We start from the raw sequence: 110,840 nt of genomic DNA on the forward strand, positions 1-110,840 counted from the left end.
CCCATTGTAGCATGGAAGTATTTAGTCTTTCACTCATCCATAGCTTTTATTCCTTCTGATAAATTAAAGGGGTGACCATGCTTAAAGGGGTGACACACTTAAAGGGGTGACCTGTTTGGAATGATTGGAATTTGACCCTAAGTTGTTGTCTGAATTGGATGGTTTGCTTTTTTTCCCCTCAATTTTAAAAATTGAGATATAGTTCACATGTAAGAAAAATAGAAAACCAATTCTGGTTTGTAAGTATCCTGACTGGTTTCTGACCGCGACGCAGTGAAGCATGCCGACAGTGGCAGAGTTTCAAACTAAGTTTCCAGTGCACTGTGACACTGGAAATTCTACAGTAAAGTAATTCAATCAGACCGAACGAGCTCTTTCTTCTCATCAACCCAAGTCAATTTAAAAACATGGCTTAGATTTTACCTCTTCCTGAAAATGTTCTTGATTAACTTTGGCCCTTTTAATAACTTTGACACTTGAATGTTATATTGATGCTTATTTTTTCCTACTAGAGTCTCTTGAACTTGGTTTTATTTTCCGTTTCTTCCAAATTAGTCATAAGCTCATTAAAAGCAGGAGCTACCTTTTTATTTATCCCCTACAATATTTTATTCAGAGGGTCATAAATAGTTTAGTTCACTTAGATGCTTATGCAACTCAGATATTAGTTATTACACACTCAACTTCTAGGACAGTGGGTGTATATTCCAACTTGCCTAAGAATCACAAGAAATATTTTAAAATTTAGATTCCCAACCCCTGGACTCTAAGATTTCCAAGTGATTCTGATGCAAATATTCCAAGAACTACTGTTTGAGAAATATTTAGAGTGTCATTGTAAAGTTCTCAGTAACAGGAACTTCTCTAATCTGAATTTTGGAAACCAGGGCATCTTTTAGGGCAGTGTTCTTTAGATTCATTCATTCAACATTTGCTAAGCACCTACCAACCTATGCCAGACTCTGAATATACGTCTATGTTGGCTCACTCTCAAAACAGTGACAGGTTGGAAAAGACACATGCTATTACAAATAGGTTGTTCAACTCAACATGTGGAGTAACCTCTTGGCTGTTGTGACATGACTGATTTCCAGGAGATGGCACCAGACCACTTCTCTGGCTATCCCATTTCTATTGGCGTGGTCTTAATGTGTGTGACTTACCCAGTAAGTAAATATAAAGGTGTCCCTAATATTTGAAAATAGCTTTATTATCCTTTTCTAACAATACAGATGAGATCATTATACTTATGGGAAGAAAGGAGTTCTATACATAGAAGGTAAGATAAGGAACTTATGAAGTAACACCAGGCATTTTACAAGAACGACATAATCCTACAACCCTGAGTGGTAGGAAGGTATCCCTCCTCATTTTGCAGATGAGGAATCTAAAGTCTTCAAGGTTATACAGCTCCTGAGTATCAATTAAATCCTGAGTTGGGATTTAATTCCAGGTTTATCTAATGCCAAAGTCTATGCTCTAAAGCAGTTTCCCAGAAAAAAAAGAAGGGGCAGCTCTGTCTCCTGCTGCTTTTTCACTGATCTTTATTATTAATTAACCTTCAACCATCTCTTTTATTTGATTTTTGGCAAAAGGTATCAAAACCGATAAACTTGACGAAATGCATTGTATTCTGGAGACAGAGTTCGCGCTAACAGACGTCTCTTGTGTGGGGAATTGAGAAAGGCAGCAGCCCATGACTTCCACATCAGTCCTTAGGGGTCCTTTTGGTCTGGGTGGTGCCAACTGGCTAATAGGAGAGTAAAACAAATTCCTAATGAACCCGCTTTGCTTCACCCTGTTTCTAGATAGCAAACCCATGAAATAATAGAAAAGCAAGTATAATAAACTATCTTTGAACTCACTCTAATGTAAGTTTTGCTATAACTCATGATTAATCTCTTTGCACACAACATAGCATCAAACCTTTTACTTCCTTCTGAGAAGGTCTTTAGTGAAGAGTCCACCATCCCTAACAGCGAGGCACCACAAATTGGTCACATGAAGGGAATTTTCACCAAGATGCATAAGAAGTAGAAATGAACAGGCTAAACTTAAAGCTCCATGTTTTTGAAGCTTTCCTGACAAACATCAGATTCTCAAAATATTCACCACTTTGCAGTGTCAGTGTGTACAGCCCTTTGCATTTTGAGATCTTGCTCATGAAGGAGGTACTCTCTGAATATGCCTAAATAGATTAGCGCTCATTCTGAGCAATTCAGAAGTATAATAGCCAGTTTATTTATTTATTTTTTACTGACCAAAGTCTACCTATTTATATTAGGATGCACTCTTTATTTGTTTATTTATTTATTATTTATGGCTGTGTTGGGTCTCTGTCTCTGTGCGAGGGCTTTCCCCAGTTGCGGCAAGTGGGGGCCACTCTTCATCGCAGCGCGCGGGCCTCTCACTATCGCGGCCTCTCCTGCTGCGGAGCACAGGCTCCAGACGCGCAGGCTCAGTAGTTGGGGCCCACGGGCCCAGCCGCTCCGCGGCACGTGGGATCCTCCCAGACCAGGGCTCGAACCCGTGTCCCCTGCATTAGCAGGCAGACTCTCAACCACTGCGCCACCAGGGAAGCCCCTAATAGCCAGTTTAGATTCGGTATTATAGCTGCCCTTAAAGCTTTGCTTCTTCACCTTCCAGTTTCACCTCCTTTGCCCACAAATCTCAGCAAAAGGGCAAAACCAACCCAGTCAGCACTTCTCAGCATTTCATACTATACAATATTCTGTTGTGTTCTTATTTTGGCTTCAGTATAAATAAAGGGATTAGCTTTAGGTGAGACTATCTCTAAAAAATTTCTTTAGACTACAAGAGTATAACACAATTCTATGACTAAGAAAAGGCTTCTGGATTTGATCCAGGTTGTTGAGAGCAGTTTCAGTAGTGATGGGAGGTAGAAGCCAAATTTCTTTCAAAAAAGGAAATTTGGGAGGTGGGGAAAATGGAGAAAATTATCTATTTTTGAAAACATGATGGTGTAGAAAAGGATGGAAGCTTGGATTTTGAAAGAGGGACTCTTTAGGTGGGAAGAGTTGAGTAAGTTTGTAGGCTGGGGGGGCAGTAATAGAAAGGGACATATTGCAGATGCAAAAGAGATGTTATTCTTGGAGGTGGGATCAAGGATCAGCATTAGAAAGGAGAGGAGTACTGCTTTCTGGGAGAGAGAGGGAGCAGGGAAAATTTGGTCATAAGCCAAGAGGAAGGGAAGCTGATTGGAGCAGTCATATGGGATGGCCTCAGTTATTTCTGCTAAGGTCAGGAGGCTGAGGGTAGCCAGGGCAGTGGACCATGGGATCATGTGGTAATAACTGCAGAGGCTGGACATTAACTGATGGGCCATGGTTAGGAGACGTAGAATCCTAGACTCAGGTTCTATACAGAGGGAGCTTTCATATAGTCCATGAACCAGAAATAATGATAGTCTCTTGTGTTGTGTATAGCTTAAAAGGTATTTTCGCAGGTTATTCCACAACAAACGTGATTGTCAGTGAAACGGTATCTACTAATCATTTAAAAATATGCAAACTTAATGATTATGATTTGCTCAGGTATATTGTCATGTATAGTTTTCAGAGCCTGTGTTTTTTTTTTCTCTCCTTTTCTGTTTTACTATTTTGTCCTTCACTCCTAGTCTAGAAACTGCTTTAAAAGTCCCTAAGGCATGAGTTTAAACTTTGATGATAAATCACCCTCACTCTAATAGAGAATTACTTTGAGACTTTTCTACTTCTGGATGCATGATTTACAGCAACCCATCAGATATAACAAGTGCAAACATTCTGCTGAAATACTTTAATATATGTACCCTAACATATAATGATAAAGTTAGCAATGCTTCTCATTCATTCAATGAAGATTTATTGAGTCTCTACTGTGTCAGGCATTTTGCTCATCAGGATAGGGAACAGAACTAAACCAGACATTTTCTGTCATAGACAAGTCAACTCAGAACACCGCAGCAGTGCTTAGAGCTATGATTGATAGAGCTGTGCACATGGCACCATGAGGAAACAAAGACAGATCATCTAACTCAGCCAAGGGAGGTGAGGAAAAGCCTCTGGATTTTAAAATCCATTTGAACTGGATTTTAAAAGATGACTAAGAATTCACTCTTGTGGGTTTTTTTGGAGGGAAGAGGGAAGAGAGAAGAGCATTGGGAGCAGGGAAACATTCCGTGCAAAAGCAGTCAATGTTTTTTTGTTTTGTTTTTTTAAGTTATTTATTTTATTTATGGCTGTGTTGGGTCTTTGTTGCTGTGCACGGGCTTTCTCTGGTTGTGGCGAGCGGGGGCTACTCTTCGTTGTGGTGCCGGCTTCTCATTGTGGTGGCTTCTCTTGTTGTGGAGCACGGGCTCTAGGCTCATGGGCTTCAGTAGTTGTGGCACGCGGGTTCAATAGTTGCGGTGCACGGGCTTAGTTGCTCCACGGCATGTGGGATCTTCCCGGACCAGGGCTCGAACCAGTGTCCCCTGCATTGGCGGGCGGATTCTTAACCACTGTGCCACCAGGGAAGCCCTGAAAGCAGTCAGTGTTGAGTGAGTGCGCCATACTGGGTAATGAAACAAGTTGCCTGGATGAAGTATTTGGATGTGGAGTTTGAGAGAGCAAGGAAAGTCTAGGATGAAGCCAAAGTTCCTGGCGGAGGCCAGTGTATGAATGCTGGTAACTTTCACCAAACAAGTGAAGCCTAAGTTTGAGGGAACAGAGTTTAGTTTGGGGGATATTACATTTGTAGTAATGAGACATCCAGGTGGAGATGAACCATTTGAAGTTGGCTTTACAGGCCAGGAACTCATGAAAGATTTAAGGACTTAAGGGAGAAGAGATACAGAAACAGACTGTGAGAGGTTAAGTCTTTGGATATAATTACAAACAATCCAAAATCTCAGTGGCTCAACACAAAAAAGCTTCTTTCTTGTTTATGCTCGCCGTCCAGGGCAGATTAGCAGGCCTCTGCTTCAGACCCACACTCAAAGCACCAGGCTGCTGGAGGGGTCATCATCTTGTGACCCACTAACTGGAACATGAGGCCTTCTCAGTCACTGCAGCGAGGGAAAAGGCTGAGCGTGAGGGCTCTGTGCCAGCTCGTGCATACTCTGGCCCAGAAGTGACGGACAGCTTTTACCTCTACCCCAGCGGTCCCCAACCTTTTTGGCACCAGGGACCCGTTTCGTGGAAGACAGTTTTTCCACCGACGGGGGTGGGGCGGGGGTGGGGGGGGGATTCGGCGGTATCGTGAGCGAACGGAGAGGATGGTCCAGGCGTGCTGAGCGTGAGTGACCCGGATCGATGGGGAGCGGCAGTGAAGCCTCACTCGCTCGCCCGCCGCTCACCTCCTGCTGTGCAACCTGGTTCCTACCAGGCACGGACCACCACGGGTCTGCGGCGTGGGGGTTGGGGACCCCTGCTCTACCCTATTGGCAGAAGAGGTCACCTGGCTCCAACCAATCACAAAGAGGCTGAAAAGTACCGTTTTGGGTATGCCCAGAAGGAGAAGAAAACCAGGTACTGGTTAAGAGTGGTAATGCCTGACTAGGAAAAGAACTATTTGTATAATTAAAACTCTGATATCGCTACCATTTCATGTGCAGCATGCAGCTATCTGCTTTATCCAATTATAATTCCTTAAGGCTTTATCACACAAAGCTTATGCTCCACTAGTACTAAGATGAAATGCAGTTCCCCAAACAGGTCCAGTTATTTCACCCTTTCATTCAACACACACCATCACTATGCATCTTGATGCCTTTGCGTCTCCTATCTCCTCTGCCTGGCACATCCTTTTCTCGCATCCAAATGGCAAACTCAAGCTGCAACATTAACCCCTTGAAACCTTTCCTAACCTTCTCACGGCAGGGCTGGGCACTCCTCTTGCTCTGCGTAATCACTCTAAATACCTCTATTGGGGTACCAAAGTTGGTAATTTACATATCCATTGCCTCTACTAAGCTGTAACTCTTAAAGGCCAGGCACCTTACTCATTATTCCATTCATATATTTAAAATTTTCCATTACACAGCACAGTACATATGAGTTCAAAAGAAAGACTGCCCAGGTTTGAATCTTGGACTGACCATTTGCTGCATTTGTAATCCTTGTTAATTCATAAGGATTTAATTTAACTTAAATTTTCTCTGTGCCATGGTTTCCTCATCTGTAACAGAGTTGTTATTAGGATTAAACTAGACAATGTATGATAAACTAGGCGCAGTGCCTGGCACAAAGTGAAGCTAAAAGAAAATATCACCTGCAATTTTTTTTACATTGAAATATATTTGACATATAACATTGTATAAGTTTAAGGTGTACTACATGTTACGTGATACATTTATATACTACAATATGATTGCTGTTGTACTCCTAGCTAGCACCTTTATCACATCACATAATTATCATTTCTTCTTTGTGGTGGGACTAATTAAGGTCTAGTCTCTTAGCAAGTTTGATGTTTATAATACAGTATTATTATCTATAATCACTATGCTGTTAGATCTCCAGGACTTATTTATCTACTAGTTGTTAGTTTGGACCCTTAAACATCTCTTCTATTCCCCCACCCCTAACCCCCTGATATGCACCATTTTACACTGTTTTTATGAATTCAGCTTTAAGATTCCACATATAGGTGGTATAACAGTATTTGTCTCTGACTTATGTCACTTAGTATAATACCCTGAAGATCCATCCATGTTGTCACAAATGACAGGATTTCCTTCATTCTCATAGCTGAATAATATTCCTTTGAGTATATATATTCCATATCTTCTTTATCCATTCATCAGTTGATGGGAACTTTAAAGTATCAGGTCTTATAAGTGCTTGATCTATTTTTAGTTAATTTTTCTGAGGGGTATAAGAGGAGTCTAATTTCTTTTTTCTGCATTTGTTTACCCAGTTTTCCCAATACCATTTGTTGAAGAGACTACCCTTTCCCCATTGGGTGTTTATGGTTCCCTTGTCTAATATTAGTTGGCATATATGTGGAGGTTTAACTCTGGGGTCTCTATTCTGTTCCATTGGTCTATGTGTCTATTTTTATGCCAGTACCATACTGTTTTAATTACTGTGGTTTATTTTATAGTTTGAAGTCAGAAAGTGTGATGCCTCCAGCTTTGCTCTTCTCTCTCATAATTGCTTTGGTTATAGGGGGTCTTTTGTGGCTCCATACAAATTTTTAGGATTTCTTTTTCTATTTCTGTGAAAAATGCCATTTGAATTTTGATAGGGATTGCACTGAATCTACAGATGGCTTTGGGTAATATGGACATTTTAACAATATTAATTCTTCCAATTCATGAGTGTGGGGTATCTTTCCATTTGTTTGAGTCATCTTTGATTTCCTTTTTTTAAAAAAATTAATTAATTAATTAATTATTGGCTCTGTTGGGTCTTTGTTGCTGTGCGCAGGTTTTCTTTAGTTGCGGCGAGCAGGGGCTACTCTTCGTTGCGGTGCGCGGGCTTCTTATTGCGGTGGCCTCTCGTTGCGGAACATGGGCTCTAGGCTCAGTAGTTGTGGCTCGCGGGCTCTAGAGTGCAGGCTCAGTAGTTGTGGCACATGGGCTTAGTTGCTCCATGGCATGTGGGATCTTCCCGGACCAGGGCTTGAACCCGTGTCCCCTGCAGGTGGGTTCTCAACCACTGCACCACCAGGGAAGCCCATCATCTTTGATTTCTTTAAACAAAGTCTTGTAGTTTTCGTTGTACAGATCCTTCACTTCCTTGATTAAATTTATTCCTGGTATTTTGCTTTTGATGCTATTTTGAGTGGGATAGTTTTATTTTTCAGGTGTTTCATTGTTAGTGTACAGAAATGCAACTGATCTCTGTATGATGATTTTGTATCCTGCAAATTTACTAAATTTGTTGATTAGTTCTAACAGTTTTTTTGGTTGAAACTTTGGGATTTTCTATATGGTCGTCCCTTGGTATCTGTGGGGGACTGGTTTCTGGAATCTCCACCAATACCAAAATTCACAGATGCACAAGTCCCTTATATCAACCTCTCATGGATTCTAAATCTGTAGATTCAATCAACGCCACAATTCAAGCCATGGATACAGAGGGCTGACTGTATATAAAATCATATCATCTATCTGCAAATAATGAAAATTTTACTTCTTCCTTTCCTATTTGGATGCCTTTTCTTTCATTGTCTTGCCTAATTGTTCTAGTGAGAACTTCTGATACTAGTATTGAATAAGAATGGTGAGAGTGTGCATCCTTGTCTTGTTCCTTAGAGGAAAAGCTTTCAATTTTTCACTCTTGAGTATGTTTGCTGTGTGCTTGTCATGTATGGCCTATATTATGTTGAGGTATGTTTCTTCCATATCTAGTCTGTTGCAGGTTTTTATCATGAAAGGATGTTGCATTTTGCTATATGCTTTTTTCTGCATCTATTGAGATGATCATGTCATTTCTTTCATTCTATAAATATGGTATATAAGATTTATTAACTCACATGTGTTGAACCATTCTTGTATCCCAAGGATAAATCCCACTTAGTCATATATCTAGGTGTTCCTACGTTAAGCCCATACATCTTTATGATTGTTATAAATTCTTGCTTACTGACCCCCTTTATCATTACATAATGACTTTCTTTGCTTCTTGTTATTGTTTTTGGCTTAAGGTCTATTTTGTCTGATATTAGTGTGGTTATCCCCACTTTTTGTGGTTTCCACTTGCATGGAATATCTTCTTCCATCCCTTCATTTTGAGCCTGTGTGTCTTTAAAGCTGAAGTGACTCTCTTGAAGGAAACATGTAGTTGGGTCTCGTTTTTTAATCAATCCAGCCACTCTGTGCCTTTTAACTGTTGAATTCAATCCATACATTCAGAGTAATTATTGATATGTAAGGACTTACTATTGCCATCTTATTGATTGCTTTCTGGTTTCTATTTCCATTGTTTCTTTCCCCTCTGTTTCTGTTTTTTCCTGATGTTTCTTTTTCCTTTTGTTTCATCTTGGTAAACTGGTGATTTTCCATGGTGATATGCTGTTTTCCCTTTTTGAAATCTTTCATGAATCTGCTCTAGACTTTTGCTTCGTGGTTACCATGAAGCTTAGCTAAAACAGCTCATAGATGAAACAGTCCATTTTACACTGACAGCATCTTCATTCACCAATGAAGACTCCTCCCTTCACTACCCAACCCTTTACATTTTTGATGTCACAATCTATCTTTTTATGTTGTGTATTTAACAAATTATAGTAGCTATAGTTACTTTTAATACTCTTTTCTTTAACCTTTATCTATAATTGAGTGGGTAATACACCATCTTATTATAGAATTAGAATTTTCTAAATTTGAGCACGTATTTTTCACCTTTACAGGTATAAAGGTGTTTTCATGTCACTGATGAGCCTCTCTTCATGTCAGCTTGAAGAACTCCTTTCAACATTTCTTGTAAGGCAGGTCTAATGGTGATAAACTCCCTCAGCTTTTGTTTGTCTTGAGAAAGTATTTTTCCTTCATATCTGAAGAATAACTTTGCTAGATAGAATATTCTTGGCTGGGAGTTTTTAATCTTTCAATGCTCTGAATATGTAATCCCACTCTCTCCTAGCCTGCAGGGGTTTTGATGAGAAACCTGATGATAGCCCAATGGATGTAGCTTTGTAGGTTACACTTTTTTTCCCCCCTGGCTGCCTTTAGAATTCTTTATCTTTGATTTTTGGTAGTTTCATTACAATGTGTCTTGGAGAAGGTATTTTCACAGTTAGATAATAGGGTGATCTATTAGCTTTGTGAATTTGGATGTCCAAGTCTCCCCAGATTTGGGAAGTTTTCAGCTAATATTTCTTTAAGTAAACTTTCTGTCCCCTTCTCCCTCTGGATCCCCAATTCTTCTAGTATTGATATTTGCTCTCTGTCTCAAGTCCCATAGAGCATGCATGCTTTCTTTGCTCTTTTTTATTTTGATTTATTTCAGAATTCTCATCCCCTAAGTCATTTATTCTGTCTTCCATCTGCTCTGTGCTACTGCAGAGGCTCTCCAGTGCACATTCTTCATCTCATTCATTGACTTCTTCAGCTCCAGAATTCCTGTTTAGTTCTTTTTTGTGATTTTTTGGTAAAGAGTTAATTTTGTTCACGTATTTTCCTTCCTATTGTCATTAAGCTGTCTTTCTGAGTTTTCTTGTAGCTCACTGAGTTTCTTCAGAACAGCTATTATGAACTCTTTATCAGCTACATCAGAGTATTCTGTGGCTTTGAGCTTGATTGTTGGAGAATTATTGGTATCTTTTGGAGGTGACATATTTTCTTGATTTTTCACGTTCCTTGTATTTTTGTGTTGCTGTTTTTGCATTTGAAGTAGCAGACACCTCCTTAAATCTTTACTGGTTGCCTTCAGTTGGGATACTAATCATTGGTGTTGCTATATGAGGGGTTTCCTTGGTTTCTGAATGGATAGACCTGCTCCACTCTTCTTGTTCTGCCTTGTGGCAGAATTCTTAACCTTTTATGTTTCTCCTTATTCTTAGAACTCACCAGACTGGCTGCTGGAAACCTCTCTTTTGTCTTCCAGAAGGTAGTGTTATAGCTTCAGTTGCAATTTCTCCCTTACCCACAGACTCTGGTCCATCCTTCTGAGAATACTCCAACTACTGCGCCTGCTCTCACTGCTGCAGCACTCAGGAGCATGCAGAAGGATCTGGCCACAGAATGGCAGGAGGTGTGGGTTTAGCACTTGGGGTGTTGGGGATGCCCACGGACCCAGTGGGGAGATCCCTAAGTAGGGTACTCCCAGAGGCTTGTGGGCAGACTTCCTGCTGAAGTCCTGAAGCTATCTGCAGGAACTGTGTGCTCCTTTAATGCCCTTGATATTCTTATCTGCTTCCTTCACTTTCTCTTCCCTTCCTTCAGTCATGGAGGTCCCCCCTCAGGACTCCGGCTGGGGAGAAACAAGTTTCTCCAGGTGTGACCCAACAGTTGGGACAGCCCGGCACTTGCTCACTGCTTCCCATCTCCTCCACGGGAGAGGCTGCTCCGTGCAGCTAGTACTGGGTATGTAACTGTCAACAAAAGAGAACGTTTCCTTTTCATGTTGTTTCTACTGTAAAGTTACTAACACACTCCCTCATGTACTTGCACAAAAACTTAGTATCATTCAAAAGGAGAAAACTGTTTTGTTCGTTTGCTTGAAGACTAGAGTTAAATACCCATCACAGCAGATTTTCATTTATGAGCCTAGGAAAGAATAGTTTTTTTAAAAAATGGCACAGTTTGAAACCATTTACCCACAATACTTCTTTAAATATTCTTTAATTATCAAATATTAGATAATAATGGATATGGAAATAACTAATGTGATAGTCATCTTTCCTCTGCTCTTCTAAAGAACAAGAAAATGCTTCAGAAAAAGAAACCTGACCAAAGACTACAGGAATAAATGACAGCACACTGATTGATAGAGACCTGAAGGTTTTATCGTAAGAAACACCTTTACTCTGACCCAGTTAACAAGGGAGCTCTCAATATAAAGAGTTCTTCATTTTCCCTTTTGCACTAAGGGAATAAATATGATCATGCTTAAAGGAGGGGGGAAACAAAGAGGGAGAAGTCACTCAAAATGTTTGGGGGAAATGTGGGAGTGACAATTCAAATAGAAATGCAGGCTTAGTTGCTTTTATATAGTGGTTGTTTCGTTATTGCTTATATAAGCAACACATAAGGGAAACTTGCCTTTAAAAATCTAGTAAAAAGGAGCAGAATTTCAGGCAATTTTTGTTCTTAATTATTAGGCAATGCTTCCATATTAGAAAAAAATAAGTTCCTCTTATAGCTCTAAATTAATAATCACAATTTATTTAATAATCATTTCATATTATAGACTTAAGTGTTACATTTCATCTTAGAGGCCTGTAATCCACAAGTAGTATAAAATGGGATTTATATATATCTTAGCAGGAAATAAAAGTGATGTACTAATCACTGTTAATGATTTCCACTTTTAAAAATGAACTGTAAAGAAATACATTTCTATCAAACTTAACAGGACTCCTTCATAGCCCAAAGAAGTGTAATTTAACTCAAAATTTTAACAAGTAAGTTATTAAAAGAAAATGTATAATATAAATTAAAATGCATCTTAACAAGTTCCAGATATACTTATTATTAAATATAAAGATGTTAGCTCTGGTACATAAGAAAATATTTACAACTAATAAAAAGCAGATTGTAGAATATATGTGTTCTATGTATAAAAATAAGTAAAATATTTTATAGTCCAGACCAAGGGATCTTTTCTAAGCCAGGTTTTTATCCATGCAACTCTATTACAATACCATCTCATTAGCATTACTGGAACACATACATGCATGGAAGAAATCTAACAATAATCTTTATTTAAAGCTCATACTGCCTTTTGAGGGCCTGCACATCTTCTAAAGTAAAATGTTTGTTTGGTCTGTCTGAGAGGTCATCAAAGAGCTGTTTAATCTGCTCCTTTTGGCCCTTGCTAATCAGTGTCAACATCATCTGAAAGAAGGAGAAAAATTATATTAGCATACAAACTGACATTTTAAAGTTGTTATAAAAACCCTAAAAAAAAATCTATCTCCATGAACATAGTTTGCCACTTACCTTAAACCTTTCTGCTTTACTCAGATATAAAAGATGCTGATATACCAAAGAAGGATCTTTATCAATAAGATTATTTTTCAGAGACTGGATGAGGAGCAGGAATGTATCTCCTTCAAGTTTGTTGCTCAACAACACTGGCAAGTCTTTCGGTTCAGTGATGGCTAACAGGTGTGCACAGGCTTCTTTATCTTTCCTAGTACTGACGGCGTTTATAACCTGGCCAAATTCGTAGGCATTGTTAGGCTTGGGGATTGGTAGTTTCTCATAGAATTCTCGTGGCCCATTGCTTGTGTCCCCCTTCTCAGAAGCACGGGAGTCAGTGGAGACGTCCTCCGAGGTCCTTTCAGGCTCCTCTTTATGGCCCTCATTCACCTTCAGGGGGAGACAAATTACACTGTGACACAACGGCCACTGCACACACCCCATAAAGGTAAGTTACCTTTATTAAAACGGGAAGGAACTGAAAAACACAGGTGGACTGTGGTTTAGTCAAGTTCTAAGTGAAAAATATATAACTTGTAATAATCATAAAATCTACTTTTTTTTAGGAAGAGAAGTTTTAAAGTATAAGTATCCATTCATAAAAGCATTCTTTTTTAAAGTTTAAAAAAAATTTTTGACATTGAGAATGTGACAGTGAAATTTTATAATTTTCCACAAGTAAAAGCTGCTGTATAAAAGAAGACCTGTAACAACCTTATACCTCTTCTTCATGATAAATTTTACATTTACTTGTTTCGTTACATTTGATAGAGAAGTCAACTTACATTTTTCAATTCTCTTAAAACAGCTTTTTCCTTCCCTCCTTAGAGGGAAAAAACTCCCTAGCTTCTTTCACATATTAGCCTTTAACTCTTAGTAGAAATGTAAGATGATAGGTAGCTGACACAGTAATCCAAGAGCTGACATTCCTCACTAAAGGCAAAACAAAAGGCTACAGCACAAGGCATCCAGTTGTCTGAAATCACAAAGGTAGGTTTGATTCTAGGGTAGTCCAGGACCCCTGATGAGGCCGGTCTTGTTTACAAGTTTACTAAAAAAAGTCTAAATCAATCAGGAACCCTCTACGGGGTGTGGCGTGCAGGACCGCTGAAACTGAATCAGTCCTGTAGGGTTCTCTGGGTCGACCAGGAAGCAAAGTTCAGTGGCCACAGGCTCGCAGGGCAACCTGGAGTGGAAGCAATAAAACCACAGGCCAGGTGGTACAGGGGGAGGGGAGCACAGAAAGGAAGAATGCAGACACCCAAGGGTCCTTGGACCCAAGTTGGGAAATGCAATGGCTAATTATCACAACAAAAGAAAAATCTTGTCATTATAATTTGTTAAAATGTCTTCATTGATCATCAGAATAAAAACACGAAATTTTTAAAAGTCTTAGGAATATGACCTCAGAATCCCATATGAGTATAGGATCTCCAAAAGAGTACTTTCAGAGATAATCAAATATACATACCTCTTGAATCTCAATTTTCCTTCTCTCCTTTTCTTTGTTGAATGATGCTGCATTATCCTGAACATTCAGGATTCTGGTGACCTCTTCCAGTTCCATTTTTGCCTCAATAATATTTGGGTCTAGTAGGAGAACTTTATGGAGATCGTTTAAACTTTTCTGATAATTCTGAAAGCAGGAAGGCAGAGAAAATAATTTTCATACATAAAAGGAGAAGGGGCACAGATGAGCCCGGGTGGGAGTGAAATTGGTGAGACGAGTACACAGAGCATGTGCGGTGGGTTCCATTAGTACCGCAGTAGTAAAGTTAGGCCTATGAGGTAAGTCTTGAGCTAAAATATTGTAGCCCACAACACAGTGGCCATCCTCTACAGAAGAGTGAGCACAGAATCTGGGGTTAGAAGGCAAGTTAAGTTCTGTATCACCACAGCTTTCATAGTCCCTGGCACACACAGGCATTTGTGGTCTGCTGAATGAATAGATGAAAGAGCGAACGGCCTCACATCAGCACCTACTAGCAATGAAAGCTTGAGCGAGATCCCACTTAACCTTTCTGAGCTTCAGTTCTCTCATCTTTAGAGTAAGGATGAGAAGAGATTCTCTACTCTAGTTTTCACGAGGTTGTGCCGAGTAATCAACGCATTAATAAAATAACATGGGAGTGGCTTAGCCTTAGAAAGAGCTGGGCCAGTGTTAGCTGTTATCATGATGCCCTGTTCTGTAACACCCTTCGAGTTGTCTACTGCTCAAACAGCCTGGAGTCAACCTTTATTCCTCCATAAACAGTCAGGCAATACACTGGAGAGGTTGAGGGGAAGGAGAAGGGATCTACGCTTAACCAGACACTGCACAGAATCTGCTGGCAGAGACGGACACCACAGAATCACAGTGTGCTGTGACAAGCCACGTTCTAGAACTACAGACTAGACTCGTGTTTTGATTAAGCCAAAATTAATTCTGTGAGGAGGCCAGGAATTCCAATGACGTGTAACCTCTCAAGGATTCATGACATATAATAACAGCATGCACCGGACACTGAAGCACAGGTAAAATAAGCTGGGGCTTATGTGACACTCCCGGGGGACGAGCTGTAATGCCGCGGCCCTTCCCACTCCAGCCAGCAACATACTAGAGCAAGAGTGATGTGTTTAAAAGGGATAACCTTAAACCTGCTCTAACTTATTTTTTAAAAAGGTAAATTACTTACAAAATGTAGTACATCAGCGCTATTAACAACAATCTCCACACAGCACTGTGTCACAACAGCGCAGTTGGAAAACCTGCTACGAAAAACAAATGACACTGTGTTTCCATCCTAGGTGTTCCAGGCATGGAATCATACCGAAAGGCAAGAAGAGGGGGCAGCGGGGCAAGTTGAGGAAGTAATAATAGCTAACTCTTACCCGTCTCAGCATTTTGCAAGTATTCTTATTTTAGTCCCACAATAGCCCTATAAATACTAACTGTTACTGTCCCCATTTAAAGATGAGGAAACTGAGGCATAGAAAGATAATCTTTGAGACGATGAAGGCAGCCATGAGCAGAAGGTGAATGATAAGACAGTGCTGGAGCTCAAGTGAGAGGCCTGAAAATGGCGATTTGTGAGCTGCAGCCTTGGAAATAGAAGGCCACCAGCAAGGAGTTGACATGACTACTTTTTCATCCATTCAAGGAAAGTCTGTGCCTAAAGACCAATCTGTCTGGTTGGAAGAAACCTAAGAAAGCAAGAAATACACTTTGATAAATGTTAAACAGAGGCAGGCAAGTGTGAAGAGAGGGCCCGACAGCAGGAGGAGCGGGGACGGCCATGGAGCAGGGAGGCGGTGGCAGAGGAGGGGCCAGGCTGATGGGTAACCACAGCGTGAGACCAGATCCGGCCCCTCCATGGGCCAGCGGCTAGGACACCGCAGGGGAAAGGACAGCCGGGGCCCCGGCCCTCGTGGAAGCTTACGTCTTATGAGGGGAAACAATAAGAAAACAAGTGAACAAATGAATAAATAAAGTAAGCGTGCACTGTCATTTATGCAATTAAGAGAAGCAAGGATGGAGACGGACGCAAACGAGGGGAAGGAGTCTCCTTTGACACGCGTGTCAGAGAACACAAGACCTGAAGGGAAGCCAGCCACACAGAGTGAGGGGCAGAACAGAGCTCACACAGAGAGAAAAGTGCGGCTCCAGCAAAAAGGAGGACGTTAAAGGTTGCTAATGACCTTATTAGGCCTCAACAAAAAAAAAAAAGGTAAAGTATAATCACATGTGTTTATGATAACATTTACTATTAATAAATGTGCTTAAACTCCAATAACAGCATTTATTTTAGACGATATTACTCTTTTTGATACTTTTGGCCTGATATTATCCCCGGTTGGCTGTGAATTCCCTAAGGCAGGCACTATGTCTTACCATGTCTATGCTCCCAAAGCCTAGCACGTGAGTGGCACTCGATAGAAGATATAAATTGTAAGTAAAAGTAAAATGTTCAATTATCTTTTCTTATGAAGAACAGCTGAACATTAAGGAAAGCCCTATATTTTTCAAACCTGGCACACAGAAAAAATAAAAATAAAATAAAGCAAGCTAGAAAACAAACAAAATATCTGAGAAATCACAGGCAGGGCCCCAGCTCCCTGTGAGCCCCTGTGCCACTTCCTCACCAGTCACACAGAGGAAGCCGATCCAGGTGTGAGTTCTGATGCGTTTTATAAGCAGTGGTAGCCTTTGAAGATCCTGCAAGTAAATTCACTTGGCACATAACTCAAACTACAGGGTATACAGATCAAGTTATAAAAAATCAAACCAGGAAAACAAGCTGCCAGCCTCATACTCTAGTGGGATAGCATTACTAAAAATTGGGATTATCAGGCTTCCCTGGTGGCACAGTGGTTGAGAATCGGCCTGCTAATGCAGGGGACACGGGTTTGAGCCCTGGTCTGGGAAGATCCCACATGCCGCAGAGCAACTAGGCCCACGAGCCACAACTACTGAGCCTGTGCGTCTGGAGCCTGTGCTCAGCAACAAGAGAGGCCGCGATAGTGAGAGGACCGTGCACCGCGATGAAGAGTGGCCCCCGCTTGCCACAACTAGAGAAAGCCCTCGCACAGAAATGAAGCCCCAACACAGCCAAAAATAAATAAATAAATAAATAAAGCCAGAAAACATCTTTTAAAAAAAAAAAAATTGGGATTATCTTTCTGCATCATAATACAATTTCTAGAATTCATTCCAAGGAAGTATAAAATTCTGGTCTTTCATTAGGTACAACTTCTGACTTTGAATAAAGTAAACAAGTTCAAAGAGTCAGGCAGCCAGTATGGGATAAACCTGTTCTAAGGGTCTGGATATATATAAACTCATGAGTCATGCAGATCATGAGTACCTCACGGACCCAAATCCATTAAGTTCAAAAACAGTTGAATAAATTTTCAAGAAGCCTCTTTTAATTCATGGTGCCACACACCACCTAGGAAATCTTTACGTGAGGTTTACAAATGAGTATGTTGCTAACAAAAAAAAAGGGGAGGGGAGTGGTCAGGTCGCCTGGGCCCTGGGAATACAGTGAACACACTGTGAATACTGGATACAGTGGAGCTGCTGGGCTGGTGAGTGGGGCATCCACATGCTGGGAGGGTGACGCACCCCAGTTCCACGGGGACAGAAGCTCCTGCGCGCGGGACATTTCTGGACCTCGCCCTACGCACCTCTTCACTTGCCTGTTCACTTGCCTGTTCATCTGTGTGCTATACACCAAACTCAATAAGGTCAACACTCCTCCCTCAAATCTCTCCCTCCTGCTGTACACCCTCCTTTATCACACTGTACTGCTCAGCCACCTGAGACAGGAACCTGTATTTATCCAAAGAAAACGAGAACACTAACTTGAAAAGATACTCCCATGCTCACTGCAGCATTATTTACAGTAGCAACCTAAGTGTCCATCAGTGAATGAACAGATAAAGAAAATGTGGTATATCTACACAATGGAATATTATTCAGCCATAAAAAAGAAGGAAGTTCTGCCATTTGTGACAACATGATGGACTTTGAAGGCGTCATGCTAAGTAAAATTAGTCATACAGAGAAAGACAATTACCTTATGATCTCACTTACATGTGGAATCCAAGAAAACAAAAAAAAACCACCACCAAGAAAAAAAACAACCACCTGAACTCACAGAAACAGAGAACAGATTGGTGGTTGCCAGAGGCAAGGTGGGAGCTGGGGTGTGGAGGATGGGTGGGAATGGTTGAAGACCCTTAAAAGGTACAAAATTCCAGTTATAAAATAAGTAAGTCATGGAGATGTGAACAGCATGGTGATTCGAGATAGTAATCGTGTATTGTATATTGGAGAGTCTCTAAGACAATAAATCTTAAAAGTTCTCATCACAAAAAAAAATTTGTAACTATGTGTGGTGAACTAGACATACTATGGTCATTTCACAGTATATACAAATACCAAATCACTATGTTGTACACCTGATACTGATATAAAATGTCAATTATATCTCAATTAAAAAAAACTTTAAAGAGGAAAAAAAAAAGTCAATGACCTGTACACTGACAATGTGTGAATTTCATTGTATTAAACCTTAATCAACTTGATTCTTTAAAAATACCATTTCAGGAAATGCCATTTCCCAGTATGTTCTGATTTTTCCTTGTCATGTTATTTTCTACAAATGTGAACATTCACTCAAGTTTTCCACGTAGAAGAATCATCATAAAGAAAAATGTAATTATACAATACTTTCCTTGAAAATAATGGTGTGGTTTTCTTAGAGAAGAATGCCATCCTATAGCCTCACTCTGACCACCGGCCAGTTTAAGGCCCAAATCACAACGAACTTCCCAGACTCTGCCATGTCTCTACCAACGTCCGTGGCGTGAACACACCTTCAGTTCTGATACCTCCCTTCCACCGTACAGACAACCCCAGTCCCCTGCTAGAGGAATTCAGTGGCGTTGCTGGTGGCCTTCAGTAATTCAGTTACAAACCTTCCTGTCCTTTAAAGTGGACCTATTATAACTAACAACACTCCTTAGAAAATCAGGAAATAAATCATCATTTTTGAGCTGGAAGGAATCTTAGAAATTATCTAGCTCCACATTATAGTTCAGGGAAATCTGAGGCATCTTCCAAGGTTTTGGGACTGCTGAGTACAGAACTGGGATTAAATCCCAGGATAATGTCACTGCCATTCCTTGAGCCCACAGTTCATGTTCATGAAAACCACATGATCTGTTCAGAGCTGACATTTATATATTAAAACGAAGATTTCCTCACCTTGAGTCCTTTGTGAGCAAGAGCTCGTCTGTAGCACGCTTTCACATTGCCGAGGTCCATCTGAAGCGCCCGGTCACAGTCCTGCTTTGCCTCTTCAAACTGGCCCAGCTTCAGGTAACAGAGGGCTCTGGTATGTAATGGAACTCAGCATTATGAAAGTCAAAACAACATATCTATAAACTTGGACAACTAACAGAAATCAGAAAATAGCTAAATAAGTCCGTTTCTATACCACAGCTGCTGCAATTGAAACCTAACATTTTCCTCCAATTATGGCATTTTCTTGCAATACTTGCAATTAGGACCCTGGGGATACAACTGCAATCAAAACAGTCCCGGCCCTCAAGGAGGCTGCAGTCTAGGGGAAGAGACAGTCAAAAGAAGCAAACACAATAAAATCTGTAGAGGATGCTCTGGTAGCACAGAGCTGAGACTCTCATCACATTTGGTGGAGCTGAAGCAAGGGGAGGAGTAGTCAGGGAAGACTTCCCAGAAGAAGTGACGTTTAAGTTGAAGCCCAGAGTACACAGTGATAATTATCCAATGCGAAGGCACTGGGCTGAGATTTAATATGCAGGGAGGGCACAGCACGTGCAAAGTCCTACAGTGACAGAGAACACGGTGTCTTGATGGACTAAGAAAAGAGCGCTATGGTGGTGATGAGGCTGGGAGAGTGGGAGGCCAGATCAGAAAGGTCCCGGCAGGAGGCTGAGCTTTATCCCAAGGTTAATGGTAGTCCAGTGTTGGGTTTTTAAGCAGAGGCTGATCCGTTCACCATGTTTTAGGATGATCGCTCCAGCTGCAGCATGGAGAATCAGAGGGAACAAGACTGTGCAGGGACACCTGGGAGGGCACTGCAGATGTCTAGGGAGAGCCGGCGTCAGCCGGAGCAGGGGCTGACGGTGAGGGTGGACAGAAAGGCTCACGCCCAAGAGGAATTTAGAAGGTAGGACATCTGAGCTGCTGACAGCCTGGAGAGGGAGGCGTGGGTCAGGGATGATAACCCACCATGAGCGCAGGAGGGAGGGAGGCGCTCAGGTCCGGGGCTCAGACACAGAGATTTGGGGGACATAATTGGAAGGTGGTAAATGGAGCTGGGGAGAGGATTAAATGGCCCAGAGAACATTCGAGCAGACAAGGGATCTATGCCTTTAGAAGCCCGAGAACAGCAGGGAAAGAAAAAAGAGAAGTGAGAAGGGGAGAGCCAGGCAAGTGAGCTGTCTGCACCGCAGCCGAGCGGGGAGGTGGTCTCCAGGAAAAACTGAGTGGCCACTGATGCCCAAGACCACTGAGGCCGAACAGGAGAAAGGTAGAAAAATACCTGTTGGGTTCAGTGACGGAATTTTTCACAAAAAAGGTTGCCAAAAGAGGAAAACATGTACAAAAACAAAGCAGTGAGAGATTAAGCTTAAAAATTTTTTCTGAAATGGCTAGGAGAACCCATGCTGAGCCCCTATTTAGGAACCATACCTTATTCTTCCTTGTCACCGCAGACTCTATCTACTCCCTAAAAATCCCCAAATCACCATATTCTAGGTAACTATCTTTTTTACCATAATGTGTTAAACATGGCACCTGAGCAGCATTCTGGAAAAATCTGCCCATTCCTACTACACATTAGAAGATGCCGGGCCCTTCCCTTAGCACTTCAAGAGAAAAGGGGCACCTAAGACGCTAGTTTGAAAGGTAACTGATTCCTGCTCCCACTCTGGAGGACCGCACTGAGGCCTCCTCACGAGCCGCGGCGAGGCCACACGCCAGGGAGAGTCAAAGCAGCACCAGCCAAGGCAGCGATGGCCAAGCGGGAACCTAACGCAGCCCACGTCAGACCTCCCAGCTCCAAGACACAGCATGTTTTCAATCTCTCCGATAGCCCCACCTCTTTAAAAAACACTCACTTAAAACAATTTGCTATATAGAGTCTCAGAATCATGGGAATAAACTTTGGCAATTATCTATAATTTTTCCATCAAAAATATTCACATAAGAAATATAGAAAGTTACAAAGAACTTGCCTGTTTGTATAAATGGCACATTCCTTGTTGTTAATCTTTAAGCATTCACTGTATTTACTAAGGGCATCTTTATAGTTTTTGTCCTTTACACATTGATTTCCTTCTTCTTTAAGGGTTTTAAACATTTTTTCATCTATGGGACACACACAAAAAAGAGCAAGTACTCATACAAGCACCTTTACAAAACTTTAAGTATACTGTAAATTAAGTGACCACAAACCATACAGAGCTAAAGTCTAAATGGAACAAAACATTGTATACAAATTAAAAAGATAAATTGGCTATAAGTAAAAATGATTATACAATTATGACACTATTTTTTCAAATTAGAAAATAAAATACAAGTGATTCTATCCTTTTATCCATATTAGCACGCCTTCTTTTCTCTGCTGGAGATAGAAATATCTAGTGTTTGGTGTAGTAAGTATTTCATGAAAAGTGAACAAACACATTAAAGCCTGAATTAAGACATCTTCCAACAGTCCAAGTTTCCTTGGAATCACACCTCCTCCACTCTCTGCTCTTAAGGTTTAAGTAAAGCAAATCCCACCCTAGCCCTACCTTTTGGAGTAATCTTTGTTTTACTAACCAGCACACTATGTTCCCTTGGCCACAATAATCTAATTGGTCAGATTAGGTCTAATTGGACCTATGAGAGCCAAAGAGCTACAGTAAGATTTTAGTGGCAGCTTCTGGTAAGGTAATTCTTGCTCTTTCCCGTGGAACATGAGGATAAAAGGAGGAGCTATTTTGCCATCGTGCGATGCAAGGGGAGAATCTGTCTGAGAATGGGGCCAACAGAGCAAGAGAGAGGCCAAGACAGACAGCTAAAGAATAACCTCTGAGTGCCGAATCCAGCCATCCCTGCAGCTATCCTACCTGTGGACTTTTCCACAAGGGGTGCCGATAAACAACCTCTTTTGCTTAAGACATTAATGGTTGGGTTTTCTGTTATCTGCGATCAGAGTCCCAACTATTACTATTGCCTATTATCTTGCAGTGAGCATGGCTGACTCCTCACTCAGGATCCATTTCCTTCTTCCTAAGGGTACCTCAGCATTCATTCAGCTATCACTCCTCTCCTACTCAGCCCATGTGTCCAGGGGAAGCCCCACTGATCAGGAACTCATGGCATGGCATTTCTTCATTACAGGGAGTGGTTCAGCAATGGGCACATAACCCATTAGAATAAATACCAACAGAGCTCAGCCAACAGAGTAACAGGCTAAAAAAGCTGGGTCTTTGGGGCAACATATCTCCTCATTCTTAAATTAATGCCACCAAAAGCAATGGTGTCTCTCCCCCTTTGGACATTGATATGTGCAGACATGAAGTCTAAAACTGCTAGAGTTCTATTATTTCTGGCCAGAGCCTGAGCCCTGACAAGTTGTGCCTGATTTTAGAGCCTGTCTGGGCCCTTTCAGTTACTTGAGCCAAAACTATTCCTTACAGTTATAAGTCAACAGATTTTCTGTTACTTGCAACCAAAGTTTTCTAACATACCTAAAATGTTAAAATTTAAAGTTTTAAATCTATGTAATAACTTTACTCTATGGAGTATCTTGATATAAAATAAAATTGCATAACAAATTTTAAAATATGACTTTAAATTCTGTGATCTAAAAATCTTGATAGATGTACTGAATTTATAGTATAAACTTGGAATGTAAAAAATAATCTTATTTGTGCCTCTGCACAAATGGCATGACATATTAACTTTTCATCCTTTATTTCAAATTACAGAATATTTCTGCCTAATGTTTCATGTTTCAAAAGAACTCACACTATGTGGCCAAATGACAGTCCCCATAAATCTTGGTGTATCTAAGCTCTAAAACAGAATATTACAGAGGATTTTTTTTCTTCCAATTTGCTGAAAAACTTTCCTCAAGCTCTTCTTCCTACATTGTTTTTAAGCCTTTGGTATCCAGTCTCACTAATAATTAGTACACAAATATGAACAGAAAGAGCTGATTATTCTTGTGCTTATGGTTCACTATCACATATCTATAGTATGGTTAGTATATGCACATTATTAGTAATGAATAGCTACCCTTTATTGAGCAAATGCTTTGTGCCAGGCCCCATTAATAATGGATTCTAGAAGCTAGAGATCTCCATGTTTTTCCCAGGACTGCTGAACCATCTAAAAGCCTTGGCAGAAGTTCCCTGCATCTTCTTTCTAGGCAATGAAAAGGGTGAGCCATTGGGACATCACGGCTCAGTGTGTCTGCAAGATGAAGCTCGACACAGGCACACATGGGGTTCCTAAGCAGGCAGGAGAAATAGAGCCTCAGCCAGCTTTCAAGCAGAAGGCAAGCGCGAAGCCACGTTTATTAAACACTCTGCACAAAGTTCTGAGGAAAGCACTGTGGGGATGTAGGTATGGATGTGAACAACTACGATACAAGGCAGAAGGAGGTACTGCTGCTAGATATATGCTGTAGGGCTTTTTTGTTGTTGTTGTTGTTGAAAACCTATAGTTTATTTTATAAGAAAATTGGGATTAAATTACAAGGATCCATGTGACCCCAACTTTTGTCAGTCATTTCATGATTTGTGAGGCTCTGGCCCCTTCCCTTGGCATGGCGGCACAGCCTGAAAAAAATGTATACTTTCTTGTTGTTACTTAATAGAGATCTTCCTGGGCATGTTCCCCAAAACAAACTCCACAGGATGGGAGAAAGGTGCTACTACAGAGTAACAATTTTTGTTCCTACTCCCTCTGGGCTTTGTAAAACCAAAGTCAGATGTTATATAGCCCCATCCCCAACCTTAAATGTAAACAACCAAACGATGTTTTAAATTAAAGCCTTGCATCTTTGACATTCTAGAATTTCTGTATGGTGAGATTTATAAAATTCATATGGAAGTACATAGAAGTTCTTATAATAAATGATGGCATTCCCTAAGACTTGATCTTTAGATCTCTCAATTATACTTTGTAAAACTTTGGTGATCTCATCTAACCTCATAACTTGAAATATCATTTATAACCTGCCTGCTTCCAAGTTTATATGTCAATACAACCTCCCTCCCCTCTCAAACTCTAAGTTCTTTTGAATGTCTAGTAGGTTTTCTGAACTTGATGTGTCCAAAACTGAGTTCTTGATTGTTCCAAATCTAATTTTTCTGCGGTTTTCCCATCTAATAAATGGCACTTCCATCCTTCTACTTTCTCAAGACAAAAACCCTGAAATTATCTGTAGCGCTTCTCCCACATCCAACTAGTCAGCTCTACCTTTAAATTGTAACTAGAATCTAATAATTCTCACTACCTCTTCTACTACCCTCTTTATTCAAGCCACCCTTATCTTTTGACTGGATTATTATGGTAGTTTTTTAATGCCCCTATCTCTTCCTTCCTTGGCTTTCTATAACTGAATCTCATCACAGTAGCCAGGGTGATTCTGCTCAGCTGTCAGTAGCTTTCTAATTGTTGTAGGGCTTTATTTTGCTTTATTATTTCCAAAACATCAATCTCATTAAACTAGCCTTGCCACATACAAGGTGTATAGAGAACTATATGCTACTCAATTCTTTTTTCTTATTTTTAATAATAATGCTGACTTAACATTTATTAAGAGGCTACTATAAGCTTACACAGTCAGCACATGTGTTAAGTATTTCATATGCATCTCTCCATTTATTCCTGAGAATAACTCCATGAGACAGTTACTCATATTTCCCCCTTTCATATACACTCAAACACTGGAGGTGTGCAGCAACTTCTTAAGACTCTGCAGTTAGAAAGAGGGAGAACAGGGTCTTAACTTAAACCCATAGCAGACGCCTGATTTCATGCACTTACCTTCTGCTTTACTGTGAAAATATATGCACAGCTCACGATAACCCTCAGAAGAAATAAGTGTAGGTTTCCCCTACCTGTGATGCCCGGTTGGTGATGGCTGCAGGAATCTCCCACTTGGTCTGGGGGCGTCTCTGCCACAGGCCGCCAAGCTCGCAATTGTGCAGAAGTGGGCACAGCAGGAATGGGTGACAGCTTCTCCCGCCAGCTTGGTCCATCCAGGGCCATTAAAATTTTTGTTATCCTAAAAAGAAAATCAGTTTTCTCTGTTGAGCATGCAATTTGCTTTCTATATTACTGGAGGTCATATCAAGAGTAAAATTTACAAATGCTATGCATTTCTGTACTTCCCTGTAGAAAGCACACATTCAAGCTATTTGCTGTCCACATAAACAGTCTTAAAAAGGACTCTTAAAAATTGCCCCAAACTATGTAACGTTAGATCCTTTTCGCATCACAAGAAAAAATTAAGACATTTCTAATTAGTTTAAAAAATTTTTTAACATATATGCAATAAAATTTTAATTTTTAAAAAAGTGAAGTATAAAATTTAGGAGGCCTAGAAGAAATATCCCCTACATAACATTTCATATAATTACTAAATTGATAATGTATTACTCTTGAGAATAATCAGCAGTACTTTGGAATTTCTATGCCCAAAGTGTATACGAAAGACAGGTTTATAACACTGGCTGCTAAAACTGATGAGGAGTAGCAGTTACATGGAATAGTGCTTCTTCCTGAAACCTGTGGTTAAGATACTCTTTACCTTGTGTTTTTTTCCATCTCTAAAATTATCTACTCTTTTTGTTTTCATATGCATAAAGATGAAAGAATAGGATATTGGAGTCTACTACGAGGGCCCTTGTATTAATGACATTTGCTAATGGCTACCATAATATTGAGATAACATCCCTGATTATCACTTTCTCATCACTTTAAAGTTACAAAATATCATACTTAGATTTTAAAACAAAACTGAATTACGTCTTTGGGAAAAATCTGGTTTAAAAAAAAGGTGGTTCCTACCCACCAGAAAGACAAGATCCAGCCTCATCCACCAGAACACAGGCACTAGTCCCCTCCACAGGGAAGCCTACACAACCCACTGAGCCAACCATAGCCACTGGGGGCAGACACCAAAAACAACAGGAACTACGAACCTACAGCCCGCAAAAAGGAGACCCCAAACACAATAAGTTAAGCAAAATGAGAAGACAGAGAAACACACAGCAGATGAAGGAGCAAGGTAAAAACCCACCAGACCAAACAAATGAAGAGGAAATAGGCAGTCTATCTGAAAAAGAATTCAGAGTAATGATAGTAAAGATGATCCAAAATCTTGGAAATAGAATGGAGAAAATACAAGAAACGTTTAACAAGGACTTAGAAGAACTAAAGAGCAAACAAACAATGATGAACAACACAATAAATGAAATTAAAAATTCTCTAGAAGGAATCAATAGCAGAATAACTGAGGCAGAAGAACGGATAAGTGACCTGGAAGATAAAATGGTGGAAATAACTACCGCAGAGCAGAATAAAGGAAAAATAATGAAAAGAATTGAGGACAGTCTCAGAGACCTCTGGGACAACATTAAATGCACCAACATTCGAATTATAGGGGTCCCAGAAGAGGAAGAGAAAAAGAAAGGGACTGGGAAAATATTTGAAGAGATTATAGTTGAAAACTTCCCTAATATGGGAAAGGAAATAGTCAAGTCCAGGAAGTGCAGAGAGTCCCATACAGTATAAATCCAAGGAGAAACACGCCAAGACACACATTAATCAAACTATCAAAAATTAAATACAAAGAAAAAAATATTAAAAGCAACAAGGGAAAAACAACAAATAACATACAAGGGACTCCCCATAAGGTTAACAGCTGATCTTTCAGCAGAAACTCTGCAAGCCAGAAGAGAGTGGCAGGACATATCTAAAGTGATGAAAGGGAAAAACCTACAACCAAGATTACTCTACCCAGCAAGGATCTCATTCAGATTCGACGGAGAAATTAAAACCTTTACAGACAAGCAAAACCTAAGAGAATTCAGCACCACCAAACCAGCTTTACAGAAAATGCTCAAGGAACTTCTCTAGGCAGGCAACACAAGAGAAGGAAAAGACCTACAATAACAAACCCCAAACAATTAAGAAAATGGTAATAGGAACATACATATCGATAACTACCTTAAATGTAAGTGGATTAAATGCTCCAACCAAAAGACATAGACTGGCTGAATGGATACCGAAACAGATCCACATATATGCTGTCTACAGGAGACCCACTTCAGACCTAGGGACACATACAGACTGAAAGGGGATGGAAAAAGATATTCCATGCAAATGGAAATCCAAAGAAAACTGGAGTAGCAATTCTCATATCAGACAAAATAGACTTTAAAATAAAGACTATTACCAGAGACAAAGAAGGACACTACATAATGATCAAGGGCTCAATCCAAGAAGAAGATATAACAATTGTAAATATTTATGCACCCAACATAGGAGCACCTCAATACATAAGGCAAATGCTAACAGCCATAAAAGGGGAAACCAACAGTAACACAATCATAGTAGGGGACTTTAACACCCCACTTTCACCAATGCACAGATCATCCAAAATGAAACTAAATAAGGAAACACAAGCTTTAAATGATACATTAAACAAGATGGACTTAATTGATATTTATAGGACATTCCATCCAAAAACAACAGAATACACTTTCTTCTCAAGTGCTCATGGAACATTCTCCAGGATAGATCATATCTTGGGTCACAAATCAAACCTTGGAAAATTTAAGAAAATTAAAATCGTATCAAGTATCTTTTCCGACCACAATGCTATGAGACTAGATATCGATTACAGGAAAAAATCTGTAAAAAATACAAACACATGGAGGCTAAACAATACACTACTTAACAACCAAGAGATCACAGAAGAAATCAAAAAGGAAACCAACAAGTACCTAGAAACAAATGACAATGAAAACACGATGCCCCAAAACCTATGGGACACAGCAAAAGCAGTTCTTAGAGGGAAGTTTATAGCAATACAATCCTACTTCAAGAAACAAGAAACATCTCCAACAACCTAACCTTACACCTAAAGCAATTAGAGAAAGAAGAACAAAAACCCCCACAAAGTTAGCAGAAGGAAAGAAATCATAAAGATCAGATCAAAAATAAATGAAAAAGAAATGAAGGAAACAATAGCAAAGATCAATAAAACAAAAAGCTGGTTCTTTGAGAAGATAAGCAAAATTGTTAAACCATTAGCCAGACTCATCAAGAGAAAAAGGGAGAAGACTCAAATCAATAGAATTAGAAGTGAAAAAGGAGAAGTAACAACTGACACTGCAGAAATACAAAGGATCATGAGAGATTACTACAAGCAGCTCTATGCCAATAAAATGGACAAACTGGAAGAAATGGACAATTTCTTAGAAAAGCACAACCCTCTGAGACTGAACCAGGAAGAAACAGAAGATATAAACAGACCAATCACAAGCACTGAAATTGAGACTGAGATTAAAAATCTTCCAACAAACAAAAGCCCAGGATCAGATGGCTTCACAGGCGAATTCTATCAAACATTTAGAGTAGAGCTAACACCTATCCTCAAACTCTGCCAAAATATAGCAGAGGGAGGTTCACTCCCAAACTCATTCTACGAGGCCACCATCACCCTGATACCAAAACCAAACAAAGATGTCACAAAGAAAGAAAACTACAGGCCAATATCACTGATGAACATAGATGCAAAAATCCTCAACAAAATACTAGCAAACAGAATCCAACAGCACATTAAAAGGATCATACACCATGATCAAGTGGGGTTTATCCCAGGAATGCAAGGATTCTTCAATATACACAAATCAAACAATGTGATAAACCATATTAACAAATTGAAGAATAAAAACCATATGATCATCTCAATAGATGCAGAAAAAGCTTTCAACAAAATTCAACACCCATTTATGGTAAAAACCCTCCAGAAAGTAGGCATAGACGGAACTTACCTCAACATAATAAAGGCCATATATGACAAACCCACAGCCAACATCGTCCTCAATGGTGAAAAATGGAAACCATTTCCACTAAGATCAGGAACAAGACAAGGTTGCCCACTCTTACCACTGTTATTCAACATAGTTTTGGAAGTTTTAGCCACAGCAATCAGAGAAGAAAAAGAAATAAAAGGAATCCAAATCAGAAAAGAAGAAGTAAAGCTGTCACTGTTTGCAGATGCCATGATACTATACATAGAGAATCCTAAAGATGCTACCAGAAAACTACTAGAGCTAATCAATGAATTTGGTAAAGTAGCAGAATACAAAATTAATGCACAGAAATCTCTTGCATTGCTATACACTAATGATGAAAAATCTGAAAGAGAAATTAAGGAAACACTCGCATTTACCACTGCAACAAAAAGAATAAAATACCTAGGAATAAACCTACCTAAGGAGACAAAAGACTTGTATGCAGACGACTATAAGACACTGATGAAAGAAATTAATGATACAAACAGATGGAGAGATATACCGTGTTCTTGGATTGGAAGAATCAACATTGTGAAAATGACTATACTACCCAAAGCAATCTACAGATTCAATGCAATCCCTATCAAACTACCAATGTGATTTTTCACAGCACTAGGACAAAAAATTGCACAATTTGTATGGAAACACAAAAGACCCCGAATAGCCAAAGCAATCTTGAGAAAGAAAAACAGAGCTGGAGGAATCAGGCTCCTGGACTTCAGACTATACCACAAAGCTACAGTAATCAAAGACAGCATGGTACTGTCACAAAAACAGAAATACAGATCAATGGAACAGAATAGAAAACCCAGAGATAAACCCACACACCTATGTCACCTTATTTTTGATAAAGGAGGCAAGAATATACAATGGAGAAAAGACAGCCTCTTTAATAAGTGGTTCTGGGAAAACTGGACAGCTACATGTAAAAGAATGAAATTAGAACACTCCCTAACACCATATACAAAAATAAACTCAAAATGGATTAAAGACCTAAATGTAAGACCAGGCACTATAAAACTCTTAGAGGAAAACATAGGCAGAACACTCTATGACATAAATCACAGCAAGATCCTTTCTGACCCACCTCCTAGAGAATTGGAAATAAAAACAAAAATAAAAAAAATAAATAAACAGACATTTCTCCAAAGAAGATATACAGAATGTCAACAAACACATGAAAGGATGCTCAACATCACTAATCATTAGAGAAATGCAAATCAAAACTACAATGAGGTATCATCTCACACCAGTCGGAATGGCCATCATCAAAAAATCTACAAACAATAAATGCTGGAGAGGGTTTGGAGAAAAGGGAACTCTCTTGCACTGTTGGTGGGAATGTACACTGATACAGCCACTATGGAGAACAGTATGGAGGGTCCTTAAAAAACTAAAATTAGAACTACCATATGACCCAGCAATCCCACTACTGGGCATATACCCAGAGAAAACCGTAATTCAAAAAGAGTCATGTACCACAATGTTCACTGCAGCTCTATTTACAATAGCCAGGACATGGAAGCAACCTAAATGTCCATCGACAGATGAATGGATAAAGAAGATGTGGCACATATATACAATGGAATATTACTCAGCCATAAAAAGAAACGAAATGGAGTTATTTGTAGTGAGGTGGATGGACATAGAGTCTGTCATACAGAGTGAAGTAAGTCAGAAAGAGGAAAACAAATACTGTATGCTAACACATATATATGGAATCTAAATTTAAAAAAAAAAAAAGAAAAGGTTCTGAAGAACCTGGGGGCAGGACAGGAATAAAGATGCAGACGCAGAGAATGGACTTGAGGACACGAGGAAAGAGAAGGGTAAGCTGGGACGAAGTGAGAGAGTGGCATGGACATATATACACTACCAAATGTAAAATAGATAGCTAGTGGGAAGCAGCCGTATAGCACAGGGAGATCAGCTCGGTGCTTTGTGACCACCCAGGGGGTGGGATAGGGAGGGTGGGAGGGAGGGAGACTCAAGAGGGAGGAGATACGGGGATATATGTATATGTATAGCTGATTCACTTTGTTATAAAGCAGAAACTAACACACCGTTGTAAAGCAATTATACTCCAATAAAGATGTTAAAAATAAATAAATAATTTTAAAAAGGTGGTCCCCAAGACTGAGAAAGTTACTGGTAATTAGTAGAATGCATTCATATTAGTTAGCTCAGTAGTACTTTTTGTGTGAAAAAAATTTTATATTTATATAGAGGCAAACGTAATACATACACTTTCCCTACAATTTCATAAACCGAAATTTCAATAGTGATCTTTGGTTATGATAACCACATCTCATATATTTTAGTGTAAAAAATAAATTTGAAAAAATAAATGTATAACCACCCACAATAGCAGAAGAAAAAGAAAGAAAATTTTAGAAAAAAAGAATTTTCAAGCAAAACTTGTATTACGAGCAGAGAGGTAAGGAAGAAGCAGCTGAAAAGAGATGATGTGTTGCCTGGGAATAAATAAGTATATGCAGGGAAATGTAACACATAAGATTCCTGGAGAGGGATATGGTTAATGGAAGACACAGACAAAATAAGCACAGATGTTTAAATTTAAAAAAAAAAAAGCTTCTGTGGCTTAGGTGGCAAAGCAAGCATAAATATGGGATTCATGAAAAGGAATAGTGAAATTTTCTAAGTGGATATTTTATAGGAGATATATATGGCAAAACCAGACAAAGCCTCCTCATCTTCTTATCAAATGATGTATCAGCAAGAGCCATTCGATTTAAAAAAATGAATGAGTCTTAAAAGTCAACTTGTGTAAAAGAACCTTCTTGAGTACATATAAAAATTACAATACAATCCTCAAAAAGCTAAACAGAATTACCATATGACTCAGCAATTCCATGCCTAGGTGTACGCCAAAAGGAACTGAAAACAGGTATGCAAACAAAACCTTGCACGTGAATGTTCATAGCAGCACTATTCACAACAGCCAAATGGTGGAAACAGCTGAAAGGTCCATCAACGGATGAATGGATAAACACAATGTGATACATCCATACGACAGAATATTATTCAGTCATAAAAAGAAATGACATCAACATACATGCCACACCGTGGACCAACCTTGAAAACATTATGCTAAGTGAAATAAGCCAGACACCAAAGGTACATATCGTATGATTCTATTTATATGAACTATCCAGAAAGGGTAAATCCACAGAGACAGCAGACCAGGTGCTTGGAAAGGGAGAATGAGGAGTGACTGCTTAATGGGGACAGAGTTTCCCTTTGGGGATGGAATATTTTGGAACTAGTTAAAGGTGATGGCTGCACAACACTGTGAGTGTACTAAAGGCCACTAAATTGTACACCTTAAAATAGTTAATTTACTTGTTATGTGAATTTTACTTCAATTTTTTAACAAAGCATAATGCAGAAGGTTCAGAAATGTGAATGACCACAGTCTCTCAGACATAAATTCCTCCCTTCAGACCATTCAGCCTATCATTATGAACCAGATTTCCTAAAACACCTCCTCAACAGGCCCCTTGTCTCTCTGTCAGATACTTCTTTGTTTCACAAGAACCCCTAACCCTAGGAGAAGATCCTACTTTCCCCAACCATCTCGGAGACTCCCAGACAGAGGATGGGCAAATTAAGAGCAGAATTCCACAGCATGGGGTGAGCCACGCTCTGTCTGTTGGAGAATGCATTCATTCCACACAATTTTACTGAGGATGCCTACTGTACAAAGTACCGCAACTCCAGAGACGGGTAAAACACAACCCCGACCTCCAGGAACTCCTAGAAGAATAAGAGAAAAAGAACTTTACAAAAAGAGAAGGCAGAGAATTTACAAACAATATGGAAAGAAGGCACAGGTGGTAGGAGAGGAGCCTGAAGGGCACGTGTGCTGGGGAGATGGTGGATCAGGGAAAGTCCTCTTCTTCAGGACAAGAAGGAATTAACCAGACAAAAAGGGGGAAGGAGAGCCTTCAGACACATATGAGGAGGCAGCCCATGACGTGCAGCAAGGCAGCTGTGCGGCGGGAGAAAAGGCTTGGAGAGCTCTCAGTGACATGCCTGATTCTACAGGATGGAGACCAAGCTGTGAATGCCCACAGTTCCATCTGGTCCCACTCAGATCCAATAACCAATATCTACCCTTTACTTCCAGACAGGCTGGGACCAGACAGGTCCTGAGCGACCACATGGTAGAAGCACCAAGGAACGGCTGCCCACTCTCCACACAGATCTTTCCAAGAGTTTTTCTCCAAAGTGCAGTGGGACCAGGTGGGGAGGTAAGGCAGGATCTTAAAAAAAGAATTAATCCAAAACCTGCCATTCTCATTTTCCATAGCTTTGTTCAAGGTCCCCTCGTGGTCTCTCAACGCCCTTCACCTCTCCAACAACTGCGGCCCACAAAGACAAAGGCAGCCTGACCTCTCTGTGATCCCCACCTCACTAATGTTCACACTTGGGGAGAATCTGTCTTATGTTAAGTTGTTCCCCCTAGCTATGTTCTAGTTTGCTTAAAGACAGAGACTATGTCATTTTTTTTTCCCCCTTTCTGTCTTTTTGTGGGGAGTGGGGCATGGTACACTAGACCAACACGAGGCTCAGTGTAATGTACACATACTTGGAAGAAATTATACTTTGGACAAATGGGGTCAGAAAATATTATACATAACTAGAAACGTTATCCAAGTAGTAATTTTCAAAGTTCACCTGAAAGCAATTTATGAAGTCTGGAAATTCTTACCTTCTCATTCTCACCCAGGGGGTAAATAGGTCATAATATAAATTAGAACCAAATTCTTTGCTATTTTACCAGTTTAAGTTAATACTCATCCTAGATGAGTGTCTATTTAAAGGGTATATAACACAAATATCTAGCAGGCTCATGAAGACATCCATCAAAACCATTTGGTTTTGAAGGAATGAAAGAAGGCAATCATTCATGTAATGCCAGTAACAAAGAACACGTCTACACTTTGATATCGTTCTTGAAGGAGGGGAGGAAAATAAAATCTCATTCCATTAGAAAACAACTAGACCTCAGGCGGCTGCCTCTGATTAGGTTACCTGTTAACACTGTCATTTGCTATCTGGATTCCGCAGTCTATTTGCAACACTGTTTTATAATCCACATAAGCTTTCTGATACTGCTCTAAAGTTTCATAGGCCATTGCTCGTCGAAGAAGAGGCTTGACTGAGAATGGATGAAGTTCCAGAGCCCTAAAGGAGACAGAAATATTACACTGTCATTTGTTTTGAAAATTACTCCCTAACTTACACTAACTGAATGTATCCGATAGGACTGGACTCTCACATACATATCTGATATTTTACCTTGGGGATCTGGCAACATACCAGAAAGGCAAACCCAGAGTAGCAGAGCAATCAAATCTGTGGTTACTTCCTTTCTTTTAAACCAGTATTGAAGCCCTTTGGCATTTACTCTTTCCCCCAGTGAGACTGAACTCCCTGACAGCAGGTGGTGCCCTCCCTCCCACTCCCCTGTGTACTAGCAGAGCCCATCATGGCACCAGGCACAGAGTAGGCTTTCAACAGGTTCTTGTTATTGACAGATTAAAAGGAAAATTTTTATTTGCACCTATGTATTTAATAAGGCACTTAGCACAGAACCACAAAACCTACACTGCATTTTGAAAATCAGCTCTCCAAAACTTAATACAGTTGACTATGATTTACTTGCTGCCAAAGGGCTTCAAACATAGACCCGAGGAAATCAAGGGAGTAAGTATCCAATGATTTCTTGTAAGTCATGAATTTTCACCTTGCACTTTTTAGTCTATGAAGCATTTCCAATATCACTAGAGATGTATTTCAAGGTTATGTTCCTTGGTTTTGTCTGAAGTAACTGCTTAAAGCTACCTCACTATTTAAGGCACTTCATTATACTCTGAAATAAAGCATACAATCAAAGGATTGTATTTATGAATGAAAACTATTGTACTCTTAGTTTTAACAAAATCAACTGAAACTGTAAAGAAGTACTCCGTGCAGAGATCCTATGAAGAGCTAATAATCCACTAACAAATCTCTGTGCCAGACTGTCCACAGTGGGGATAAAGGTTTGCTCTTTTGGTAATTCTTATGCATGAGCAGTTTATATATCAGACATTTAACTTGCTTCAGGAAAAGCACGAGTGAGGGCTTCTTGACTTTCTCCCCAACAGTCCTAGAGATCTGCTGTCTATTCCTGTCTACAGTGATCTGGAAGGAGGAAGCTCCGACAACATCTGCCGGTGCTAGTCTCTGCAGACATTCTCACCTAATGTCACAGCAAGCCTGCAAGGTAAATAGTAATATGTTCATGTTGCAGGTGAGGAAACGGAGAGACACAGGGAGCCGTCTGCCCACATGCCCGTTCTTCTGAATTTAAGCTACAGGAAAGCAAGGGCGTTGCGGGAGCTGATCACCACTGTATCCCAGTGCCTAGATCACTGCCAGGCCACTGGAGGGACTCGGCAAACCCCTCCCAAATGAACCTGCAGGGCCTACACTCTTTCTACCACGAACGGAAACAAGAGCACCACAGATAAAGGAACTTGGAGTCACCTGCCATTCAGGGGTCCCCAACCCCTGGGCCACGGACCGGTACCGGTCCACGGCCTGTTAGGAACCAGGCTGCACAGCAGGAGGTGAGCGGCGGGTGAGCGAGCGAAGCTTCACCTGCCGCTCCCCACCTCCCAGTCCCTCGCGTGACTTCCTGAACCATCCCCCCCAATCCAAGGAAAACTGTCTTCCGCGAAACTGGTCCCTGGTGCCCAAGAGGTTGGGGACCACTGCTCTACATTGTACAGATACTCAACTGCACGTGTGGGTGTGTTCCTCAGCTGCGTACCATAGAATTTGTTCAAGAAATGTCATTAAACCTAATTAGCTTCATTTCTTGGAAAAATAACCAATTTTGCTCTGCCTAGGTGTTAGGATTGGGGATGATTTTAATGATCTCCTTTGCGTTGTACTGGGTTTTAAGATTTTTTTCTATAATAGGTATGTGTTACTCTTGTAACCAGTAAAAATTATTTTAAAAATAAAATTAAAGTCTATTAAAAACACTCAAACACTAGAAAACAGGTTTCTGGGCATCTGTACCACTGCCTTAAATCTACCTTAGTTAAATGCTTAGGGGATATTAACTACACAAACAGTGATTATAAATATAGGTCACAAACACAAGACTACCCCCATTTTACCAAAGACTTCCAACACCCAAGGTGCTATTTATCCACAAGATTGACCTGAGGTAGGCGTGGAATCTAAAACTGAATGAGATGATGCGTTTAATTTTTAGCATTGCCCAGCCAAGTAAATGCAAGGTGTTTTCTCTTTAACCACAATCCTGAAAATGAATGTGAGCTTTTAAGTGGGAATTCCACTAGAAGAAAAAAAGAAAAAAAAAAAAAGCACATCCATTCATAAAAGCAAACACACACAGAGAACTTTTAAACCAGGGTTTACAAAAGTTTAACTATTCAAGTTAACACAGTTAAGACTCTTAAATCGTCTTCTAATTTCAAGTCCGTCTGCGAGGAGCAAAGATGAGAAAAAGCAGAGGATTACTAGGCAACATTCATTCGTCTTGATTCTGTCAGAATATCCTCAATGGAAAGTCAGTGAAAGATTTTTGATGTGGTTTAGATAACCCAAAAAGATTCTCTGACAGATGGGAACAGTGAAGATTTTTCTTTTAGCTGATAAGCAATTATAAGAATGATAAGTAATTTCTAGAAATAATTCTAGAATTTCTAGAAATTTCTAGAAATAATTCTAGAAATTCTAGAATTATTTCTAGAAATTGTTTTATTGTTTAAAATCATTTGGTTTTAAACTTTTCTTAGGTGTCATAACACTGTTTCATGCTTCACCTGGAAGCCTAACCTAGAAACCTGGAGATGCTGAGGCGAGGAGAGGGCAGGGCCTGCAGCCACTGAGCTCCTCAAACACGCCTCAGGCTCCCAACAGCTGCTCTCCATAAGCCCCTGGGAAAGAGCTCAAGGGAAGTGCTTCGGAGTAGGCCCCAGGAGTGTAGACACTTAAAATCAAAGACTTTTCCCCAAAAATGCATACAAAGTTATTTCATAGGTTCCCCCTCTCCCTTATTTTAAACTTTGCCCCGGGGAGTTTTTCTTTTTCGCTGTTTGAATCCTGCTACCACTTGTTTTGTAATAAGCGCTCCTGCAACAGGAAACAACTCTCCAACAGGAGCAAAGATAATTAACTGAAAAACTAAAAAATAGGCTCCCTTTAAAATGTATGTAATCTTTTTGAGGTGAAGAGAAAACAGTCATCCTTCTGCTAATAATTGGTTCCTAGTTTATACAGATTTAAATACAGCCATATTTCAGCATGTTCGCATAAGTAAATCATGGTTTCCCCGGCACTGAAATGAGTTTGAGAATCGCTGCTTTGGAGTAAAATCACCCCATGCCCTTATGCTAAGACTCATACACCAGGTATCAAAGAAAACATCTAAGTAAGTCGGTTTCTAGAAAGGTCAGTACTGACCAGCAGAGCCAGATTCCTCGGCCTAGAACACAGCTCTTAACTAAGGACACCTTACCTAAACCACCACCCACCTCCCTCCCTCCCCTGCAGGCAATCTCCCGCTCTCCTCCAGGGCAAACCTCCATTCTAGCGCCCGCCCCCACTCCTGACCCCAGAGTCTCCTCTGTGACTTCCTCCTGGGTCTACACTGAATCACATTTTAGCAAGAAAATGTCTGCCACCTTACTCTCTCTCTCTCACTTAAGGATAAAGTGAGTCCGCTGTTTTTAACTAGAGTCCTGAACTCACTCACTGAAGGAAGACCTAAGACAAGTTTGAAGGGTAATGTATTACCATCACACACTTGAACTGAAAGGTTCTTAGCTGCAAGTCACAACGTGCCTGATAATCTGCAAATACACGTGGTCTGTCGTTAGTTATGGGCAGCAGTAAATGTTTAACAACTGGCTCTCCTGAGAAAAAGGTCCAGATTTGGGGCATTTGCCAATTTTCATGGTATTAGTAGTACTCCAACCATGGCAGATTTCAACTACCAACTTGACTTCAACCAACTCACAAGATCCTGAAAACGTAACAATTAGCTAGTGTGAGCAAGCACAGCAGTAGGTGGGGTCTAGAGTCAGACCAAAGTGAATATAAATATTACTGATTTTAAATCTTAATATGTAAAATAGGCAAAAAATCCAAGCAGCTCACGGCCTTCTTTTTAAACTGCAGGCACAGATACCAGCAAGATTTTATCCATATCAATAAACTGATACTATCAATGGAAAAAAAAATTGTTTACCTTATAATCAAGGTGTCCACATATGCTATTGTCCAAACTAGGGCTTCTGAGAGTGAAAGGGGGTGATATTAACAATTATACCAGACTACCGGAGTAAACCAAAACTGTGAAGGTTAAACCAGTACATATGGCTTCTTATGTTTTAGATGCACTAATAGTAGCTTCTTTCCAAAGGGCTCCTGAAGCAGGCTTATTATTTAATGGTAAAACGATACTTTTTATTCATGTAAATATATTCATCCATCTCAGCAAGTAACTTGTTGAGTACCATGGGTGACTAATGTGCTTGAGGGATGCAACCCTATAATACATGCTTCTTGACCTCAGGGAGCTTAAAATCCAATGCAGTGGATGACATAAGTACCTACAGGTGTGAGAGTGACAGTGCAAGCATTACAGCCATGAAGATGACCAGGGAGCCTGAGGTGACGAGGAAAGCAGAGAGGATGGGGAAGCTGAAGAGGAAGGATTTCTGAAAAGCAAAGATGTGCAGAGGGCATTATAGATATGGACCAAATGGGAGCAGAAAGCTTTTTTGGGGGGCAGTGTGGTGACAGAGGAGGTTATAATTATCTAGAAGACCATACTGAGCCACTGAACACCCGCTGAAACAGTCTGCACAAAATAATGCTTCCGGAAAAGCTATTCTGATGCCACAGTGGATTAGAGGAAGCAGAGAGACTAGTTAGAAGGCTTCTCCAGTACTCTGGGATTGATGTGAAAAAGAGTATGAATTAAGGTGATAGCAGTGGAAGTGAAAAAAGTTTGCACAATCTTCTATAATTGTCTTCATATATGTGAAAGGATTTACGAGTTCTATGTATTAACCAATTAACACATCTTAAATGTCTTAAGAAATTAGACTCTTATGCAGAAAATTTACTATATTCATCACAGTGAAATGATAATCTCCTGACAAAGCTGAAAACGGGCAGTTTACCTGTTACAGTCTTGAATGCAGCCACTGCAGTTTCCGTCTTTTAGGTAACATGCTGCTCTATTTGAATATAAGATACTTAGATCATCTGCACTTCCACTTCCTAAAATCACAGTTAATTAAATACAGTTAAAATCCATTAGCGAAATCACAGTTCACCAGACGACTGAGGTCTCCCGCGGCACTGCAGTCCTACACCCCGCTGCTAATGCAGCTCCGAGGACCTCCCTGTGCCCGCAGTGGCCACAGAGGCCAAGCCCGTAAGGGACCGCTGCAACCGTGCCCGGCGCGGGCACACGCTACGCGTTCCAAGGTACAGCTCCCGGAGGTGGAGTCGCTCCCGCCCTGCCCTCGGTTACTGGGAAGGAACCTACAGGGCGAGCGCCTGTCATTCGGGAGGTGGCCCGCGCCTCTCCCGCGGTGGCCCCTTCAGGTCTCGCGAGCCGCAGCCCGAGGGGCCAGGGACCCCGCGGGCGCAGCTCACTCACCTGCAGGCTCCAGCTGCGCGATCGCCGCCGAGTACCTGAGAGCCGCCTCGGCGAACTGCCCGTTTTTAAAGAGCTCGTTGCCCTGGCTCTTCAGGCCGGCGGGGCCGACCTGGACGGCGGGCGCCGTCGGCGGCGGCGAGCCAGGTCCGGGGGACGCGCCGGGCCCAGGGGGCGCGCTGGCCGCGGGGTCCCCGGCGCCCCGCCCGCCGCCCGGGTGCCCACTGGCACCGCCCGCCGTCGCCGGGGTCCGCGGCCGGTCCCACTTGTCCGCGCCGGCCTCCAGCGCCCGGCCCCGCCGCGGCGCGCCCCTCTCCGGCCGCCGGCCGCCCTCGCTCTTGCCCGTCAGCTTCTTCTGGATGTTGCCCATGCCGCGCGGCTCGGCGGCGCGCCCGGCTGGCGCCGGCTCCGCGGCCTCTGTGGGGAGTGGATGCGGGAAGTGAGTGTTTGCATCATCGCGAGCAACTACCAGGGAGGCCGCGGCGGTGCCGGCGCAGGGGCGGGGTCGCGGGAGAAGCCGGGCAGAGTGGGCCCGCCCCTCGGGCGGAATCCGGCGGTTCCGGCGCCTTTGGGGGGCCGGTCGGCCCAGAGAGTTAACAGCGGAGGCCGCGCTCCGAGCCCTAGTGGCTTCCCGGGCTAGGGACGGAAGCCAACCCCGGATTTAACTCTTCAAACGCTGAAGAGCTTGGGACGTGAAAACCGGCATTTCAAAATCATTCCATTCATCAAAGCATACGTGTCGAGGTAGGTCTTACAAAAATATGTACTTTTCTTCCATTTACAGTTTAGAAGTGAATGAATGAAGTTACTAAAACTTGAATATAATAATTGCACCCAAAGTTAGGGCACCCTTTCCTTATGTTAAGGCACTGGGAGAAGATAATTTGAAAAAAAAAAAAGTCCAAGTGATTTTTAAGCCATTTAAAAATTATTTTAGCAAAGAACTCACATAAAACAGGCACCTAGTTTTTAAAGTGAACCTTAAAAAGACAGTAAAATTTCCAGTACAATACCTTATTCAAATTTAAAAAGTCCTTTGATCTTGATTGAAAGATTTTAGGTACTTATCAGAGCTTTAATAATTGATTATTGAATTGATATTTAAATAGGCAAATGATGCATAAATATTTCATTGATGGGTGTCTTAATATTTAAAACAAAGCAATTCATCATTTCAAAGCACTAAATGCAGAGACTTCCCAGCTTTCTCTTGTAACAAATTCTAATCTGATTTTTAATGAATCTATTTCCCATTCTGTTTCATGAATGGTAAAGCCAGAATTTGAAGCACAAAAACAGAGGAAGTAGAAAACCACTAGTACTTAAATAAAAATCAGTGGATGGATGATCACCTTAAGGCAAGCAATGAGTATAAAAACACACTAATTAATAAATACAGTTTTCTATACAGCAGAATAACATCCAATTTTGGATCACTAACCAAAAGGGGCTTAACAATAAAAAGATGATCTTATTATAGTGATAAATCCCCAGACTGGACCCAGAGGAAGGCTCCAGTACTCTTCATCTGGTATCTGCTGCTCAAGTCCCACCCAGCATAAAAATGGATGGAAGCTTAAGTCAGTGTCAGTAGAAACGATGGACAGCTAGTGTTATTTTCTATTCCCTTTTATGTCTGACCAATACTATTACTAAATAGCTGCCATTTATTTAGAACTTAATATGGGTCAAGACCTTTACATACATTATCATTTTTCATTATCATTAATCTTCATACCAAGTATTGTCCCCACATTACAAATGAAGCAAGAGAAACACAAGGAAGAAGCTAAGGAATTCTCTCAAGCATGAAGAGCTAGAAACCAACATAACTGAGATTCAAATGAAATGAATGCTGTACCTCTTTCCTTAAGACTGAAATGCCCCTTAACATTTCCCTGCAAAGGTAAGCAGAGGCCTGAACATGAAAGACCTGTGAGTCCTGTTGGGTATTTAACTACCTGTGGGACATTCCAGAGGAGTTGTTCAGGAGGTGGCTCCAAATGTAGATCAGAGGAAGCCTTATCCAGAGACACTGACTTGGGGTTGCTGGCATAAAAAGGATCACTGAAGTTTGAGTGTGAATGGAGTCACCAAGATCTTCCAAAGGATCCCTAAGAAATAAAACACTTAAAGGATGATGAGAATCTCCAGTGGAGATGGAGGAGTACCTAGAAATGAGAGAGAAAACAGGAAGGTGTACTGCCTCAGAAACCAAGAAGAAAGAGTATTTCAGGGAGAAAGGAGTCAACAGTAACTAATATCAAAGGAAGGAATGGGCAAGAGTTTTGACTGCATAAGGACTAAAGAAAATCATTAGATCTAAAGACCACAAAGACTTCAGTACCCTGGGGTGGGGTGGTTTGGGTAGCTGGTAGATACAAAAATCCTCAATGAAATACTAGCAAACTGTTAAAAGGATTATACATCATGACCAAGTGGGATTTATATCAGGAATGGAAGAGTAGTTCAACAGTAGAAAATCAATCTATGCAACACATGACATTAAAGGACAAGGGGAAAAACTGACACCGTCATAACTGACACTGAAAAGGAACTTGACAAAATCCAACACCCTTTCATGATAAAAACACTCAGAAAACTAAGAAGAGAAGTAAAATTTCTCAACATGATGAAGTACTTTTATGAAAAACAGCTAACATCATACTCAATAGTGAAATCCTGAAAGCTTTCCCCTGAAGCTCAGGAACAAGACAAAGATTCTGTTTTCACTGCAGCTACTCAACATTGTACTGGAAGTTGTAGCCTGATCAATTAGACAAGAAAAAGAAATAAAAGACATATATATTGGAAAGGAAAAAGTAAAACTATCTCTATTCATAGATGACATGATTATCTACAGAGATGACATGATTATGTCATAGATGACATGATTATATACAGATTATCTATCTATATATACCTATATATATATAAATGTACATATATTCCCAAAGAATACACACACACACAAACAACTACTAGAGCTAATAAGCAAATTCAGTGATTTCAGGGTACAAGATCAACATGAAAAATCAGTTGTTTCTATAAATTAGCAATGAAAAATCCTGAAAGGAAATTACAAAAATAATTCCATTTACAATAGCATCCAAAGGAATAAAATATTTAGGAATAAATTTAACCAAGGCAGCAAAAGACTTGTATAATAAATATTGCTGAAAGAAATTAAATAAATGGAAAAACATCTCTTGATCATGGATAGGAAGACTTAATGTTGTTAAAATATTAATACTATACAAAGCAGTCTACAGATTCAACATAATCCCTATCAAAACTCCACAGCTTTTTGGGAAGAAATGGAAAAGCTGATCCTCAAATTCATGTGGACTTTCAAGGGGCCTAGAATAGCCAAAACAATCTTGAAAAAGAGAACAAAATCAAAGGACTTACACTTCAGATTTCAAAACTTATGGAAAGCTACAGTAATCAAAACAGTGTGGTACAACATAAGGATAGACATATAAACCAATGAAATAGAGAGTCCAGAAATAAACCCATACATCTATGGCCACGTGATTTTTTTTTTTAGGGTAAAATATGTTTGAATTTTTATCAAATGCACATCAATGAAACCTCTAAAAACCACAGCTTTGGACCATGTCAGTCAGTTAGGTGGTTTTTTTGTTTGTTTGTTTTAATACATCTTTATTATTTTTTTTTTGAGGTATAGTTGATTTACAATATTATATAAGTTTTAGGTGTACAAAATAGTGATTCACAATTTTTAAAGGTTATATTCCATTGATAGTTACTATAAAATATTGGCTATATTCCCTGTGCTGTATAACATACCCTTGTAGCTTATTTATTTTATACATAGTAGTTTGTACCACTTAATCCAATACTCCTACCTTGTCCCTCCCTGCTTTCCTCTCCCCTCTGGTTTGTTCTCTATGTCTGTAAGTCTGTTTCTTTTTTGTTATATCCACTATTTTATTTTATTTTTTAAATTCCACATATAAGTTTTATCATATAGTATTTCTCTTTCTCTGACTTATTTCACTAGGCATAATACCCTCCAACTCCATCCATGTTGCTGCAAATGGCAAAATTTCACTCTTTTTTTAAGACTGAGTAGTAGTCCAGTGTGTGTGTGTGTGTGTGTGTGTGTGTGTGTGTGACATTTTCTTTATCCATTCATCTGTTGATGGACACCAGTTGTTTCCATATCCTAGCTATTGTAAATAATGCTGCTATGAACACTGGGGTGCATATATCTTTTTGAATTAGTGTTTTCTTTTTTTTTTTTTTTAACATCTTTATTGGAGTATAATTGCTTTACAATAGTGTGTTAGTTTCTGCTGTATAACAAAGTGAATCAGCTATACATATACATATATCGCCATATCTCCTCCCTCTTGTGTCTCTCTCCCACCCTCCCTATCCCACCCCTCTAGGTGGTCACAAAGCACCGAGCTGATCTCCCTGTGCTATGCAGCTGCTTCCCACTAGCTATCTATTTTACATTTGGTAGTGTATATATGTCCATGCCACTCTCTCACTTCATTCCAGCTTACCCTTCCCCCTCCCCATGTCCTCAAGTCCATTCTCTACGTCTGCATCTTTATTCCTGTCCTGCCCCTAGGTTCTTCAGAACCATTTTTTTTTAGGTTCCATATATATGTGTTAGCATACGGTATTTGTTTTCATTTTATTTGAATATATACCCTGGAATGGAATTGCTGGATCATACGGTAGCTCTATTTTTAGTTTTTTGAGAAACCCCCATACCATTTTCCACAGTGGCTATACCAATTTACAGTCCCACCAACAGTGCACAAGGGTTACATTTTCTCCACATCCTTGCCAACATTTGCTCTTTGTGGTCTTTTTGGTGATAGCCATTCTGAAAGATGTGAGGTGATATCTCATTGTGGTTTTGATTTGCATTTCTCTGATGATTAATGAAGTTGGTCATCTTTTCATGTGCCTGTTGGCCATTTGTATATCTCCTTTGGAAAAATGTCTATTCAGATCTTCTGCCCAGTTTTTAATCAAGTTGTTTGTTTTGACATGGGTTGTTGGAGCTGTTTGTATATGTTGGATATTAACCCCTTATCGATCTTATCATTTGCAAATATCTTCTGCCATTCAGTAGGTTGTCTTTTTGTTTTGTTGGTGGTTTCCTTTGCTGTGCAAAAGCTTTTTAGTTTAATTAGGTCCCATTTGTTTATTTTCGCTTTTGTTTCCTTTGCCTTAGGAGACAGATCCAAAAAAATATTGCTACAACTTATGTGAAAGGATGTTTTGCCTATATTTTCTTCAGGAGTTTTATGGTTCCTGGTCTTACATTTAGGTCTTTAATCCATTCTGAGTTTATTTTTGTATATGGTGTTAGAAAATATTCTAATTTCATTCTTTTACATGGAGCTGTCTAGTTTTCCCAGTACCGCTTATTGAAGAGACTGTCTTTTCTCCATTATATATTCTTGCCTCCTTTGTTGTAGATTAATTGACCATAAGTGTGTGGATATGGCCAACTGATTTTTGACAAAGGTGCCAAGTCCATTCAATGAGGAAAGAATAATTTCTTTAATAAATGGTGTTAGGACAACTAGATTTCTACATGTCAAAAAACAACAACAAAAACAAAAACAAAAAAATCAAAGCTAAGTTGGACTCCTTCCTACCTCAACTAATCAAAATAAATCAATGACATAAATATAAGAGCTAAAACCCAACACTCTTAGAAGAAAACATAGGAGTAAATCTACATGACCTTGGATTTAAAAGTGGATTTTTTTTTTTTTTTTTTTTGGCCACACCACGTGGCATGCGAGATCTTAGTTCCCTGACCAGGAATCGAACCCATGCCCCCTGCATTGGGAGCACGGAGTCTTAACCACTGAACCACCAGGGAAGTCCTAACAGTGGATTTTTATATATGACACCAAAGGTATAAGTAACAAAAGTAGATAAATTGGACTTCATCAAAATTAAAAACTTTTGTGCATCAGAGGATATTATCAAGAAAGTTAAAAACCCCACAGAATGGGAGAAATTATGTGCAAATCAAGTATCTGATAAGGGTCTAATGTCCAGAATACATAAATAACAGTTACAATGCAACAATAAAAAGACAGCCTAATTTTAAAATGGGCAAAGGACTTGAATAAACATTTCTCCAAAGAAGATATACAAACGGCTAATAAGCACATGGAAAACGGTCAACATAATAAGTCATTAGGGAAATCCAAATCAAAACCATAAGGAGTTACCACTTTACACCCATTAGGATGGTTATACTCAAAGAGGCAAAACATAAGTGTTTGCAAGAATGTGGAGGAATTGGAATCCTTATATATTGCTGGTAAGAATATAAAATGGTGTAAACACTTTGGAAAACAGTCTTGCAGTTCCTCTAGAAGTTAAACATAGAGTTACCATATAACCCAGTATTCCACTCTTAAGTATATACCCCCCAAAGTTAAAAACATATGTACATACATAGACACAAACAAAAATACTTGTACATGAATGTTCACAAAAGCATTATTCATAATAGCCAAAAAGTGGAAACAACCCAAATGTCCATCAACTGATTAATGAAAAAAGAAAATGTGATATTATCAATGCAAGAATATTGTTTTTCCATAAAAAGGAGTGAGGTACTAAGACATTGGTCTTAGTAATATTTTTTTTGGATATGTCTCCTCAGACAAGGGAAACAAAAGTAAAAACAAACAAATGGGACTACATCAAACTAAAAAGCTTTTGCACAGCAAAGGAAACTATGAAAAAATGAAAAGGCCACCTACTGAATGGGAGAAGATATTTGTAAACAATATATCCGATGAGTTAGTATTCAAAATATCCAAACAACTCATATAACTCATAGCAAAAAAACCCAAACAACCCAGTTAAAAAATGGGCATAGGATCTGAATAAACATTTTTCCGAAAAAGACACACAGATGGCCAACAGGCACATGAAAAGATGCTCAAAATCGTTAATCATCAGAGATTAAAAAGACAATGAGCTATCACCTCACACCTTGCAGAATGGCTGTTATCAAAAAGACAACAAATAATAAGTGTTAGTGAGGACGTAGAGAAAGTGTAACCCTTGTACACTCTTGGTGGGAATGTGAATTGGTACAGCCAGTATGGAAAACAGTATGGAGATTCCTCAAAAAATTAAAAACAGAACTACCATAAAATCCAACAATTCCACTCCTGGGTATTTATCTGAAGAAAACAAAAACACTAATTAGAAAAGATATACAGACCTCTATGTTCATTGCAGCATTATTTACAATAGCCAAAATACGGAAGCAACCTAAGTGCCCACTAATAGATGAATGGATAAAGAAGATGTAGCATACATATATAAATAAATATACATAAAATATATAATAGAATATTACTCAGCCATAAAAAAGAATGAAATCTTGCCATTTGTGACAACAGGATAGATGTAGAGGGTATTATGCTTAGGGAAATAAGTCAGACAGAGAAAAACAAATACTGTATGATTTCACTTATATGTGGAATGTAAAAACGAAACAAATGAACAAACATAAAACAGAAACAGAGTCATAGATACAGAGAACAAACAGATGGTTGCTGGAGGGGAAGGGGCTGAGGGGAAGGGGCTGAGGGAAAGAGAGAAAAAGCTGAGGGAGATTAAGAAGTAAAAACTTGCACCTGCAAAAATAAATGAGTCACAGGTATGAAATGTACAGTATGGAGAATATAGTCAATAATTACGTAATATCTTCATATGGTGACAGATCATAGCTAGACTTACTGTGGTGATCATTTTGAAATGTATAGAAATACAAAATCACTAAGTTGTTTAGCAGGAACTAACATGTTGTCAGTCAATTATACTTCGAAACCAAATAAGCAAGCTCATAGAAAAAAAGATCAGATTTGTGGTTACCAGAGGTGGGGAATGAGGGGAGGGGGAAATGGATGAAGGCAGTCAAAAGGTACAAATTTCCAGTTATAAGATAAATAAGTACTAGGGATGTAATGTACAACATGATAAACATAATTAACACTTTTATGTATGAAAGTTGTTGAGAGAATAAATCCTAAGAGTTCTCATCATAAGGAAAAAAATTTTTTTTCTATTTTAAAAATGTTGCATCTATATGAGATGATGGATGCTTTCTAAACTTATTGTGATAATCATTTCATGATGTATGTGAGGAAAATCATGCTGTACGCCTTAAACTTTATACAGTGCTAATGTTAGTTATATATTAATAAAACTGGAAGAAAAAAAAAAGGGAACGAAGTACTGATACATACTTCAACACTTCAACATGGATAAACCTTGAAAACATTATGCTGAGTGAGAGAAGCCAGACACAAAAGGCCACATCTTGTATGATTCCATTTACATGAGATATTCAGAATAAGCAGAATAATCCGTAGAGACAGAAAGTGGATTAGTAGTTGACAGGGGAAAGGGAGATGGGAGTGACTGCTAATGGGAATGGGATTTCTTTTTGTGATGATAAAAATGTTCTGGAATTAGACAGTCGTGATGATTGTACAACCTTGTAAGTATACTAAAATCTACTGAATTTGTAAAGGATGAATTTTATGATATATGAATTATATCTCAAGTTTTTAAAAAGAATGCTTATTTTACCTTACCCTTGACAACAAAGAATACTTTTTTTTTTCCATCTTGGTCAATTTGATGGGAGAAAAAAAAAATCTATATTTAACTTTCATCTTTTTATTAGCAATACAAAAATGTATTGATCATTTAATTTCTTCATTAGTGATTTCTCTGTTCCTATGCTTTGTTCATTTTGGTACTAGGCTCTTTAACTTGGTCTTGTGGTTTTGTAAAAGCTCTTCATATCTAAGGTCATTAACCCTTTGCCATTTTACTAATTTGTCCTTTGCCTTTTATTTTTTTTATGGCATCTGTCTTATACAAGTTTTTAATTTTTACATAATCAAAATAATTCATCTTTCTCCTTATGATTTTGTCTGTTGTTTTAACTCTTTGAAATCCCCACCCTTCCACCCTCCTGATCCCACCAATTCTAGGACAAGAGAAATATTTACATTTTATTCTTCTGTTTGTCAATGACTGTTTAATTTTCTTATATTTCATTTTTAAGTGGAGAATAAGCAACAACACTACAAGGGAGTCTAGAGCCTTACTTTCCTCTGACGGCCACTTCTAAATATTCTCTACTAGGGAAGGAAACCACAAATAGGGAAGTTTCCGAGAAAGCCCATGAACTCAAATCCCAGATCCAATCAGCCTGGTGAGGACAGGTATTTCTTCATAGCAGTCCTCAAAAGGACAGGTGAAGAAAGCCTATCAATTGTCTTATCTCAATACTTGACACAGAGTAGGTGCTCAGTAACTGTCAGCTGTTAAATTAAACCCATTGGTGGGCTTCCCTGGTGGCGCAGTGATTGGGAGTCTGCCTGCTGATGCGGGGGACGCGTGTTCGAGCCCTGGTCTGGGAGGATCCCATGTGCCGCGGAGCGGCTGGGCCCGTGGGCCACAGCTACTGAGCCTGCGCGTCTGGAGCCTGCGCTCCGCAACAAGAGAGGCCGCGATAGTGAGAGGCCCGCGCACCGCGATGAGGAGTGGCCCCCGCTTGCCGCAACTAGCGAAAGCCCTCGCGCAGAAACGAAGACCCAACATAGCAATCAATCAATCAATCAATCTTTAAAAACAAAAAAAAACCAATTGGTTATGTTGTACCTTAGTCTGGATGAACTGGGCCTGGCCAACCCACGTGGAGCCCGCGGGGGAGCAGCATTATCAGCCGAGGATAGAACACACTAATTGCTGCAGTTTCCCATGGTCTTCAGGGCTCCCTGCATCATACCCCATAATGACTAAGAATTCTTTCTTGGAACGTGGTGGGAGGGGAACCACAGGCAAAGATTCCAGTTTGATAACCTCCCTCTGGGCTTTCACATTATTTTCCTAAAAGTGACTTGGATTTCTCCTGTCTTGTCCAAGGCTCCAGGACCTCTTTTTACATGTTATCTAACAATGGAACTTGTTAAAAATGAACATAATATAGTCCCATTGTTCTTACTTCATCTTAAAAGCACTACTTCTGGGCTTCCAGCCATTTAACCTACCTAATCTTGATTTGCTTCTGATAAAAGGGAACTAACTGGTCTTAAAATTTATATCCTTCTTAATCAAGACATTTTTGTTTTCTGAATCTTGTATACTTTTATATATTCCCTAATCTACAAAATAATTATGGGGGGGCGGGCATGAATGACAGGATCAGAAATGGTTCTCTTAAAGCTCTGCCTGCTTGGAAATCTGAATGGGAATATTGCTTCCCTATGAGACTTACCTTAGGGATAACCACCTAATTCAGAGAGAAACATATCAATCTGTTAAGTGATATTACACTACAGTAATCCTAACTCAGATTTTTAATCATGGAACCATATGTATTACTAATTTTTGATTAGCCCTTTGCTGTTTATCTCTATTTGTGAAGAGGGCATTTTAGTATGTTTATTGAGATGCAGTTGACACATAACATTGTTTAAGTTGTACAACATGGTGATTTGATACACATATATACTGCAGAATGATTACCACAATAAGGTTACTTAATACATCCGTCACAGAACTACTATTATTTTTGTATTAAAAATATTTAAGATCTACTCTCTTAGCACCTTTCAAGTATATAATACAGTATTGTTAACTATAGTCATCATGCTATACTGAATCCCCAGAACTTATTCATCTTATAACTGGAAGTTTATACCCTTTGACCAACTTCTCCCCAATACCTCCAACCCCTCAGCCCCTGGAAACCACCATTCTACACTCTATTATTATGAATTTGGCTTTTTTAATATTCCACACCGTAAGTGGGATCATACAGTATTTGTCTTTCTCTGTCTGACTTATTTCACTTAGTACAATACCCTCAAGTTCCCTCCATGTTGTCACAAATGGCAGGATTTTGTTCTTTATTATGGCTGAATAATATTCGTGTATGTGTGTGTGTGTTGTGTGTGTGTTTGTATCACACTTTCTTTACTTATTCATCCTTTGATGGACACTTAGATTGTTTCCATATCTTGGTTATTGGGAATAATGCTGCAATGAACAATGGATATCTCTTCAAGATAGTGATTTCATTTCTTTTGGACATATACCCAGAAGTGGGATGGCTGGATCATATGGTAGTTCTATTTTTTAAATTTTTGAGGAAACTCCATACTGTTTTCCATAGTGGTTATATTCCCACCAGTAGTGTACAAGAGTTCCCTTTTCTCCATATCCTTGCTGACACTTGTGATCTCTTGTCTTCTTGTTGATGGCCATTCAAATAGGTGTGAGGTGATATCTCATTGTGGTTTTGCTTTGCATTTCCCTGATGATTAGTGATGTTGAGCACCTTTTCATGTACCTGTTGGCCATATAAATGTCTTCTCTGGAAAAATGTCTATTGAGTTCCTCTGCCCATTCTTTAATCAAAAATGATCATATTAGTCATTAACCCACTTGTTTCTCAACATACGTTCAACCTCTGATAAGAGTTCTTAGTACAGCGTCAGCACAAGAGTGGATAAACACCAAATTATATCTGTTTCTTTGACAGTGTAGTCCGGTGATATTCAGCCTGGGTTTTATAGAACCTGTACTTCCTTAGTTGGTATCTAATAACCATGTTTAAGAGATAGACTTTGGAATCTCACAGATTTGGGGCCATATCCTAACCATATGACTTATAACCTGTGCAAATGTGGCAAATAACCTTTCTAAGCTTCTGTTTCCTAATCTATAAAAGTATGGATAATTATAGCTTCCTTAAGTATTAAGTGAAATAATTAAGTAAAGCACTTTCACAGTTCTTCAAGTGTGCTAATTGTTCAAAAAAAAAAAAAGTAATGAGAAGAGCAATTACTGTCAAGATGGAGTAAACATAATCCACCCTGTCTCTCACACTGAATACAACTAAAAACCTGGGACAGAATTCATGGAGCAGTTATATGAGGACACTGAAAAGTAAATGGTTAACAGGCTGATTGCGGAAAGGAACTAGAATTGGAAATACCCCCCAAACAGCGGTGAGTTTCTCATTTTTCTTTCCTCTGATATCTCCTAGCGTGGGTCAAAGTCAGTTTAAAACCCAAAACTGTGCACTGGGTCTGGAGAAAAAGAGCTTTAGGAGATCCCCTTTATTATTTACCTTAAGGAAAAAAAAAAAGATAGTTGGCCCCTATGGGGAAATTCCCTATTTCTGTTTGTTTGTTTGTTTGTCTTGTTTTTCCTTTCTCTCCAATCCCAGCTCCCAGGCAATCCTTCAGCAGCTGCAGTGGCAGTAGCAGCCAAGTAGACAGCTAAAACTTTGAGGGAGAGGAACTCTTATCTCTGGTCAGAGAAACTGTGGTTCCAAGGATATCCCCATTGCTTTTTTTTTCTCTTTCTGTCCTCTTGCTGCTCAGTACTGGAGGCACATAGTCATGGGAAGTGTACAGTAGAATTAAAGTGTGGCTTTCTAGCCACAGGAAGAGGAAGGAAAACCTCTGGGATCCAGAAAGAGTAGGGAAGAACCACAGAGAGGAAAGTGGAAAATTAAGAAAACAATTGCATAAAATTGTAACTGAAATGAGCTTACCCACCAGGTGATCCATATGCATAAATTTGACCTGAAACATCCTACCAAAAATTTTGAGAAGTGAATTCCGGGGGAAACCATTACCCAGGCCCCAGTTGGTCATGGGGTGGTGCACAAGTGGGACAGATCCAAATAGTGCTGCAAAGGTTTTGAAACTAAACTGACATTAGAACCATAGTCCAAGGAAGTCTGGTAGGAGAACTGTTACCCAAAACTAACCAGATTGATTAACTGCTTTAAAATAAAAGTTCCCCATCAGATTTAAACAAAACTGAAAATCACATATAATAATATTAAAAATTGCTAATATACAGTACAAAATTCCTTACAAGTGAAGAAGAAAGAAAATCTCAACATGTGGCAAAGAAAAAGGCAATTAAGTAATACTAAACCCTGGATAACCAGATGTTATGAATTCTCAAACGAAGACTTTAAAGTGGCAATACTAACCATGCTCCAAGAAATAAAGGCAAATACTCTTAAAATGAATAGAAAGATTAAAAAGTTTTGCTGAAAAATAGAAGATTTCAAAAAAACAAAGAACCAAATGGAAACATTACAATGGAAAAATACAATAACCAAGATAAAAAAATTCACCAAATGGCTGCAATAATACAATTGAGATGAGAGGAAAAGGTCAGTGAACTTGAATATATAGATCAAGAGAAATTTTTCAATCTTAACAAGAGAGGGGAAAAATAACTGGGGGGCGAAAAGAACAGAGGCTCAAAGTCTTGTAGGACAATACCAAATGGTCTAACAATTGTGTCATAATAGTCCCAGTAGGAAAGGAAAAATAGTGTTGTCCAGAAAAAAATTTGAAGAAATCAGGGCTGACAACTTCACGAATGTGGCAATGACATGAACTTATAGAGTCAAGAATCTCAGCATACCAGTACCAAAAGGATAAATTCAAAGAAATGCACATCAAGACATATCATAATCAAACTGCTAAAAAATAAAAACAAAGGAAAAAGTCTTGAAAGCATCCAGAGAAAAACAATGCATCAAATATAGGGGAACAACAATTTGAATAACAATGGATTTCTCATCAGAATCATGAAGGACAGAAGGCAGCAGGGCAAAATGTTTAAAACGCTGAAAGAAAGAACTGTCAAACCATAATTCTATATCTCACAAAAATATCCTTCAGAAATGAAGGTGAAATAAAGACATCCTCAGTGAAGGAAAACTAAGAGAATTCATCTCTAGCAGACATTCTTTAAAAGAAATGCTAAAGGAAATACTTCATATGTAAAGGAAATGATAGCAGGAAGAAACTTGTACCATTAGGAATGAAGGAAGAACAATAGAAATGATAAATGAGTAAATAAAATACTGTTTTATTCTCCTCTTAAATTCTTTAAAAAATGTAGAGAGGTTGAAAGCAGAAAGTATAACATTGTCTAATGGGATTTCCAATGAACGTAGATATAACACATATGATTACAACATAAAGACAGTGGATAAAGGGACTGATTTGGTGGTAAGATTTTTTTTTTTTTTTACATTCCACTGGAAGTGGTAAAATATTAATTCTAAGTAAAATGTGGAAAGTTAAGTATGTATATATAAATTCCTAGTGGGACCACTAAAAGAATGTACAAAGAAACACAGTAAAAAAACACAATCAATATATTAAAATGTAAAACTAAACAATATTTAAATAACCCAAAAGAAGGTATAAAAGAAAAAAAGTTGAACAAAAAACAGAGGGAAGAAACAGAAAAACAAATAATACAATGTTAGACCTACTACAAACATCAATACTTAATTAATTGTAACTGGTGTACATATACCAGTTATAAGACAAGAGTTAGTAAGATTAAAAACAAGACCCAACTATTTACTGTCTAATAGAAAACCACCTTAATTATATAGGTAGGTTAAAGTAAAAGCCTAGGAAAATATATACTGTAAAAATATTAATCCAAAGAGAGCTGAAATAGCTATATTACTGTCAGACAAAGCAGACTTAAAAGCAAGTAAAATTACCAAAGATAGAGAAACATTATGTAATGATAAAAGGATCAACTGACCAACAAGTCACAGAAATCCTAAACGTGAATATTTCTAACAACAGAGCCTCAAGACACATGAAGCAAAAACTGGTAGAACTAAAAAGAGAAATGGACAAATCCACAACTGTAGACAACAATACTCCTCAATAAGGAATATAAAAGTAAGGAATATAACAAGCAAACAAAATCAGCAAGGATAAAGAACTAAGCAGCACCATCAACCAACTTAATTGACATTTATAAAACACTCCACCAAAAAATAGCAGAATAACATTCTTTTCAAGTGCACATGGAATATTCATCAAGAAATAATATATCCTATGTCATAAAAAAAAGCCTCAACAAATTTGAAAGTAATAATGTAACACAAAGTGTATTCTCTGACCTTAACGGAGGTAAATTTTATGTTTTTTTATTTTTATTTTTTTTATTTCCATTCTTTTAAAAATTTTTTTATTAAAAAAAAAATTTTAACATCTTTATTGGAGTATAACTGCTTTACAATGGTGTGTTAGTTTCTACTGTATAACACGGAGGTAAACTTTAAATCAATAACAGAAAGATTACTGATGTCTCAAAAATTTGGAAACTAAATATGCCATATGGGTCAAAGAGGGAGCCTTGAAGGAAATTAGAAAATATTTCCAATTGAATGACAATGAGAATACAACATATCAAAATGTATGGGATGCAGCTAATGCCACACTTAGAAGAAAGCATAGCGTCAAATGCTTATGTTAGGGAAAAAAGTTTCAAATCAACATTCTAAGCTTCAATTTGAGAAACTATCTTAGAGAAAGAGGAGAAAATAAACCCATAACAAACAAAAAGAAGGAAATGATAAAGAGCAGAAATCAATGAAACTGAAAAAGATAAAAAAGCAGAGAAGGGAGGAGACCTTCAAGATGGCAAAAGAGTAAGACGTAGAGATCACCTTCCTCCCCACAAATACATCAGAAATACATCTACATGTGGAACAACTCCTACAGAACAACTACTGAACACTGGCAGAAGACCTCAGACCTCCCAAAAGGCAAGGGACTCCCCCACGTACCTGGGTAGGGCAAAAGAAAAAAGAAAAAACAGAGACAAAAAATAGGGATGCGACCGGCACCAGTGGGAGGGAGCTGTGAAGGAAGAAAAGTTCCACACACTAGGAAGCCCCTTTGTTGGCAGAGACTGCGGGTGGTGGAGAGGGGGAGCTTCGGAGCCACGGAGGAGAGTGCAGCAACGGGTGCGGAGGGCAAAGGGGAGAGATTCCCGCACATAGGATCAGTGCCGACCAGCATTCACCAGCCTGACAGGCTTGTCTGCTCACCCACCGGGACAGGTGGGGGCTGGGAGCTGAGGCTCGGGCTTTGGAGGTCGGATCCCAGGGAGGGGACTGGGGTTGGCTGCGTGAACACAGCCTGAAGGGGGCTAGTGCCCCACAACTAGCCGGGAGGGAGTCTGGGGGGAAAAGTCTGGAGCTGCCGAAGAGGCAAGAGACTTTTTCTTGCCTTGTTGTTTCACGATGCACAAGGAGAGGTGATTCAGAGTACCGCCAAAACAAGCTCCAGAGATGGGCATGAGCTGCGGCTATCAGCGCGGACCCCAGAGACAGGCATGAGACGCTAAGGCTGCTGCTGCAGCCACCAAGAAGCCTGTGTGCAAACACAGGTCACTATCCACACCTCCCCTCCCAGGAGCCTGTGCAGTCCACCACTGCCAGGGTCCCGTGATCCAGGGACAACTTCCCCAGGGGAACACACAGCATGACTCAGGCTGTTGCAACGTCATGCCGGCCTCTGCCGCTGCAGGCTCGCCCCGCATTCCGTACCCCTCCATTCCCCTGGCCTGAGTGAGCCAGAGCCCCCTAATCAGCTGCTCCTTTAACCCCATCCTGTCTGAGCGAAGAACAGGTGCCCTCAGGCGACCTACATGGAGAGGCAGAGCCAAATCCAAAGCTGAACCCTTGGAGCTGTGCGAACAAAGAAGAGAAAGGGAAATCTCTCCCAGCAGCCTCAGGAGCAGCGGATTAAATCTGCACAATCAACTTGATGTACCCTGCATCTGTGGAATACCTGAATAGACAACAAATCATCCCAAACTGAGGCAGTGGACTTTGGGAGCAACAATATATATATACTTTTCGTTTTTCTCTTTTTGTGAGTTTGTATGTGTATGCTTCTGTGTGTAATTTTGTCTGTACAGCTTTGCTTTTACCATTTGTCCTAGGGTTCTGACTGCCCTTTTTTTTTTTTTTTTTTAACTATGGGTTTTAGCGCTTCTTATCATTCGTGGATTTGTTTTCTGGTTTGGTTGCTCTCTTCTTTCTTTCTTTGCCTCTTTTTTTTCTTTTTTTACTTTTTAATTGTTTTTTATTTTTAATAATTATTTTTTATTTTAACAACTTTATTTTATTTTACTTTATTTTATTTTATTTTTTTCTTTCCTTTATTCTCCCTTTTATCCTGAGCCGTGTGGATGACAAGATCTTGGTGCTCTGGCCGTGTGTCAGGCCTGTGCCTCTGAGGTGGGAGAGCTGAGTTCAGGACATTGGTCCACCAGAGACCTCCCAGCTCCATGTAATATCAAACAGCAAAAATCACCCAGAGATCTCCATCTCAGCGCCAAGACCCAGCTCCACTCAACGACCAGCAAACTCCAGTGCTGTACACCCTATGCCAAGATGGAACACAACCGCACCCACTAGCAGAAAGGCTGCCTAAAATCATAATGTCACAGACACCCTAAAACACACCACCAGATGTGGAGCTGCCCACTAGAAAGACAAGATCCAGCCTCATCCACCAGAACACAGGCACCAGTCCCCTCCACCAGGAAGCCTACAGAACCCACTGAACCAACCTTAGCCACTGAGGGCAGACACCAAAAACAACGGGAATTACGAACCGGCAGCCTGTGAAAAGGAGACCTCAAACACAGTAAGTTAAGCAAAATGAGAAGACAGAGAAACACACAGCAGATGAAGGAGCGAGGTAAAAACCCACCAGACCAAACAAAAGAAGAAGAAATAGGCAGTCTACCTGAAAAAGAATTCAGAGTATTGATACTAAAGATGATCCAAAATATTGGAAATAGAATGGAGAAAATACAAGAAACGTTTAACAAGGACCCAGAAGAACTAAAGAGCAAACAAACAATGATGAACAACACAATAAATGAAATTAAAAATTCTCTAGAAGGAATCAATAGCAGAACAACGGAGGCAGAAGAATGGATAAGTTACATGGAAGATAAAAGAGTGGAAATAACTACTTCAGAGCAGAATAAAGAAAAAAGAATGAAAAGAATTAAGGACAGTCTCAGAGACCTCTGGGACAACATTAAACACACCAACAATCGAATTATAGGGGTCCCAGAAGAACAAGAGAAAAAGAAAACGACTGAGAAAATCTTTGAAGAGATTATAGTTGAAAACTTCCCTAACATGGGAAAGGAAAAGTTAATCAAGTCCAGGGAGTGCAGAGAATCCCATACAGACTAAATCCAAGGAGAAACACGCCAGGACACATATTAATCAAACTATCAAAAATTAAATACAAAGGAAAAATATTAAAAGCAAAAAATAACATACAAGGAAATCCCCATAAGGTTAACCGCTGATCTTTCAGCAGAAACTCTGCAAGCCAGAAGGGAGTGGCAGGACATATTTAAAGTGATGAAAGGGAAAAACCTACAGTCAAGATTACTCTACCCAGCAAGGATCTCATTCAGATTTAATGGAGAAATTAAAATCTTTGCAGACAAACAAAAGCTAAGAGAATTCAGCACCACCAAACCAGCTTTACAACAAATGCTCAAGGAACTTCTCTAGGCAGGAAACACAGGAGAAAGGAAAGACCTACAATAACAAACACACAAATTCAGAAAATGGTAATAGGAACATACATATCGATAATTACCTTAAATGTAAATGGATTAAGTGCTCCAACCAAAAGACATAGACTGGCTGAATGCATACAAAAACAAGACCTGTACATATGTTGTCTACAAGAGACCCACTTCAGACCTAGGGACACATACAGACTGAAAGGGGATGGAAAAAGATATTCCATGCAAATGGAAATCAAAAGTAAGCTGGAGTAGCAATTCTCATATCAGACAAAATAGACTTTAAAATAAAGACTATTACCAGAGACAAAGAAGGACACTACATAATGATCAAGGGCTCAAGCCAAGAAGAAGATATAACAATTATAAATATTTATGCACCCAACATAGGAGCACCTCAATACATAAGGCAAATGCTAACAGCCATAAAAGGGGAAACTGACAGTAAGACAATCATAGTAGGGGACTTTATCACCCCTCTTTCACCAATGGACAGATCATCCAAAATGAAACTAAATAAAGAAACACTAGCTTTAAATGATACATTAAACAAGGTGGACTTAATTGATATTATAGGACATTCCATCCAAAAACAACAGAATACGCTTTCTTCTCAAGTGCTCATGGAACATTCTCCAGGATAGATCATATCTTGGGTCACAAATCAAGCCTTGGTAAATTTAAGAAAATTGAAATCGTATCAAATATCTTTTCTGACCACAACGCTATGAGACTAGATATCAATTACAGGAAAAAATCTGTAACAAATACAAACACATGGGGGCTAAACAATACACTACTTAATACCCAAGAGATCACTGAAGAAATCAAAGAGGAAATCAAAAAATACCTAGACACAAATGACAATGAAAACACGACAAAACTAAACCTATGGGATGCAGCAAAATCAGTACTAAGAGGGAAGTTTATAGCAATACAATACTACCTTAAGAAACAAGGAACATCTCAAATGAACCTAACTTTACAACTAAAGCGATTAGAGGAAGAACATAAAAACCCCAAAGTTAGCAGAAAGAAAGAAATCATAAAGATCAGATCAGAAATAAATGAAAAAGAAATGAAGGAAACTATAGCAAAGATCAATAAAACCAGAAGCTGGTTCTTTGAGAAGATAAACAAAATTGATAAACCATTAGCCAGACTCATCTAGAAAAAAAGGTAGAAGACTCAAATCAATAGAATTAGAAATGAAAAAGGAGAAGTAACCACTGACACTGCAGAAATACAAAGGATCATGAGAGATTATTACAGCAACTATATGCCAATAAAATGGACAACCTGGAAAAACTGGACAAATTCTTACAAAAGCACAACCTTCTGAGACTGAACCAGGAAGAGATAGAAAATAAAAACAGACCAATCACAAGCACTGAAATTGAAACTGTGATTAAAAATCTTCCAACAAACAAAAGCCCAGGACCACATGGCTTCACAGGAAAATTCTACAAAACATTTAGAGAAGAGCTAACACCTATCCTTCTCAAACTCTTCCAAAATATAGCAGAGGGAGGAACACTCCCCAACTCATTCTATGAAGCCACCATCACCCAGATACCAAAACCAGACAAAGATGTCACAAAGAAAGAAAACTACAGGCCAATATCACTGATGAACATAGATGCAAAAATCCTCAACAAAATACTAGCAAACAGAATCCAACAGCACATTAAAAGGATTGTACACCACGATCAAGTGGGGTTATCCCAGGAATGCAAGGATTCTTCTATATACGCAAATCAATCAATGTGATACACCATATTAACAAATTGAAGGAGAAAAACCATGTGATCATCTCAATAGATGCAGAAAAAGCTTTCGACAAAATTCAACACGCATTTATGATAAAAATCCTCCAGAAAGTAGGCATAGAGGGAACTTATCTCAACATAATAAAGGCCATACATGACAAACCCAGAGCCAACGTCGTCCTCGATAGTGAAAAACTGAAACCGTTTCCACTAAGATCAGGAACAAGACAAGGTTGCCCACTCTCACCACTATTATTCAACATAGTTTTGGAAGTTTTAACCACGGCAATCAGAGAAGAAAAAGAAATTAAAGGAATACAAATTGGAAAAGAAGAAGTAAAGCTGTCACTGTTTGCAGATGACATGATACTATCCATAGAGAATCCTAAAGATGCTACCAGAAAACTGCTAGAGCTAATCGATGAATTTGGTAAAGTAGCAGGATACAAAATTAATGCACAGAAATCTCTTGCATTCCTATACACTAATGATGAAAAATCTGAAAGAGAAATTAAGGAAACACTCCCATTTGCCATGGAAACAAGAGAATAAAATACCTAGGAATAAACCTACTTAAGGAGACAAAAGACCTGTATGCAGAAAACTATAAGACACTGATGAAAGAGATTAAAGATGATACAAATATATGGAGAGATATACCATGTTCTTGGATTGGAAGAATCAACATTGTGAAAATGACTATACTACCAAAGCAATCTACAGATTCAATGCAATCCCTATCAAACTACCACTGGCATTTTTCAGAGAAACAGAACAAAAAATTGCACAATTTGTATGGAAACACAAAAGACCCCAAATAGCCAAAGCAATTTTGAGAAAGAAAAACGGAGCTGGAGGAATCAGGCTCCTGGACTTCAGACTATACTACAAAGCTACAGTAATCAAGACAGTATGGTACTGACACAAAAACAGAAATATAGATCAATGGAACAGGATAGAAAGCCCAGAGATAAACCCACGCACATATGGTCACCTTATCTTTCATAACGGAGGAAGAATATACAAAGGAGAAAAGATAGCCTCTTCAATAAGTGGTGCTGGGAAACTGGACAGCTACATGTAAAAAAAAAAATGAAATTAGAACACTCCCTAACACCATACACAAAAATAAACTCAAAATGGATTAAAGACCTAAATGTAAGGCCAGACACTATAAAACTCTTAGAGGAAAACACAGGCAGAACACTCTATGACATAAATCACAGCAAGATCCTTTTTGACCCACCTCCTAGAGAAATGGAAATAAAAACAAAAATAAACAGATGGGGCCTAATGAAAATTAAAAGCTTTTGCACAGCAAAGGAAAACATAAACAAGAGGAAAAGACAACCCTCAGAATGGGAGAAAATATTTGCAAATGAAGCAACTGACAAAGGATTAATCTCCAAAATTTACAAGCAGCTCATGCAGCTCAATATCAAAAAAACAAACAACCCAATCCAAAAATGGGCAGAAGACCTAGATAGACATTTCTCCAAAGAAGATATACAGATTTCCAACAAACACATGAAAGAATGCTCAATATTACTAATCATTAGAGAAATGCAAATCAAAACTACAATGAGGTATTGTATCACCTCACACCGGTCAGAATAGCCATCATTGAAAAATCTACAAACAATAAATGCTGGAGAGGGTGTGGAGAAAAGGGAACCCTCTTGCACTGTTGGTGGGAATGTAAATTGATACAGCCACTATGGAGAACAGTATGGAGGTTCCTTAAAAAACTAAAAATAGAACTACCATACGACCCAGCAATCCCACTACCGGGCATATACCCTAAGAAAACCGTAATTCAAAAAGAGTCATGTATGACAATGTTCATTGCAGCTCTATTTACAATAGCCAGGACATGGAAGCAACCTAAGTGTCCATCGACAGATGAATGGATAAAGAAGATGTGGCACATATATACAATGGAATATTACTCAGTCATAAAAAGAAACAAAATTGAGTTATTTGTAGTGAGGTGGATGGACCTAGAGTCTGTCATATAGAGTGAAGTAAGTCAGAAAGAGAAAAACAAATACCGTATGCTAACACAAATATATGGAATCTAAAAAAAAAAAATGGTTATTAAGAACCTAGTGGCAGGACAGGAATAAAGACGCAGCCCTACTAGAGAATGGATTTGAAGACATGGGGGTGGGGGAAGGGTAAGCTGGGACAAAGTGAGAGAGTGGCATGGACATATATATACACTACCAAATATAAAATCGATAACTAGTGGGAAGCAGCTGCATAGCACAGGGAGATCAACTTGGTGCTTTGTGACCACCTAGAGGGGTGGGCTAGGGAGGGTGGGAGGGAGACGTAAGAGGGAAGAGATATGCAGATATATGTATATGTATAGCTGATTCACTGTGTTATAAAGCAGAAACTAACACACCATTGTAAAGCAATTATACTCCATAAAGATGTTAAAAAAAAAAAAAGCAGAGAAAATTCAATGAAACATTTGAAAAAATCAATAACATTGATAAACCTCAAACCAGAATGACAAACAAAAAAGAGAGAAAACACAAATCGCCACTATCAGGAAGAGAGGATATCACTACAGATCAATCAGACATTAAAGCTATAATAAGGGAGTACTATGAACTGTGCTTATAAATTCAACAATCTGGATGAAATGGACCAATTTCTTAAAACTACTAAACTCAGGATTCACCCAAGAAAAAAACAGATAACCTAAACCGTTGTATGTCTATTAAAGAAATTAAATTTGTAATTTTAAATCTTTCACAAAAGAACCTCCAGGCCCAGATGATTTCACTGGCAAATTCTACCAAATTTTTAAAGAAGTAATATCAATTCCACACAATCTCTTCCAGAAAATAGAAGTGGTGGAAGCACATCCCAGCTCCCAACTTTTCTGACGTTGCCATTACCCTGATACCAAAACCAGACATGTACAGTACAAAAAAAAAAGAAAAATTATAGTCCAATTTCTCTCATGAATATAGACGCAAAAATCCTCAACAAGATAATAACAGACAAAATCCAGTAATATATGAAAAGAATAATACATGATGATCGATGGGGTTTATCCCAAGAATTCAAGGCTAGCTCAACTTTTGAAAATCAATCAACATAATCCAATATACTAACAGATTACAGAAGAAAAACCACATGATCAAATCAATTGCTGCAGAAAAAGTATTTGAAAAGTTCACATCAATTTGAGATAAAAAGTCGCAGTCATGTAGAAATAGAAAGTTACTTCCTTAATTTGATGAAGCCCATCTCTCAAAAACCCACAGTTAACAGAAAACTTAATGATGGAAGATTGAATGCTTGCCCTCTAAGATTAAGAACAAAGCTCATGGATGTTCACTCTCACCATTTTTATTCAACACCGTAGCCCTTAGCCAGTGCAATAAAGTAAGAAAGAGAAAGAAAAGAGGTATAGATTGGAAATTAAAGAAATAAAACTGTTCTTATCTGCAGACCATGTAATTGTCTATGAAAAAAATTCCAAGGAGTCTACAAAAAGCATCCTGGAACTTATCAGTGAGTTAGCAAGACTGCAAGATACAAGGTCAACATATTTTTTTAAAATAAATGATATTTTTATATTCTAGCAATGAACAATTCAATTTTCAATTTTCTGAAATTAAAAAAACATTCTTTACAATAGCTCCAAAAAATTTAAATACTTAAGTATAAATTTGTCAAAGTATGTGCAGTATCTGTGTGCTGAAAACTTAAAAAACACTAATGAAATAAATCAAAGAAGACCTAAATAAGTGGAGAGATATACCATGTTCATGGACTGGAAAAATCCATATAGTTACAATGTCATTTCTTCCCTAAATTGATCTATAAATTCAATGCAGTTCCAATCAAAAAGAACTGATTTAACTACCTCATATTTGCTGTCCAATTATACTCTACTATATACTATAGTGATATACAGTGGGAAATTCCTTGTGTTTTGCAGGGAGTAGAAATATAGATTTTAGTAATATAACAAACAGGCTTGTGGTAAAATAGTCATCAAATGTATGTGACTGTTAAGTGATTTTATGTAATAAAGGAATATACCTGAATATTAAGAGAAATAGGAGAAATGCAGCCTGTGAAAAATAAAATATAATTGAAAAAACCCTGATTTTAAAACTATGTGAAAGGCAAAGGAACTAGAATAGCCAAACTATTTTGAAAAAGAAAAATTAAGCTTTAGGAATCACACTACCTGATTTTAAGACTTACTGTAAAACTACAGCACTCAAGACAGTGTGGTATTGACAAAGGGACAGACACATAGATCAGTGGAAAAGAACTGAACCCAGAGTTAGATTCTATTGGCTACACAAATATGGCCAATTGATTTTTTCTTACAAAGGTGCAAAGGCAGTTCAAAGGAATAAGGATAGTTTTCATCAAATGGTTTTGGAACAATTGGACATCCATATGCAAAAAAGTGAAACTCAATCTAATCCTCACACTTCATAGAAAAATTAACTCAGTATGGCTAAGTGAAATAAGTCAGACAGAGAAAGATAAACACCATATGATCTCATTTATATGTGGAATCTAAAAAGAAAAACCAAACTGAGCTCATAGAGAACAGATTGATAGTTGCCAGAGGTGTATCTGTGTGTGTGTGTTTCTGTGTGTGTGTGTGTACATGTGCACACGTGTGCAATGGGTGAAGGGAGTCAAAAGGCACAAACTTCCAGTTATAAAATAAGTAAGTCATGGGGATGTAATGTACAGCATAGTGACTAGAGTTAATAATACTCTATTATATATTTGAAAGTTTCTAAAAGAGATCCTAAAGGTTCTCATCACAAGAAAAAAATTTTTGTAACTGTGTATGGTGATGGTTGTTAACTAGACTTATTGTGGCGATTACTTCACAATATATACGACTATTGAATCATGTTGTACCCATGAAACTAATAGAATGTTATATGTCAATTATATCTCAATAAAAAAATTAACTCAGAATGGTATATAAGTGTAAAACATAAAACTATGGAACTTTTAAAGGAAAACATAGGAGAAAATCCTCATGATTTTAGCTTAGTCAAAGCATTAAGATATGACACCAAATCACCAGTCCATTAAAAAATTTTGATAAACTGGACTCTAACCAAACTAACACCCTTTTTTTTCTGTGAAAGACACTGATAAAAGAATGAGAAAAAAAAAGCTACAAATAGGGAAAAAATATTTGCAGATCTCATATCTAACAAAGGACTTGTATCAAAAATATAAAAAGAACTCTCAAAATTCAACAGTAAGAAAGCAACAACCCAACTTTAAAAACTGGTGGAATAATTTCAACAGATACTTTACCAGAAGTGATATAGACATGGCAAATAAGCACATGAAAAAATGTTCAACATCACTAGCCATTAGTAAAATGCAAATTAAAACCACAGTGAGAAACCACTATACACCTAATAAAATGGCTAAAAAAATATTTTAAATAAAATACCAAATGCTGGCAAGAATGTGAAGCAGCTAGAACTCTCACGTGTTGCTAATGGGAATGAAAAATGGTACCGCCATTCTGGAAAAACAGTCTGGAGATTTTTTATAAAGTTAAACATACACTTGCCATATGACCCAGCAGTCCCACTCTTGGTATTTACCCCAGAGAAATGAAAACGTATGTTCACCCAAAAACCTGTGCATGAATATTAATAGCAGCTCTATTCATAAATACCAAATACTGGAAAAAACCCAAATGTCCTTGAACAAATGAAAGGATAAACAAGCTGCAGTATATCCATATAATGGTGTATTACTCAGTAATAAAAAAGAATAAATCAAAGATACATGCAACTACATGAATGAATCTCAGTGACATTATGCTAAGTGAAGGAAGCTAGTCTCAAAAGGTTATATACTCTCTGATTCCATTTATATGACATTCTGGAAAAGGTGAAACTACAGGAACAGAGAATAGATCAATGGCTACCAAGGCTTGGGGTGAGGGAAGGGTTTGGCTAAAAGGAGGTGTTCTTTTTTGCTTTCCTTTTAGCCAACAATTTGTGATAAAATTGTTCTGGATCCTGACGGTGGTGGTTGTTACATGAAATTATACACGTGTTAGAACTGTATACCAAAAAGTCCATTTTTACTATATGTAAATTTTAAAAAATAATTTAAAAATAGTAGCAATTGATACAGTTTATATTATATCTTGTTCCAGATAAGATTTTAAATGATTTCCTTTAATTGTAAGATGCTTGGCTAATTATCTGAAGCTAAATATAAACATAAGAAAAACATTTGCTCCCAGAACTTGCTTAAAGGTGAGCCTCAATCGGGACTTCCCTAGGTGGCGCAGTGGTTAAGAATCCGCCTGCCAATGCAGGGGACCCGGGTTCAATCCCTGGTCCGGGAAGATCCCATATGCCGTGGAGCAGCTAAGCCCGTGCACTGCAACTACTGAGCCTGCACTCTGGAGCCCACGAGCCACAATTACTGAGCCCACGTGCCACAGCTACTGAAGCCCACGTGCCTAGAGCCCATGCCTGGCAACAAGAGAAGCCGACGCAATGAGAAGCCCACGCACCGCAACAAAGAGGAGCCCCCGCTTGCCGCAACTAAAGAAAGCCCGTTGCCGCAGCAACGAAGACCCAACACAGCCAAAAATAAATAAATAAATAAATAAATTGAAGATAAAAAAGGTGAGCCTCAATCCTTGAAAAGCTGCTTACCTTAAATTCTCCTTTTTATCCCTTTGATGCTCTCACTTTCTTTTCCATCTTTCTTGGGTGCTCTACTCTGCCTCCTCATCTCTCTCCCCCTTCCTTTCTGTGCTTTTGTCTTTATCCTAGCTTAACTGATCATATTTTAAGCTGATGTATATATTTTACACTATGTATTTTGCCACGAAAAAATAAAAACTTATACTCCTTGTTCTTTCTTTAAAGTTGAATGACTTGAACATTTTATATTTCTCTAAATTAAAATATTCTGTCAAATTACTTAAAGTTGATTTTTACCAGTGAATGATTTTCAAAGCTGACATTTCCCCCTCAGCTGCTCAGGGGCTCTCAACAAAAAAGAAAAACTTTTCCCCCCTGGTCAAATGAAAAGGCAGATTTTTTTCCCCTTAAAGTTGATGTAATTTTCATTGTCTTATATTATGAAGATTAAACTTTATATAGTCTAGATTCTTTTTTTTTAAATTACATCAAAAGTGAAATTGCATATTTTTTAAAAATTTATTTGAGAGGCACGCATAGCTACAGGGCATTCCAACAGTGCATTAATGTTTAGGCAAACAACCCCTTTGAAGCCAACATATTTGTTTGACCAAGTAGCTATATATAAAACAATCATCTAAGAGATGGACATAAGGTTAACTTGCAAATGGTTGGTGTCACAAAGGCAGCCATTTGTGTTTAAAGGTGATAATCAGGAATTAAATTGAGCACTAGAAAAGATGTCAGATTATGAAGAAAAATGGGTTTGGGAGATTGTATTAAGAAAAAGATTTTAACCAGACTTATCGTGGTGATAATTTCACAATATATACAAATACTGAATCATTATGTTGTACACCTGAAACTAACATAATGTTATAAGTCAATTATACCGCAATAAGAAAAGAAAAGAAAAAGAAATGAGCTGTATTAAGAAAAAGATGAAGGAAAAACCTGCTTGTGGACTTACAAGGTAAAGGCTAGAAAAATTTGGTAGACTAAGAATTTCTGTACAAATAGAAAATTTGAGCCAGCTCATCATATAAGAAGATAGGGGTTTTTTTTTGCATAAACCAAAGAGAAAAGATGTCTTACTCTTATCTCCAATGCCATCTTCATGTTTTCTTCCACTGTCCTTTTCATTTTCATCTTCTGAGTTTTCTACTTCCTGAATAACCATCCTTTTCCCTTTGGTTTGAGTCTCAGATGCAGGTTCAGAATTTTTCAGATCTCTTTCAACCTCTAACAAGGTTTTCTGAAACATAATCGCCACATTAAAGAAAAATTTTTCCTTTAGTTAAAAAAAATAACCATTCTTGCAGGTAAGAATATGAAGATATTAAAAAGTGAATAAAGATAACTAAGATAAAGCTTCTTATGGTGGTCTTTATTTTTCTTTTCAAACAACTTCACTGCTTTTTCTGATTAGAACTATACATGTCCACTGTAAAAAACTTAAAGCATAACAAGTATAAAAGAAGGATGAAGAAAATCATCTGAAATCCTGCCACTCAGATAAACTATTGACATTCTGATGATCATCTTCCTAGATGTATTTGTATGCATATACACACACAGAGATGTCTAGTTTTATACAAATTAAACCATACTATACATGTTTTTTAAGAGTCATGTTGAAAGTTCTTTAATATTTTATGCCAACTAGAAATTTTAAAAAATATATCAAACCATTTTGCTTCCTTCCTCATGTTTAACACCTTACTGAGGTATAATTGACATAAACTGCACATACTTAAAGAGCACAAGTTTTAATAGATTTTGACGTAATAATAAACATATCCATCATTCACAAAACGTTTCTTCCTTTTTGTTATGCTTCTCTTTTGCTCATCCCTGCAACCACTGTTCTTTCTGTTACGATAGATTAGTTTGCATTTTCTAGTTTTTTATATAAGTAGAATCATACTACATGTACTCTTTTTGTCTGGCTTCTTTCACTTAGCATAATTATTTTGAAATTTATCCATGTCGTCTTATGAACCTATTAGTTCATTCCCTTTTATCATTCAGTAGTATTCTATTATATGCTTATAAAACGATTTGTTTATCCATTCACCTATTGATGGACATTTTAGGCTGTTTTCAGTTTTTGGCAATTACAAATGAAGCCATTATAAACATTCGTGCTTAAATCTTTGTATAGACCTATGCTTGTATTTTTCTTGGTGAATACTCGGAGTGGAATGACTGGGTTATGCGGTAGGCGTATGATTATTTTGTTTAACTTTTTACCTGTATTCCAAAGCAGTGGGATCATTTTATATTCCCAAAAGTTTCAGTTCTCCCACATGCCCACCAACACTTGGTATGGTCAATCATTTTCATTTTAGCTGTCTAACAGGTTTGTAGTGTTATCTCTTGTGGTTTTAATTTATGTTTCTCTAGTGACTAATGACATTGAGCATCTTTTCATGTGCTTATTTTCCATTCACATAACTCTTTTGGTGATGTGTCTGATCAAATATCTTGCTTATTTTTCATCAACCTGTTTGTTTTCTTATTATTGAGTTTTTAGAGTTCTGTATATATTCAGGATACAGCCCTTTGTTGGATACATGATTTGCAAATATTTTTCCCCAGTCTATGGCTTGTCTTTTTATTCTTCTGATAGAATAAATAAAAACTTTTTAATTTTGATGAAGCCCAATTATCAACTTTTTATGGATTATGCCTCTGTGTCATACCTAAGGAATATTTGTCTCATCCAAGGTCATAAAGATTTTCTCTTATGTTTTCTTCTAGAACTTTCATACTTCAAGTTTTATATTAAGGTATATGATCCACTTTGAGTTAATCTTTACATATGGTTAAGGTAAAAATGCATTTGGTTAAGGTCTGAAGTTAGTATGTAAACATGAACTTATGTTGGATAGTAAAATTAAAGGTGGTTTTCCTTGTTTCAATTTTTTTCTTTTAGAATATTATAATGCTAACTTTTTAATGAACATAGCATTATAAAAAGGAAATACTATGGTGTCAAGATGTGTTCCTAAGCTGCACCCTAAACCTAATCCACTGAAATGCTGACTTGATAAATGCAGCTGATACAGTAGGGACATCAGCTGCCTCTCAGAGAGAGTTAGATAACCTGAAAGGTATGTGGAAACAGTGACAACTTATTGGTGGAAGACAGTTCTCCATGGGTTTCCCATATTTCTGAATATATTGTAAGCAGAGGAACTAAACCACCCTTGTTCTAGACTTTTTTCTTTTCTTTTTTTTTTTTGATTTATAACAACAGGAATTTATTTCTCAGTTCTGAAGGCTAGGAAGTCCAAGTTTAAGGTGCTAGCAGATTTGGTTTCTGGTGAGGGCCTGCTTTCTGGTTCACAGACAGCTGTCTTCCTGCTGTGTCTGCACTTGGAGAAAGGGACCTAGATTATCGTTTTAAGGATGTCTGTACTGAGAACAGCCCTGGGAAATAGAGAATATTTCCCTTCAGAGGAGAGAAGGTTCGTTTGTTTTCCAGCAAAATAATGTTTCCCTCTGCCACAGAGGTTTGGCAGATTTGCTTGTATCCCATTATAAAATATGGGTGTTGGATTTTCTGAATTTGGGACTCCTCAGCCGTGACACAAACCCACCAAGTGTGAAGCACCTATCTGGGCCTTCTGCTGCCCCCACGGAACTTGGGGGCCAGGGTAACGGACATGAGCTTGAGGCTCATCGGCTTGCCATGCCATGAGTAGCAAAGTCTTTTGTGCCTGACCCAGGAGTCTTGTATATTCTTCTAGGCAACCTTGCTAATTTTCATGTACGGTAAACCCTCAGGCCCTTCACAGCTCTTGACACTTACCTCTACTCTTTAGGCTTGAACACAGATCCCCTAAGTGTACATCTGAGTCAGTTTACTGTCAGGGATGCTATACTTACCATGCAAATTGAGAAATGAACACTCTTTTATAGCCATCAAGCTCATGCTTAATCCTACCTAGGAAAGTTCTACACCATTTGCATAATAAATTGAACTTGGCTCAAAGAAAAGAATTGCCTACAAAGCTTCAGGAAAGAGAAAATTATTTGCCCTTCAGGAGTAGGTTTACGATTTTGGACAATTTAAGAGCCTGCTTTCTTCCACTTCAAACAGATGTTAACACTGGGAGTGTCTGAGATGTACCTCTTTTTTTTTTTTAACATCTTTATTGGAGTATAATTGCTTTACAATGGTGTGTTAGTTTCTGCTTTATAACACAGTGAATCAGCTATACATATAAATATATCCCCATATCTCTTCCCTCTTGCATCTCCCTCCCACCCTCCCTATCCCACCCCTCTAGGTGGTCACAAAGCACCGAGCTGATCTCCCTGCGCTATGCAGCTGCTTCCCACTAGCTATCGGTTTTACATTTGGTAGGGTATATATGTCCATGCCACTCTCTCACTTTGTCCCAGCTTCCCCTTCCCCCTCCCCGTATCCTCAAGTCCATTTTCTAGAAGGTCTACGTCTTTATTCCCGTCCTGCCCCAAGGTTCTTCATGACCTTTTTTTTTTTTTTAGATTCCATATATGTCTGTTAGCATACTGTATTTGTTTTTCTCTTTCTGACTTACTTCACTCTGTATGACAGACTCTAGGTCCATCCACCTCACTACAAATAACTCCATTTCGTTTCTTTTTATGGCTGAGTAATATTCCATTGTATATATGTGCCACATATTCTTTATCCATTCATCTGTCGCTGGACACTTAGGTTGCTTCCATGTCCTAGCTATTGTAAATGGAGCTGCAATGAATATTGTCATACATGACTCTTTTTGAATTATGGTTTTCTCAGGGTATATGCCCAGTAGTGGGATTGCTGTGTCATATGATAGTTCTATTTTTAGTTTTTTAAGGAACCTCCATACTGTTCTCCATAGTGGCTGTATCAATTTACATTCCCACCAACAGTGCAAGAGGGTTCCCTTTTCTCCACACCCTCTCCAGCATTTATTGTTTGTAGATTTTTTGATGATGGACATTCTGACTGATGTGAGATGATATCTCATTGTAGTTTTGATTCGCATTTCTCTAATGATTAATAATATTGAGCATTCTTTCATGTGTTTGTTGGCAACCTGTATATCTTCTTTGGAGAAATGTCTATTTAGGTCTTCTGCCCATTTTTGGATTGGGTTGTTTGTTTTTTTGATATTGAGCTGCATGAGCTGCTTGTAAATTTTGGAGATTAATCTTTGTCAGTTGCTTCATTTGCAAATATTTTCTCCCATTCTGAGGGTTGTCTTTTCGTCCTGTTTATGTTTTCCTTTGCTGTGCAAAAGCTTTTAATTTTCATTAGGCCCCATTTGTTAATTTTTGTTTTTATTTCCATTTCTCTAGGAGGTGGGTCAAAAAGGATCTTGCTGTGATTTATGTCATAGAGTGTTCTGCCTATGTTTTCCTCTAGGAGTTTTATAGTGTCTAGCCTTACATTTAGGTCCTTAATCCATTTTAGGTTTATTTTTGTGTATGGTGTTAGGGAGTGTTCTAATTTCATTCTTTTACATGTAGCTGTACAGTTTTCCCAGCACCACTTATTGAAGAGGCTGTCTTTTCTCCATAGTATATTCTTGCCTCCTTTAACAAAAATAAGGTGACCATATGTGCGTGGGTTTATCTCTGGGCTTTCTATCCTGTTCCATGGATCTATATTTCTGTTTTTGTGCCAGTACCATACTGTCTTGATTACTGTAGCGTTGTAGTACAGTCTGAAGTCAGGGAGCCTGATTCCTCCAGCTCCATTTTTCTTTCTCAAGATTGCTTTGGCTATATGGGGTCTTTTGTGTTTTCATACAAATTCTGCAATTTTTAGTTCTAGTTCTGTGAAAAATGCCAGTGGTAGTTTGATAGGGATTGCATTGAATCTGTAGATTGCTTGGGGTAGTAGAGTCATTTTCACAATGTTCATTCTTACAATCCAAGAACATGGTATATCTCTCCATCTGTTTGTATCATCTTTAATTTCTTTCATCAGTGTCTTATAGTCTTCTGCATACAAGTCTTTTGCCTCCTTAGGTAGGTTTATTTCTACGTATTTTATTCTTTTTGTTGCAATGGTAAATGGGAGTGTTTCTTTAATTTCTCTTTCAGATTTTTCATCATTAGTGTATAGCAATGTAAGAGATTTCTGTGCATTAATTTTGTATCCTGCTACTTTACCAAATTCATTGATTAGCTCTAGTAGTTTTCTGCTAGCATCTTTAGGATTCTCTATGGATAGTATCATGTCATCTGCAAACAGTGACAGCTTTACTTCTTCTTTTCTGATTTGGATTCCTTTTATTTCTTTTTCTTCTCTGATTGCTGTGGCTAAAACTTCCAAAACTATGTTGAGTAATAGTGGTGAGAGTAGGGAACCTTGTCTTGTTCCTGATCTTAGTGGAAATGGTTTCCATTTTTCACTATTGAGGACAATGTTGGCTGTGGGTTTGTCATATATGGCCTTTATTATGTTGACGTAAGTTCCCTCTATGCCTACTTTCTGGAGGGTTTTTATCATAAATGAGTGTTGAATTTTGTCTAAAGCTTTTTCTGCATCTATTGAGATGATCATATGGTTTTTATTCTTCAATTTGTTAATATGGTGTATCACATTGATTAATTTGCGTATATTGAAGGATCCTTGCATTCCTGGGATAAACCCCACTTGATCATGGTGTATGATCCTTTTAATGTGCTATTGGTTTCTGTTTGCTAGTATTTTGTTGAGGATTTTTGCATCTATGTTCATCAGTGATATTGGCCTGTAGTTTTCTTTCTTTGTGACATCTTTGTCTGGTTTTGGTATCTGGGTGATGGTGGCCTCATAGAATGAGTTTGGGAGTGTTCCTCCCTCTGCTATATTTTGGAAGAGTTTGAGAAGGAGAGGTGTTAGCTCTTCTCTAAATGTGTGATAGAATTTTCCTGTGAAGCCATGTGGTCCTGGGCTTTTCTTTGTTGGAAGATTTTTAATCACAGTTTCAATTTCAGTACTTGTGATTGGTCTGTTTATATTTTCTATTTCTTCCTGGTTCAGTCTCAGAAGGTTGTGCTTTTCTAAGAATTTGTCCATTTCTTCCAGGTTGTCCATTTTATTGGCATAGAGTTGCTTGTAGTAATCTCTCATGATCCTTTGTATTTCTGCAGTGTCAGTTGTTACTTCTCCTTTTTCATTTCTAATTCTATTGATTTGAGTCTTCTCCCTTTTTTTCTTGATGAGTCTGGCTAATGGTTTATCAATTTTGTCTATCTTCTCAAAGAACCAGCTTTTAGTTTTATTGATTTTTGCTATTGTTTCCTTCATTTGTTTTTCATTTATTTCTTATCTGATCTTTATGATTTCTTTCCTTCTGCTAACTTTGGGGTTTTTTTGTTCTTCTTTGTCTAATCACTTTAGGTGTAAGGTTAGATTTTTTATTCGAGATGTTTCTTGTTTCTTAAGGTAGGACTGTATTGCTATAAACTTCCCTCTAAGAACTGCTCTTGCTGCGTCCCATAGGTTTTGGGGCGTTGTGTTTTCCTTGTCATTTGTTTCTAGGTACTTTTTGATTTCCTCTTTGATTTCTTCTGTGATCTCTTGGCTGTTAAGTAGTGTATTGTTTAGCCTCCATGTGTTTGTATTTTTTACAAATTTTTTCCTGTAATTAACATCTAGTCTCATAGCATTGTGGTCGGAAAAGATACTTGATATGATTTCAATTTTCTTAAATTTACCAAGGCTTGATTTGTGACCCAAGATATGATCTATCCTGGGGAATGTTCCATGAGCACTTGAGAAGAAAGTTTATTCTCTTGTTTTTGGATGGAATGTCTTATAAATATCAATTAAGTCCATCTTGTTTAATGTATCATTTAAAGCTTGTGTTTCCTTATTTAGTTTCATTTTGGATGATCTGTCCATTGGTGAAAGTGGGGTGTTAAAGTCCCCTACTATGATTGTGTTACTGTTGATTTCCCCTTTTATGGCTGTTAGCATTTGCCTTATGTATTGAGGTGCTCCTATATTGGGTGTATAAATATTTACAATTGTTATATCTTCTTCTTGGATTGAGCCCTTGATCATTATGTAGTGTCCTTCTTTGTCTCTTGTAATAGTCTTTATTTTAAAGTCTATTTTTTCTGATATGAGAATTGCTACTCCAGCTTTCTTTTGATTTCCATTTGCATGGAATATCTTTTTCCATCCCCTTTCAGTCTGTATGTGTCCCTAGGTCTGAAGTGGGTCTCTTGTAGACAGCATATGTACAGGTCTTGTTTTTGTATGCATTCAGCCAGTCTATGTCTTTTGGTTGGAGCACTTAATCCATTTACATTTAAGGTAATTATCGATATGTATGTTCCTATTACCATTTTCTTAATTGTTTGGGGTTTGTTATTGTAGGTCTTTTCCTTCTCCTGTGTTTCCTGCCTAGAGAAGTTCCTTGAGCATTTGTTGTAAAGCTGGTTTGGTGGTGCTGAATTCTCTTAGGTTTTGCTTGTCTGTAAAGGTTTTAATTTCTCCGTCGAATCTGAGTGAGATCCTTGCTGGGTAATCTTGGGTGTAGGTTTTTCCCTTTCATCACTTTAAATATGTCCTGCCACTCCCTTCTGGCTTGCAGAGTTTCTGCTGAAAGATCAGATGTTAACCTTATGGGGATTCCCTTGTAGGTTATTTGTTGCTTTTCCCTTGCTGCTTTTAATATTTTTTCTTTGTATTTAATTTTTGATAGTTTGATTAATATGTGTCTTGGTGTGTTTCTCCTTGGATTTATCCTGTATGGGACTGTCTGCACTCCCTGGACTTGATTGACTATTTGCTTTCACATCTTAGAGAAGTTTTCAACTATAATCTCTTCAAAGATTTTCTCAGACCCTTTGTTTTTCTCTTCTTCTTCTGGGACCTGTATAATTCGAATGTTGGTGTATTTAATGTTGTCCCAGAGGTCTCTGAGACTGTCCTCAATTCTTTTCATTCTTTTTTCTTTATTCTGCTCTGCAGTAGTTATTTCCACTATTTTATCTTCCAGGTCACTTATCTGTTCTTCTGCCTCAGTTATTCTGCTATTGATTCCTTCTAGAGAATTTTTAATTTCATTTATTGTGTTGTTCATCATTGTTTGTTTGCTCTTTAGTTCTTCTAGGTCCTTGTTAAACGTTTCTTGTATTTTCTCCATTCTATTTCCAAGATTTTGGATCATCTTTACTATCATTATTCTGAATTCTTTTTCAGGTAGACTGCCTATTTCCTCTTCATTTGTTTGGTCTGGTGGGTTTTTACCTTGCTCCTTCATCTGCTGTGTGTTTCTCTATCTTCTCATTTTGCTTAACTTACTGTGTTTGGGGTCTCCTTTTCGCAGGCTGCAGTTCATAGTTCCCATTGTTTCTGGCGTCTGCCCCCAGTGGATATGGTTGGCTGAGTGGGTTGTGCAGGCTTCCCAGTGGAGTGGACTAGTGCCTGTGTTCTGGTGGATGAGGCTGGATCTTATCTTACTGGTGGGCAGGTCTGCGTCTGGTGGTGTGTTTTGGAGTGTCTGTGACCTTATGATTTTAGGCAGCCTCTCTGCTAATGGGTGGGGTTGTGTTCCTGCCTTGCTACTTGTTTGGCATAGGGTGTCCAGCACTGTTGCTTGCTGGTCGTTGAGTGGAGCTGGGTCTTGGCATTGAGATGGAGATCTCTGGGAGATTTTTGCTGTTTGATATTACATGGAGCTGGGAGGTCTGTGGTGGACCAATGTCCTGAACTCAGCTCTCCCACCTCAGAGGCACAGGCCTAGCTGTGGCGCACTAGCCCACTTCAGGCTGTGTTAACGCAGCCAATTCCAGTCCTCTCCCTGGGATCCGACCTCCAAAGCCTGAGCCTCAGCTCCCAGCTCCCACCTGCCCCGGCCAGTGAGCAGACAAGCCTCTTGGGCTGGTGAGTGCTGGTCAGCACCGATCCTCTGTGTGGGAATCTCTCCGCTTTGCCCTCCGCACCCCTGTTGCTGCGCTCTCCTCTGTGGCCCCGAAGCTTCCCCCCTCAACCACCCACAGTCTCCACCTGTGAAGGGGCTTCCTAGTGTGTGGAAACCTTTCCTCCTTTACAGCTCCCTCCCAATGGTGCAGGTCCCATTCCTATTCTTTTGTCTCCGCTTTTTCTTTTCTCTTTTGCCCTACCCAGGTACGTGGGGAGTTTCTTGCCTTTTGGGAGGTCTGGGTTCTTCTGCCAGCTTTCAGTAGGTGTTCTGTAGGAGTTGTTCCACATGTAGATGTATTTCTGATGTATTTGTGGGAAGGAAGGTGATCTCCATGTCTTACTCTTCCGCCATCTTGAAGCTCCTCGTACCTACTTCTTAAATCTGTGTCCTAATCCTCAACATCACTTTTCCAGCAAGACTGATATCATTTTAACATAAATACAGAAATAGCAAACTATAGAATTAGGTGAGGTATCACTTTCTGTACTTACTTTGGCCAACTCATTATCAGGTTCAACAGCCAGTACTTTATTCAAATCTTTTATAGCTTCCTGGAGCTTGTTTTGATGTTTATATGTAGTGGCACGGCGCAGAAGAGCTGAAAATTTACCAAAATAAAAGACATACTTTAACATATGGCATTATGATTATAACACACCTTTCAAGTGTAAGAATATATGTAGCACAGAACAGTTTAGAATGCAATTGTGCAAACTACACCAACTTCCAACAACCTGGCCCTCTGGCCGCTCCAGTCCCTACCAGCTCCTCCAAGGGCTGAGAGACTCAGTACCTCACCCCTCAGAGGCACCATGCTGTGCTACAACACTGGGAAGGTCTTCACTAAATAGTAACATGTTCCTCCTTATAATCATCAGTACTATTATTTCCACTTTATGAAAACTTAGAAAACCCTTCCTTTAAATTTAGTACATTACTGACCAGCACCTGACCCAGAATATGGGTTGTTAGTGAAATCTCTATAGCACAGGAAACTGAAGGAATCCTGGTGATTAAGTCAGCTAGGTTCAGAAATTAAATACTTTAGCAATTTGTATCAGGGTTTTGTTTTTTTTTTTGGTAGGTTACAATATCTAATTTTATCATTTTTTAATACTGAAATGAATGCCTTCCTAGTCCGATTGTTATTAATTATATAATGAGAGAATTTTGTGTAGTTAGACATGATTTTGAAAAGAATCAGTCTTGGTAATTCTGAAAAGTGAGATATTTATATCTGATTTATTTTAATACACTATTTTATTTTTTTTTAGATTTTTTTTTTTGACGTGGACCATTTTTAAAGTCTTTATTGAATTTGTTACAATACTGCTTCTGTTTTATGTTTTGGTTTTTTAGCCACAGGCATGTAGGATCTTAGCTTCCCGACCAGGCATCGAACCCACACCCCCTGCATTGGAAGGCGAAGTCTTAACCACTGGACTGCCAGGGAAGTCCCAATATGCTATTTTAAAACATAAATTTCACTAGTTTGATTTTAGTCCTAGAAAAAGCCACGAAAGTCTAGAGGATAAATCATTTTATCATAAGTGTAATCAAAATTGTAGCATAAGTACAAGTTTAGCTTTTACTATTACTACTCAGATTTCAGAAGGGATTGTCCATAAAGAAATATTCATGATATAACAATTACCATTTTTTAAAACTTTTTACTTTGGAAAATACTTTAGATTTACAGAAAGTTGCAAAGCTAATACAGATAGTTCTCATATACCTTCACCCAGCTTTCCCTAATGCTAACATCTTATATAACTATGGTATTTTTGCCAAAACTAAGAAAATAACATTGGTACAATACTGTTAACTAAACTACAGGCTTTCTTTGGATTTCACCAATTTCTCCACTAATGTCCTTTTTCTGTTCCAGGATGTAATCAAATACCACATTGCATTCAGAACAATTATTTTTTGAGTAAAAAATAAAGTTTTGAAGTGGAAGATATTTATCCACTTAAGAAAACCTAAGACTTCAATGCTTTATGGCCATAGTGATTACTAGATGTGGCTCTGTCAAATTTTTTTTTAAATAGTGAAGATTCTGGTGCTTAAGGAATTATTCAATCAAGGACGAATGAAAACAGAAGGCCATTCTACTGGCAGAAGAGTAGCACAGTGGTTGAATGTGGGCTCCTGATGTCTCATCCAGTGTTGAGTCCTGGCTCTGTCACTTACTAGCAGTGTGATCTTAGGTGAGTTGTTCAATCTCTCTATGCCTCAGTGTCCTTTTGTAAAATGAGTGTGCTAATAACAGTGCCTGCACATTTACTGAGCCGTTGTGAAAATTAATGGAGTTAATACATGTACTACATGGCACAGGGCCTGGCACAGTGATGGTGTGGGCCCATCAGGAGATCGTAAAACCTTTACCAGGCACCTGCCTAAAGCTGGGAGCCCACCGGTACTCTGTGATAGAGACAACATACAGGCACAGGAGAACTCTACTGGGGAAAGGAGAGCAATCTATTATGATGACAGTCGGTCTGATGCACCGGGATCCACCCTCAGCACAACCATGGTTTCTGCCCACCCACGTTTGTAGGCATGTGAGGAAAAATTAAGTGGTTATATTTATCTGAATCCGTAAGTGTTTAAAGAAATAGAATGAGTCTGTTATAATTTATGCCACTTCCTTTTGGAATGACTCCCTGATAACAGAAAAGGAGAGTGGAGTCTGACTTGCATACTTCAGGCTTGGACCACAGCAAGGTGGTGCAGTCACTGAGACAGGAAATCAGAACAGAGGACAGGTGTTGGTGGAAAGATGTAGTCAGTTTTAGACACATTTAATTTAAAATGTCTATGGACATCTAGGTGGAAAAGCCCACAAAGCAGCTGGTAGAAAGTTCTAGAGCTCTAGTGTGGACTTATTGTATTATATTAATAAATATTTTTAAATCTATATTAAATTATACTTAAATTTATTTTTGAATAAAAAGATACAATTCAATAAGCCAGTCACAAAAAGATAAATACTGTATGATTTCATTCATATGATGTACCTAAAATAATAAAATCATAGAGACAGAAAGTAGACTGGTGGTTGCCAGAGGCTGGGGTGGGTGGAGAAATACAGAGTTGCTGTTTAATGGGTGCACTTTCAGATTTAAAAAGTTCTGGAGATGGATGGTAGTGATGACTGCACAACAATATGAATGTACTTAATACCACTGAACTATTCACTTAAAAATGATTAAGATGGTAAATTTTATGTTATGTCAATTTTACCACAACAAAAAAAAATTGAAAGAAAAAAAAAAAACCACAAACCACAATTCAAATGCAAGCGTGAGATATTTCTTTTAAAACACATGTACAGGGGCTTCCCTGGTGGCGCAGTGGTTGAGAATCTGCTTGCCAATGCAGGGGACACGGGTTCGAGCCCTGGTCTGGGAAGATCCCACATGCCACGGAGCAACTAGGCCCGTGAGCCACAACTACTGAGCCTGCGCGTCTGGAGCCTGTGCTCTGCAACAAGAGAGGCCGAGATAGTGAGAGGCCCGCGCACCGTGATGAAGAGTGGCTTGCCACAACTAGAGAAAGCCCTCGCACAGAAACGAAGACCCAACACAGCCAAAAATAAATAAATAAAATTAATTAATTAATTTTAAAAAAACACATGTACACTTTATTCAATCAATCATCTGGGATTATTAGCTACTTCACTTCAAATAATTAGGAACTTAAATTCCAAGTTAAACTTGAAATTAAAAGTAACTTGAGGAAGGTAATGATTCACATATAGAAATTTGAGTTCATTTGAAATATTTTTAGTGTAAATATAAGTGTCTACAAATGGTCTTTAACAGATCCTGTTGCAAATTTAAAGGTATTCTATGAACACTTTTACCCTTTAAGTTCCCGGGTTCTAACTCCAAGACCTTTTCACAATCCTGAAAAGCACTGTTCCAGTTCTGTAATTTGAGTTCTGCTTGAGCGCGATTGTTATAGGCTGCTACCGTGGGAAGCACTGATATGCTCCTGTAAAAGAGACATTTAATGGCAACAAGCAGATGACAGGAAAACATAAGATAGAGAAACTCATCTAAAGTTGTAAGTAAAACAATCACAGCTCGTATTACGGGTGCAATTGTGTCCCCCCAAATTCATATGTTGAAGTCCTAACCCCCAGCACCTCAGAATGTAACTATACTTGGAGATAGTCTTTAAAGAGATAATTAAGTTAAAGTGAGGTCATGAGGGTGTTCCCTAATCCAATATGACTGGTGTCATTATAAGAAGACGAGATTAGGACACAGACATGCACAGAGGAAAGCTCACTTGAAGACACAGAGAGAAGATGGCCATCTACAAGCCAAGGAGAGAGGCATCAGAAGAAACCAACCCTACAGACACCTTGATCTCAGACTTCTAACCTCCAGAGCTGTGAGAGAATACTTTTCTGTTGTTTAAGCCACTCAGTCTGTAACGGTTTATATGGCAGCTCTAGCAAACGAATATGGCTTGCATCATCAAAAATAATAACATACAATTCTATAAACATATTAAATCAATGTTTGGACAGATGCTTAAATATCCAGTTAAGAGATTTAACGTTGACTCTGGCTTTAGAAGTGACATGATCACTTAAATACTCACAGATCTCTTAAAAACCCAGTTTAGTTAACATCAAATATCAAATACATTTTTTTTTACTCTTTAGGGACAAGTTTCTAGTACAAAAAAAAAGGAGCAATCAACCACAACTAATATCCTTTATTAAGTTGTTATTGTGTTAACAGATACAAATTAGTCTGTAATCTAAAAGTAAATTTAAATCTAAGGAAATGATCATAATTTTATCAAAGGAATTTAATTGAAGGAAACAGAAGAGAGTAGTAGTAATTGAGGAATACAGACCTTAAGAGAGTAAATTTTGCTACATTAAGGGTATGAATGCAAAATAATTAATGAAAAGAAGAATTTAAAACCTACCTGGCTGTTGCTTTAAAAACTGATTTGGAATGCTGTAAAATAATGTATTCCTAGATATAGGAAACATAAGGGTATCGGTGCACTAAATTTTCTAAATCCAGAAAAAAAAATGGGAAAGTCACAAAAAGTGTCAATTTACTAAGATCATTAAAGATGAATATAAAGAAATTACACAGTTGGGTAGAGACCAAACATGGACAATACATGTAAGAATAAATAACACGAGTACCTGACACTGAGTACTTCCCACATGCCAGGCACTAAACAGTCAACTCATTTAATCCTCATTATAATCCACGGAGGAGGCATTACTGCTCTTACGATTTTACAGATGAGAAAACAGATGTAACGGAAAGGTTAAGTAACATGCCCAAGGCCACAAGCTTGGAAATGGTAGAGTCAGGATTTAAATCCCAACTGTCTACTCCAGCACCTGTTCTCTTTACCATCATGTTACCCTGCCTTTCAGCATGTTGTTTTATTTAATCCTCACAGCTGCTCTGAGGTAGGCACTGTTATAGTCTCATCGCATTGAGAAGACTGAGGTAAGAGAGTTGAAGAATCTACCCAAGGTCAGAAAAGTGGCAATTTGAGTTCCCTTAACCATTACAATATGCTGCTTTAATTTTTCACCTCTATGATTTCTTCAAAGAGAAAGACAAGAAAAAGTTTGTTCCCTGTAATAGGCAAGAGATTCTCCACTGGTAGAAATCTACAAAAAGACAAATAACAATACCAGAGCTGACATCCACCTGCCTGAACAGGGGAGGCTGTACTGAATGAATGATACCTCAATATCCTCTTTACTTTGTATGTTCACTTAAACAGTTGAGCAAACTTCTTTACAGACACCAACAACATTAAAAAAAAACTTTTCTTTCCAAATGTGGAAGCAAGATTGTACAGAGTTTAGCTCTGAGAAAGCATTAGTGGTTGTATAAGCACAGTTTGTCTCTAACAATATTTCAGGAAATTAGTTTACTTTTCATAGACTGTAAGAGCTTCATAAGTTCATGCAAGCATACAATGAATATCTACTATGAACCAGGTACTCTGCTGGGTATTAGGGATACAATGATATTAAAAAAATGACAAGTGGGCTTTGCTCTTACAGAGCTTACAGTCCAGTTAGTGCCAAATCACACACACTTGAATTGTACCTCCAACAAAGTAGAGTTAAGATTACTATATGGGTATGTAAATGAGGGGTGGGGTTAAACTGAGTAGGGTGGAGGTTTAACCTAGTCTGAAAAGTAAAGGCAGACTTCCCCAAAGAAGTGAGACATGGGCTGAGATCTGAAGAATAAGTCAGAATTAACTAAATCATGAGAAAAAGGGAGAGTATTCTAGATGGAGGACCCAGCATAAGCAAAGGCCCTGTGGCGGGAGGTAGCACCATAAGTACTAGGATCCAGGCAGTCTGACTACAGAACCTGAGTTCTTAACCTCTAAGCTATATGAACTTTCTGTCGAGTTCCATTCAGACAGCTTCTATTTTCTCTGTAAAACAGTAAAGTTAGAACCTCTGTCAAAAGTGGGGATGAAGTGGGAGCTTGGAGGTTTAAGGAAATTATTGAAAAAACAAAGCAAACACAAATGAATTTATGATAAATCACAAGTACAATATCTTAAGTGGTTCTGACACTGATTATTTAGCTTATTTACATCATTTCAACAATTAAATTTAAACATTATCATTTTTTTAAATGGCAATTTTTGGGCTTTCCTGATGGCACAGTGGTTAAGAATCCACCTGCCAATGCAGGGGACATGGGTTCGAGCCCTGGTCCGGGAAGATCCCACATGCTGCGGAGCAACTAAACCTGTGCGTCACAACTACTGAGCCTGCTCTCTAGAGCCCACAAGCCACAACTACTGAGCCCATGTGCCACAACTACTGAAGCCCGTGTGCCTAGAGCCCGTGCTCCACAACAAGAGAAGCCACTGCAATGAGAAGCCCATGCGCCCCAACGAAGAGTAGGCCCCACTTGCCACAACTAGAGAAAGCCCGCGCGCAGCAATGAGGACCCAACACAGCCAAAAAAATAAAATAAATAAATTAAAACATAAATAAATAAATATATGGCAAGTTTAAACCACAACGAAAATCTGCTCACCGAGTATAATACATCACAGCCTCTTCATAATCTCCTGAGTTAAAAGCTTCATTTCCTTTCTCCTTTTCATGAGTAGCAAGAAAATCCTTTTCCTTCTCAGTTAGACCTAGAAATAAATGTTATCTGCTATAAGTAAAAATATAACTTAGTATAACTTTAACAAATTTAAATCCAAGAATGCTTATTTTAACAGATGCAGAAAATTATAAAACAAATAAAAGAAGATAAAAGTTTCCTAAGTTTAGAGATATTTCTTTTCTTTTTTTAATATTCAGAATTTTTGAAGGTTTAGATTTTTTGAATAAATTGTTTTGTTTTACTTTAATGGTACTATACACCTGTGGACTTCAAGTGAAAACAACCTCCTCCATCTTTTTGTTTTGAGGCAAAAAGAAAAAAATTTGAGGGATTTGGAGGAAAAAGAAGATTTGAAAAAGGGAATGAAAAATGAATTACAGTAAAAAAATAGGTTTATATATATATTTTTAAGTCTTACTAAATTTAAATATCGTAACTCTTACTCATAAAATTAAGAAGTTAAAGGATAGAATGGAATTTGTTAGAGGTGGTAAGCTCTAGGAGAAAATCCATAAACTTTTCATGGAAATCTGCAGCACTTAAAGAGAATGTCTTTGGGTCAACAGCTTTTATTATATTTCAAAAAATTTAGAGACTACTAAATTATTCTTATTTTCCCCCAATTACCTGCTGTATCTAGTCTTGTCTCAATTTTAGACAAATGCAACTTGTTGTTTACTATAGTTTTTTCTTTGTAATCTTCATCAATTTTCGCACATTCCTTTTCCACGTCAAATCTTAAATGAAAAAATAATAAAACTAGAAAAAAAAAAGCTCAATACAAACAAGAGAGTAAAATTTATTATTGATATTCTTGTATTTGTATCACTGTGCCTTTAGAAATAATATTCCAAAAATATATGATAGGTTTGTATTAGAAGTCACCTCTATTCTTTCCTAGAAAACATGGAATTTAGTGAGGACTTAAATATTAATCAGACCTAAACTGCGTGGAACTTTGGTATTAAAATTGTAACCAATTTCTCTTAATTTAAAAATTTGTTATTTTTTATTTTGGATGGGTATAAGTATTACATTAGCTATTTTTAGTTACTCTTATAAATAAAAGGATGCAGTAGTTTTTTATTTAATGAAAAAACAAAATCAAGAGTGCTTAATCCAAATACTCTTAGTACTCTACTGACATAACTTGATATTTGATATGTTCAGGTTTAAAACAATAAAGAATTTATTACAGTATTTTATGGTAGAGAATTTTTATATAAAGAAATATAAAACATACTTATCCCACTCTGCATAGTCCCTCGGAATTTTCTTTTTAGCTGGTCTACTTTTAGAATTTTTTTCCTGAAAGAAAAAATTATATTTTATGAGATATTTAATATAAGATTAGCAGATTTTCCTTTAAATGTGTAGTACTGGATTAAGGTACACAAATTGAATGGGTAGGAAAAATAGGTACCCTTGAAGTTACAACAACTCCAGTATTATAATTTTTTTAACATAATAATATACAGCAGGTTAAAAAGTGATTTTAAATTTGTAGTTAATTATGAGAGTGATGGGCAAGACTTTAAGTACATATATAAAATTTTAAAACTTATATGTGTGAAATGTGATTATTATTGATTTTTCTTATAATAATAAAGTACTAAACTATCATTCATTCTTTTAAAACCTAGGCATTGAAGAAATAAGAATAACTACTTTGCTATGTTAGACAGAGCTGTTTTGCTTGCAATGACAGGCACCCAACTTGAACTAATTTTAGTTAAAAAGAATAAATTATTGGCTTATGTAACCAAACTGATGAAACGGCAGGGGTATTGCTGGATAAAGGATTCATATACCCTCTTTCTACAGCTCTCCCTCTCTCCCCTTTTCTCCTTCTCTCCCCCAGAAGTCTCTGCTTCTCTCTCCCTGATTTTGTTTTCCCTGCTGTCTGCTTGCTTTTTCTATGTAGTTGGAAATGTGGCCACACACAGTCTGGGATTATAACCTGACAGGCCTCCCAATCAGAAAGGAAAAGGAGAGTGACTCTTCTCTCCATCTTTAGTTAGAGAAATCCCAGGGAAGGACTCTGATTGGCTAGCTTGGGTTATGGGCCCATCACTGACCAAGCACTAGCTTGGTGCTATTAAGTGGCTCAACCCAGGTCACATGTCCACTGCAAGCACCTTGAAGGGAATGGGAGGAAAGCAAACAACAGTTCACAAATAGTTTCTTAAATGGCTTCTTAAAAGTCATAATTTGAAACCATTTGAATGGGTCATTTATACAAGCACGATTTTGTATCATTGTACATTGGTCATTAGGAGTTACACAGATCTTCCAAATATTCCTACATTTCATTATACAATTAAAAAATCATATCTGTTAAAATCCTCATGGAGTTCACAAACAGGCACATGCAAAGATGCTCAACATCACTAATCATCAGGGAAATGCAAATTAAAACCACGAGATATCACCTCACACCTGTCAGAATGGCTATCATCAAAAAGACCACAAATAACAAATATTAGAGAGGATGTGAAGAAAAGGGAACCCTTGTACATTGTTGGTGCATCCACTGTGGAAAACAGTATGGTGGTTTCTCAAAAAACTAAAAATAGAACTACCCTATGATCCAGCAATTCCACTCCAGGGTATATATTTGAATAAAATACAAACACTAATTCAAAGAGATACATGCACCCCAATGTACACAGCAGCATTATTTACAATTGCCAAGATGTGGAAGCAACTTAAGTGTCTATCAACAGATGAATGGATAAAGGAGAAGTAGTGTATACAAACGTAAAAAAGAATGAAATTTTGCCATTTGCAACAACATGGATGGACTTGGAGGGTATTATGCTAGGTGAAATAAGTCAGACAGAGAAAGACAAATACTATATGATATCACTTATATGTGGAATCTAAAAAATAAAACAAACTAGTGAATATAACAAAAAGGAAACAGACTCACAGATACAGAGAACAAACTAGTGGTTACCAATGGGGAGAGGGGAGGGGGAGGGGCAAAACAGGAGTAGGAGATTAAGAGGTACAAAGTATTATGTATAAAATAAATTGGCTACAAGGATATACTGTACAACACAGCTAATATGGCCAATATTTTATAATAACCATAGATGGAGTATAACCTTTAAAAACTGTGAATCACTGTTATAACACCTGTAATTTGTATAATATTGTACATCAACTATATCTCAATTGTTTAAAAGTAAAAAAAAAAAATCCTCATGGAGCTCATCATAAAAGTCATTAAGTGTCTCCCTTAAGGGGAAATTTTTTTGTCACAAGTAGGTATTTGAGAGCCCCTAAGAATATGAAATACTCTGAATTCTACCTGAAAGCTCAGATTTTAGCACTGGCAACAAATACTGTTCATTGATTTCTTTGAAGTGATAGACCATTTCACTATTTCCAAGAAAATGTCTGCCAAAAACTCAACTCTGAATAACTATAGCTTGTCTGTCAGTCATTTCTTCAAGTAAAAATTGTTCCAGGAAAAAGTTGCTAATTCAGCTGGCAGTCAATCACACAAGTGCTTTTTCTTATGATAACCATCATATTTCATTTCACAGTGAAGTGCCTTCTGTGTACTCCTCATTTTGTCACACAGAATATTTTTTTAACATCTTTATTGGAGTATAATTGCTTTACAATGGCGTGTTAGTTTCTACTGTATAACAAAGTGAATCAGCTATACATAAACATATATCCCCATATCTCCTCCCTCTTGTGTCTCCCTCCCACCCTCCCTGTCCCACCCCTCTAGGTGGTCACACAGCACAGAGCTGATCTCCCTGTGCTATGCGGCTGCTTCCCACTAGCTAGCTATTTTACATTTGGTACACACAGAATGTTAAAAAGATGTGTCCTCAAGATTCAAGATTTAATGACAAAAAAGGTTTTATTGTTTCATCAAAGACACTTTTAAGTTAAATTGGAATGTTTTACTATGAGTGCACAGCAGTGGAGAAAACAATGACCGCTAGTCCACAGTTGGTGCCACTGCCTTGATTCATGGTAAGGCACCAGCAGTTTTACCCTCAGTGCAAATGTCAACCCAGTGAAAGAGACAAAAGCATCAGCATTATTTTTGAAAATAACATTGACTTTCTGGATCCCCTAGAAGGATCTCTGGGACAACCAGTGTCCACGGGTCATACTTTGAGAACCACTGTACCACTAGTCTGTCTATCCCTACTGGACTATAAGCTCTTTGAGGACAGAGACCAAATGTTTTTTGTTGTTACAGTTTCAGGACACAGACTTAACACATAATGAGTGTTCAATAAATACGAATTCATTGATTACAGACAGTGGTATCCTTCCTATACTTACTTACTTTGTACCTCAGTTACCTGAGTAATTCCTAATGAGAAGTAAAAAGACCCAGGAAGGTAAATTACCAAGGAGCAGAGTGATGAAAAGGCTATGGATGTTTTTCTAATAAAATTGGGGACTCAAAGAAGAGACGAGAAAAACAAGAATGACTCAACCCAAAATGAAGAGACTTAGGTAAACATCCTCTTAAAGATGATAGGAATAATAGGAAAAAAAAAAAAAAAAAAAGGAGGGCAGAGGGAATGGAATGTGTGATCCAAGCGAAAGCCCACTGGAGACAAGGGTTGGGTTCTTTAATATCAGGGTCAGGTGGATGCCAAGAAGCTCAATTTTAACTTGAAGTTAAGTGAACCTGGAACTCCAACAGGCCCCTTCTCTATGGAAGCCATGGGTTACCAAGGAGAGATCTGCATGGCAAAATAGGGACCAATCTCAGAGAAATAAAAATGAGGGGCTGGAGATGGGGGGAGAAATGCACTAAACAGAGAAATGACATCTATAACTGCTTGATATCCAAGTTTAATGGGTTAATTAAACAGATTAATCCATCTGTTTTACGCTTTAAATCCATACTTAATTGTGTAACAAACTACTCCCTCTATACCTCTATTGGATACATGAAATTACTCCCTGAAACTCTTACACACTGAATTGGATCATAAGTACTCATCAAAAATTGTCAGAGTAGAAGAGACAGAACAGCAAAAGAAAAAATGAGGAAGGCAGTAAACCCAAGATGCAAGTCTTCAAATGAAAATACTGTTTCATTTTGATATCCAGGTGAGGCCTACTCCAGAAGGTGATAACACACGATCACCTGAAAAAAATCCCCAGCTGCCTACAGGACATCACACTTCAGCTACACTGATTAAACCAAGATAATGTTCTTAATAAACAACAACTTTCTCCCCCTACCACCCACACCCCACACCAAAAAGGCCTACCTTGGCAACGTGAAGATGGCTGTTTGAACCACGAACTGGAGGCAAATTATCTTCCATTGCTGGAAATGCTTCAGTTTCTTGAAAGTGTATTTTATCATCTTCTTTTTTAATTTCTGATACCCAACTCTGAGAAGAAGAGAGGAAAAAAGAAGGTAAATATACAGTTTGAAATAATTAACCAGGCATTAGAAAGGACTGTACATCATCATAGTTTACTGTGGGTCAATTTTTAGGTGACAGTTTGATCATGCCATTTTCCCCACCTGAAATGCCCTTCTTACTCTCTCGTTTTTTTTTCAATTGTAGGAAAATACACAATAACATAAAATGTATCATCTTAACTATTTTTAAGTGTACAGTTCAGTATTGTTCAGTATGTTCATTGTTGCCCTTCCTACTTTATTTATCTTACAAGATCTTTTACATCATCCCTTCCAGCAAGCTTTCTCTGAACTTCCTGGTTGGGCTAAAAGTGTTCCTCCTCTGTGTTTAGCATAGAGATTTTAAATCCTCTATTTACTGTTTGTCCCTCTTACCACACTGTAAGTTCCTTGAGGGCAGAGCCTATGTCTTAATCTCAAGAACCTTAGCATGTCAGCTGCAACTTAACATACAGATTAGATTGACCCAGTCTCCAACTCTAGCAGTTTGACAGAAGGAACATGCTCCTTTCTGTAGGTAAATATTAATTACTTCAGATTCCACTGATTTTTTTTATATACAGTGGTCAGTATAAAATATACAAATAACAAGAAAGACAAAGAAGCAGAAAAACATTACCCACAGTCAATAGAAGCAGACACATAGAGTGGATGGATGTTGGAAGTAACAAATAGGGACTTAAAAACAGCTACAGTAAATATGTGAGAAGGGTGGACAACATGCATGAACAATTGAGAACTTTGGGAGAAGAATGGAAACTTTAAAAAGATTTAATGGAAATCCTGAAAATGAAAAACTCAGTATCCAAAATGAATCTATTTGATTAACAGTAGGATGGACACAGGGAAAAAGTGGACAAAAAGAGAATCAGTAATGTTATAGCAGATGCAAACATTAACCAACTTGACCTAATCAATATTAAAGACTTCTATGTTATTTTCAAGAGCACATGGAACATAGGCCAAAAAAAGTCTCAATAAATTTGATAGGGGTGAAATTATACAAAGTATGGTATCTGACCACAACAGACCTAAATTAGAATTCAGTAATAAGAAGTATTTAGATTATCCCCAAGTAATTGGAAATTAAACAATACACTTATAAAGAGATCATGGGTTAAAAAAGGAAATCAGATGGGAAATTGGAAAATAATTTGAACTAAGTGATAAAGAAAACATGACATATAATTTGTAGGATTCAGATAAAGTATTAGAGGGAAATATACAACTTTAAACAAGAAGAAAGGCTTAAGATCCAATTATTTAAGCTTCTACCTTAAAAAACTAATAAAGAGAGAGAAAACACATTAAAGCCAAAGTAGGTAGAAGGAAATAAAAATATTAAAAAATAAGAGTAGGAATCTGTAAAACAGAAAATAGAAAAATAAAGAAAATCAACATTCAAAACTAGTTTTTTTGGAAATAAATTAATACAACTGACAAACCCTCAGCAAGACTAGTCAAAAGAAAGTGAAAGGAAAAAATACAAATTACCAGTATCAGGTATAAAAGAGGTACATCACTAATAATTCTACAGATATTAAAAAAATGACAAGGGGATGTTTTAGACAAATTTATACCAATAACTTTGCAAGTTAGATAAAATAAACAAATTCCCTGAAAAACTTAACTTAGATACAAGAAACGTTGAAGTACTTAAAACAAACAAACAAAAAACACAAAAAAACCTAGCACATTGTCTGGCATATACTAGGTTCACAATAATGTTTATTAAACTGAATCGTCACAGAGGCCAGAAAAATTGAGTAAGATATTTCCTTATTATCTGTGAAATTCTATTATTTATTATTCAGCAGATATATAGTGAGGGTCTAATATTTGTCAGACACTCTTCAAATAGGGGCTAGGATAAACTATATTAACTGTCCTACCCATATAGGAGGCGGGGAGGATGAAAAGGAGGCAAACAGGAGAAACAGGAAGAGAAAAAGAAAAACAAGGGAAGAAAGGTAAAAAGAGAGAGGAAGGATTATAGAGGAGGAAAGGGAGAGAGAGAACTGGGAACGAAGGAGAAGTGGCAAGAAAAGTATGAAGGAAGGGAGATGAGAAGGAAACTAACTTAAGAATTGACTGAGAAAGAACACACAGCTGGGGGGAAAGCAGGCCCTGCAATTAAAACAGCTGTTTACCCCTCAGAAAATAAAGCCAAAGAACGCTGGACAAGAACTGCTATTTTAACCTGTAGATTAATTACCAAATTTTTCAAACTCAAGTCAATAAAATGACAAAATGAGAAAGCTGAAAGTTTTTAAAAATTAGCATTCTGAGTTAGAGAATACACATACCTCAAAATTGTTTTCAAGTGTATGATTTACCTCAGAAAAAATACGCTGAATAAAATAAAGTAAAACCAAAAAAATTTGTTTTTCCAGAGTCTGTTTTAAAAAATATATATTTCTTAAGCAAAAAGAAACCACAAAGGAACTATAAGACAATACAGGTAAATATGTATCCGGTGGAGACAGAGTTTTCCTAAGTATAAAACAAATGTAAAGATCATAAAGGATAAAATCAAGAGGTGTGGTTACATAAAAATAAATAAATGAATAAACACCACACACAAAACTTACAAGGCAAATAACAAATTGAGGGGAAAATTAAAATATGTAGGAAAGAACTCTTACAAATAAATAAGAAACATATCAATAGAAAAGTCAATAAAGGGGCTTCTGGCTCTGACAAAGTAACAGGGACTAGATTTACCCTCCTGCCTAAACTTTAGAAAACCTGAAAAAATATATGAAACAATAGTTTCAGACACTGGACAATAGGTAGCACAGGACAATAATTCTTGAAAGAAGGGAAACAAATGAGGTAAACCCTACATTTGCTCCAAACTGACTGCCTAGTGTTTCCAGGCTACAGCATAGGGAAAGGAAACAGTCTTAGGTCTCAATGAATTTAGAAGAACGGAGGTCAGACTGGGACCAAGACTGCAAGAATTGAGGAGGTAAGATTTCTGAGAGGAGAGAGGTGGACAGAGAGAAAGCTCTGAATATAACCTGAATAGCCCAGAGTCTACTAAAGAAACTGAATTAATAGTTAAAACCTTATCAATAAAGAAAACTTGAGGCCCAGATGGCATCAACGGTAAATTCTAGAAAACATTTCAGGAAGAAATAATATCAATTATACACAAGCTTTTCTAGGAAACAGAAGAATAGAGAATACTTTCCAACTCATTCTGAGGTCAACAGTACCCTGATACAAAAACCAGACAACGACATTACAAGAAAACTACAGACCAATATCTCTCATGATTCATAGACACAAAAAGTCCTTAACAAAATTTTAGCTATCCAATCCATATAAAAAAGATACATCATGATGAGTAGGGTTTATCCTGGAATGTAAGGTTGCTATAACACTCAAAAACAGTGTACATAAATTACCTTATTAACAGACTACTAAGAAAACCATATGTTCATCTCAATAAATGCAGGAAAAGCATTTCACAAAATTCAATATCCATTCATGATAAAAATTCTCCACCCATCAAACATGGAACAGAAGGGAACTTCCTCAACCTGATAAAGGAGAACTATACAAATCTATAAGTAACATAATGAAAGGCTAAATGATTTCCCCTAAGATGGGGAACAAGACAAAGATATCTGCTCTCATTTCAACACTGTACTAGAGGTCCAAGCCAATGGAATAAGGCAAGTAAAAGGAATAAAAGGTAGTCAGTCTGGAAAAGAAGAAAATCTTTCAATATTCACAGATGACATAATCTTCCATAAAGAAAATCCAAGGAATCTACAAAAAAATCTACTAGAACGAATGTGTTAGTTTGAATTAAACAAGACACAGGATACACAGTCAATACAGAAAGGCCAATTTTAGATAACTATAAGCTTGCAATGTACAAGTAGAAATTGAAATTAAAATTCCACTGATATGAGGTATCTAGATTAGCCAAACTCAAAGAAACAGAAAGTAGAATGGTCAATAGATGCAGAAAAAGCTTTTGATAAAATTCAACATCCATTTATGATAAAAACTCTCCAGAAAACGGGCAAAGAGGGAACATACCTCAACATAACAAAGGCCATAAATGACAAACTCACAGCTAACATCATACTCAACGGTGAACAGCTGAAAGCGTTTCCTCTAAGATCAGGAACAAGACAAGGATGTCCAATCTCGCCACTTTTATTCAACATAGTTTTGGAAGTCCTGGCCACAGCAATCAGAGAAGAAAAAGAAATAAAAGGCATCCAAATTGGAAAAGAAGTTGTTAAACTGTCACAATTTGCAGATGACATGATACTTATTATACATAGAAGATCCTAAAGATGCTACCAGAAAACTATTAAAGCTCATCGATGAATTTGGTAAAGTCGCAGGATACAAAATTAATACACAGAAATCTGTTGCATTTCTATACATTAACAACAAAAGACCAGAAAGAGAAATTAAGGAAACAATCCCATTTATCATCACATAAAAAAGAATAAAATACCTAGGAATAAACCTACCCAAGGAGGCAAAAGATCTGTACTCCAAAATCTATAAGACGCTGATGAAAGAAATCGATGATGACACAAAGAGATGGAAAGATATACCATGTTCTTGGATTAGAAGAACCAATATTGTCAAAATGACTATATTACCCAAGGCAATTTACAGATTCAATGCAATCCCTATCAAATTACCAATGGCATTTTTCACAGAACTAGAACAAAAAATTTTTACATTTGTATGGAAACACAAAAGACCCCAAAGAGCCAAAAGCAATCTTGAGAAAGAAAAATGAAGCTGGAGGAATCGGGCTTCCTGACTTCGGACTATACTATAAAGCTACAATAATCAATACAGTATGGTACTGGCACAAAAAACAGAAATATAGATCAATGAAACAGGATAGAGAGCCGAGAAATAAACCCACACACCTATGGTCAATTAATCTATGACAAAGGAGGCAAGAATATACAATGGAGAAAAGACTCTTCAATAAGTGGTGCTGGGAAAACTGGACAGCTACATGTAAAAGAATGAAATTAGAACATTCTCTAACACCACATACAAAAATAAATTAAAAATGGATTAAAGACCTAAATGTAAGACTGGATACTTTAAAGCTCCTAGAAGAAAACATAGGCAGGACACTCTTTGACATAAATTGCAGCAATATCTTTTTAGATCCATCTCCTAGAATAATGGAAATAAAGACAAAAATAAACAAATGGTACTTAATTAAACTTAAAAGCTTTTGCACAGCAAAGGAAACCACAAACAAAATGAAAAGACAACCAACAGAATAGGAGAAAATATTTGCAAATGATGCAAATGATAAAAGATTAATCTCTAAAATATACAAACAGCTAATACAGTTCAATATATATATATATAAAAACCAATCAAAAAAATGGGCAGAAGATCTAAATAGACATTTCTCCAAAGAAGACATACAGGGGCTTCCCTGGTGGCGCAGTGGTTGAGAATCCGCCTGCTAATGCAGGGGACACAGGTTCGAGCCCTGGTCTGGGAAGATCCCACATGCCGTGGAGCAACTGGGCCCGTGAGCCACAACTACTCAGCCTGCGCGTCTGGAGCCTGTGCTCCACAACAAGAGAGGCCGCGATAGTGAGAGGCCCGTGCACCGTGATGAAGAGTGGCCCCCACTTGCCGCAACTGGAGAAAGCCCTCGCACAGAAACAAAGACCCAACACAGCCAAAAATAAATAAATAAATAAATTATTTATTTAAAAAAAAAAAAAAAAGACATACAGATAGCCAAAAGGCACATGAAAAGATGCTCAACATCACTAATTATTAGAGAAATGCAAATCAAAACTACAATGAAGTATCACCTCACATTGGTCAGAATGGCCGTCGTCAAAAAGTCTACAAATAATAAATGTTGGAGAGGGTGTGGAGAAAAAGGAACTCTCCTACACTGTTGGTGGGAATGTAAATTGGTGCAGCCACTACGGAGAACAGTATAGAGGTTCCTTATAAAACTAAAAATAGAGTTACCATATGATACTGCAATCCCACTCCTGAGCATACATCTGGATAAAACCGTAATTGGAAAAGATATATGCACCCCAATGTTCATTGCAGCACTGTTTACAATAGCCAAGACATGCAAGCAACCTAAATGTCTATCAACAGGTGAATGGATAAGGAAGATGTGGTATATTTATTCAGTGGAATATTACTCAGCCATAAAAAAGAATGAAATGATGCCACTTGCAGCAACATGGATGGACTAGAGATGATCATACTAAGTGAAAAGCCAGACAGAGAAAGACAAACATCATATGATACTGTTCATATATGGAATCCAAAAGAAAAAAAAATGATACAAATGAACTTATAAACAAAACAGAAATAGGCCCACAGACATAGAAAACAAACTTATGGTTGCCAAAAGGGAAAGGTGGGGCGGGGGGGGAGGGATAAATTAGGAGTTTGGGATTAAAATATATACACTACTATATATAAAATAGATAATCAACAAGGACCTACTGTGTAGCACAGGGAACTCTACTCAATATTTTATAATAACCTATAAGGGAAAAGAATCTGAAAAACAATAGATATATACGTATGTATAACTGAATCACTGTGCTGTACACCTGATAGTGACACAACATTGTAAATCAACTATACTTCAATAAAAAAATAAAAAGAAAAAAGAAAAAAGAATGTAAACATATCAAAAAAAATAATAAAAAAGAAAGTAGAATGGTGGTTGCCAGGGGCTGGTGGTGGGGGTGGGATGGAGAGTTGTTATTTAGGGCTTCCCTGGTGGCGCAGTGGTTGGGAGTCCGCCTGCCAATGCAGGGGACACGGGTTCGTGCCCCGGTCCGGGAAGATCCCACATGCCGCGGAGCGGCTAGGCCCGTGAGCCACAACTACTGAGCCTGCGCATCTGGAGCCTGTGCTCCGCAACAAGAGAGGCTGCGACAGTGAGAGGCCTGCGCACCGCGATGAGGAGTGGCCCCTGCTTGCCGCGGCTGGAGGGAGCCCTCGCGCAGAGATGGGGACCCAACACAGCCATAAATAAATTAATTAAAAAAAAAAAAAAAAAAAGAAATCTCAATATTGTTAAGATATCAATTCTTCCAAAATTGATCCACAAATTCAACACAATCCCAACTCAAATACAAGCAAGCTATTTCGTAGAAATTGGCAAGCAAAGGACCTGAACACCCAAAACAACTCTGAAAATGAAGAACAGAGTTGGAGGACTTGCACTATCTGATTTCAAGACTGACTGCATATATGGGAAAAGAATCTGAAAAAGAATAGATATATATAAAAATGTATAACTGAATCACTTTGCTGTACACCTGAAACTAACACAACACTGTAAATCAACTATACTCCAATATATTGATAAAATTAAAATTAAAAAACAGACTTACTGTAATCAAGACAATGCAGTACTGGTGTAAAGACAGACATTTAGATTGATGAACAGAATAGAGAGAGTTCAGAAATAGACTTACACATACGTGGGCAGTTGATTTTTGACAATGGTACCAAGAATTTCAATGAGGAAAGGATAATCTTTCATTAAATGACACTTGAACTTTTGGCTATCCATGTTAGTATGTACAAATATATGTATGTGTGTGTATGTATATATTTGTGTGTGTGTCTAAAAAATGAAACAGATCTTAGACGTATATTTAAGAGCTAAAACTATAAATCTTCTAGAAGAATCATAGGAGAAAATTTAGGGATCTTGAATGAGACAAAGATTTCTTAATAGAACACAAAAGCACAAACTATAAAAAGAAAAATCAGTTTCATCAAAAGTAAAAACTTTTGCTCTTTCAAAGGTACTGTTAAAAAAATGAAAAGGCAAGCCACACAATATCAGAAAATATTTGCAAAGATGTATCTTTGTGTGTAAAATACATGAAAGACATGTATTTTACAACTCAATAAGAACACAAAAAATCTAATTTTTTTTAATGGGCAAAGGATTTAAAGACACTCTACAAAAGAAGATATATGGATGACAAATAAGTACATGAAAAGACATTCAATATCATTAGTTATTAGAGAAATGCAAATGAAAACCACAATGAGATACCACTATATACCTAAGAGAATAGCTAAAATTAACAAAACTGACAATACTAATAAGCATGGACCACAATGTAGAGCAACAGGAACTTTTATCCATTATTGGCAGGACTGATGCCACTTTGGAAAACATTTTGGCATTTGTTCATCAATGGGTAAATGGTTAAACTGTGAGATATCCATACAATTCACTACTACTCAGCAATTAAAAGGAATGAACTGTGGACACATGCAACAACATAGATGAATCTCAAAAGCATCATGCTAAGTGAAAGAAGCCAGACATGAAATAAGATATACTATATAATTATATTTATATGAAAGTCTAGAAAAGGCAAATCTATAATGATAGAAAGCAGTTCAGCGGTTGCCAGGAGCCAGGGTGTGGAGTCAGCACTGACTGCAAAGGGGCAAAACAAAACTTTTAGGGATAATGGAAATATTCCACAGCAAATGCAATTTGTCAAAACTCAGTGAAATTACCATAAAATAGCTAATTTTTTAAAAATTGAAGTACAGTTAATATACAATATTATGTTAGTTTCAGGTATACAACATAGTGATTAAATATTTTTATAGATTATATTCCATTTAAAGTTATTACAAAAGAATGGCTCTGTTTCCCTGCGCTGTACACCCTTGTTGCTTATTTATTTTATACACAGTAGTTTGTATCTCTTAATCCCTTACCCCTATCCTGCCCCTCCTTCCTCCCTCTCCCCACTGGTAACCACTATTTTGTTCTCTATGTCTGTGAGACTGTTTCTGCTTTGTTGCATACATTTGTTTGTTTTATAAAATAGCTAATTTTTATTGAATGTAAATAATAACAATAAAGCTGATTAAAAGAAATCAGTTAAGACACAAACAGGTCATTAAGAAAAGAAGAAATTCAAGTGACAGATTTTTAAAAATTTAACGTTACTAGTAAACAAACAATACACTACGTACTATCATTTTTTAACTATTTAATTGACTTTAAAATGTAAAAAATGATTACAGTTTCCAGTGAAGAGTACCTGAAGTGAGCATTCTTACACACTGATGGTGGGAGAGTACAAAGGTACAACTTCCTGAGAATACAGAAATGTGTTTCAACAGCCTTAAAAATATTTAGATCCTTTGATCAAGTAACTTGAATTCTAATAATTTATCCCTAGGAAACAACCAGGATGGTACAAAAAAATTATGAACAAACATAACACTATTTATAGATGCTGACTGAATTATGTTCCTTTCATAGGGTGGGATATTATTCAGTCATTTAAAATACATGTGCAGGGCTTCCCTGGTGGCGCAGTGGTTGAGAATCTGCCTGCCAATGCAGGGGACACGGGTTCCAGCCCTGGTCTGGGAAGATCCCACATGCCACGGAGCAACTGGGCCCGTGAGCCACAGTTACTGAGCCTGCACGTCTGGAGCCTGTGCTCCGCAACAAGAGAGGCCGCGATGGTGAGAGGCCCGCGCACCGCGATGAAGAGTGGTCCCCACTTGCCACAACTAGAGAAAGCCCTCGCACAGAAACGAAGACACAACACAGTCATAAATAAATAAATAAATAAAAGACCGTGAATTTCAAAAAAAAAAAAATTATTAAAAAAAAATAAAATAAAATAAAATACATGTGCAGGGCTTCCCTGGTGGCACAGTGGTTAAGGATCCGCCTGCCAATGCAGGGGACACGGGTTGGAGCGCTGGTCCGGGAAGATCCCACATGCCGTGGAGCAACTAAGCCTGTGCGCCACAACTACTGAGCCTGTGCTCTAGAGCCCACGTGCCACAACTACTGAAGCCTGTGCACCTAGAGCCCGTGCTCTGCAACAAGAGAAGCCACTGCAATGAGAAGCTCACACACCACAACGAAGAGTAGCCCCAGCTCACTGCAACTAGAGAAAGCCCACGCGCAGCAACAAAGATCCAACTCAGCCAAAAATAAATAAATAAATAAATTTATTTTAAAAATAAATAAAAAACAAAAAATAAAATACATGAGCATGCCCTCCCCACCCCCCACCAACAAATCCACAGACATACACACACAGAGACACACACACATTCACAATATTCTCCTAGGTGTAAGAAGCAACCAGTACCACCTAAGTAATTACCACTAAAAGCCCTTTACTGACAAAAAAGGAAGCCTAGGATTTCAGATAAGTAAAGTAGATATATATCCATGACAATGCCACAAAAAGTGATGTTACTCTATACCTTTATATCACCGTCAATTTTTTCCCATTCTTCTGCTGTGAAACTGGCTGCTGTCGCTGCAGGTTTCTCTCTCCTCAAAGCTCTACTTCCAGGAGCCAAGCCTGAAAGGCGCTTTTCACAAAATTCAGTAAGTTCAGGATAATATCCTTCCTCACCAGACCTTTTAAAAAATTCAGAATTTTAGAGTTACCACTTCACTTAGAGACCATATAGACCAGTGGTTTGCAAGCTGGGTTCCATGGAGCCCAGGGGTTCCACAGAGATCTCACGGTCTGCCCCGAACGAGGATGAAGGCTGAGCTGCTGCCTTCCCCCTCACCGTCCTCAATTAGAGCAACCTCCACTTTCACATGCTAATCTATGGAGTGCTGAGATGAAGGGGGAAAAAAAGGAGCTCCAAAGACATCAATTTCCATCACACGCTTTAAAAGTTGAATAGATAACATTTTCTCTCCTCTTTAACACACATATGTTCATTTTGTACATAAGGTAATTTTAAACTTATAAATGGAAATTCATTATTAGAGACAGGCAAAGAATGAGACTTTGGACTTATTTTCCAATGAGGAGTTACTGTTCTGGCTCATTTTTTTTTTCCCCCAAAGGGATAGGAAGAAAATGGCAGAGGAACAGTTTAGAACAACACACCTCTAAATTCAACCACTCAAGGAACAGAATTCCTTCCTTAGAGAGTTAAACAGAGACATGTGTTCTTTTTTGCTTTTTTTTTTTTTTTTAAGGAAAATCAATCTTTTCCTCGTTTCTTGTGAATCTGTTTACTTCTAAATTTTTAGAAAAATAAAAATAAATCCCATTTTCAAATTAAATTTAAAAAAAATAGTCCCAAGTCAATACAATTTAATTAGGCTATTCATAAAATGTCTTTCAAACTCTTTCATCCCATAAACTTCACATTTTCTTTTAGTCTTTAATCAAATAAAAATGAAAACATTCTTATATGTTGAGAAAAACAAGAGGGAAAACAATGATATGATGAGGCTATTACATCAACACTGGCTGGGGACAAGCAGGGATGCTTAGGAAGGACAGGAGGCTAAAGGTGATAAGAAAGAAAAAGGAAAGGACACAGCAGTAAGGAAGGGCATCAGAGGAAAGAAAAGAGAGAACCACTGCTGAGCAAAAGGAATACTACTGATGTCCCGGAAATGGGCAGTTTGTGCTCACAAGTACTTCTGCAATAATGAGGCTACCCTCCAAATGCAAAACCCTCAAGAAACCCCAAACAGTTGGCACAGGTTGGTAGGCCACAGGGCAATGTTTCTTGTAGAGTTCCCTTGGCCACCCGCATGTTGATCAGCCAGTGTGCTTGTTAAAAACACATGTTCCTGGGCTCCACTCCTGATTTCCTGAAGCAGAATCTCCAGGAGTGGTGCCCTCAAATTTGCATTTTCTAACCACCATGTTTGGCAAATATTAAAGTTTGAGAATCACAGCCACAGGGCTCTTACCCAGAAAAGGCTTTGATTCCCTGACTTCTGGTCCTACTTTCTCCCCCGCCACCCCATCCCCCATGCAACGGCTCCCAGTGAGTCACCCACCTTTGCTGGCAGATAGTGTGAAGTGGGAGAGTGCCAAAGCACTTTATCAGCATAAGCAGGTGCCTCCTAACAGATGCTTTACCGGTTCCTAGAAAGTGCCAGGAAGCAAGAAAAATGCCCTCTTGGGTACTAATTAGCCTAAGTCTTGTGCTGGAAGTAGATCTAGCCAGAACCCGCCAAACTAACCACAGGATCAAAACCACTATTTTGGAACCTAACATGGACAAAAACAACAATTTCAATATTGGAAAATCTGCTCCAAAATTTCTAATGTAGCTTTGAATTTTAGAAGTCAACAATATAATTAAAATTGGCAAACTGAAACATGATATGATTTTTAAACGCTTACCTGAGCACACAAAGAATTTTTTCCAAGTGTTTAACGTCTGAACATTTTTCAATATACTTGAAATCCAAATGTTCAACAGGTATTTTAAATGTTTTTGTTGTTCCAAAGCCCCACAATGACGGATAATCTTTGGCAGTCATGGCTGAAATATAGTGTAGGAAAATAGTTATGAATCTAAAAATACATTAATACTCAATTTGGATAGTAGTAACCATCTAGGTACTTCTGTAATATTTATTTTTCATTTCTATAGAAAAGGAGATGGAGTATTTCTTCTAAGGAGGAAGCTACACATTGTAAATTCTCTCTCCCCGATAAGAACAGTTAACATTCATGGGGCTACATTACAATATACGGACTTCCCTGGTGGTGTGGTGGTTAAGAATCCGCCTGCCAATGCAGGGGACATGGGTTCGAGCCCTAGTCCAGGAAGACCCCATATGCCGCAGACCAACTAAGCCCATGAGCCACAACTGCTGAGCTTCCGCTCTAGAGCCCATGAGCCACAACTACTGAGTCTGCGTGCTACAACTACTGAAGCCCGTGCACCTGAGCCTGTGCTCTGCAACAAAGAGAAGCCACTGCGATGAGAAGCCTGTGCACCGCAACGAAGAGTAGCCCCTGCTCGCTGCAACTAGAGAAAGCCCGTGTACAGCAACGAAGACCCAACGCAGCCAAAAATAACTAAATAAATAAATAGATAAAAATAAATTACTATATACCACAGATGGATTATTTTACTTAATCTTCACTTAAGCAAAATTGAAATACAACAACAGAGCAGGTTTTGGTGCTGTAGAGGAAAACATTTTTTTCTTGTATCCATTTGGGTTCAGCACCTGAGGGCTGTAAATTAAACTGACAAACGATATTAACGGGAGAAAAGGTTCATTTTATATACTCCTGGGGCTTCACAGAAAAGTGAAAACTCAAAGAAACTGTTAGGCCTGGGGAACTATATACCATTTTAACAAAGGGTGATAAATTGTGTAGAAATGATTAGACAAAGGAAAAGGGGTTTTGGTTTCTAGAAGGTAAATCTATGGAAGAAACTAATGGCAGATAAGGGTTATTTTAATAAGGTTTGTTTATGCAGACTCACCTCAGTGCTGATTGTCCATCTACTGTGATAAGGGTTGTTCTCTTCATCTTGGTATGAGAAAGGAGAGGAGGGAACACCTTCATAAAGGGAAATTTATGCCCTGCTTTTTGGCAAAAAAGGGGAAGGCCGAGAGTTCTTCCTGTGTCTGCTGTTTCCTAATTGCCTTTAGCTCAAAATAATCTTCATGTCAAAGTGGTCTACTTGGGGGTGGAATATTCTGATCCTCTTTAGTGCTCAAACTGCTTTTTAAGATATCTTTTAATGTTGATTTTGGTATCTTCTACTTTAGCTGTTAATATCCCAACCATCCTTTCGTGATTCAGCACAAACATAAATAACATCTTTTCTGTAACTCTCCTTAATATCACCCTCTTCCTTATTCCTTGCCTCCTTACATTCTCAGTTGCCCACTCCCATAATGAACAGCTGCCAAAGCTGTGTTCTAAAGGCACTCTGTACATACCTCTCTCATATCACATAGTACATATCCAAATTCTGTTTCTTTGTCTTCCCTTCTAGATCACGAGAGATCTTACCTCATTCATCTCAAGAGCTTCAGGTCTAACATAGTAAATACTGTCTTATACCCCTTAAAAAATACCTGCTAAATTCAACTGAATTGGGAATAAGACGGCCCTGGACAGTTTCACTCTATTGATATGCTGCTAATGATGGTGACAATAACAGCAACAAATATGTAGTTCTTAATGTACTTTACTTATATTATTACTTCATTTAATCCTTCAACTACTATATCAAGTAGATTTTAAGTAGAGAGCAGTAATAATAGTCAACATTTATGGAGTTAAATTTCTATATGCCATGAATTATTTCAATCTTCAAAACCACTTTCATGAAAGATATTAATAATTACTCCCTTTTTACAGATGAGAAAGGTGACGTTTCAAGTATATAAACTGCTCAAGGTCATATAACTCTTAAGTAGTGAACTGAAGAGTTGAATCTCAGTAGGCCACTACAGAGCTCACATACTTAACCATCATATTTAATCGTGCTTTTCAAATTGCAGGTGGCAACCCAAGAAATCAATTTCGTGAGCTGCAATCAGCATTGTTTTATGAGATAGAACAGCAATAAAATCAGACTACCTGACACATACCATTAAATACTGTTTTATAGAAAATTTTATTTCATGTCTATATAAAAAAATTATAAATATATGTGTATATAAATGCACACACGAATGTTGTGTACATAAATGTTGCAAAGAAAAATATATTATGAGTTATTGTCAAAGTATTTTTTAAAAAAAACACTGCACTAAAACACACTGGGTGATAAATTTTAAAACAAGTAGCAATGGGTCTAATTCATTAGCAGTATTCCCTTCAGCATGCCTGCCCTCTGGGAGTCTGGTCATATATCAGATCTCTGCAGAGAAAGAGGATGCTCTGTCAGTTTCTCCGTATTCCTGCTGGCTTTGGCTTGGGTATAGAATATAGATGACAGTTTGCCAGCTTTCGAATGAGATCCAGCTGAGAAGTGAGAATATGGCTTTCACACCATGCTAGCAGGGGCCCAGTATGATGAATGTCTCCCATCACAAGGATAGCCTTCGGGGTGGAGGTCACATGAAAGCCAGTGAAGAACTTTAAAATTATTGATGCTGCCCAGAATAGAATGAGTTGTCTTTAGGAGAATTTTTCCAAAGAGCTGGAGGATCTTTGATGGGAGTGACTTAAGCATCTAATGGGATTAAAATAGATTCGCTCGAATTAAAGGAATCTTGAAACCCCTGAGATTTTATGATTTGAATAAAATATGGTGAAAAACATTTGAAATGATAAAGACACCTCTTATCTAATCAAGCGAATTTTATTCTGAACACTGTTTCAACGTTTCTGAGAATCCTCTTTGAAAACTACCACTTGGGGGGGGGGGGGTAGGAGAGACATTCTCAAGACCACTAAACGTTAACTCTCAAACTCCAAAAAACAAGTCATACAATACTTTGTTTGCTCTATTTAGAACTCTTCCATATCTGCTTGCAATTTCTTTGTCTCTGATTAGAAAAAACTTTGGTCCTAATTGGCGTTAATTTCTTCTCCACCATCCTAATCCACATCCATTTCCCATATTTCCTAATCAGTTTATCAGTAATACCTCCAGCGCAAACTGCAATGGGCTAGTTAACACGAAAAATGGTTTTCTTCCACCTAGGCACGTTCTTTCCAGCATCCACAGGGCTGGGCGCCACCTGCAGCCGGAGACCGAAAGGAAACGGCATCCTCCAGCCGTAGCAACGGTTTCTATGTACAGCGCGAGTCAGGGACTGCCTGAGATCCGAGAGCTCTACAGCCAACCCGCAACGGTCAAGGGGCACTTTAGGACTCTACGAAACTGCTCCCCATTCCCCTGCTTTGTTCACAAGGACCGGTGGCCGCCGCCAGAGCCCGGGAACCTCCCCGCCGCACCACCACCTCCGCGTTGCCGCTCTGCCCCAACATCCGCCACCGTCAGCCCCGAGAAACGGAAGGCCCCAGGTTGTTTCCCCGGCCGACAAGGTTGTTCATCCCTCCAACTGCAGTCCGACGGTGCATTTACTCCTCCGGGTCCGTCTTTCACCCTGGCTCCCGGAGGAAAGGATTGCGATGGAGAGACGTAGTTTACTCCTGGCTGGCAGATACTCACCTGGTTCAGACCCCAAGCCTTGCGGAGGCCGCAGCCACACACTTCACCAGCCGCGCGGCTCGTACCCAGGGAGGGGCGTGTCGCCCCGCCCCACTCCCCCCCACTCCGGCACCCGAGGGCTTGCGGCTGACTGCCGGGGGCGGGGATTAGAGCCTCTGCGTGATGACTGGCTAGTCTCCGGTTTGCCATCCGGCTGATTGGCCTTGCAGACCCAGCTTCACCCGGACAGAAGAACGTTAGCCGAGAAATAAGAACAGTTGCAATTCCACGTGCCCTGTAATTTTCTTTTCACGCACTTTTTTTTTCTGGTTATAATTATGTACATATACAATTATGCTGAATAAACAAGCAGGATAGAAACTAACTCAAAGGAAATGGACTATGCAGGCAAATGAAAATTACCACTATCATCTTCATAAAGACATTGCGTCCAATAATTAATAGATGGATTAGAAAGTAAAGTTGAAGAAATCTTTCACAGAGCAGATAAAGAAAAAAAAGGAAATCGAAAAAGATGAAAAAGTTAGGTCTAATATTAGATTTAAAAGATCTAGAGAGAAGAGAATACTGAGGGTAGGAAGTTATCAATTCAAGAAAATTTTCCAGAATTGAAGAGCTTGAGTTTCCAGACTGAAAGCACCCACCAAGTGACCAAAACAGGGAAGGAAAACAGACCCATACCAAGGCACAAACTGCAAAATTTCAGGACACCAGCAAAGAAAGTTCTAAGTTTCTAGAGCGAAAACAGGTCACATACAAAGCATTAGGAAGAATAGTTTTGGACTTCTCCACAATAATACAGAAAACTAGATGACATTCTGACACTGGTGAAGAACACAAGACAGGTCATTTCAGGCAGAGAGAAAAGCAGGAGCACAGGCAAAAAGGTCCGTTATCTGCTTAAGGAACTGCAAACATCTCCTTAAAACCAAGATTGAGAGGTGGGTTGAAGTGGTGACAGAGGCAGGAAAGGAGTCTATACTATTCCCAAATATACTATTCCCAATAGTTTTTATCAGAATGGGAAGCTACTAAGAATTTTCAGCAAGACAGTGCTGTGCAATTTCTATTTTACAATGAGCAAGCTGGGCATTCCCTGGTGGTCCAGTGATTAGGACTCTACAATGAGCAAGCTAAAGAGTATGGAAAACAGCAAGACTGGTAACTGAGACTAATCCTAAGGCTGATACAAGCACCTGTGCAGAAAATGCTAATACTTTCTGTAATGGTGTTAACAGTTAACATTTATTAGATTAAGAGTTTTTATGGAGTATTTAATTTTATCTTGCAGCAAACCTTTGACATAGGTGCTATTATTTCATGCCCATTTGCCCATTTTACAAATAAGGAAAGTGAATCTTGGTAGTCACTGGCATCGAACAAGGGACACTCTGGGAATACGGACCCAAAGCCTTTTGCCGAAGTCCATATTGTTTATTGTGCTCCTAAGTACTAACCAATTCACAAGTAAGTCCTATTCAACTTCAAAATATATCTCACAACCAGCTACTTCTCACTCCCTCTACGCCTACCCTGGCCCAGCCACCATTACTCTTAGCCTGAACTTTTACAGGTGGCCCCTAACTGGCTTCCCACCATCCCGTCCCTATATTGTCCGTTCCCACAGAACAGACCCAGTAATCTTTTAAGTCTGGGCAGAGGGTGGAGGGTGGAGGGTGGAGGGTGGATGGATGTCCATGTATTTGTACATGTAAGGAGGCAACTTGTTTTTATGTGTTCTCAGTTTACACTTTCTCACTTTATGTGATATTTTAATCTTCTTAAAATTAGTCATTTATGATTTCATCTACTAGTTTTGAATGTCATTAACTTCAATCTCTGAAGATAGCTTCAGAGTCTAAAAGCACTGAACTATCATTAATTCCTTGACTTTGACAAGCTGAAGTCAAAAGAAATAAACTGGCCAGTAATTGAGTAGCAGCGCTGGATTTGAACCAATTTCCATGTATTGATATTTTTCATGGACCTGCGTGTCTACAGTCATTGGTAAGCAGTTTAGTAGGGGACAAGTTATGTATTAGCTTCAAGCTCAGATTTACTGATTTTTATATTTATAGAGCACTATTCAAAAGGATCTTTTAAAAGCAATTTTATACCTCTTTTACCTTTTCTTAAAACTGTCCAGGTAGGAAAGAAGTAAAATTACTTCCATTTTATAGATGATGGGGACACGAAGAGGTAACTGACTGAAACGATGGTCTTGAGTTCCAGTGATAATACTTTTCCCATTAAACCACTGTCTAGTTAACCAAATAACAGTATTCAATTAAACTACTGATACACAAAGGACCTATGATGAAATTAGAATAGTTAAGAGCAACATTACCCAATGAGTTATGGTTTAGAAGCCTGTCGTAAAGAGATATTTATTGGGACTCTTGTACAAAAAGGACAAGCTCAAGAAGGAACATGGCAGAATTACAAAATTATGAAAGCCACAGTCCAGGAAAACCTGGACCAAGGAAGCACTCTTTAAAAATCTTGAGTATGGTAGTACTTTGTATAGCACATAATAAATTTACAGAACTTAATATTTGAGGATGGTAGTAGAAACAATGTTTTGTTTTCTTTTTTAAACGGCACAGTTGCACAGTTAATACTTTGAATGTGCGAGACACACAAAGCTATTAACAAAGTTGAAATATATCTAATCGAATCCTGGAACAGATGGAGCATCTGAGCATCCATATCCCTAAGATCAAGGCAAAAGCTTTAAACATTCATCCAGTTCAGTGTAAACCAACTCCTATTTTTTCTATATCCTGGAAGCAGAGTTTTTTACCTTAATGAATGATTACACCTGGGAAACTGCACCTGCCTTAATAGTCTGCTTCATCCACTTTACTTGGGGTTGATTTTGCCTTAGAGAAAGCAACCATTAAAGTTTCTTTTCCCTTGCTGAAGATTTAAAAAACAGTCAAGCATTATATACAAATACAGAAAGGCCTATGCCAAGTTAACAAATGAAAATTAGAACTCAAAATGAGGTATGCACACTGACAGTAAGTGCATTGGTATACTCTATACAAAATGAGGCTGGAGAGTTTACAAACAATTGGTGATGTAAAACAGTGGTTTCCTAGGAACTTACTTAATCAGACCTTTAGAGGGCCCTAGCAAACTTCATTTTTAACAAGGGCCCCAGATGATTCTAGGTTTTGATTAAAGTGTAGTTTGGAGAAGCACTTTTAACCTTCATTGTGTGTCAGATTACATATACGATAAAATTAAAGTACAAACCATGTAACTGAACAAAAATATCTTTATATAAGCTATTAATAGATACCTAAATACAATATGGTTTTTAAAATGAAATCATGTGTATATAGTTATATTCATAAAGTACACTAATCAAAAGCTATACGACAACATTAATAGCAAATCCAAATCCAAATGAAGACATTCCTCTGAATTTCATGTTTCATCGAGCATCAAAAACCACCACTATACAAAAACTGAGTTAAGGACAAAAAAAGTACTTTAAAATTATATTAAAAATCTAATACTTCCAAGTCACTTTCTCTTTGCAATAAGCTAGTTATTTAATCTAAAATGCACAAAAGAATGAAGTTCACTATTTACTATGATAATTAGAAATGAACCAAAAAAATAAACTATTTTAATTATGAGCCCCCCCCATGATACAAAAGACCAACGCACCAAGACACACTAAAGCAGTGTTAAAAGTGATAATTTAGTGATCTAAAAAACACTGGTAGTTATTACATAACAATTTACTCTCAGTCTTCCACCTAATTTGTAAGCCTCACTTATTCCATTAGGTAGCATACAAACTCAATATTTGTATTTCTCCTTGTATCATTTAGTTTGCCCATAAACTGAAGCTCAAGAATGAGTACTTATATACAGAATCCCTGAAAAAATACACTTATGAAAGCCAGAATCAACTAGTATTTAGATTATTTAGTATATGTCTATACACTGGAGTACTGGTCCATGAAAATGCTAATCACGCCTTTTGCTTTTTTGGTAAGTAATCCAAGTTGTTACCATTTTTACCAGAAATTAGTCTTTGACTATCAAACCATGCATTATTTTTCACTTCCTCTTATCTCATATTCAGAAAGCTTAGTTAGAAGGATACGTCTTTTAGTCCTTTTCTTGTACATTATTCTGTATCCACATTCTCTGCAACGGATTGGATCCCTTGATTTTATTTCATTTTCTGTGTGACATTCTAGAAACAAAACACGTTTATTCAATGCCTAAAAGAGAAATATTACAGACAAGCAAATTATCTTAACCATACTTTTCACCCAAAGCACTAAAATACAGTATACTCAATCTCAAGGGTATGTTGCCATTACCAATATATTAAGGGAGAAAGAATAAAAGAGTGGCGGGCAATGCATTTTTCCTAGGAAAGAAAATGAAATCTTAATAAGAGGATTTTTTTTAAGATTGCTAAAGTTGTTCTGCTTTCTAACTTTAAAGATGAATGACTCAGTTAAGACAAAGATAAATGCAATAATTTTTTAAAAAGGTGAAATACTCTTACTTTTGTGAGTGTTACTCTTACCTCCACAGATATATATCATTGGCTGCTGCTTTGGGGGTTGAACGTCCTTCTGGGTGTCCATTGTTGTCCCTGAAATCACAGACTCAAATATTTAATATCTCAAATGGGCTCCTCACAAATCTAACCAGGCCTCATTTTTCTAGGAAAAAGCTAAAAAGGTCCCAATTCCTAATCTGTACTTTTTCCAAATCCTATAGGTGGGTCGAAACAAAAACACAACGTATTGTGCATTTACCCCCAAACTGGACACAATAATAAACACTTTACATATGTCATTTCAATTATGCATGCTATTTCATTATAATCTTTACAACAATTCTAGGAGGTATTACTCTTACTTTACAGATGAAGGAACTGGGGTTTAAGGAAGTTAATTTGGACAGGATTATTCACCTGTTAAGAGTCAGAGATTTAGATCTGACTGCAAAGCTCACGTCTTCATTTAACACAAGTTCCATTCTTCCAAACTTTAGCAAGAGATTGCCAAAAAACTGAATCCCTCAACAGGAGAACATGCGAACCGAAGATAAGGGAAGAACAAAGAAATAACTCCGAACGGCTAAAAAGCCAACAGCTAAACAGACAACCCAACAGCTAAAGAGGCAAAGAACTAACAGCATAGACTCTATCCCCAGCCTCTCCCGACTCTAACCCCACACCAGACCTGTTTAGCCCCTAGCGTCTTTCCAGTTTTGGCCCAAATACCCACCCCCCCAATCCGCCAATTCCTTACCCACGTAACACGGAGAAACTTCTCTGCCTTTCCGAGCAGATTCCGACTCGCCGCTGTATCGCAGCCAACTTCCGGCGCTGGCTTATGACGCAAGCGGAGTCTCCGCCCCTTCCGCCCCAGGTGTGGCGGAGAAAGCCGGATTAAGCGCAGGTGGTGAAGCTGGTTCTTTTTTTGTGTTTTAGACTCTGGACAAAAGTGCTTGTTTCGGTGTCACCTGTTTTCATTTTTCAGGGAAGTAAAGCGTTTTAGAAGCTTCTCAAGTCGAAGGAGGTTT

General features: G+C 38.2%; 2 protein-coding genes across 4 annotated transcripts; both read right to left on the bottom strand.

The window, feature by feature from the left end:
* Nucleotides 1-12,036: 12,036 nt before the first annotated feature.
* Nucleotides 12,037-105,411, bottom strand: SPAG1 (sperm associated antigen 1). 2 transcript variants are annotated; one of them, XM_059901307.1, is made up of 19 exons: nt 105,273-105,411; nt 101,519-101,660; nt 99,612-99,771; nt 89,170-89,295; nt 85,149-85,213; nt 84,533-84,642; nt 83,828-83,933; nt 80,626-80,756; nt 77,249-77,355; nt 67,942-68,101; nt 39,918-40,331; nt 39,433-39,532; nt 34,253-34,405; nt 25,226-25,392; nt 21,341-21,473; nt 19,326-19,452; nt 14,046-14,210; nt 12,593-12,964; nt 12,037-12,487 (listed from the first exon to the last, which is right to left on the bottom strand). In XM_059901307.1, exons 2-19 carry the CDS (start codon nt 101,656-101,658, stop codon nt 12,356-12,358), a joined length of 2,868 nt encoding a protein of 955 aa, XP_059757290.1. In that variant the 5' UTR covers nt 101,659-101,660; nt 105,273-105,411; the 3' UTR covers nt 12,037-12,355. The 2 variants fall into 2 exon arrangements, with proteins under 2 accessions (XP_059757290.1, XP_059757289.1); XM_059901306.1 differs by lacking the exons at nt 84,533-84,642; nt 101,519-101,660; nt 105,273-105,411 and having other exon boundaries at nt 99,612-99,694.
* A 2,216-nt stretch (nt 105,412-107,627) lies between these two features.
* On the bottom strand, nt 107,628-110,636 carry POLR2K (RNA polymerase II, I and III subunit K). 2 transcript variants are annotated; one of them, XM_059901414.1, is made up of 4 exons: nt 110,567-110,636; nt 109,834-109,902; nt 109,399-109,491; nt 107,628-108,737 (listed from the first exon to the last, which is right to left on the bottom strand). In XM_059901414.1, exons 2-4 carry the CDS (start codon nt 109,892-109,894, stop codon nt 108,715-108,717), a joined length of 177 nt encoding a protein of 58 aa, XP_059757397.1. In that variant the 5' UTR covers nt 109,895-109,902; nt 110,567-110,636; the 3' UTR covers nt 107,628-108,714. The 2 variants fall into 2 exon arrangements, with proteins under 2 accessions (XP_059757397.1, XP_059757398.1); XM_059901415.1 differs by lacking the exon at nt 110,567-110,636 and adding an exon at nt 110,227-110,312.
* Nucleotides 110,637-110,840: the final 204 nt, after the last annotated feature.

Source organism: Balaenoptera ricei, chromosome 17 (genome assembly GCF_028023285.1).
Source record: "Balaenoptera ricei isolate mBalRic1 chromosome 17, mBalRic1.hap2, whole genome shotgun sequence".
Lineage (NCBI taxonomy): Eukaryota > Metazoa > Chordata > Mammalia > Artiodactyla > Balaenopteridae > Balaenoptera > Balaenoptera ricei.

Excerpts from the sequence above, each read along its gene's own strand:
- SPAG1 (XM_059901307.1), bottom strand. The coding sequence starts at position 101,658 with ATGACTGCCAAAGATTATCCGTCATTGTGGGGCTTTGGAACAACAAAA. Across the intron at positions 99,772-101,518 it reads AAAATTCTTTGTGTGCTCAG|GTCTGGTGAGGAAGGATATT; the intron begins GTAAGCGTTTAA and ends ATTTTTTAAAAG. Across the intron at positions 25,393-34,252 it reads GCAAATGACAGTGTTAACAG|GATAACAAAAATTTTAATGG; the intron begins GTAACCTAATCA and ends TTTTCTTTTTAG.
- POLR2K (XM_059901414.1), bottom strand. The coding sequence starts at position 109,894 with ATGGACACCCAGAAGGACGTTCAACCCCCAAAGCAGCAGCCAATGATA. Across the intron at positions 109,492-109,833 it reads AATGATATATATCTGTGGAG|AATGTCACACAGAAAATGAA; the intron begins GTAAGAGTAACA and ends TTTTGTTTCTAG. Across the intron at positions 108,738-109,398 it reads CAAGAAAAGGACTAAAAGAC|TGGTGGTTTTTGATGCTCGA; the intron begins GTATCCTTCTAA and ends GTTTTTGTATAG.